This window comes from Antennarius striatus, chromosome 13 (assembly GCF_040054535.1).
Source record: "Antennarius striatus isolate MH-2024 chromosome 13, ASM4005453v1, whole genome shotgun sequence".
NCBI lineage: Eukaryota > Metazoa > Chordata > Actinopteri > Lophiiformes > Antennariidae > Antennarius > Antennarius striatus.
This window is the reverse complement of record NC_090788.1, coordinates 10,075,509-10,197,404: the sequence shown is the minus strand read 5'-3', so window position 1 is coordinate 10,197,404 and position 121,896 is coordinate 10,075,509. Positions and strand designations below refer to the sequence as shown.

Here is a 121,896-nt window from a genome sequence, read left to right as displayed (position 1 = left end):
CTGTACAAGAAAGCACAGAATAGGATGTACTTTCTAAGGAGGCTGAGGGCATTCAATATCTGCAGAAGGCTCCTGTGGATGTTCTTTGAGTCTGTGGTCGTCAGCGTCCTGTCGTACGCTGTGGTGTGTTGGGGAGAGAGCGTGACTAAGGTGGATCTCTCCAGGCTGGAAAAGCTGATCAGGCGGGCCAGCGCGGTGGTCGGGATGAAGCTGGACCCTCTGGCAAAGGTGGCAGAGAGGAGAACCTTGGACAATCTGTTGGACATCATGGGCAATGTCAGCCACCCTCTTCACACCGTTACCAACAACCAGAGAAGCCTGAGACACCTGAGCAGCCAGAGGCTGCACCTCCCAACATGCAGGACAAACAGACTTAAGAACTCCTTCATCCCCCGAGCCATTAAACTGCTCAACTCCTCTCTGGGGAAGATGAAGAGAGTTCGAGAGCTGAGGGATGACACACATAATACACCAAAAACAATGCAAACACTATAGACACTTCAATATACCCATGCCTAACTAGGCCTGTTTATTTATGCCTTTTTATTCCTATGCCTATTTATGCCTATGTGTATAATCTTGATGGGTTATTTATTACTCTTTCTATTTGGTGTTAGTACCACTTTCTATGTGCTGGTGCTTTCTATGTGCTTTTTCTGTGTTTTTGTGCACTCATTGGGCTGTGTGTAGTGCGACTGAGAAGTTAATTTCCCTGACGGAACCTCCTTAAGGGATCAATAAAGTTCTACCCTACTCTCTACTCTACTCTCTACAGGTTTAGATGTACGTACATCATCACACTGAGGTCCAGTGAAGTGTGTCCAGTGAAGCGCCTGCTTAAAAATCACTTTGAAATGAACGTGTAGATGTCAGACGCCTGTTGGGTTTTTCACAACAACACATTTACATTTTAAACTTTAGAACAAGCCATAAACGCTCTCCTAAAAAAGGTGAACAAAACGCATTAAGGTAAGGAAGATGCACTCCATAACCTGTAAGAACACATGAAGAATCTGTCTTCACCTGTAAACGTCCGTTTCTTCTGCTAAGGCATTAATTGCTCCTTCATGAATATGCAGCAGGACGCTGACATTAGCGATCGAACCCACACAGCCAAGCGTCTTCACTCCAGCTGCAGTCGGATCTCTGCTCTTAGCGTGCAGCCATTGTCGCATCCAACAATGGTGAAGCAGTAGAATGACACGCATTGTAAGTTACTGTCATAGAATAATATCAAGCTGCGTGCATTAGGTTTAATAGTCTATTTTTTGTTTAGTGGCTGCAGCAGAAGACAATATCGGACTGTTAGCTTAGCTTGCTAACGTTACCGCATTCCCTAGTTTATGTACAGTTAGCAGATGCTCGCGAATAGAAATTATATTTCACATTTATAAAGGTATTTATGGAGATATCTGTCGATATATAAATATGAAATGCATTCGGAGTGTACAGCTCATACTGGGTTAGTTTGCCATTTCACTTAGTCCCAAGCTAGCTTAGATAAACAGTGTTTGCTAACGTTAGCGGAGCGATAGCTTCTTCCGATTCCAGCTGTAATGATCCTCTGTCACAAACCCACCAAACATCAAGATCGCTAGCTACAGCCAGGAGATTTATTGTTATGATAAGACAGATCCGATATGTGATCCAATATTTGATTGGATTCAGTTAACGTGATAAATAAGAGACCTTCAACCCAAATTTACCCCTTCATTTGACTTAAGTGCATTTTGGAGGAGAGGTGCGAATTACTAAATTAAAAAAATAAATTCTGTGCGTTTCAGTTCTGCTCATTTCTTACTTGCCAACACGTATTTCCTGACCGCTCATCAGGAAGCATAAATCAATGCTTGCTGTTCTTCCACTGTGCTGCTGTAGGCCTTTCTCTGCACTCAGAGCCCAGGAAGGTGCATAAGTTTGTTTTTATTCTCTGACTGATAGTAATTTAAAGTTTGTGCACAGAATATTGGATGTGAAACCTTTTTTCCAGACCAACTTGCACTCTGGGGAGTTAGACACTGCACTCTGTTTATCTGCTTTGCATGAGTGAGTGATGACAATAACAACCTGCATTTTTGTTCCTTATGAGCAGAGATAGAGAATAAATACAAGTGTTCTTTCCCTTAATTTTGTTGAATATCATGTATTAAAGTTAATACATTTAAATTGAGATGTATGGGTTGATGCCAATTTCTGATGGAAAAGGAAATCAGCATGTCCATAAGGCTTGTAAGGAGACAGAAGCATGAAGAGCCCTAAAATCTCCTTAGATGGCTGTGTTGTCTTTGGATTTGATAAAATAGAGTGGACGAACATCAGTTAGATGAGGGGATGCCTCATATCATCCTGACTGTGGACTCACCCTGGACTTCGAACAGATTGAATTCTGTGTGTCTCCAGTCTTTCTCAAGACAACAGAACCTTGATTTCCAAATGAATTAGAAAATCTCCTTCCATATGAAAAGAGGACATTGGCCTACCGATCATAGTCCAGTGTTCATTCTTTGACCAGATTTAGACTCTTCTGATGCTGTCTGGTTCTGGAGTGGCTTGAAATGAGGAATGTGACATTTGTTAGACTATCCTGGACACATCTGTGCTGGTTCTTGATGCTTTGACTCAAACCTCAGTCCACTCCTTGTGAAGCTCCTACGAGGTTTTGAACTGACTTTGCTTGATGTTCTCAGTGCGGCAGTTGTCCCTGCTGCTGGTTCACTTTTCCTACCATACTTTGGCCTTTCTGTCAACTTTCTGTTAACATGCTTTGATACAGCTCAGTATGAACAGCCGACACATAAATGATCTTCTGTGGCTTCCCGTAATTGTGGAGGGAGTCAGTAAGTTTCCTCTGGACAGCTGTTAAATCAGCAATCTCCCCCATGATTGTGATTGCATGTACTGCAACTGTCAGTATTTATCCGGCATAAATAGTAATCACGTCAAATTTTAGGTTAAATGTTTTTCATGTTTTTTTTTCTTAGCTGTAATTTCTAAAGTAAAAATGAGGTTTCATATTTTAGTTCACATGTAACAACTGACAAAAATGTTTTTACAAAATCTTAATTTTAATGCATGTTATTGAAATTTTCTTCAGCTGTAACCCCCAAAACAGCACTATATAGTTCTCAGTGTAAAAGTGAACAACACAACATTTTACATGGACAGCAAGATTCAAACTGTGATGTTCTTGCAGTTGTCATATGTTGTCTGGTGTTCTTGCCTTTTTTATGGAGATCAGTTATTATTACCAAGGAAATGTTCATTTGGCATTAGAAGAACAAAGGCATCATGGCTCTTCTCCTTTCAGCTTTTCCATTCAGGGGTCGCCACCGCAAATCAGTTGCCTCCATCTAACCATGTCTTCTGCATCCTCTTCTCACACCAACTACCTTCATGTCCTCTGTCACTACATGCATAAACCTCCTTTTTGGTCTTCCTCTAGGCCTCCTGCCTGGCAGTTCAAAACTCAGCATCCTTCTACCAATGTATTCACTATCCTCTGGACATGTCCAGACCATCTCAGTCTGGCCTCTCTAACTATCTCCAAAACCTTTCAAGTATTGCTCATTTGAGGCACTCCCAAAGAGGCTCCCTGCCACTCTACCTCCCTTGCATGCCTACAGGCCCCCCTATGTGTGGTTGTGTGTATTACAGGGGCCGGTACACACTAATATGCATGCGTGTGATTTGCTTGACTAACAAAAACTAGAGTGTGAGTTCTTAATTTCCCTTCGGGGATTATTACAGTGTATTAAATTAAAATTAAATGTGCTGTTCCTCTGATGTACTCATTCATTTTCTTATCCATCCTGGTCACTCCCAAAGAGAACCTCAGCATCTTCATCTCTGCTACCTCCAGCTCTGTCTCCTGTCTTTTCCTCAGTGACACCATCTCTAGACCAAACAACATCATATATCTCACCACAGTTCCTTTCATTTTAGCCGAAACTCTTCTATCACACATCATACCTTACACTTTCCTCCGCCAGTTCCATCCTGCCTGTACACGCTTCTTTACCTCTTTTCCACACTCCCCTTTGCTCGGGACTGTTTACCCTAAGTACCTAAAATCCTCCACTTTCTAGATCTCTTCTCCTGCAACCTGACTCTTCCACTTGGGTCCCTCTCAATTCACACATATGCTCTCTGTCTTACTGCGGCTAACCTTCATTCCTCTCCTTTCCAGGACAAACCTCCACCTCTCAAACTCTCTTCCACCCTCTTCCTGTTCTCACTACAGATCACAATGTCATCTGCAAACATAATAGTCCATGGAGATTCCTGTCTGACCTGGTCTATGTCAGCCTGTCCATCACCATAGCGAACAAGAAGGGACTCAGTGTTGATCCCTGATGCAGTCCCATCTCGACCTTGAACTCCTCTGTCACTCCTACAGCACACCTCACCACTGTCTTACAGTTTTCATACATGGCCTGCACCACTCTAACACACTTCTCTGCCAGTCCAGACTTCCTCATACAATACAACAGTTTCTCTCTGGGCACCCTGTCATAAGCTTTCTCCAGATCTACAAAAACACAATGAAGCTCCCTCTGGCCTTCTCTGTACTTCTATATCAACATCCTCAAAGCAAATACTGCATCTGTAGTACTCTTTTTTTGGCATGAAACCATACTGCTGCTCACAAATGCTCGCTTCTGCCCTTAGTCTAGCTTCAGCTACTCTTTCACATAACTTCATTGTATGGCTCATCAGTTTTATTCCTCTGTAGTTGCCACAACTTTGCACATCTCCCTTGTTCTTAAAAATGGACACCAGCACACTTCTCCATTCCTCAGGCATCTTCTCACTAAGATCCTGTTGAACAACCCAGTCAGAAACTCTTCTGCCACTTCTAGACACTCCCATACCTCCACAGGTATATCATCAGGACCGACTGCCTTTCCACTCTTCATCCTCTTCAATGCCCTCCTCACTTCATCCTGACTAATCTTTGCTACTTCCTGGTCCACAACAGCCTCCTCTTCTAGTCTTTGTTCTCTCTCTCATTTCCTCGTTCATCAACTCTTGAAAGTACTCTTTCCATCTTCCCATCACCATACTGGTAACCTGCTGCACGTCCTTCCCATCTGCGTCTGTCTTGCCAACCTGAATAGATCAGTCTCTCCCTCCTTACTTTCCAACCTAGAATACAAGCCATCATAAGGCCCTTGTTTGGCCTTTGCTACCTCTTTCAACTTACGCTGCATCTCCCTGTACTCCTGTCTACTCTCTTCGGTCATCTCAGTGTCCCATGTCTTCTTAGCTAACTTCTTTCTCTGTATACACTCCTGTACCTCCTCATTCCACCACCAAGTCTCCTTATCTACTTTCTTTCTAGATGACATACCAAGTACTCTGCTACCTGTCTCCCTGATCACATTAGCTGTCGTTGTCCAGTCATCTGGAGCCTGTCTTAACACCTTCCTTAAAGTCCTGCAACACTCTTCCTTTTTCAGCTTCCACCATTTCGTCCTCTGCTCTGCCTTTGCCCTCTTCATCTTCCTCACCACCAGAGTCATACTACACACCACCATCCTATGCTGTTTGGCTCCACTTTTTGCTTACAACTACTTTGCAGTCACTGATCTCCTTCAGATTACACCGTCAACACAAGATGCAGTCTACCTGTGTGCTCCTACCTCCACTCTTATAGGTCACCCTATGTTCCTGCCTCTTCTGGAAGAAAGTATCACTTTATCCATTTCCATCCTTTTTGCAAAGTCAACCACCATCTCTCTTTCTGTATTCTTCTCTTCTCCTCATCACCTCTGTTTTCTGCACCAACATGTCCATTGAAGTCTGCACCAATGTCTACTCTCTCACTGCTAGGTATGCTGTGCATCACTTCATCAAAGTACAACCAGAATTTCTCCTTCTCCTCCTCCTCACGTCCTACCTGTGGAGCATTCCCACTAACAACTTTGAACATCACACCTTCGATTTCTAGCTTCAGACTCATTACTCTATTTGACATTCTTTTTACCTCCAGGACATTCCTAAAAACTCCTCCTTCAAGATAACTCCTACTCCAATTCTCTTCCCATCTACACCATGATAGAACAACTTGAACCCTGCTCCTAAACTTCTAGCCTTGCTACCTTTCCACCTGGTCTCCTGGACACACAGTATGTCTACCTTCTTCCTCTGCATCATGTCAACCAACTCTCTTTGTACAAACACACTTTTCTCCTCTCCTTCTTCGACCAACAGCAGTCCAATTTCCACTGGCACCCTGTAGGTAAATGGCACCGATGACGGTCGTTGTTAACCCAGGCCTCGACCGATCCCATATGGAAGTCATATATTTGATTTGCATGTTTGATTTGGCAAAAGTTTTACATTGGATGCCCTTCCTCACACAACTCTCTGTATTTAACTGTGCTTGGGACTGGCAGAATAAGACACTGGCTTGTGCCCTCTTGCGGCTACATAAAGGCACCATGGCTATTTCTACAAAATTAGCTATTTTTGATTACAAAAATCAGTCATGTGTGAACAAACCTGGCCTGTTAAGAATTATAATATAGACATAGAGATACACAATTGAGTTTCATCCAGAGTAGTATAAGTGAAACATTAAAAGGTTAATGTTCTAACTTGTATCTATAAATATAAAGGTTGTCATGTCAAATAGGTAATGGTGAAGTAAGTCACAAGTTTGTGTCCCTGTCATTCTTTGTTTTTAACAATTGGTAGATTGTGTTAAGTCAATATTTTAGTATTAACCTCTCTTTTTATTCAGCCACTGAAGTTTGAGTATGGCAGACAGAAAGGGACATCCTGTCACTCCAGCCAAAACACTCACAAAGAAAGACCAAAAAGAGCTCAAGAAAAAGGTAAGCAGATATGACATTGATCACGATATCATGCTTTTTTCATGAATACGTTTTTTCATTAGAAGTTAGATATTTAGAATGTATAAATAAAAAACAATAGTCTTAAAATCTAAGGCTTGATCAATAGTTGCCCAAAGTAAGGAACAACACACATACTGGACATATTTTTTCTGTGATGTTTTAGGAGGAGGAAAAAACAGCAGAGGTCTTTGAAGAGTTCTTGGCATCCTTTGAGTCCAGTGAGAAAAAGAGACTGAAAAGTTTTGTTCGTGGGGGGATCGCGAACGCAACCAAAGGTCAGTAAAAATTAATTTTAGTCTGTTGGTGCAATTTACGGGGATGCAGCTTCACTGCAATTCTGTACTTCTTTTTCTGTATAGTGTGTTTGGATGGATCATGAGTTATCCAAAAAATTTTAACTGAATCACCTGAAGGAAAATGTCAGGCGGACTCAACAGTGCCATAGCATGCGATCTTAATTATCGGATTATTTATATTTTATATATGATTTACAGTCAGTTTTGTACATTGCATAATATTTTATTCACTAAAAGTGCTCCCTAAAAGGCATTTTATTACCTTTTGTCCACTTGAAAGGCTTTCCAGAAAGTACTGTAACATATCCTCTCAACTTGGAGGGCACCCTGAATGGCACTTTACCCATTGAAGGGCACCTGGGGGGTGGCACTCATTCTCTCTGTTATGAATATTGGGACACCCAACAGTTGGTTTTGCAAGATTAATCCTCCAAGAGGGCACATTTGCAAAATTTTATATACCACCAGTACATTATTGATTAGTCGGTGTTTGAGAATGCTGTTTTATTAATTGTTTGAGTTGTTTGTCTGTTTGCAGAGGAGGAAGCAGCAGATATCACGAAAGGCAAACTCTATCGGCCGAGTACAAAGTATGTCCCCGCATCCCAACAAGTCTCTCCAGTATCACCATCTGAAAGCAAAAAGACTGTAAGTTTGTCCTCTTATTTTTGATTAATGCATAAAAACTAAATATGAACTTGTGAATAAATTGCTGATGACCTCTGACTTTGGTGCTGTACACTCAAATGGATGCTTGTGTGATTAACAGACATTTAAAAGGAAAGCAGATGAAAAGAAGAAGAGCAACCTCGAACTCTTCAAAGAAGAACTTAAGATGTAAGTCTTTATGTAAATATGACTGATGTACTTCAATTTCTTGATGGCTTTGTAACATGTGCAAGCCTAATTTTTATGTGCAGAATACAAGAAGAGCGTGAGGAAAGACATCGAAGGAAGAAAAATGATCCCGGAGGAGGACGAGAAGGACCAGGAGGAGGGCGAGGGTTTGGAGATCTGGACTTGTCGTTGTTAGGACGATCAGGTAAGAGGCACAATTAGTTTTTTAATCGTTGTAAGCTGTTTACCTCTAAATTCTGCTAATCCCATTTCTGTTTTCCTCTGCAGCCTTATATGATGACTTAAATGTACCAACCACCACCAACATCTACATCAATTCCATCAGCCCGAAGGTAACAGATCCCACTGACTAATCGAGTTAGCAAAGTGCAGATGTCTGTTACTCACTCATCACCCGTGTCATTTTTTAAAAAGATGAACGAGGAGATCCTTTGTAAAGAGTTTGCTAAGTATGGCCCTTTGGCCAGTGTGAAGATCATGTGGCCCCGAACAGATGACGAGCGCTGCAGGACCTCAAACCGAGCCTTTGTGGCTTACATGACCCGTAAAGATGCAGAGAGAGCCATGGCTGCACTTGACGGTAGAGATGACCCTTTAATACAAGTTTGATAGATGGGCTAGTTGTAGGTTCATTTAATTGTCTCTCCCCTTTGCTCCTGTGTACCGGCACCCATCATTGACTGGTGCTGTGATTCTATTTTCTCAATTGCAGGCAAAGTGATCATGGGCTTTGAAATGAAGCTGGGTTGGGGTAAACCAGCTCGCATCCCACCTCAGCCTCTCTACACATCAGTGGCAATCAGAGCCACACCGCCACCCCCATCCGGGCTGCCTTTCAATGCTCAGCCAAGGGATCGCTTCCGTAATGATTTCACCAAGCCACTGGGCAACTCCAAAGAGGATCTGGACAAGGTAAATGCTCCCCAGAGATGTCTGCATGATGATAAAGAAGGTTCACAAGGCTACGGGCTCTCCTATGTAGTCATGTGTTTGAGATTGGTTCAGAACAAAACAGGGATGACAGTCTGTACATTAATATTCAAACGGAACCTTTTTAGTAAACTTAAAAGGGGCACTCTTCTTAATATACGTCTTTTCAAGAGAAATGTAAATCTGGTATATCCCATTAATTATTGTAAGCAATTTGAATTTAAGCTAACTTTTAAGTTAGATTTTTGGTTGTCCATTGACCTGATCCCATTGGCTTTGTGGTGCCGTATTAATGGAAGCCAATGCACCTTTCGTGGCTACATGTACATCTAAATGCAATAAAATTGTGGCTCATCAAATTCGTAGGTTAAAGGAGTTATAATTTTACAATACTTCGCTGCAGTATTAAAGCTGTGTCACACCCAGACTGACTATCAATGCTGTTGTCCTTTTCTAGGCTGTACATTTTCTGCAGTGTTTCATCTGTACAAGTACTGACTTTTTAATATTTTCACTATTTGGTTTGACTTCACAAACAGACTCTGTCCGAAGCTGTAGTCAAAGTGGTTATCCCAACCGAAAGGTACTTACTCTCTTCTTCCTACGACTGAACAGCTGTTATAAGTTTAATGAGAGAGAAACTGTGGTGTTACTGTTCTGTGTCCATACTGATCTTGTTAGTCGGGAGGATCCAGTCCTTAGAGTTCTGAGTGCTACTCTTGTGACTTTTATTCAATATGTAATTTATTTTGTATTTCTTTTGATGTACATTGACTATAATTAGGATTTTTTTGGATATGCTTGTTAATTCTCCTTTTAGTTCCTTCAGAATTTTCATGTAATTTTATGTCACTGTGAAAAGTGTACAGCGGTAAATATTGTAGCCCTTTGGTTCCCTAGGGTTGACTGAGACACTGCAGACTGATACAGCTGAAAGGCAAATGGTTAGAGTCAGAGTTTTATTATGTCAGATTAATGCAGTGCTGCTTTAGGACGTCGTGGCTGCATGCTGACTTAACATTTATTAATCTGTCCACACAAGCAAACCGTGTATGGGTTTTGTAGATTTTCTGCAACGATGGAATGTCACACGTACTTATTATGAATCAATATGATTAAATAGTGAATACTATGGAATGGAATGACAGCAGACTGCAGTTTGCATGGACCAGCAGTTCAGTGTGAAGAGGTATTAGAGGTTACATTACTGTCAAAGATGTGTGCGTTGTGTTTGACACAAACTCTGCTCTGATGAGCTTCTTTGTCCCCCACAGGAATCTATTGTTCCTCATTCACAGGATGATAGAGTTTGTGGTGCGTGAAGGCCATGTGTTCGAAGCCATAATAATGAACAAGGAGAAAAACAATCCAGATTATAAGTGGGTATTTCTTTACTTGGTGGTGTGTTGGTCTTGTAAGTGACCTTGTGTTTTACAAGTTTAATTTGCTCGTTCTTTACTGTCAGGTTCCTTTTTGACAACAAAAGCCAGGATCATGTATACTATCGCTGGAAACTCTTCTCCATCCTCCAGGTATGTTTTTTTAAAATCGATATCCGTGTTGTAAAAAACAGCAGCCTTCAAGTGTTTAAAAGAACTCAAAACTGTTCTTGTGATTCACTTGTTCATCTGATTTTAGGGGTGATAGATTCAAAGTAATTTTGATTCCACTGATGCTTTTACTCCCTGAAATTGTGCGTATCCTTCTATCTCTGGCTTTATCTTTACCAAAGGGAGAGACCCCTCAAAAATGGAGAACCACAGATTTTCGTATGTTCCGCGGCGGCTCCATCTGGAGACCCCCTGTCTTAAACAATTACTCTCAGAGAGTCGAGGATAGCACGGTGGAGGATGAAGCCCCTGCCGAGGAAGAGGTTAAGAAAGGGCAGCTCAGAACTGAGTAAGTGTGTCTGGCGGACAGAGTGTAATATGTCGGTATCTGAAGAATTAAGTGTAAAGCACTTATTCTCCTGTAAACACAATTCAGGCACAGACAGAGGCTGGAGACTTTGCTCAGAGAGCTCACTCCAAGCAGAGAGTATATAGCCAATGCCATGCTGTACTGTCTGGATCGAGCGGATGCAGCAGAGGAAGTGGTGGGACACATCACCGAGAGCTTTTCCTCGCTTCAGACTCCTCTCCAGAAGAAGGTTTTTCCACTTTAAGTGGGATTATTAACGTAAAGGTGATTTCACTTATCATATGTGATTTAAAGTCATCACTCTCATCCCCACAGATTGCCACGTTGTACCTCGTGTCAGATGTTTTGCACAACTCCTGTGCAAAAGTAGCCGGAGCATCATATTATCGTAAATTGTAAGAGGCTGTCTCTGAATCTTAACCTTTTGACACTTTTATTCTGTTTTATTTCTTTGCATCTCAGTTTTTCTGTGTTTTCTCAGTTTTGAGTCAAAGTTAATGCAGATATTTGGAGATCTTAACGTGGCTCACAAAAACATACAAGCCAGGCTGCAAGCTGAACAGTTTAAGGTAATCAAGTCTTTCAGTTGCCTTGCACACATTTATTGGAATTTAAAAAAAACAGGTAAATAAATAAAATTTCCTCTCACATCTCCACAGCAACGGGTCATGAGTTGTTTTAGAGCTTGGGAGGACTGGGCCATATACCCAGGGCCTTATCTGATCCACCTTCAGAATATCTTTCTGGGCTATGTTAAAGCGGTGGATGAGCAGACAGTCACAACAGAGGTGAGCCCTGCTTTACCTGCTTGTTAAGGACATTATTAGCGGCAGTACTTTCTGATGGACAATGTATGGAAAGTAGTAAACTCGTATATTGGGGTTTGTAGAGACTGTCCTCTGATGTCGATGGTGCGCCGATGGACGGCACACCCCTAGATGGGTTACCTTTGGACAGAGTTCATGTGGATGACATCGACGGCTGCCCAATGGGCTGGGACCCTCTGGATTCCGTTGCTATTGACGACATAGACGGAGTTCCCTTGGGAGCCACCACAGACGATATCGATGGGATGCCCTGTGAGTTTAAACCCACAACATTCATCAAGAAGTCCTCAGTTTCCTGTTTGGGGAAACTCTAGTGTCTACAATCAATACACTGCTTCTCCATCACACGGGTTGTTGTTAGTGAGGTGTTTACTGTGATATTAATGGGGACGGAGTGTTTTCTTGAAGGTATTAATAAAACCACCCACACCAATTAAGAACCAATACATGGGTTATAAGAGGATTCAACGGAGAACCTGCAACCACTAAAATATTCCAGATGCTGGACCTTTAAATAGCAAAGTGATCCATAATCCTTGTGTAACATTAACTCTGTGATGTTTTTCCCCTGACTCCGCTGTTTCTGTTTGTTCTTTAGTGGATCAGAGTAATGTTTCTCGCTCTGCAGTGCCTTTGTCTAAATGGGAGAGGACAGGGGCTATTGGAGAATTTTCTCAAGGTAAGGAAAGGTGGAGACTTGCTCTGAAACATCCCCATTCTCCTTTTGCCACCGTACTCATCTGTCTCCTTTCTCTGCAAGCCAAAATGAAGTCAAAGTGGGACATGGTGGTCGAGCAAGATGGCGAAAACAAAGTGAATGCATGGTAAGGCCTCTGGTTGGCGTCAGTCCACATGTGAACATCATACATGTACCGTCAAATGGAGGAATAGTTGCTTGTTTCTCCCTCCCTCCTGTTGGCAGTATGAACTCAAAAGAAGGAAAGGAGGACTCAGACAGCGACAGTAGTGACGACTCATCCAATTCACCCAAGTATAACAACGCAGACATCCAGAGCTCCCTGAGAGGTGTCCAAATGTCTGAGAGCAAAAGGAAAAGGTTGCGAGAGCTAGAGGCAAGTGCATTTCTTATTTTAAAGTTCCTGGGATTGTAGGATGGAGAGGCATCTACCAGTGTGATTGCAAATTATAAACAACTGGAAAAAAATGACAAATTAGGGTTTGTTTGACTCTGCTGGACTGCTGTAGAAACATGTGAGATATTTGTGGTCTAATCCAAGTCAGAGGACCCATTGCAAGGTAATGGAAAGACAATAATGTGTAGTTGAATATTGTTTTCCGTTCTGGCCCCCAACGTCCCCCTAGTTCTGCACATTGGTCCATGAAATGGTTGGATTTCCAAAAATCTATGTGATATTTGCTGGGGTTTACTTTCAAAAGGCACATTTGTTAAAGAAATCAGCTTTACTTAATTTAGTTGTTTTTTCTTTGTGATGTTTATTTAACTTGGTGGACCCATTGCTGTTGTAGCCTATTCTAATGCTAAGCATTGATGCCTCCTCATGGCAGTACAACCTTCTAAAAATGTCAAACTCTGCCTCATAATAATGTCAAACTGATCAGAATGATGTGATGCAGGTAAAGGTTATGAAGATCCAAGATGAGTTGGAATCTGGAAAGCGGCCGATGAAGCCTGGGATGAGCATTCAGAAACAAGTGGAGCAATACAGGAACAAACTGCTCCAGAAAGTGAGCTACTACACAGCATTAATTTTTTATTTTTTTTTAAATTAAATGAAAGGGTGTCCTGATTATCGCAGCAGTTGATCAGCGTTAGTATTACGCAGTGGGAGATCTGAAAAGCAGCAGTACAATTTTCACTGATAGGGAATGGGAACAATTTTGATCAAATGTTACAGTGTAAAATTGGTAAAGATGCTTATTGATATAGTGAAATCAGACTGAAATTGATCAATTTGTGCACAGTAAAATTTTCCTGAAGCATGTACAAGTAGACACAGCTAATGTTCCACCACAGTCACAGGGTTAGCAGGTTCAGATCTGCAGTTTCTGTCCAGAGTTCCATATTCACAATTTCTTCAGCCGCACTTTATGTTGTCATGTTACTGTGTCTGAGGTCAGGCTGTAGGTTGAAATTTTTAGCCAGGAGTGAAATTGCAGACATGTAGAGCATGACGCAATGTTATGTTTTGTATGCAAACACAAATAAAGCATTTTTAAATACACACACACACACACACACACACACAGTGATGTTTCCATCTGTAGGACTAAAAATATGACTGAGATCAACAGCTCCCCTTGGTGGAGAAATAACAATGTAATTCAGTAATGATAGTGAATGATAACTGTTGTAAATCCAGAGCCTCTGTGGCATTTGAATCCAGGCAGGCACAAAGACACATAGGCAATGTAAAATTATAAGTAGACAGTGATCCCCACATTTATTAGGGATTTGATTTTTATTGTCTTTTACAGGAGTTTGAAAAAGATGAAGACAAGAATGAGACATCGACGTCAAAGTCCCAAGACAAGTCAAAGGATGACAGAAGGGACAAAGAAAGGAGCAAAAGAAGTGAAGACAGGGACAGCAGACAACGATGGAGTAAAGATCCAGATGACCAGCCCAGAAAATCAAGGAGCATCTCTCCCTTAAAGCAAGTGCCGCATGATTTCTTTTGATTTTTACCAGTGAAGTTCTTATTCTGAAGTAAATCCCTTACTGTACATTCTGTCCATTCAACAGAACAAAGTCTCCAAAAGGGTCCAAACGTTCCAAATCCAGGTCACGGTCGCCACATCGCTCCCATAAAAAGAAAAAGAAGAGCAAGCAATGACTCAGCTGTGGACCCCTTCATCCATTAGCCTGCTGGTATCCATGGGTTACACACCCCACATATGCAGTACTCTTGGTCCCGGCATAAACTACCCATACGAGACTCGCACTCTTTTGTATGAAGTATGAACACTGTAATTATATATTTTGTTTTAACATTTGTTTTTAAAATAATCAGTTTTGCTGCAAAGTTCTGACACAAAATAAATTGATGAATGCATGTGTGTGCAAGGCCTGATTGGTCATGTCAGGTGTCATATGTCTGTTCTCCAGTTGTTCTCCAGTCATTTATCTCTTAATCTACAGTTCAATTTATCAATCTAGATTTGTTTCAGTTGTCAAACATTGGGTTCATTACCATCATCTTAAATATATTTGAACTGGTTGCTCAATCGTCAGACATTGCTTAAAGGAGTTCCGTATCTTTTTTTCCTCACCTACATGCTGCAGAGAACTTGCAAAAACCGCAAAAGAGGCTGTAAGTGAATTTGATAGGAAGAGATGTAAACATTAACTGTCCTTGACAGCTTGAGTGCTAACATTAGGTAGCGTCTCATCACTGCACACATGCTATAATAAAAAAACAAAACAGCATTCTAATCAAAACTGCTCACATGGACTAAATCTTCTTGGATAGTAGTCTTGTTAACTACTTTTGGTAGTTAAAATGTGGAAATGCCATCTAGGTTCTATTATCAGTGCGAAGACAGACATTTCAGGAATGCTGCAACTGGCACCATACACCAGGAAAGTGCCCATAAATGGAAGCAGGGAAAAGAGACATGTTAGGATCAAGAACTCAACTTTGTGGGGAACTTTATTGAGAATATTAAGAGCATCATTTGGTTCCATTTACAAAAGCAGTAAGTCAGCAATGTTACACACTAAATTTGCAGGACAATAATGAAATGTGCTTTAATTGGACAAAACAAATTTAAAGGACGCAAGAACCAGAAGTGAACCAGAAAAAAACCTAAATAATCCAGCCCTAATCATTGGTAACTAAATGAAATGTTCTGGCCTGTTCTGAAATGTTTGATATAGTTAAGCCTAAAAAGCTGACGTGAGAAATGAATTTGACTGTGAAAATGATTTTGTAGGCACGAGTAATTTGTACATGACATTTAAAAAAAACCATGCTTTGATCCAGAAAAATAAATCCCTAGACACTTTAAAATTTGTGACTGGCATGACAACAGTGTTTCTCACTTCTTAGGAGTTAGCTTAAATTTTCTTAGATTTGGGAGCAGAAGGAAATAGTAAGGTGCACAAACTGTTACAAATAACCCTGATATGATCATTTATTGATCATACAGCTGTAGATTTACACATACAAATGCGAACAGATTTAGTTTCTGCCACACACACACACACACACACACACAATATCAAACCCTTCACAGTTGCTTGGTATTAAAAATAAAAAATAGAAACATGACACAGAATCACACCTTGTCTGTTTTGCACAGTTCTTCCACCCACTCCCTCATCTTCAGTTTTAAGGTCCCTGTACTCCACAAAATGCAACAGATGGCTCTTCGTCACAGAGCCGTAGGCTTCAGTTGTCGGGTGGTGTTAGATGTAGATGGCTCCTGACGAACAGGCCTGAACAGTCACAAGTGTTCAATACTTTTTGACATTGATGAAAACTTTGATGGCTCCAGTGAAGTCAGCAGAGAGAAGAACCTCTGTATGATCGGTCTTCAGGGCTCCTACGAGAAAAATAACTTAGCTGTGAAATGAGCCTTGATGTCATGAAATCTGTCCATGACTGCGTTGAAGCGTAAATACCTGAGGGTATGGTTTCAGACTCTGTTGAATCCAAACTCTTGCACTCTTCTGCTAGCTTCTCTGCTCCAGTCTCTTGAGGAACAATAAGGCCAGGTTGGGGTGCAAAAATGGCTGAGGTGACAACAGCATTGTGTGCTGCACGAAAAGCGAAGCTTTATTTGAGGTTCAACAAGGCGAAGCAAATGAATTTGACAGGTAATTAAAACTCACTTTTATCATTCTACAAATGGAAAACCCACCTTTAATCCCTTCCCAGAAGTCATTGCGGTCCCGTCGCACTGATGTGAATTTGCTCAGGTCGTGATAGGTGCTCCAGATATAAACGTACTTGTCTTCTGAGCCACTAACTATGAAGGAGTAGTCATGACTGGGGAGAGAGAATCTGTCAGTTAAGTCAAGTTTTGCATTTAAGATGCTCTACTTTGGTAGTACAAGACCAACTTTCAGCCTGATTTTTTTTTATCATGAGTTTTTGGCTGAATTTTTTAAACACTGAAAAATGGAAAAAAAAATTTCTTAAAACAAAAACAAACAAACAGGTAATGGCAGTATTTAATGAACTCTTTATGGTGAGTTACTGATTTTATTTCAAAATGCTGAAGTACAAGACCCCTGTCACCTGAAGCTGGCCTTGATCTGGCTGCTGCTGTTCACATAGCCTTTGTATTTCATGGACAAGGACAGGTCCCTCAGGTCGTAAAGACGAATGCGGGAATCGTTTGAAGTTACCAGAATCTTTAAATGAGGAAAGAGTGTATCTTTAATTACTACTACTGCGTACTGATTAGAACATCAAACATTCTGTTGATGTGACTAGAATGGAGTGGATACCTTGTTCTCCCCAGGTAGAGGCTCAATGCCTGTAATTTTTCGTCCTACTTTGTTCCTGCCTCTGGTCGACCTCACATGAATTTGAGTGTGGTATTTCAGACGCTAATGGATGTAAACAGAAACACATCCGATTACTACTGGAACAAATGAGTCAATACAAAAACTGATTAAAGGACCTTCACAATAAATTAGCAGAAAAATGATGCGGTGTTTGGGACCTCCGTATCATAAAAGATGCAGCGGCCATCGTAGGTGCCGATGACGGCGTATTTCCCATTTTGACAGAAGTTGGCTGCAGTGATGAGGCGTGTTTGTCCATCCACTTCATTCCACAGGGCTACCTTCTTGTCTGGAATATTCCAGAGCCGCAGTTTTCCATCCAGAGAGCCACTTAAAAAGTACCTGTCATCCTGGGAAATGAGAAGTAAGCCACTGAAACTGCGAGCCAAAACAAATGTGATCACTCAAGCAGGTCAGGTGACTCAACATACTCTGGGATGAAAAGCGATGGCTGTGACAAAATCAATGTGTTGAAAGCAGCACAGGCATTCCCTCCTGGATATGTGCCATAACCTGACTGTTTTATCCATGGAGGAGGAGAGCAGGAAGAAGTTCTGGATTGACACAATATTAGAAGAAGATTGAAAAGCGATGAACCAAGCAAACAACGTACCTAATCTATGCACAATATTATGCATGTCAGAACACAGATGAACATAGGGAAATCACCTTTGACCAGGACAGGTCTAAAAGGTCAGCTGTATGACCTTTATACTTGCAGAATGGAACCTGACGGAAGGGGGCATTCCTGTCTTCTGTCTCTGGGTCCTCTGGAACACAACTTGCCTGGGATGAGAGAACAACCTGTTAAGAACGCATGGAACGACATTGGCTAAAATGGATACTTGAAATAATTTTTGGAGGCACTGCATGACATTCAGAGGGAGTTATTAATATTACTCACCCCAGGATCATCAGATTTAGAGGAGCATAAACTTTCCTGAGAAGGAGAAGGTGAAACCCGACCTGAAGAAGTGAAAACAAAAAGATCACCGAGTTTAATTAAATTACTCCATCACAACCAGTAAAGAACATGTGCAGCTGAAGACGCTACCTTCAGTGTTGTACTTTATTCTCATGTTATTGAAGTAGTCGAATGCAGTCTTTAAGACCCAGATCCGGACCATGTTGTCCTGGCCTGCAGTTGCTAGCAGCCTCCCACAGTAAGAGAATTTCATTGTCCAAACAGCTCCCTGAAGAAAAGGCAAAGATGTTGTAATACAAGTTTTCAAATGTTCTTTAAACACTGTCAGACTTCAAATGCTCCTACCATGTGTTCTCCACTCAGGTCCTGCACAACTTTAATCTGATCGAAGTCAAAGGGACCCTTGAAGCTGTGTGCTGCCTTGAACTTGGCGGGTCTGGTATAAGGCATGCCCTCATCGTCACTCGATGATGGATCATCCTGATCTGTATGGAACACTGAGCATAACGAACAAACAGAGCAGAGACCATCAAAACATTTGAAGCAGCAGTAACAAAACGATTTGTTTGTTCACTAGTGCAATGAATTGACTGCTGCCATTTATGAAAATGATTTATAACAGTATTTACCCTGTCACAGCCTCAGCTCCAAATATATGAAAATAATTATCTGTTTTTAAAGCTAAAGCTTTTTTTTTTTTTAATTTTCTACTACACTTGAGGTGTTTTTCTGGCGTTTTCTGGAAATTGAATTGTGTATGAAATATTTATTTACCTTCATCACGCACACTTTTGACTTTGTTAACTGCCTTCTCTCCATACTCCTCAGCGAAATGCTTTGCTTTCTTCACAGATTTGCCAAGGAACTTCTTAAACTGGGTTCTGTTCAGAACAAAATAATAAAATAATGATAAATTTTATCAGTATTTAAGCAAGTGGTGAAAATGTAAAGAAAATCAAATCCATTTTCAAGAAGAATCTTTACGTTTTCTGTTTCAGTTTCCCTCCATCTGTATCTGCCAGAGGAGCCTGAGACTTGTCATCGTCATCAGACTGCGCTGCATCGTTCCTGAAGAAAAAACAACAACAACAACATGAACTTCTATAAAATGTACCTTTGCTTGATATAGTAGGCTTCTACATTTTTCATACTGAAAATGTTATACAAGTAGAAAATTTTCAAAAGGGAGGAACACTGTCAGCAGTTGCCCACAGCGACAAATCCATTTGCTTGTCAGGAAAAAGGATTCTTCCTGGAAAAATTATTGGACCATCAAGTGTCTGGTTTCATTGGAGTTCTTTTACCTCTGACTTTGTTTTATTTTTACTTCCTGCTTCAAAGCGGTGATGTATTGTAATTGTGAGTGTTCGTGTGTTCGTCCGTTAGTATGTCCATCAATTATCTCTGCAACCGTTGCAGATAGAAAGATGAAACAAAAAGCACATTACTCGGACAGCAAAGGGGATGAAAATGAGATGATGACGTTGAGAAAACTAGGTGAAGGTCAAATTTCAACTTTTATACACTCAGGAACCGGCTAAGGTGGAAAGAGGAGGGATAAGGCCAGTGTGAGTGAGACCATAGATCAAAGCAGTAGCTTTGATCTATAAAAGTAGGTCATAGCACTAGCTTTGATCTTTGACCTACTTGAATACACTGACTATGCAAGTAGGTCAGGGTTAAAGTTTGAATTCATGGGTGTCGCGGGATGTTGCAGTTTGACTTTCTTGGTTACTCTGGACAGAGAACCATTTTCTCCATTTTACCTGTTGCATGCAAATGTATTAGCTCCTCCAGCTTGAAACATTTTTTACGAGTCATAAGGTTTGACCGCAGCACATGTTTGGGGACAACCATTACTGATAGCATCTTTTCAACCATTCACAACAAGACTAGGGGTCTCCCTGGGCTGAGAAGAAAGCGATCCAGGAGCAGAGCCCAGCGAAGGTTTGAAGCTGTCCATGGATCATTTTCCCATTGCAAGAAAAAGACTGGACAAACAACACAAAATCAGTGGCTGCTGTGCCCACGGTCTAATTGAGACCACTTAAGGGTTGTGTGTCTTAAACCTCCCGCCAAGGCAGCTCGGTTTCCCCATCATGTCATACCAAATAAATGTAATCACATAATCCTATTATAGTTTTAATAGTTTGATCCTCCCAATATGACTCCTTGACCATGAAACCAATGTATAACTCCATCTATTAATTTAACACTTGTTGAAGAAAAATTTGTATTTCACCTACACTAGATCCAAAATGAATCAGCCCAGTTTCAGCTACGTGTGCTTAGCGATAAGACTAGCATTATTTGTTTTATCACAGTAATGAATCAATTTTCCATTAATATCAGAAGTTTTAACACTTTGGATCTCCAGATCTTGGATTTAATTATTTGGAAATACTTTACAAGTAGTTTGGCATGTTCCTGTTGCTGATATAAGCATATTTATCCATCCACACATTTTCTGTAACCGCCTATCCTGTGAAGGGGGGCTGGAGCCTATCCCAGCTGACACTGGCTGAGAGCTGGGTTCACCCTGTACAAGTTTCAATTTCCTCAGAGGGAAACATAGGAAAACAAACATGATTCTCGCTCACATTCATAACTAGAGGCAATTTAGAGTCTATTTCACTTTTTGGGTCATGGGCAGAAGACAGAGGACCTTTAAGAAAAACAAATGCTCTACCCTTAGATTCAAACCTAGGTCCTTCTCACTGTGAGGAAACAGTGAATTCACATTATTTCGAATCACAGCTGTTCATTTGTGTAGAGTATTTTTCCTTGTGCCCTATGTATGGCAGCTTCCACAAAAAAAGAAATGTCCTGCTTACGTAATGTACTCCTTGGTCCTTCTCATGATGTGAAGAGTGAGAGGGTTTATCCCTGCAGGAAGTTTCTCCTCTGCCTGAATTAGAGGTATCTCTTCCCCAGTGTCCAGATTCTTGATCATGACACTGGCCAGGATTTCCTGTTTTAAGATAACACACAGGAACACATTTGGTCCAAAAATGTTGTGATGGTAGGAATGTTCAAGGGTTAGGGTTTGAAGATGAATGAAGTTTAAAAAAAAACAGTCTTACTTCATCAGTCAGTTCTCTCCCAGAGTTGGAACGTGGACGCTGAGGGCCTGGAGTTTGTGCTCCGCTCTGAGCCTGGGCCTGCTCATCCTCATTTTCCTAAAAACAAAGCAGCAAGCAATGGTGCAGTAGATAAGCAAACTTCTGCGTGATGTATAGACTCGTTTTGGAGCAACTCCGGATGAACACCAAAGGAGAGGTCACGTCTGGAGCCTTACTGACCTGTGCAGTCACCACCTTGTCTCCACTGGTGGCACTGGCGAGATCCAGGGAATGCTGCAGTTCTTTGGTTAGACTTCTCACTGTGCTGCTTGGGGACAGCAGGCCAGAAGGCTCCAGAGAATTGCTGCCGACTGCACTGACCGCAGACACTAAATAATCACAACAGAAAACTACATGTAAAAAACTCTTCAATTCATAGCTATAATTTGTGGTTTCCATGTGTGGGAAAAGCTTTGCTGTTATAGCCCATTAAGAATAATAGTCAAGGAAAATATTTCATCAGAGCTAAAACCTAATATATAGAGGAAGGGATGCTATAAACTGTTTGTGATAGCTTTGAACTCAACAGTCTTTACTTAGATCACTGTCAGAACAGTCATAAAAAGGTGTCTATTAAGAGCCATGCAACCTAGTGCTGTGACTTTAAAACAGTAACCACTCCAGTGATGTCATAAAGGTTGGCTTTAACGCTCTAAAACAAACACATTTTATTGCCATTAACTGTGCTTGGTTGTCTCTACCTTCCAGACCACTCAGGCTCAGACACTCTTGAGACTTCTTGGACGGTAGAGTCTGCCAAGAGGGTGGAGGTGGTCTTGGAGGAGGACCTCCGCTGGGAAGGGGTGGGCGTGAGGGTGGAGCCTTTTTTGTGCTAGCTACAATGTCTGGCTCAACTGCAAACTGCCGTGGAGGTTTTATGGGCCCGGAGGAGTCGGATTCAGCCTGTCTGTCTGCTAATGTGACCTGCTCTAAAATATCTGCAGGTCTCTGCTCCTGCTCCTGTTGTCCAACCACAACAGCCCCATTTGGCTGATTCTGTCCAATGGTGCTTGTGATGTCCGGGGGCTGAACGCTCTCTTGTGGTTCAGCTGATGGTCCTGGTGCTTCTGTGGGTTCAGGAGCAGGGTCAGAAGTTGCTCCGTTTGTTTCTACGCTTTCTGGTTGATTCTCTTGGCCCTCTGCAACCTGAGCTTTGAGTGGTGGTGCTTCAAACACCACTGGGACATCCTGAGCATTATTAGCTTCCTGTGGTTCAACCTGAAGTTCACCTAACAATGGTGCTACATCACCATCATTTCCCCTTTGACTCTCTTCAATGATGCTGTCAATGATCTATAAGACAAGAGATAACAGGCAGTTAAAAAATAGGACAGCTATGGTGTAAAACTGTCAACCTCAAAATACTGTGCATGTATTTCTTCCTTTTTTCCACAATAAGCACTAAACACTCACTGATATCCACATAAAACCTAGAAGGTACAGCAAAGCGCAGACTGAAAGATCAGCAAGGAATTGCCTGATTAACACTGTCCGACACGTTTTGTACACAATATGAAATTCTAAAAAAAATGACTTGCATCAATATTTTCTCTAAGATCTTTTCTTGGTGCACTCTATCCAAGTCATGTTGTATTTGACAGTATGTATGAAACTCAGAAAACTATACCTTTATGGAATCTTCCTGTTGAGATGGAGCCGCTTCACAGCTTGCTTCTGTTGCAGCATTTAATGATTTCTGTGAAAGGTCAGCAAAAAAACAATGAAAGGCTTTTTAAAAAATATATCTACAATAGACACACATAGTATTACACAAGTCACATACAAACTTCAATTGACATCAAGACTAATCAAGTACATCCAGATTTTAGGAAGCTACTTTTTGAGACATTGGTTCTTTTCGAAAGAAAAGCATTATTGGGCAAATAAATTTACAGAAGTAGTGTTTGTCGACGTTTAACTTAAATCTCTTGTTAGAAAGCCCGTTGAAATTTCAGACTAAAACATGCTGCGTAGGAAATACAAAAAAAAGCAATGAGGCCAGAAGATTTATTTTCATATCATTTGCATTCTCTTAACAGTCAGGAAGGAATCATCACATTAAAATATATATATAATGGCAACATGATGGAAAAGGGTTGAAATTTGCTGGCCATAACTCATTAGTGAACAGTCTATGTGGTGTTGTCAAATCTTAGTTTGAATTTACTCAATAAAGGTGAAATTTCAAGGGGAACTACTATGAACACCTTAGTTAGAACAGTAAAATGACTTTGTTCCTGGTACCTTTACCGACATCTTAGTCTAGCAAACAAAATTCATTAGATTGCAAGGATCAAAGTCCTCCACAAACAGGTAGTCACTTTGCAAAATAAAACCCCAATCACTTACAGACTGTCACAATTAAGTGCATTATATCAGCTCAACAAAGAACTTTAGGATGCCAATCCACCACATATTAGCTAGCCTATATAGTATATTTTAAGCCTTACTGATCAAATTGAATCCATCATTTCAATATGGACTCAGCAGATAGTCTTGTTTCAACTGTGGCTTGGTTTAGACAAACATACCTGAGGAGAAGGAATGACAAACTTTGTAGACAACCTAAATAAACACAAAAAGGGATATTATTCAAAAATGTAAAGAAAGATTATAATAACCAAATTGATTTTGAAATTAAATGCGGTGCTATTTTATCTACCCTGATCAGAAGTGTCCATTGAGTCTGAATTATTGAGTCTTTAAATCCATAATCATACAGTAGTGTATATACCTCTTACATAACTAAGCTAAATAATGCCATTAATTAAAAAAACGTAAGTCTGAAGGCAAGGTAATAGTGGTATGCAATTCAGTGTGCAGACTATTGTTTACCGTATTACAATTTTTAGCACTCAAAAAGCAACTGGTTACAGTCGAAATATCTGGATTTTAAAACTAATTAATGAAAACAAATGCAACTAGAACCAAGGCAGTCAGACTGCAACATCCCGCAACGTCCCTGAATTCAAAATTTTACCCTTACCTTCTGGCATAGGTCAAAGATCATAGCTAGTGCTCTGACCTACATTCATTGATCAAAGCACTAGCTTTGATCTATGGTCTTACTCACACTGGCCTTCTCCCTCGTCTTTCTATCCTATCCGGTTCCTGAGTGTACAAAAATTGAAATTTGACCTTCACCTAGTTTTCTCAAGGTCTTCATCTCATTTGTATCCCCTGTGCCGCCCAGGTACTGTGATGTGCTTTTTGTCTCATCTTTCTATCTGCAACGGTTGCGAAGACAATTGGTGGTCAAACGGACGGACGGACGCACACCAACACGGACTATTACAATACATCACCGCTCTGAAGGGAGGGAATAAACCACATCGTTTAATTCAGCCAGCTGCTTTCTAAACCGTGAACTCTAAATACGGGCCTGACTGTGGAAATGTGGCGGTGTCATGGCTGTAGTTGTGGTTAATCACAACTACAGCCATGGACCCCACATATAAAAGTTCAAACTCCCACAGCGACGAGTAACACATTTTTCTGAGGACGTCTCTCTACTGAAACTGATCTCTCCCTGAATCCAACAGCTACTGAAACAACAAACAACTGGTCAGCTTCTTTTCCTTTGTTATATTACAACACGTTTATACAAGTTTGTTGGGAAACAAAATTTAAATGTACGGAGGTGGTTTGTAAAAATCTAACGCTAGCTACCTTCTCGACGTTATACTTAAATTACAAGTAATGCCACATGAGACAAAGCAAGCAGGAAATTGTGTCCGTTGGTCACTCTTTTTTAGGGTAACAATATCAAAAGGGTTTGGCTTACACTTTTGGTGATGGAGAGAAATTAACGTCCTCTGGAGCATCATAGAATTCGTCGGTGTCACTTGTATCTGACGCCATGCTAACATGAATTTAGCTCTCTTAACTCGTCAAACTTTGTCGCACGGGAGATGTCTAAAAGCCTAAAATGAATATGAAACTGTTGCATACATGTGATTATCTATTTACTGCTTTCTAGAAATTTATCACATAATTAAAAGATCTGACCCGTCCGTCGGCAAACTCCTGTTCGACGTCACGTCATAACGTTACTACGCGCTAGCCGAATGCTAAAGCTAACAAATCCAATCCTGCTCCGAGATTGACCAACGCCTACTGGCATTTAGCTTTCTGCTCTATTTTCAATCTACCTCGTTCATACTATCTTTCAGTGGACCAGAAATTAAATAGCGCCTTTCAACAAGTGTCAACTGTCATGCTGACGAAACCAGTCAACTGCGATATAAACAACAAGAAATATATCTTCGCTTCTAGGTTAGTCAAAGGCGGAGCGCAGCCTTTCTTCTTCTGCTTCCGTGTTATGAAACTCTGGACTATGACAGGACATTACTGCCCCCTGTTGAAAAGACGGTGGCACACATTGGATGGGCTGTTGTGTGTGAGGTAACGTGAACTGAAGAAGAGAAAATAATGACAGATACCAAAGCAGTGTGAAGACTCATGGCATGGTTATTAAGACAAAAGCAAACATCTATTATTACGTCTGTAATTAATGGACAGACAGACAGACAGACAGACAGACAGACAGACAGACAGACAGACAGACAGACAGACAGACAGACAGACAGACAGACAGACAGACAGTCAGATAGATACTTTAGATAGATAGATGGATGGATGGATGGATGGATGGATGGATGGATGGATAGATGGATAGATAGATAGATAGATAGATAGATAGATAGATAGATAGATAGATAGATAGATAGATAGATAGATAGATAGATAGATAGATAGATAGATAGATAGATAGATACTTTAATGATCCCAAGGGAAATTCAAGATATATACTTTATTGATCTTTAATGATCTTTATACTTTATTGATCCCGACTGAAATGTTTTTACAATTCTGGTTCGCTGCAAACTGTATTTCGTTGCTTTGTATCTGTGACATGCTCAATGGCAAAATTGCCGAATCTAATGTAATCCAAACTAATCCCGAGAATATGAGGAATCCGTTGACAGAGAGTGAATGGAAAATGCATTGTGGTTACTGCTGTTTTGATAAGATATAGGATGCTGTCGAGGAAGATTTCAAGTTGAACAATAAACTGATTTTACTAATTATGTCAGCTAAGTAGCCGATCGATTTTATTTAATACTACACATTTGCCCTGGAAGTTCAATTGAATTTCACAGTAAAAATCAAAACATCAAAATATTTTTAAGTGATAAAAACATAATAAATCCTGAAACGTAATTAAACATGGCTGTTCACTGTTTTAATGCCTGTGTACTGCTACTGTTTTGTCGTGAAATTCATGAAAATTGTATAAACCTAGAGAGATTAGCGGCTGCAATTACAATTGATTCAGCCACAGTGAAGGCCAATATTTCAGCCTAATCAACGCTAAATTAGATCTGTTCAGAACCACATTTTATTCAAGCTAAACATCAACTAATTGCATCATTCTTTTCATTCAGCTGATGACTCTAGAGGACAAAGTGGTGTGGATGGTTGAGGTGATATTATTGAATACGCTCCACTGCATTTTAAGTGAAGGATTTTATTATGTTGTATTCAGATGTCTGATGGTGCGTTGTCTCTTAACTGCAAAATAGTCAGTCATCCTTGAAGTTGTCAATGTCAAATAATTCTTTAAACATCTTAAAATGTTACCAAACTCCAGACTTATAGATAATTTAACGTTATTGGTGTGTGGTTTGGTATAAATTCTTTATAATAGCACCCCTTTAGTCTTATGTAAAATGTAAATCCATTTTTATAATATACTGTTTGATGTATTCACAGGAATTTTTTTTTTCAGAACCTGACAAATTAAAAAGATTTATATATATATAACAGAGCAACAAATATATTTTTTCCGTGCAACTGTAATGTTTGTAACTTGTGTAATAGATTGAATTATTTAACATAAAGGAGTAGTTACATTTATTTTACTTTACAATGAATTACATCTAGTTACATTTACAGGTTACATCTGACCCTTTTAGGACAACCATTATGATGATGTGGCCCTCGGTGAAAATGTGTTTGACACCCCTTCTCTAGACCACAATGTTTTTGTCAATTTTGAGATCATGTCCCATATAATGAGTGTAGAAATCTGAACAATAACAATGAATTGGCGGTGTAAGCATTTATTATACGGACATTCACAAGTCAGTATAATTCAGGAGCAAGTAAGACAGAGATTTCACCAAATAATTACAGAAAGTCGTTTGATAATAACAACACTGTCCTTTATTTTGGTTGTGACGCAAATTTGATTTTGACTGTAAGAGAGAAAGTAAAGGTATAACTGTTTACACCTGAGATAAGAGCAAGAGTAGGAGAAAATTAAATCTTCGCGCAAACAACAAATACATATGACTATCTGCCACATGCGTCTACCGTTTCGTCAACCTCGTGAAGTGAATTTAAAATGAATGACAGCCTGTAAGTTCATCAACAGTAGGAGGTTTATCATTTTATTAGTAACTACATTAGATTAATTAATCGTTTCAATGCAAAGTAACGCAGAAGAGACATCTGTGCGAGACCAATAATGCGTTACAGAAAGCCGACTCCTCTTTAAAAACCACTTTATTTAGTAACGGAAGTCTAAGCTAATGATGAATGATTGACGTCCTCTTTCACCAATGGAAAGTTATAATACTACAGTTCGCCTAGTAGGATAGATCTGATTGGATAAAATAAGGAAGGAGGCTCCAGTGGTATAAGTGGATTTGAGGGCTTGGAAAGAAAACAAGGACGCAAGTTAACGATATCTCGTTGTTGAAGGTATTCAATTTGCTTTTAAAAGTTTACATATTGTATTTAAGATTCATACGGAGCTCATAATATCATACATAATGTGTGAAGCTCAACAAATACCGGGTTGACATTCACTATTATTTGTTTGTGGTGGCAAACAAACCAACCCAGCCACACTAACTAATAACTAACACAACTAACGAGAACTTACGTTATGACCACGGGCGTTTATACTGCCTTTACTCCAGATAACTACTCTAGCGAACGTCAGATATCAATAACTAACTTGACAGCCATATGGTCGATTTTTTTGATCTAATATAGCGTTAATTCGCTGTAGCCTGCGTTAAGGGGTTAGCTTGTCAAGTTAGCCATAGCCTGTTCGGACAGGAGATGAAAAGGACTGTGCTGAGGCAACATGACCAGGAAAAATTTAAATATATCGACAGTGTCCCTTATGATAAGCTTTGTTTAACTTAGTCTGGATGGAGTAACATGTTCAGTGATGATATATTAACCATTGCTAGCATGCAGGTTAGCTATCTCCCTGTGGACTTGTTTCTCCCAACATGTATGTATAAGATTTATCCTCGACCGCGGTGTTGGTCTGAGAGCCCAGCGAACCGCACTAATGAGGTGCAAACTGTCATCTCCACCACTTTCTGTCACTTAAACGTCATCAAATTGACGCCCTCAGTTTGTTAGCTATGGTTAAAAATAACATATTGTTATGTCAACTAAATCCAGGCAGATATTTAAGGCTTTAATTAGCCTAGTTCTGTGCGACAGCACGAAGTTATAAATATAATACAACTGTCACATTTCAGAAGGGGATGGGGCCCCTGAAGCGCCCATACATCGTGCCATCGCAACTAAACATGAATCCAAATATATTTAATGATGATTGATAATTACCCCACTCGCTAGTAAATAACAATTATAAAATGATATGAAACCTGCCAGACACATTATGTTTTCTTTCAATATAAATGTGAAACCCGTGTTTGGATATTTTGAAATCTGCTATCATTAGATGTATTGAGACAAGTTTATTTCCAAGTTAATGTTATATATTTATAATTTACAGCAGCTGTGGATTAATATGCGTTCTGATGTGCAATTACATCCATACAACCACATATAATTCAAAATAATGTGTACTAGAGGAGAACATAAATATAAACAATTCCAAACAGATTCATGTATCTTTTACTCATTGTATGAAAATTGTTTCTCAAGTGTAATACTGAGATTTTGCCCATATTAAACATTGAATTGCATACTAGAACTGAATTGATACCATAACAACATAAAAGTATGAGTTAACTTTAAACTGCACTTGTATAACTGAATCAAACCAGTTTTTTCTGAGCAATATTTTCTTGTATTTGGGGTTTCAAGAAAATGTTTAGACTCAGAAAAAATTATTTGGACAGATGTTGAGAGTTTACATTTATTTTTCAGGTGTGGTTTGGCAAGGGTATGGAGCACCCTATGCACAGAGGAGAGACAATGCCCATCGGACTACATGACAGGTAATGTGCAATATGTCATTGTCTAGTATTGCGTCAGCCACTCAGACTTTCAGTATTGGTTCATTTTAGCTGAATGCAATTCAGATTTTGGCTGTCAAAAATTCTGGAGCTGTCTTAGAGGTCTTAGGAACTTCAAAGTTTGATGTTTTGTTTTGTTTTTTACAGTTCTTTCAGGAATATTGATTGCATTGGGGCAAAATAAATTTTTATTACTTTCTCAATGTTTGGCTCAGGATTGTAGCTGGATTATTTCAATTGTATAATGTATAGTCAATGAGGTGTTTTTTCTGGGAAATAGTACCTGGGAAATGGCTCCCTGTTAACCTATGATTAGTTTTGGGTATTACAGAATTTTTGCTACATTAATCCATGGAAGCCTGTCATATTTAGAGGGTTTCTGCATATTATAGCATTTTTTTTGCCATTTTGTAATACAAAGCCTGAAAATGGGGGTTTCATATTGGTGTAGTGGTGATGATAGTGGCTATCACAAGTGTAAGATTGTAACACCAACACTTTAACGCTTTGCAAGTCAAAATTTGTGGTTGACCATACATTTTGTTCTCAACTTTCGACTGAATCACGCCAAGTTCAGAATTATTTTTGACCCATTTCATTTTATGCAATTGAATTGGCCATGAAATCAAATTGAAGGTAATAAGTAATCAATGACTTCAGCATAAAGGGAAATTGCAGATGGCATGTTTTACAGGTTTTATTGACTTGGGTACAGATTGCTGTCAGTTGCTTGCCCTTGATGACAAAACAGAATAAGACAAATGAGGAAGATACAGAAACTGCCATCGGTGCTGTTCACCTACAGGGTGCCGGTAGGTACAGGTAGGATGTGAGCTGGAGGAGAAGGAGAAATTCTGGTTGGACTTTGATGAAGTAATGCAGAGCATACCTAGAAGTGAGAGAGTTGTCATTGGTGCAGATGGACATGTTGGTGCAGGAAACAGAGGGGATGAGGAGGTGATGGGCAGGTTTGGTATCCAGGAGAGGAATGCAGAAGGACAGATGGTGATCGACTTTGTGAAAAGGATGGAAACGGCTAAAGTGAATACTTTCTTTCGGAAAAAGCAGGAACATAGGGTGACATATTAAGTGGAGGTAGGAGCACACAGGTAAACTACATCTTGTGTAGACGGTGCAATCTGAAGGAAATCAGTGACTGCAAAGTAATGGTAGGCGCAAGTGTAGCCAAACAGCATAGGATGGTGGTGTGTAGGATGACTCTGGTGGTGAGGAAGATTAGGGCAAAGGCAGAGCAGAAGACGAAATGGTGGAAGCTGAAAAAGGAAGAGTGTTGCATGACTTTAAGGAAGGTGTTAAGACAGGCTCTGGGTGGTCAGGAGGTGCTTCCAGATTACTAGACAACTACAGCTAATGTGATCAGGGAGACAGGTACTAGGAGAGGACTTGGTGTGTCATCTGGAAGGAAAATAGATAAGGAGACTTGGTGGTGGTATTAGGAGGTACAGGAGTGTAAACAGAGAAAGAGGTTAGCTAAGAGGAAGTGGGACACTGAGAGGACTGAGGAGAGTAGACAGGAGTACAGGGAGATGCAGCGTAAGGTAAAAGCAGAGGTAGCAAACGCCAAACAAGGGCCTTATGACTTCTATGCTAGGTTGGAAAGTAAGGAGGGAGAGACTGATCTATTCAGGTTGGCAAGACAGAGAGATAGAGATGGGATGGACGTGCAGCAGGTTAGGGTGATTAAGGATAGGGATGGAAGTCTATTAACAGGTGCCAGTAGTGTGATGGGAAGATGGAGAGAGTACTTTGAAGAGTTGATGAGTGAGGAAAATGAGTGACAACAAAGACTAGAAAAGGTGGTTGTTGTGGACCAGGAAGTAGCAAAGATTAGTCAGGATGAAGATGAAGGGCATTGAAGAGAATTGAGAGTGGAAAGGCACTTAGTCATGATGATATACCTGTGGAAGTATGGAAGTGTCTAGGAGAGGTGGCAGTAGAGTTTCTGACTGGGTTGTTCAACAGGATCTTAGATAGTGAGAAGATGCCTAAGGAATGGAGGAGACATATGCTGGTGTCCATTTTTAACAACAAGGGAGATGTGCAGAGTTGTGGCAACTACAGAAGAATAAAGCTGATGAGCCATACAATTAAGTTATGGGAAAGAGTAGTTGAAGCCAGACTAAGGGCAGAAGTGAGCATTTGTGAGCAGCAGGATGGCTTCATGCCAAAAAATTGCTTTGAGGATGTTGCTAGAGAAGCACAGAGTAGGGCAGAGAGAGATGCATTGTGTTTTTGTAGATCTAGAGAAAGCTTATGACAGGGTGCCGAGAGAGGAACTGTGGTATTGTATGAGGAAGTCTGGAGTGGCGGAGAAGTATGTGAGAGCGGTGCCGGACATGTATGAGGACCAAGACAGTGGTGAGGTGTGCTGTAGATGTGACTGAGGAGTTCAAGGTGGAGGTGGGACTGTATCAGGGATCAGCTCTGAGCCCCTTCTTGTTCATTATGGTGATGGACAGGCTGACAGACGAGGTTAGACAGGAATCTCCATGGACTATGATGTTTGCAGATGACATTGTGATCTGTAGTGAGAGCAGGGAACAGGTGGAAGAGAAGCTAAAGAGGTGGAGGTTTTTAGTGGAAAGGAGAGGGAGGAAGGTTAGCTGCAGGAAGACAGAGAGCATGTGTGTAAATGAGAGGGACCGAAGTGGAAGACTGAGGTTACAGGGAGAAGAGATCAAGAAGGTGGAGGATTTTAAGTACTTAGGGTCAACAGTCCAGAGCAATGGAGAGTGTGGAAAAGAGGTGAAGAAGCATGTACAGGTAGGATGGAACGGGTGGAGAAAAGTGTCAGGTGTGATAGAAGAGTTTCAGCTAAAATGAAAGGAAAGGTGTACAAAATTGAAACCAGCAATGTTATTTTGCCTAGAAACAGTGTCACTGAGGAAAAGACAGGAGACAAAGCTGGAGGTAGCAGAGATGAAGATGCTGAGGTTCTCTCTGGGAGTGACCAGGATGGATAGGATCAGGAATGAGTACATCAGTGGAACAGCACATGTTAGAGGTTTTGGAGATAATGTCAGAGAGGCCAGACTGAGATGGTTTGGACATGTCCAGAGGAGAGATAATGAATATATTGGTAGTAGGATGTTGAGTTTTAAACTGACAGGCAGGAGGCCTAGAGGAAGACCAAAGAGGAGGTTTATAGATGTAGTGAAAGAGGACATGAAGGTAGTTGGTGTGAGAGAAGAGGATGCAGAAGACAGGGTTAGATGGAGGCAAGTGATTCGCTGTGGTGACCCCTGAAAGGAAAAGCAGAAAGGAGAAGCAGAAGATTTAGATTCCTTTTTTGCCCCAACAGGTTAGATACATTTACGTTATTGTGATTAAGATTAAGAGAGAATATTTTGCCAAATAACTTTCTATTGAACATAATTGCAACTGTGTGAAGGATGATGAGACATCATCACAATTATTGAACTCTGTTTTTAGTGTGTTCTGTAGTGAGCGCAGGCTCAGGCTGAGTTTTAATTGTCTGCAACATAATCTACCAATAATACATACTTGAATAATATGTTGGTTCTTTCAAATGAGTAGAGGAATGTTAAAGTGGTGTGGTTTCAGTTCTAGCTTCTTTTATTGATGTTGTGTATTTCTTTTTTAATGTCTATGAAACATAATATATCTAATTATGTTATGCATATATAACTTTAGATGGTCACTGGAGCAGAGTTCAATAAATTAATGAAAGGTTGGTACATTTTCTGTGTGCCTCTACAGACTTTATTTAAAATAGATGTCTCTACGGGGTAGTGTTTTTTTCTGGGAGTACAGTCATAATAAAACTGAACGTGACAGGTGTAGCACTGAGCTCCTCGGCTCGGACAGAAGAGACGGCTTGACTGCTGCCATTGCAGTTAAGGCAAGGTCATTGTGCCATTTACAGCATTAGTTGCGGGGAAGAATGGTTGAAACTGAAAGTGTAGTGACAAGGTTGTTATCATGAAGTAGCTGGTGATGAATGGAACAGGATCATCACAATAATTGGATATCTTATCGATTTTAATGATCACGATTCTGGTTTAGTTTTGGACGATTCTGATTTTAACATTGTACTATTTTATTGTTAAACTATGTGTCTTGTTTTCTCACCAACATAAACAATCAGTTTTCTTATGTTCTATTAAAAAATTAATTAAATTACAGTAAATAATTGTTTTTGTTCAATATATTATTTTAAAATAATTCTAATAGTGCATTATTTAAAAATATTATTCACCTCAGAACATAGATAAATCGTTTGATGCAATGTTAATAATCCAAAAATTGATTTGGTGAGCAGTTATTCATTTATCATGCTGAGTATTTGTACTTTTAGTACTGTAATTATAATTGGTAAAGGTGGTCAGCTTACAGAGATGAACACTATTGTTTTGGTCAGTTAGCCTGCCAAAGCAAGGTAAATAGAAGTCACTTTTACAAAGCTCTGCCATTAGTTAATCGATTTATCCTCTGAAGCAGTCCAAGAAAGAAAACTTTTCAAGGACTGTCAAGGACTTGTGATCCTCTTTTCATCACAAGCAGACACTGATGTAATTAACCTGTGAGATGCCTTTAGTGCGATGTTGGCGCTTTGTGTCATTGTTCTGTTGCAGTCTGGGAAGAGGTTTTAATGCCCAGCCCTATCACCAAGATGTAAGGAATCTAGCTTACTCAGTTGATTGTATATAAGCATAAGGTAGTAATTTAGCCTAATGACAGTCCCAGCTGGTTTATGCTGCTCTTTTATGTTTGTCATAATGCTAGAGGACTGAAAGCTGTCTTAAAGTTTATGTTTCAGTGATCAAAAGCTTCATAGTATAGCGAGAGGACAGATGTTAGCCACATGCAGGAGTATCCCTCTAGCCTACAGAGTCAGCACTGTTCTCTGAAATTTGACACGAGGTCAGAAAATCTCAATGAATATTTTACTTCTTTTTTTTTTTACAGTGGATAAAGACCATCCATGTAAACTCATGGATGGAATGCTGCTGTCACTGTACAGACAGGATTTTGTGCACTATATGTTTATGTAATGTCAAGCTTTGCTTTTACTTGTAGTGCCACTCAGCTTTAAAGATTTATGAATTACATTAAAAGATTCTGTTGTAGTTTCACCAAATAACTATTGAAATATATCTGAAAATTTTTCGGTAGGATTATATCATGACAACGGTTTTCAGTTAGATTTTTCCCTCTTGTTACCACACGAGAGTCAGCACTGTGGCCTTTTATCTACTATAAAGGTTTTTATTGTTTTCCAACAAAGGGGATTTAATTGGAGAGCTGATGGAAGCCGCCGTGGCCTTGGAGGTAATGGCATCAGTCGACAAAAGTGCTAATTCAAAGGGCAAACTGCTTCAGACATCTTCCTTTCTCGCACTTTTCATATGTCAGAAGTTCAGGAGCTATGTCTTTAATAAAGTTTTTCTGTTTTTCAAGACCATCAATCTGGAATTCATTCACTCATACAGCAATATATCACCAATCAGTAGTACAAATATGTTGCAGCTTCTCTCCTTTCACCTTGTTTCTGTCCTTTTATTCTTTTATCTCCATCTGGAGTCTCCATTGAGCTTGCCACTTCCAAATGGACTGCTGTACTCCTCAGGCAGATAAATATAACTCCATATCGTTTGCATACTGTTCGACCTCTCCTGAGTTCCACAGGTCCAAAGAAATCCACTCCAACATTGGTAAATGGAGGTAAATCTGGAATTATTCTCTCCTTCGGAGGATCTGCCATTTTCTGCTCCACTGCTCATCCATCATAACGTCTGCAAAAACTGCATTGTGATATGATTTTCCTCACGGCTGAGTTTGCATTGGTGATCCAGTACTTCCTCCTTATTGCAGACAGAGTATGGCTTCGACCACTGTGACCCAGTAGTTGATGTGTATACTTAAGGAGAAGCATAGGAATGTGCTGATCCTTGGACAGTATGAGAGGATGCTTGACCCCTGGAGGCATTGCTCCTTTGCACAATCTCCCTCCAACTCTTAGGAGTCCATTCTCAAGAACTGGATCCAGCTTGTAAATGGAACTTTGCTTGTTTTCTGTTCCTCTCTCAGATAGAGAGGAAATTTCATTCTGAAATCGTTACTGCTGACAATAGTGGATGACAGCCAGCTTTGCTTCCAAAACCTCCTTTGCTGTCATGATGTTATTCCTTTGGGTAATTGTGGCCTTAAGGTTCTTGATTTGACCAGCTTGTGCATTGACAGAGACCTTCAACCCTTTTCTCAGACCACTGAGTTCCTTCCAGAAGGACTTAAATCTGAGAAGCCAAGCCACTGACACCTTCAGCCTTTTCCAGTCTGAAAAGTAAGTAATAAGATAGTCAGCGAAACTGAGTGGATTGTTGGCTACAGAATTCACTGATGTAACCTTTCTGACCTCTGGATCCTCAAAGTCTACTGTGACATCAATGTAATTGTCTGGCCATTCTTTCTCAAATCTCCACAGAAAACTGGGACCCTCATACCAAGTGGTGTACTTAAGAAAGTTAGGCACCTTCATTCCTCTGGATGCAGCATCGGTCGGGTTGTCCTTTGAACCAATGTGCCTCCATTGGGAAGGGTTGGAAACATCTCCAATGGCAGAGATCCTGTTGGCAACAAATGTGTGAAAGTGTCTGTCTTCGTTATTAATGTACTTCAGGACTGACGTACTGTCAGTCCAAAACACAGATTCTTCAAGTTGAAGTTGTAGTTCTGCTTTCAATATTGTATCCACCCTAACAGCCAGTCAGCTCAAGACGTGGCACAGTTACAGATTTTAAGGGTCTAACTCTGGCCTGAAAGCAACGTGAACAATGTTTTCACTATTCATCAAACTAATGTAACTTACTGTCCCGCAGCCTTCTTTGCTGGCATCAGCAAAATGATGTAGTTGACTGTGTATGGGCTCCCCAAAGTCCTTTGGTTTCATGCATTTGTTCACTTTGACAACCTGACAACCACTTAGTCCACTGGTTTGAAATATCTTCTGGCACAACCTCATCCCATCCAAAGCGTCTCCTGCAAAGTTCTTGTTGCAGTAACTTGGCAGACAAAGTGACTGGTGCCAGAATGCCCAAAGGATCGTGTACGGAGCTGATTGTGGACAGCATACCTCGTCTGGTAAGAGGTATGCTGTTTCAGTTCATATCTTTAACTTGAAATGATCTGACTCAATGCACCAAAGCAAACCTGAAGCTCTCTCTGTTGGAAGATCATCTCTGTCTAGATCCTGTAAATCCTTAGCTCATTGCTCTTCTGCAAGTGTATGCAACACTGCCCGACTGTTGCTAATCCACTTTTCCAAAATGAAACCACAAATAGTGGTTAAATCCTTAACATCTGTATAGCTTCCATCTCTGAGCCCAAGCTCATCAGTCAGTCATCCACGTAACAGTTTTGCTTAACAGCTTGCACAATTTCAGCAGACAAGTCAATGCTGTTGTCATCCGCAGTTTTCCTCAGTGCATAACTAGCGCAACTGGGTGATTAAACTGCTCCAAACAAATGTACAGTCATTCGGAATTCTTTGAGTTTCCTATTGAAATGGCCTTCTGGCCACCAAAGAAAGTGAAGGAAGTCCCTGTCCTGTTCTGCAACTTTAACCTCATGGAACATAGCCTGCATGTCCCCCATGATTGCCACCGGCTCTTGCCTGAATCGAATGAGAACTCCAAGCAAAGAGCTGGTAAGATTAGGACCTTGGAGTAGTTCGCCATTCAGTGACACTCCTTTTAGCGTAGCTCCACAATTGAAGACCACTCATAAAGAGCCTTTTCTGGGATGATACACACTGTGGTGTGGAATGTACCATACCCTTCCACTTCTGAAAAGCAACTGCTCCTCAGATACCTGCTCTGCATAACCTTTATGAATGATCTCATTAATGTAGTTAGTGTATTCCTGATGAAAGATTGAATTATTAACAAACCTCCTTTTCAATCAAAGTATCCTTTGCTTGGCCACTGCAAAGTTGTTGGGTAAAATGACATCAGGTTTCTTTAATGGCAATTTCAAGGACTGCCTTTTATCCTGTAGTTTTGCAGAAGATTCCATAATTTCCATGAATCTAATATCTTCTCTTGACATCTCCTAGTTCTCAGATGTTACTTCATTAAAATCATGCTTATACTGGTTATTCAGAATAAGCTCCAATTTGGACACAGATATTCTATTCACTACAACAGAAGAATGTTCCACGTCAGGCGTCCTGTCATTTCTATTTAAAGGACCATTAACAGTCCATCCCAACACTGTTCTAATAGCGTATGGGCCATCACCACAGCTGTTGATAATTTCCCATGGTTACGATAACTTGGGAGCGTTGCTTCCTATCATCAAATAAACATTAGCCTTGATGCTGGGGATCTGAAGCTTTGACAAATAAGTCCACTTTGTCAAATCTGCTGTAGAAACAACATTGTCTGTAGTGACTGGCATCTGCTTCTGTGTGAGGACTTCTGGTAAAGCTTGAAAATTATTTGCTTCAAGACCAGCTACCTCCATCCCTGATAAGGAATACGATGAAACAATCCTTTCTTGTCCCATCGTTTTCAACAGAAGATGTGTTCTTTTTCCTGTGATGGTTAATCTCTGCATTAGGTTCTGAGAACAGAATGTAGCTGTGGAACCAGGATCTAAGAAAGCAAAAGTCTGAATAATCTCCTACCCCTTGGTGGACTTGACCTGCACAGGAGTAATGGAGAGTATGCAGGGAGCACTTCTGGCCCCTGTACGACCATGATCGGTGCCTTTTGTGACTCTGTTTTTACATTTATGTGTAGCACAGTGAGATGTTGTTGGTTACAAATCTCACCAATCAAACGTTTATTACAATCCCAGCTTATGTGTCCAGTACATAAACACCCAAAACAAATCCCTTTTTCTTTTAAAAGTTTAATCTTGTCTCTGTGTTTCTTGCTACTAAATTGATGACACGTCTTCAATAGATGAGCATGTGAACAGCACTGACAACATAAGCCTTTCTGCTTTTCATTTTTTGCCCTTGATCTCTCCTCACTGGAATCCATTGGTGTTACGGCAGTGGCAAAACTACTTCCTTGTACTCTGTCCTTTGACTGTAGCTGAAACCTGCTGGTGGGATTTGAGCTGGCTGTCTTTTGTGGTACGTCTTGAATGACTCCAAAGATTGGATCTAACAGAGCTCTTACATGCTTCTCCAGATATTCAACTATATCATTGAAATGAGCCCTGTTATTAGAATGTCCTGAGCCCTATTTCGCCATTGCTCTCTTAATTTATAAGGCAGCTTTGAAATAACCATTCTCACATTGCTTGGCATGTCCAGATCCTGCATGTAATGAAGCTCTTCAGTGACATTGCAACATCCACATAAAAATAAAGCATACAATTGCAAAGCTTTGACATCCTCAGATTTTATGTTTGGCCAAGCTAAAGCCTTTTCAATATACGCAGCGGAGATCTTATATTCTTTTCCAAAGTGCTCTTGAAGCAGACCCTTTGCTACGATGTAACCACGCTCAGGAGCCATGTGCTAGCAACTGCGTACCAATTCCTTTGGATGTCCTCTTGTAAATTGTTCCAGGTATTGTAAGCAGTCAGCTTTGCTAGCCTTTTCCTTTTCAAATGCTAAATGAAAACTCTGTATTGAAATGGATCTTCATCAAATATGGGAATGTCTCGTGGTGGCAGAGACATTAGACGCTGCTGGTGAACAAGTGCAGCTGTAATTTCATTTTGCTTGTGCATGATATTGACAATATCTCCTGTTAGATTTTGGTCCTGGTGGTAATTTACATATTGCTGATTACACTGATTTTCTAAAGCAGTTGTTGTTCCAGGTTGTAATACTTGATAATGTAGATCAGCAAATGGTTTCAATAATGTTGATCTGTGCCTTTCAGTTTGGTTTGGTTTGACATCCACAGCCTGTTGGTTGTTTTGTGGCGATGACCAATTCTCTTGATGAGTTGTTTTGCAAGCTGTGGGCTCAAATTCATTTGCAGTGGGATTAAGATGTTAAACTTCGTTCAACTTCCTCTTGGCTCTTTCAAATTATGAGTTCATGCCATCTGAATGGACCTGAGAGAAACCCTGTCCATCTGAAGCTTACAAAACCTCCAATTTAGCATTAGAGGCAGCTAATTTGCTTTCCAATTGGAGCTGTTCCTTTTTCCTCCTAATCAGTTGTTCCTGTTCCTCTAATGCATGAAGCGCCTTCAAAGCTGCCATGTGGGCAACAAGTGCAGCTCTTTCGGCTGCTGCCTTTTGCACAGACGACGTGGTACTTGTTGTTTTAGTGATACAACTCTGATGTGAATGCTCACCCACATTGGAAACAATGTCATCAGGGTTTATATTGTCAACAATATTATCATCACCCATACCTTCATTCATACACATTTTGTATTCATAGGTTAACACCCAGTCTTTTGCATTCCTGATGAATTAAACATCATTTTGACCTTAAACCATGTATAATGCCTCTCTTTTTCATCAAGTTGCAATAACCCCATAAGAGAATCATGCATACATCTTAAATCATGACAAAGCTCAATGAAACCACCAAGTGCATTTTGTACCTTTGATTTTTTACCATTTTTTTTAACCATTTTACCTTGTATCATTTGTCTTAAATTGCGAGCTTTATTCAGCTTGGCTTTTCTACCAGTTTGCAGTCTGTTAAATTTGTCAGCGAGTGCTTTAGCAGAAAGTTTGACCGCTCTTTTACCAGTAAGAGTTACACTATGGCTGGACCCAATGTCCGATTTGCCAGCGGGATGCGCACTCGCATCCGACGCCATGTCCTCGTCATCCTCGTCCGCAACTCGCTCCTCCATATTTAAATCCAAAACGAAAAGCTTTTTTCAACAAACCAGTTCACAGTCAAATGTTCATCCTCTTCTGCGGCCAATGCATTTGACTTAAGCCATAATGTACATACAAATGGCCATATGAACGTCAGTAGCGCTACTCATACCTTGCATCCAACATTTTACCCGTTGCGGAGTTCCCGGTGTGCGCATTCCTCTCCGGCGTCTCCAACGACAGGTGTGGATCCTCTGCAGCTTCTTTGGAGCAGGCGTTGTCCTATCCGGCGTCTCCTAAGCAGGCGTTGTTTCTATCCGGCTTTCCAACGACAGCTGTAGCCCCAATTCAGTGTCCACAGCGCAGGTGTGTGTACAAGATCCAGGTGTGAAAACGCTCAAAGCGCATGGCACCGAGCGTCCTTCTTTCTCGTTTTCCCAATCACGAAAGTGAAGAAAGTTCAGTCATTTCCAATAGTTAACTGAAGCGGTAGTTTTTTTACTTTAATGTAGAGGCTAAGCCACACTTGAAGCCACTGAGGTTTCCACCGCTCTTGAGTGGTTGACACATTGACATGCTTTCTCAATCACCATTTGACAGGCCAACCTTTTGCATGAATGTTCTGTTTTATTTCCATTTAAATTGTCCTATAGTTTACAACAAAACATCTCAAGGTTTGACGTTTCACAGTCACAGTCAATTCGCTGTTAACGGTCTAAAAACTATTTATGCTTCGGGGTGGAAAGGCCTCCCCGGCCAACAATTGGCCTCTATTTAAACCACGTGACCAATTATCCACAGGAGACCCAAAGCATCATTTGGCTCCTACAGTATCATTGTTACTTTGTTTTTCCTTGCTTATCTGTATGAAACTTTTGGATTGCTGAGTAGAAAGGGCTCAACTTGTAAGACTTGTAAGTTAAAAAAAAAGTAGTAATGTAGTAAAGTAGTAAAAAATCATCTGAAAATATCTGCAACATTGGAAGAAAATATCTGCAATATTGGAAGACAGTGTAAGGTCAGGGAGCTCAGGTCATGGTTCGACTTCTGTAGTATTCACGCAGTCTCCACCTGGGACACTCTACCTCTCATTTTGTTTTCACCTTTACATTATTAAAGAAATTTGCACTTTAAACTGCAACAGAAACTTGGTGCTGAAAGACAGCACCATCCTTGTAAGTATGTGAGGTCCCAGACTGTCTGCCCTTTGCTCCACCATAAGGTGGATGTGATTGCTACTTAAACATCAGGAGTACAGGCAGAGAGTACCTTACATTCTTGACTGCAAAGCCTGATGATCAAAACATTTACAAAATTCCAGAAAACTTTTCTTCAGTGAAAGAACAAAATAAAAATAAACCTGTGTTCAGTTAGAATTAATAATTCTTTATTATGTAATAAATTAATATTATATATGTTTATGTGTATATCAATTATTTTTTAATTATTATTAATTCACTATTGATGCTTCTTAAATCTTCAAAAATTGGAATACCACACAGATAATGTATACAGTGGAATGATTTGTACTATTTCTCCTTATTCCACAATAGACAGTGTACAGTATGTGTGTAGTGTATGCATATGTGTGTGTATTTATTTTATTTACTTGATTACTTATTTATTTATAAATGATTAATTTGTAACTCATTTTAATGCGTCAGGAACAAGAAGGTATCAGGTAGTGACAAATGATTAGTCCTGTCATGGAGTTTGTGGCATTACCAATTATTAAATCACATTTATACCATAGAGCATGGTGGTGTATTTGCATTCATTTAATAACTCTTTTTTTGTTTTCTTTGCATAGCATAACCCAGAACTGTAATCATGACTCCTTTAACAAGGTGGCACTGTTGCTTAGCTACTGGACTATTCACAAACCCTTGAAGGGTGATGGGAAGGCAGGGCTTCTCTCCCCCTCCTACCAAGAGACAGCCGTGAATGCAGCAGGACAAGCAGTCGCGGTGGATGCAAGCTATTGGCTTCTAAGTGCTGCCGCAAAAGTCACAACCCTGAGTGTAGCCTGTGCTGCCTTCAGCAGTGTATTTCTGTAACTGCTGCTCCAGCCACTGCTCTCCCTCCCCCTTAAATGGTGTGGGCAGAGTGGGATGGACGACTGCATTGGAAACATTCTCATGGAAATGGTCTTTGCTGTTGGTACTGCTGTAGCACCATTCTGGTGACAACAACATGCCGTTAAAATGGAAAAGCGGTTCTCCCGTCAGCTGGAAATTCCCAGTGCCAGTTCTTAAGACGTCCAGGTCCTCACCCCTTTCGCCTGCCTACATGTGAGTAAGGAGCTGAATAGAATTACCATCAATTTGTTTTGTTGGTGTATGTGCAGGTGGATGCTTTTCCTCCTCAGTTATTCTTTTAGTAAATATCTCACATTTTTTTATGAACCTCTAATTAGTCAGAATGCAATTGAGCTTTGCGTGTTCAGAAAGCTGCCTTGTGCAGCTTGGATTTTATGGTTCGCTGGCAGAATGCTTAACTCTCGGACAGAGGCACTCATTTTGCCACTAGTCTGGGCATGACCAGCCTCACATCCCCAACTCGTACCTTCTCCCTGTGGCTAGGTTTATTTGGGAACGGGGACTGAGCAGCTTGGGAGGAGCCTGCCTTTGTCAGGATGTCTGGCTTGCCCTCGTTTAGAAGCTGCTGTTGAGGAGGGAGGGGGGGGAGGGTAGAATGGAAGTGTTTCTCACAGCCTCTCACCATCCTTTCTCTTAACCCCCTTCCCCAAGCTGTGCTCAAATGGACAAGTGTCTAATAATACTTTTGTAATGTGTCTATGACCTGGAACAGGTGAGATACAATTTTTTAAAGCCCTCAAGGCAAACTAGATTAGCTGATTGCCTAAAGGTGATTTCATTGGCTAGCTGGACTCACTTAGAGGTTTTTTTCATAGGATTCATGTGGTCTTCAGCTATCAGGAAGCTTTGCTCATAAGCTGAAGTGCTTAGTTTTACTACCTCATCCAAGAGGGAGATATCTATGTTTAAAAGCCACACTTTTATTTGAACATCCTAATCGAAACATGGAATTTCCAAAAAGGGTATTTCTACATTTATAAATTACTAGCTGGAACCCGCAGAAATTCCTCGATAAAGCAATATTATCAGACTTCATGGTATTATAAACCAAGCGTACCCAACGTAATCCAAAATCAACGTGGTGACGTAACGACTTTGTGCTGGCAAATCATGGGTTGCGCTGGGCGGGCATTGCGAAGCTGTAGATGAATCTTAGATGAACTGTGTGTAGTTTCTTAAAGACCGTTTTTGTCAGATGCCCTAGGAGCGTTTTGGATACTACATTGTCCCATTCCAAATGGAAACCATAGCTGGACAGACTGTTGGTGCTAACCAGCCAGTTTCACTCAGAAATCGTTGCCATTTTCTGTGTCGTTCCTGCTGTTTGGAATCTCTGCTCAAAAACATGAAAATTGTTGGAAAAGTTATGACACTAAAATTATGTTAACTTGGAAGTCCATATATAGTTATTCTCCTAACATAGCAGATGCCTTACACCATACCGTTCACTTGATTCTTTGTGGCAGATGTGCTGTGATTGGTTGGGTGCTTGATTGACAGGTAGTGAGTGGAGTTGGTGACAGTGTGACAGCGTGAGACTTTTCAAGTGAGCTTTTTGAAATATATAGGTGGGTATGTCCATACAGGTGGCATTATAGTTTTTACCTTTTGAGCAGAGCACACAGAAGTCTTTGCTAAAGGGTGTCACTTTGTAAACATTATGAATGCATGCACACACACACACACACACACACACACACACACACACACACACACACACACACACACACCAAGCGCGCACACACATTCAAAACCTGAAAGCCGTCTTATCTGTTGTTGGCATCCTCAGGGGCAGGAAGGGGTTAATGGCCTTGCTCAAGGGCACCTTAGCTTTTGTCAGGATTAAGGGACAAGTGCTGCTTTTCACTTCCCCTCTCGGATACATCCAGTCTCAAGATGACAGAGGCAAACGTGGAGTTGTTTAACTCCATTGCTTTATATTGTGACATGAGATCTGTTTGAGATTAGTAAGACTTATGTTTCAGTAAACAACTTAGGAATAAGGTGCTAATACCTGACAGACATTTGTATGTAAATCTCTGTCCTCAAACCTTTGAAAACCCAGTCTGCAGACACAGTATGTCGACTGCTTGCCTCATTACTTGGGATTTGTTTGGAGTACTGACATGAAATAAAGCTTTTAAAAAATAGCAGCACAAATAACACCAAGAAGAAAGAAATTTAATATTTTCAGTTAAATACGTTTGATTTCTTTTGACCTTATTTTGCTCTTCTACAAATAAATTACTTATTTGTAATTACTTTACAATTTTGATATAAGTCATCAGTGACCAGCCATGTGGCTTATTTTTCTGTGCGGTATACTCAAGTATGTTTTGTCAGATCATGCTTGAAATATTATCCTTTTTAAATCTCGGAAGACCCAGTCAGATATTATTTACAGACATTATTTACTGTATGTATTTTGAAAACTTGAAGTCTAAAAGGAACAAGATGATCTTCACTAGCTTTTATATATGTTCTTTTTGAGTGCTGGTCCAACTCTCGAAATGAAACAATGACGAAGCAGCATCCAGTGTACTTAAGTGGCTGTGGACAGTGCCTGCGTGTCTTCATCAGATATTGTGTGCACACCCAGGCGATTAAAGTGTTTTCAAGCATCAAGGCTTCATCTCACGCTGCTCAGTGTGGCCTAGCCCCCCCCACCCCCCCACCCCCCACCCCCGACCACATACTATTTTGAAATGTGTATTGTGAGCTGTGTTTTTAGACAGGCAGATATTGGCCCCCAATTATAGGTTCCTCTGTGGTCAGGGAGAATTCACTCTTCATAGGCCCTTTAAGAAGTGTCTCAGTTTGGCTTGAGAGACATTTTAACTTGTTGTTTAGCTGTAAATTTTTTGCATGCATGGGAAACAGAAGAATGATTGAGAACACAGGATTTTTGAAATATCTCACGTATGTGTAACATAAAGAATCTAGATTTACTTGAGAAATGTAGTTGCTTGTTTGAAACCACCCTAATCTGTAAATAGATTGGTGAGCTGCTTGTGTTGCAGATTTCATGCTAGCAAGTAATAGTTCTTTGCCAGAATGACCCAGGTAAAAAGTAAAGTAAAATATCATTGGCAATGTTCCCTCTAATTTTTCATGTGTCTGGGCAAACACACAAGCTTCGTGAGTGCACTGGGGACCACTGTGAGCAACATCAGATGTGCACAGTGTGGCCACACACCAGTATCACACTTGTTCAAAACCTTGGATCATAGCAAGATACATTGCTTATTAAAAGAATCAAATTACAGCAGCAATTTTCATTTGTTTATTTTTAATATAAGTGAATTTGCCCAGTTGAAATGAAAAATACAAAAATCTTGTTCTTCATGAAATAGGTAGTATGTTATATGTGAGAGTCCTGCTTTGGCCAAGGTGTGGTGCAATTGTGGCCTGGTTTAGGATCCTGTTATGGAAGAGATGACACAAAAACACCTTTCAGGCATAACATGTTGTTCGCATTAAAACATTCACATTTTTCACAATGATGTGTGCTGTTGCTTGTGATACAGTGTAAGTGCCTGTAACTCTTTGTCTGTAAAATATCTCATTCATTTTTTTTATTAGCATTTCTGCTACCCATAAATTATCTAGCAGTAACAGCATTTAATAATATCCATAAATAAAAAATTGTCTACATGTCACTAGAATATGCACAAATCTGACTTAAATTTTAACTTGTACACTTTGTCCAGGTTAATGGCTTTGTCTGCTTCTTTGAACTTTCTCAAACAGAAAAAAATCTCATCCAGTTTCACAGCTCGTTCTTCTACTTGCATCTACATACGTTGTGTCACAGCCATTCCATCTTAAAATAACTGCATTTCTTTTTTACTTTGCCTTGGTGAGTCGCTGACAGTAGGGCGCACATGCAGTACCGTCAATGCCTTGATTCGCTGCATAGTGTCAATGAACCTTATCGTACATTGGCTGGATAGATTACATTAGATTATATTATATATTACTGTATTAAACACGGTAACACTCCGGGTGTCGTGTAATGTGGGCAAGGATGACAACTACGAACTTCTTTTGATGAGCTTAATTTCTGCGTTCATCCTTAACAAGCAACAATCCAGAACTCTCAACTCCCGCTCAGCACTCACTTTTTACACTCACATGCCCCCACCCTCCTTCCAAGTCTTGTGAACTCATGCACAACTGACACACCCACAGAACAACTCAAGACAGCAACACACAACAGTAACAACACGCGGGACATCACAATACGTTAATTTCAAATTTTATGCGCAGCATAGAATTTCTTGTGCGCTTAGACTGTGCGAGCATTGTGCTATTGCGCAGGTGCGCACTTTAGAGAGAGCACTGGTCATTGGGTTTATTTTTGATTCAACAACCAAAAACAACCAATTAAAATGAATGCAATTCCTCATTTTACACTGGTTGGTGAGTGTGCTGCTTTGCTGCATAACCTGTGAGCCAGTATCCTCAGCTATGGCAAAGCTTGTTGGATTCCAGGCAGAGACCTTTAAAAGGTGTCAGACCTCTTTTATTTCCGACAATGCTTCCTGTTTATGTTTTGTTAAGAAACTATTTCCTTCTATAATCTAAAAAAAGAAGCTACCTTTTGACCTTAGAATTTTGCTTTTGATCATTAGAATCTAAAATAGATTTATGTGCTGTTCCTTGACTTGACTAAATTCTCCCCTTGACCGTCACTTAAAAAAGCTTCAAAATGTCTAGAATAGCAAGTGTTCATTCTAGTTAAAGTGTGACCAGATTATACTGCATTCAGGTTGTGCAGCCTATTAGAAATGAAGCCATATGAACGTAAATGCTTCACATGTCTCATGCGACTGTCAGTTCCTTCTGCTTCCAATGAATCACACCATACCACCGCTATGAGACGATCGCTGCAGTCTCCAGGGTAAATGTCCCACTGGTTTACAGACATTTCTTTGAAACCAACTCAAAGTCATTTGTTCATTAAATTAAACAGTTCTCTTTTAAAATAATCAGCAAGTGGCTGGATTTACAGATGTCATGAAACTCAAGAGATTTTTTTTTCTGCCTACAAAAAATCCAGACATCATTCATGCTTAAAAATGCATAAAACAGTGTAATTACACTTGAGGGTCACACCAGATATATCACAGTGTGATTTATGTGTTAATTGGACCCAGTCGGGGATGATATGCCAGGAGAGATGTTAAAACTGCAAAGCTGTTCTTTGCTAAAAGGCTCTAAGTGTATTAAGTCAGATTGCAAATTTGCACATGAATGTATAGATAACAGCACATTCTTTAAAGATGTAGGAGACATTGTCTGATTATGGAGGATATGTGTCTTTTGAGGGTGCAGTCAGAAACTGTTGATTCATTCTTCCTTGCGTGTTCATTTTGTGTTCGTGTCTCCATTTCGATGCAGGGCAGAGAATCAGAGAGCTTGCCACATCAGCTTTAAAGTATCCAAACTGAAGCTACACATTTACAGATACAACACAACGGCTCTAGATTGTGAATTTTATTTAGCTTTATAACCTGTGGACTCTGTGGTTGTCATTATACCTGAGAGAAACCCAAAATTGATTAATCAGAGGTCTTAAGAAATTGTAAGAAAAGCTATTCAAACGGCACCCAAAGATTCATGTGAGATAAAACCAGATAGAAACCAATGTTAGATTACATTAATAGTTTTTATCCCAATGAGCAGGAGGCTCATGACTTGTAAGTTCTGCCACCAATTTATGGATGATGGTGTAAATCACATTGAATGGTCAGTCAGTCTAGAAAGGTGCTCATAAGCACAGTCTGTTTACTGTTGATATACAATGAAAAATAGTGCTGCTTGTTTCTTTAAAACGTATATGAAACTATTAGAAACCATTTGGCTAAAAGTGGTTTCTAATGCTTTTAAGACTTGATTGGAAAAACAAATCACACCTAATCTACAGCAGAGACTCCCAAAGCTCTTACTCAACGAGATAAGTCCATGTCCTGAACCTGTTAGTAGGTCAGGTCAATGTCACCACCATTGTTTGTTCTCCCTTGTTTCATGGAGATGAAAGGATTCACCCTGGCCAGAGACATGAACAGAATCTTCAGTGTCACTCAACATGTTTGTAGAATAAAGAATGATGTACTGAATCGTGTTCTTTATTACAAAGTCAACCAGATTGACAAATATTGAGGGCTGAAGTAACAAACATTGAATGGTAAAAATGAAGGTAATTGAAATACATGTGATTTAAAAATAGAGAGGTAAAATTAAATTAAATGATAAATCATCAATCAGTTTGATTAATTTGAAGCTGCTTTGATACATTTATATTCAACAACACAATGTTGCCATTTATGCTTAATAAGGGATGTAGGTATAAGGGTGAGAGTATGCTGTTACTCTCTAATTCAAACTTCATTTCTTTATGAACCTCTGATCAGAAATAATGGTCATAGAAGCTGTGAAACATTTATTTCATTATGTTCATTACTATTCACACTACAGATCTCACTGATCACTAAGATGAATTACAGTATTTTCCGGACTATAAGGCACACCTTAAAGCCTACTTTTTTTTTCATAAACCCGTAGTGCGCCTTATAATCCGGTGCGCCTTGTATATGGATTAATATTCACATTAATATTGGTTAAAAACATGATCGCTGTAAAAAAGGCGGCAGTCTGGCCGCCAGTCATACCACACTCCGCCACCAGAGGAGCACCCTCACAAGGCTCTCGGGCCCACGCCCCCTAACAACGGTAGTCAAGGGGCGTCACCGAAGTCCCGGCTCTGACTGAGCTGCTCTCAGGCCCCGTCCACACAATAACGGATTTTTTGAAAACGCAACTTTTCTGTTGTCGTGTGGACGGAAGGCATAAACACAACTCAGATATCCGAAACGAAAACGCAACTTTTTAAAAACGCTGGCCGACGCGGATTTTTAAAAAAACGCTGGGTCTGCGTTGTCGTGTGGACGGCCTTGCTGCGACCTTTTAAAAATGCTGACGTCTTGCCTGCGACGAAAACCGCTGTGACGTCATATTTATGGGCCCGCGTGTTGTGACAACAAAACACGGAGGATTCCTATTGGATAAAATAAAAATATATAAAATATAAATAAAATTTGACTCAAAACTGCCACTACATGGTTTGGCATGCTTATAGCCGTCTTCAAAAACATGGACGGAGATTGTTTTAAAAACGCTGTCGTGTGGACGCAAATCGTTTTCGATGCGTTTTTAAAGTTCAGTTTTTTAAAAAATCGGTCATCGTGTGCCTCAGACCAGCCTGTGGGAGCACCAGTGATTACGTAGCAAAACATAAGGAACTTTTAACAACTCTATTAATGAAGTTTGACTGACTGACTGATCTCAGTATTTCCTAACTACTGTGGCGCCAGAAATAATTAATAATTAATTTGTCTTAAAAAAGCCATTGTGCTGTAATCTGGATTCTAGTGACGGTCCATTCTATTAGTTAGCGGAAACACACGGAGAAACTGGCATAAACGTGAATGAAAGACCCTCAAAGCTGAACTTCCAGGCTTTCTGAAATTTCAAGAGCATTGTCACTGCGTTTCTGTTGTGCTGCATAGATTTGCAAATGTAGTTGATAGCTCTGGGGGGGCGGCGGAGGGGCGCATTCAGGCTTTTGTATTCTGTCTGCAGGACGTGCTATGAAATTCACGGCTGTGAGATACCGACATTAAAGTCAGTTCTATGAGTAAAACAGTGTCACATTTTCCAGTAAATTAGCAGCCTGTCATTAAAAACTATTTAAAAAATTGTTTAGGACACACAGCACCAAAGAGCTGCACCTCACCTCCGACTGGACTACCGATCGATTGAAACAATATTTAATTAATAAACGAAGACGAACGTCGGAGCTTAAATATCTGCTTCGAACTTCAGATCAGGAAATAATCCGCTATGTTCGCAGTGACTGCACTCATAATGAATTTAACCAGTTTTTAATGTCAGGTTTTTTAATATGCGCGTTGACTTCTTTCTAAGGCCCCGTCCACACGAAGACGGATTTTTTTTAAAAATGCAACTTTTGAAAAACACATCAAACGATTCCCGTCCACACAACAGTGTTTTTAAAAAAATCTCCGTCCACATGTAAACGCACCAGTGCGTTTTCGAAGACTGCTATAAGCATGCTCAACCATGTGGTGGCAGTATTGAGTCAAATTTTATCCAATAGGAATCCTCCGTGTTTTGTTATCACAACACATGGGCCCATAAATATGACGTCACAACGGTTTTTGTCACAGGCAAGATGTCAGCGTTTTTAAGAAGTCCCGGGGATACGCCGTCCACACGACAACGCAGACCCAGCATATTTAAAAAAATCCACGTCGGCAAGCGTTTTCGGAAAGTTGCGTTTTTGTTCCGGATATCTGCGTTGTCGTGTGGACGGAAGGCGTAAGCGCAACAAAAAAGGTTGCTTTTTAAAAAAATCCGTTACCGTGTGGACGGGGCCTAAGACGGCAAAGTGATCAAGTGATCAGGTTTCCTTGATGAGGCTCAGAATGGCTTATTGACATAATAATGGGGGCCATTCAAAGGTAGTCAGGAAGTCATGAATGCAATCATGACTGCCTGAGCAGTGCGGCTCTATCTAGTGGACGAATTGCGCAACTACAGTCGCTACAGTTTATCAAATACATTTTATTTTTTATTGTGTGTGCCTTATAATCCAGTGCGCCTTGTATATGGAATAAATTATAAAACAAACAAATCATTAAGGGTGCGCCTTATAGTCCAGTGTGCCTTATAGTGCGGAAAATACTGTATTTGTCTGTTCTGGATTTGTCACAATAGATTTATTTGTCATACAATAGATTTCAGTGTTGATTTTTATAGCTGTGCTGGTTAATGTGTTTATCTTGAACCTGAGAGTCATTTGGTGATCCACTTCAGCCCTCCTGCCTCACCTCATAGATGTCAGTCTTTTCGGTGAGTCCTAAACACAACTAACAAATTAGCTAATTTAACTGGCTATTATCCAGCAGGTAAAACAACGAGCTGATTAAGCTTCTGTCTGCAGGTTGATCCCCTTTCCACTGATCATGATTAAACAGCAAGTTACATCTCATATGTCTATTCTAGCTCCAACTCCTTAAGACCACTGTTGAAATGGAAACGTAAGATGAAATATTTTAAATCAAGACAATATTTCCTTGTTAGTTTTTTTTTTTTTTTCATAAAAGGCAGTTTCTAATCACCGTTACTGTCAGTTATTGAGAGGTCTAGTCCTTCCCCAATCTTCTGTCAACGGAATTCTAGAGTTAGGCCCCGTCCACACGATGACGGATTTTTTTTAAAATGCAACTTTTTAAAAACGAATCGAAAACGATTCGCGTCCACACGACAGCGTTTTTTAAAAAATCTCCCTCTCTGTTATTTTGATTCTTTGTGGCGGAATAGTATATTTGTTTCCATCTAATAACTGTTACAGTTTGTTAAATAGGCCGATTTGTTACATAGCAGGGCTCGAAATTGCGCCCATTTTGGTCGCATATGCGTCCATATTTTTATCATTGTGACTATTAAATATATTTGGGAGCACCGGTGCGACTAGGGAAAAAAATCTGGTGCGCCTTTGTTTGTGAGACGGCGCTCCTGCGGTCCTGCCAGGAACCAATGAGAGCGCAGCTGCGGCTGCTCTCCTGGGGGAGAGAGGAGGAACGGAGATGGACGGAGCGTCTCTATCGCTCCGTCACTGCCTTGCTTTTGGGTAGGTGGTCCTGAAGTCTTTGCTGGTGCTACCAACTTCTACATTTGGGAGCACCAGTCCTACCAAGAAAAAAAGTTAATTTCGAGCCCTGCCTAGTAATAACTGCTGTTCATCACTCATCTGTAGTCGGCTCGCTCGGCGACCATTTTGACTTAAAATATTATTATTGTCATTTTTATATTGTTACTATTATTCTCCCCACTGTTTCTAAAGTGAGAGATCATTAGGCCCATTATTGCACAATCTATTCTGTGTTAACAGGAGCCTATATTATTAAACTTGATACCTACGTATATGGCCATAAAGACTACGCTTTTTCTTTCTTTTCATGTTTTGGGCATTTGGGTGCGTCAGCTAAGTCGGGAGGTAGAAGTGGGTGCGCGGGCTGAAAAGTTTGGGAACCGCTGCTCTACCATATTCCATCTCCAATTATACATTTTTTTTAATTGTAGGTTTTCTGAAGTGCAGACACAGTCTCTAAATTTTGCCATGTTCCAGAAATCATTTTCCAAACAGAATATCTGTAGGGGAATTTTGCATATGCATCCACTTAGGTGCTTGTGCCAGAGTGTTAGCTAAACACCAATTTTCATCACAATAGGCAGTGCAGAGATTTTTATCAGACACTTGAGACCTAGGTGTTAGAAATAATCTGCTAAAAGATCTCTTCCTTTTTAGTGGAACCTTGTGAATGGTGGAAAAGGAAAATCAACAAGGAATAGATGATTGTGTTTGTATTTAGCCGAGTTCAAAAAGGCTATGTTCATTACAAGGAAATATAGATTGACATTTCCATTTATCAGTCAGTCAGACTGTTGTCACATTTTTATACCTTTTAGAAGATGTTGAGACTAAATCGTTTCCCGTTCTGCTTACTGAAAGTGATAGACACACACACACATATACACTTACAGACACACACACATATACGCTGGGCTTGCGCTAGCCATTCGCCACTTTGCCATAGGCGGGGTAAATTCCAGATTGGCTACAAGGTTTTTAGACTATGTAGCCACAGTGGCGTTCTTATTTTTACGAAAAAAAGGCTAAAACTTACAACTTTTTCGCTCGCTATTTTCGCTAGCGAGCGGCGCTCGCTATTTCCGCTAGGCTATTTCCGCTAGCGAGCGGCGCTAGCACCGCTATTTCCGCTAGCAAGTGGCGCTAGCGGAATACTCATAGCGGATACTCTTCTGCGCATGCGCGAGCAGGCTGCAGTTTCCTCTGCTCAGAGCGAGTTTGTTTGCATAATTTTGCGTTTTTTTTTTCTATGTTTCTGCGTGTATTTTTCTAACGTAAAATTATATAATGTATAGTAATATGCTAGTGTACTCCAGGGAGGAGTTGATGTCCATGAGGGTCAAAGGAGACCCAGCAACACGCGATCTCATCCCCGCTGAGCTCCGACGGAGGTATCGCGGATGCCGAGCGGGTCGCGTTGAAAGGACTAGACTAACAGCTAGAGCCGCTAACCGGAGGAGAGTCAAGCCCTCCGTCCCCTCCGTCATCATGGGGAACGTGAACTCTCTACCCAACAAGTTGGACGAACTGACGGCGCTGTGCAGGACTGATCATCGCTACCGGGAGACCAGCTTGTTGGTGTTCTCAGAGACGTGGCTAACTGGCGACGTGCCGGACGCTAACGTCCGACTAACCGGCTTCTCCTCCGTACGAGCGGACCGGGACACGAACACCGCCGGTAAGAAGAAAGGAGGTGGATTAATCATCTACACCAACGATAGATGGTGCCATCCAGGACATGTGACGGTGAAATCAACACTGTGTGACCGCGATCTGGAGCTAACAGCTGTTAGCATCAGACCCTACTACCTGGCGCGTGAATTCTCACACGTCATCGTCCTCGCCGTCTACATCCCTCCACGTGCGGACCCTGAGGCGGCACGAGAGACCATCTGTGGGACCGCCTCTGCTCTTCGGACCCGGCACCCGGAGGCGCTCGTCATCATCACCGGTGACTTTAACCACGTCACCCTGGACTCATCTCTCCCCACTATGGTCCAGTGTGTAGACTGTCCCACACGGAAGAACAGAACCATCGATCTGTTCTACACTAATGCTAAGGAGGCATACACCGCCACCCCCCTCCCTCCACTAGGTAAATCAGACCACAACCTAGTGTACCTACAGCCTACCTACATCCCACTGGTGAAACGGCTGCCAGCAACAACACGACAGGTCAGGAGGTGGTCCCCGGAAACAGAGGAGATGCTGAGGAACTGCTTCCAGATCACCGATTGGGATGTTATTGTGGGCTCACATGGGGAAGACATTGAGGGGGCAGCTCAGTGTTTTACAGACTACATAAACTTCTGTGTGGACACCGTGGCCCCTGTCAGGACAATCAGGTGTTACCCCAACAACAAACCATGGGTAACCAAGGAAGTCAAGGCTGTCCTGAACAGGAAGAAGCGGGCGTTCAGGAGCAAGAACGAGGAGGAAATGAGGAAGGCCCAGAAGGAAGTGAGACTCTGCCTGAGGGAGGCCAAGGAGGCGTACAGGAGGAAGCTGGAGAAGCAGCTGGGGCGCAACCAAGTGCGGGAGGTCTGGAATGGGATGAGAACCATCACCGGACACGGGAAAGGGCGCAGCACTGTGGAGGGGAATATTGAACGAGCGAATGAACTTAACAGCTTTTTCAATCGGTTCAGCTCCCCCACCACTCCCGGCTCCTCGTCCCAGGCCTCTCCTGGCCTACAGGCCTCTCCTGGCCCTACAGACCGCTCCACTGATGCTCCCTCCTCCTGTGCTTCCTCTCCTTCCACCCCTGCCACTTCTCCCGAGCCCACTCCAAGAACTGCGAAGCTCAACGGCCCCACCTCAACCACTGGACTTCCAACCTCGCCACAACCTCCTGCTCCCACCACGACCGAGACCATCATCACTGCAGACCTGGTGACGACAACGCTGAGGAGGCTCCGTCCCTACAAGGCGGCTGGACCAGATAAGGTCTCCCCAAGACTCCTCCGAGCCTGTGCTTCGGAACTAGGGGACCCCCTGCAACAATTGTTCAACCTCAGTCTGCGGCTGGGGAGGGTCCCGTCACTGTGGAAGACCTCCTGCATTGTCCCTGTACCCAAGAAAGGACGCCCTACTGAGCTCAACGACCACCGACCGGTCGCTCTTACCTCCCACGTAATGAAGACCCTAGAGCGACTGGTCCTGGAGCTCATGCGTCCACAGGTGCAGGGTGCTATGGACCCTCTCCAGTTTGCCTATCAGGCCAAGGTTGGGGTTGACGATGCTGTCATGTACCTCCTCCACCGCACACTCTCCTACCTGGACGCCGGGGGCTGTGCCGTCAGAGTGCTCTTCTTCGACTTTTCGAGTGCCTTCAACACCATCCAGCCCCAGCTCCTGCAGGATAAACTGACCTCCATGGCTGTGGACCCCTACCTCGTGAGCTGGATTACGGACTACCTAACGGACAGGCCCCAGTACGTCCGTATGGGGGACTGTTTGTCCTCTATGGTGACCAGCAGCACGGGGGCGCCACAGGGGACCGTTCTATCCCCCATTCTCTTCACCCTCTACACATCAGACTTCAAGCACAACTCTGATACATGCCACATACAGAAGTACTCCGATGACACCGCGATAGTGGCATGTATCCGGGAGGGTGATGAGGGGGGGTACAGGGCATTGGTGGCTGACTTCGTGGAGTGGTGCCAACAGAACCAGCTCCAGCTCAACGTCTCCAAGACAAAGGAGATGGTGCTGGATTTCCAGCGGGCACCTCCCTCTCCACAGCCGGTGATCATCAATGGCAGTGAGGTGGAGGTGGTAGAAAACTATAAGTACCTGGGACTGCAGCTAGACAGCAGACTGGACTGGTCACTCAACTCCAACTGTGTGTACAAGAAGGGGCAGAGCAGGATGTACTTCTTAAGGAGGCTGGCCTCCTACAACATCTGTCCTAAGCTCCTTTTCATGTTCTATCAGTCCGTAGTCTCCAGTGTGCTGTCATACGCCATTGTGTGTTGGGGTGGGGGGGCCAGGAAAAGAGATATGGACCGTCTGAACAGACTCATCCGCAGAGCGGGCTCAGTGGTCGGGCTGAGCCTGGACTCTGTGGATATGCTTCTGGAGAGCAGGACCATGTCTAAAATTAAGGCCATCATGAACAACACCAGGCACCCCCTACACACCACCTTCTCCCAGCAGAGAAGCACCTTCAGCGGCAGACTGCTGTCACACAGCGCCTCCACAGAGAGGCTGAGGTCCTCCTTCGTGCCCCGTGCCATCAGGGGGTACAATGACTCTCTCAGGAGGAGCGGAGGGGAGGTGGCGAGGTCAGCACGGGGTTGAAAATGGATTTAATTTAATTTAAATTTAATTTTATACTGTTGTATATATATATATATATAAAATTTATTTATTTATTTCTTATACTGTTTTTATATTTTAATTCAATTTTATACTGTTTATATTTTATTTTATACTGTTTATATTTTAATACTGTAATATTTTTAAATTTTATACTGTTTATATTTTTAGTTATAGTTTAGTATATAAGTCCTGTTAGTGCTGCATGTGCCTGTCTGTTAGTGTAATGTATGTCTTGTGGTATGTCCTGTGATGTCAGTGTTTCCTTTTCTCCTGGTGTTTATCCAGTATTATTTGTTAAGTAATGCCTGAGCAGTGGATATATGCAATTTCCTCCGGGATTAATAAAGTATCTATCTATCTATCTATCTATCTATCTATCTATCTAGCGCCGCTACTTCCGCCAGCGAGCAGCGCTATTGCCGCTACTTCCGCTAGCGAGCGGCACTAGCTAAATTAGCGCCGCTATTTCTGGATGCTGACGGAATTTAGCTGAAGCATGCCAACGGAAATAGCTGAAGTGACCCGAACGCTCCCGATCATTAAATATGCACTCAGGTCATGACCTCCACTCATCCAATGAAAAACAAAAATAGTGTGTTTTTACAAACTGAACCCGCGAATTGGTTCACACCTGCATAAACTTGGACACAGAGTGTGGCTTTTTCTGGCTTGCTCAATTTTTTTACACGGAGCCACAGTGGCTTAGTCATACTAGCTCCTAGTGCAAGCCCAGATATACGGTATATGTTTGTTGTTAGTGGTTTACCACTGTACATTAACAAATGGAGCATCAATGTTGCATTGTTAATAACTTTGTGTTGTCGCAGAAACAGTGATTGAAGCTCTGGGAAAGTTTTTATAACTTGCATAATATTGAAGGGCAATCCTAAAGTCTGCCTGTTTTTTTATTGCTATAAAAGTGTGGGATAAAATAATGTAAAACATTATTGTATTGTGGGAATTGCCTTATGTTTTACTGGAGTTCCTTTCAGCTGCTTTCATACAAACCGTATTTGAGCTCTCTTGCCTCATAAGTCAAACAAATCTTTTTTTCCCAAGAAACAGATGCTGTTCAGCCTCATGTAGCTTTATTGCATTGCCGTGTTCGGTAATTGAGAAGACTTCATTGTAGTTGTCTGTCATTGGTCTGCTTCAGGTAGGGATTTCCCTCCTGATTCCCCTCCAATCTCTTCAGAGGTTTGTGGAGAGGTGGCCTTATTTTCCTCCCACGTACCTCATCACCTACTCTTCCGCCTTTCTATTTTCAGTAAGGGGTTTGGATTCAGGTGCTGGAGTGCATGTTGTAAGAAAGCAAGCTAGGCTGTAGGAGTTTTGTGATTTTATTTGTTTTTTGTCAATGGGGCAAAGTTTTTGTATCTTTCTCTTCCTGCTGTTCTGCCAAATCCCTTGCTGCCTCGTCTTTTTTGCTCTCAGGCTGTTCCTGCATTCCTTAAACAGTATGCCACATTAGGCCACAGTAGCTCTAAGCATTTAGCAAAATTTAATGAAACGTAAATGCTTGTGTAATGCATTTTGAGCAAACATTAGTCCAAGAAAAATAGGCTGCAATCAATTTTTCATTAGCAGTGCACACCCTTCTGGGCTTGCGCTAGCCATTTGCCACTTCGCCATAGGCGAAGTAAATTCCAGATTGGCTACAAGGTTTTTAGACTGTGTAGCCACAGTGGCGTTCTTATTTTTACGGAAAAAAGGCTAAAACTTACAACTTTTTCGCTTGCTAGCGGCGCTCACTATTTCCGCTAGCTGCTAGGCTATTTCCGCTAGCGAACGGCGCTAGTGCCGCTATTTCCTTTAGCGAGCGGAGCTAGCGCCGCTACTTCCGCTAGCGAGCGCCGCTAGCAAAAATAGCGCCGTTATTTCCGCATGCCGACGGAATTTAGCCGAAGCATGCCAACGGAAATAGCTGAAGTGACCCGAACACTCCCGATCATTAAAAATGCACTCGGGTCATGACCTCCTCTCATCCAATGAAACAAAAATATTATTGTTTTACAAGCTGAACCCGCGAATTGGTGTACAACAAGGCGAGGACGATCGATCAAAAGAATACAGTGTTTTATAGTGAATTCTGAGAGAGGGGAGGAGTGGTGACAGACCGATCAAAAGGTAAATGAAAGATACCATAAATACTTATTCGTAGTCTTATACTTTTGATACCTATGACCGGCAGGAATAACCAGCGATGCATGTAAATGTGTATTCACCTCGCTTGATATTTTTCATGCCTTTTTAAATTGAAATGAAAAATCATATTATTGAATTAAAAAAAGTAAAATAAAACCAACTATGGCATACCAACGGTGTTGGTGGTGGTCAAAGTTGAAATGTCTTCTAGTCTAAGTAAAACTTACAAGTAAACATTGAGTAATATTTTGTATGACTGTATCGTCACATAGTGAATGGAAGTTTTCAATTGTTGAATCTCACATTCATACCTGCATAAAGTAGGACAGAAATAAAGATAGTTCAGCTTGAACTGTTGACTTTATTGTATTTTTGTAGGTAAACTGAACAGAATATTCTGTCCTCAGAATGCAGGAAAACAACCCCATTTTCTAAAAAATTTCCTGGGGTAGGCCCCCCGGACCCCCCCCCCCCCGCGCGCGATGAGCATTGGTTGTCCGCCCGTGCGCCACTGTCTTGGACACAGAATGTGGCTTTTTGTGGCTTGCTCAATTCTTTTACACTGAGCCACAGTGGCTTAGTCATACTAGCTCCTAGTGCAAGCCCAGCACTTTATTTGGACTTGTGGTATTGTGCTCAAGTGCTCCAGAAACCAAGACTATGCTCTTTCATATGTCCAGAACCTGAAATAGTTTTCAATCAGTATAGGCCTTAGCACAACAAGACAGTAGAATGACACTCATTAAACCTGTAGACCTTTTGACTGTCATCTGAGGGAAATGGTGACTCTAGCCTCCTTCCTTTAGCTTCCTTTCACTGGTGGAGGAATGTTTTTGAGCTTTCTGCTGACATAAAGGAATGACATAGGCTCACAACCTTGTTTCCTTGTGTCTTCCTCCTCTGTTTCTAAAAGTTTCCTCCAACCCTCTCCTTCTCCTAGCCCTGCTGAAAACCTAAAAAGATGAAAGTAAATGTAGCTTTTGCTTCCACTTACCCAAAAACAGGAGTTATTTCATAGCTTGACAAAAGAAATAAAATGGATGTGGCTCTGAGCGCAAAGTGTTCAGTAGCAAAAAAGATGACAAGTTGCTGCTGTCTGAATTAATTGCAATTCTTGCTTTTCTATTTGTAGTAGTTGTGAGGTGATGCCAGATTTAAGTTACCCTACGGAGAAATCTAAAGATCTTATATTCATTGATATTGAAGAATTAGTCATTTTTATCAATCCTATGGATAAAAGGACATTTATCATCTTTTATATTTTATCAGTTTAGACTTAACCTTTGGTTAGCGTTTTGCATTTGATCAGTTTGATGAAAAAAGGATGAAACGAGGGCAGTTTTTCATCATTTTAATTCTCTCTAACTTAAAGTGTCTGACCCAAGACAGTACTCTCAAGGAGATGAGCAATATTTTTCATTTTATGTCAGCTTTCATACTCAGTTCATTTGTGTATTCCTAGAATTTATCTCCAGCGCTCTGGTGTGTAGCATCATGCATATCAAATTAAACCATGGCATTTGTGAATCATTGAACTCAGCAAGATTTATTATTTATGTCTGTCAATGTTACTGAAGCGTTCTCTTAATTTTTTAGCATCTTATTCATCCTAACTCTCTTAGGCAGGATGCATGTCCATCTGCCATCTTAATCATTTTTGTTTCCGGAACGTAGCTCAAAAACCCTTCAATATTTTTTTTCCTAAATCCTTGCTGCCAATACCATGTCGCTGATTCACAGAAGGTTTGCCTTTTGACATCTAGCAAACTTAAGTTGTTTTTTTTTCAAAATTAATTAAAAACAATGTGGACATGTTACAAATAAGTCAGAGCATAACTCATACTCATGTTTACAATATGTGAATATGTAAATTTCATATGTTGCAAATGTTAACATGTATGTATATTATTTAAGTATTCATGTTTGACCCCCCCCGCTGCCACGATCGCACAAATTTCCCAACTGCGGGACAGTAGAGATTTTATTATTATTATTATTCATTCATTCATTTTCCAACCCGCTTAATCCGCTAACGCAGGTCGCGGGGTAGCCAGTGCCTATCCTGGCAGTCTCAGGGCATGAGGCGGGGGACACTCCGGGCACGACGCCAGTGTACCGCGGAGCATTATTATTATTATAATTATTATAATTATAATTATTATTATAAGTTATTTAAAATGCACTGTAATGAAAAGCATGCGCTTCAGGTTGATTGGCCGGTCCCAAATTCCCTGTAGGAGTTGGTGTGTGTGTGTGTGCATGGTTGTTTATCTTTCTGTGTGGCTCTCTGGTGCACGGGTGTCATACCCGGAGTGTCCCCTGCCTCACGCCCTGTGCCAGCTGAGATAGGCTCATGAAGCGGCAGAAAATGAATGAATGTAATGAAAGTTTTAAAACACCTTTCTTTTGTATTAAAGAGGTGCTTGTTCATATTTTGGGATTTTATAATTTTTTTCTTAAACGATTTTGGCATGAGTTTAATTTCCAGTGTCTCAAAACCTATTCAGTGATTTTATGTAAACGTACTGTATAATACCTATACACTTAAGATATGCTTTTCAAAATATTTAGCATAAAGAAAATCTAAATTGTTTGGATTTATTCTCAGATTTAAAAGCAGATGTTGGGAAGCATTCAACGTTGTATACAATATCTGCTCTATTCCTTGAACAACTGTACACTTTGGCGGTGCCCTTTGGGGTATGCAAATTTTGGTTGTATTCAGGACATTTTTTTTGTTTAAATTTTGAATATAATTGTAACATAGTCTGAATTTGGGAAAAAAATGGTGATTCATGTATTTGGAACCACAAGTTTTTTCATGATGTAAGACTAATGTTCTATCGTTTTCTATCAAGAGTTGTGTTATTTTTACATCCCGCTTCAAAGCAGTAATGTATTGTAATAGTCAGTGTTTGTGTGTTAGTCCATCTGTCCGCCCATTAGTCCACCAAATATCCTCGCAATCGTTGCAGATAGAAAGATGAAAGAAAAAGCACATTACTTGGGCGGCAAAGGGGATGAAAATTAGATTATGACCTTTACCTTGAGAAAACTACAGTAGGTCAACTTTTGTACACTCAGGAACCGAATAAGAAAGACGAGGGAGAAGGCCAGTGTGACTAAGACCATAGATCAAAGCTAGTGCTTTGATCTTTGAAAGTAGGTCAGAGCACAAGCTTTGATCTTTGACCTATGCAAGTAGGTCAGGGTAAAATTTTGAATTCAGGGGTGTCGTAGGATGTTGCAGTCTGTGACTGTCTTGGTTGTAGTTAAACATTGATGCTGATATTGTGTCCCACACAGACGTCTTCGACAAATTAATTCATATATTATAATGCAAAGAGTAATCATGGGGGAGGTGAACATTTGCTATTTATGAATTTGCTGGGGCATTGGTAATAGGCATAAATACTGATGTTTAATGAATTATTTTTCCATTGGTCAGTGCTGAGCTACAGTAACATAAACCCATAGCTGTCCTCAAACGTTCCATGGTTGCAGCCAGAGATTCATTCTAACTGTTTTTCAGCAGCATTGGTGAGAGCAGAACTTTTATGTGGGATGCCGTAGCTGTTGTCTTCTTTGTTTCATTCCGGCAGCCACCAACACTCCTTTGTGGTTTAGACAACCCACTCTCTCCTCGCTGCCTGTCCAACTTACCACCTGACGGGGTAAATGTACCAGTACATTGCCTGTGCTGTGTATCAGTGTGATCGTGTCCACTGTTGAAGCCCTGCCAGTTTCTCAGTGTTTAGTGGTGGTGTTTGCAAATTCCTGCTTGACTTGACTCGATTCACAATCACCTCCTCGTTCCAGTCCCATCCTCTCACTGTAATTTTAAAAAATGATTCTGTTATTGTGTGTAGCCTATTTAATAGCATTCCACCTACTTCTCCTTACCTATTGTGGTAGTGGAAATCTCTGTTTTTGTGCTTTCTCATTCCTTGTACTGCATGTGCAAGGAATGACTATTAAATTCTCCCCGACGTTCTCATAATTTCGTTCATCATACACTTCAAATGTGTGTGGCCTATTCATGAAAGAGTTGAGTTAATCAGCTGAAGCCTTGAAGCCTTTGTGATGTGATCATTTCCAAAGATGTGAGACAATTGGTCTGCTTTTGAGGTCATCTTGAAGCATCGCAACCAGTTGGTAATTGGGAATAAATGAAAATGGAAGTTTTTATCTTACATTCATTAGATAGCCATGAAACTGTTTTTCCCTTTTCATTCAAACTAAACATGTGAAATGTGGTACTTCTCTCCATTTTTCAAGCTCAGTGATCTTTTTTCACCAGATTATGGAGCCAAAGTAGTTCTGGCATGTGTATGAGTTTGCAAAGTTTTTTTGCCTCCAGTGACCTCAGACAATTGTGACTCACAGCTTTACACATAGAGATAATTATTCATTTCTGACATGTTCTTTTTTGTTAAAAATTTTTATACTGCAAGATGAACAAGAGAGAACATCTGTCAGAACTTTAAAATTTATAAATTAACTTAGTAGTAGTTCTGTTAAAGATAATTAAATCTGTAGTTTCAGGTCAGTGAGCTCTTTGTGAACATTAAAAAGAGAGGCAAAATGAACATTTCACCTTCCAATCCTTATGTTATAGATTTGAACCGCAACACTAGCATCTATAGACCCTGTGTTGAAATACGAATTAATAACACATTGTTCTTCTAAACAATGGATGAGTGTACCACATTTGTGTTTCTTCATAAATGTTGTTTCCAATCTCATGGCTAATATAACATAGATCAGCTGTCAGGTAAATATAACCTTAAAAAAGTTCTTAAAATCGTTAAACTTGCACACAGTATCAATTCTGCCAGTAATGTGATCTTACTCTGCACTCCGATGTTTCTGTCTGTATGTGTCTATTTTTCTCCATTTGCCCATATTAATCCAATGATGCTGAGACAAAACAGATGAACAAAGCATTAAACCTCTGCTCGTATCATTCACCCACTTTGAAAGGCTTAATGTATATTTTGATGCGTATTAGCTGCTTGTTAGAATTCATAAAACTGAGAAATTCATTTGAATGACTTTACATTATGTAAATATAATCAATCTTATGAAAGAGTGAATTGAGAAACTGTGTTTCTTATTGCCCTTTATGTCCCTCATGAACCTGAAATTAAAATAAAATGTCATCACATTTGGTTTTTATTTTAGTATCATTGTCGGAGGGCTGTTTTAGCTAAATGTACAAATGTGTGTTTAGGGTTGGGTAAATGTGTTTCAGTCTGTGTGTATGGAATCAGATTTCTAAATGTGTAAAAGAATGTTTAGATGCATATTAATATGTGCAAATGTGTAAAGGAGCATGTTCAAGACTGGTGTGACAAATTAAAACTTTAAAAACTCAATAAAAAACATTTGCAGATCAGAATGTGCAGGTATGGATTGAAATGCACTTCCACAACTCTTTGCACACATTTGAAAATAGTTTGGCTGCAGCCACGATCATTTACACTGCCATTAGGAGTTAAAAAATTAAACAAGCGGAAACATATCACTAATTAGTCTAAAATGATCATTTCTATTATATAAAAGTTATTTTTATTTGAATTGTTCTTCCGTCAGTGTACAGTGGACACTGACTTGCAAATATCAACAAAATGTTTAACCACTTTTGCTCAGAGGAAGTTGTCCACCTAAAACTGGCAGTCGTTACAAGAGAGCTTCCTGATGATGGGACTTCCTTCAGTATTATTATTATTATAATCTTTTATTTAATACATTACCCTCTCAATACCAAGGCTGTCTTTCTTTTAAATGTGCAATGCTTATTGGCATCAAAGTCAAATCAGTGCAGTCAACGTTGTTTTCTCATGTTCTAAGTTTCAGACAGTTCCGCTATTTCAGGGCGGATGAAAAATATTTGCCTCTTGATTGTTGTCATTTTTTTACCCTAATGAGCTACGATCTCTAATGTCAGATTCTTCAGCACACAGCGTACCTATGTCCAAGATATTTCCCTCAGGGCTCTGCGTAACACTTGTAGTGTTTTAATGTTTATTGTCCATGGGATAGTTTTGTTATAGCCCCCGTGCAGGGAATACCGTTATGATTGGAAAAGAAACACAGATCTCATACATAATGGTAAGAAACACCAGTAAAATGTGATCCCCACTACAGTGTAGAATCTCCAGATTTCAAAAGCGCATTGTCTCTAGACTTCTTTCTCCCAAATTTTATAAAACTGAGAAATGGATATGCATGCTTGTCAGTTTCTCTGACAACTAAAGATCCTTCTGACGCTGTGCTGCATTTTTTAAAAATCTTTTTTTCTTTATGTTTCCCTTCTGTTGAGAGCTTTGTGCATCATCATTTCACTGTGAGCTTAATTCCTCACCCATCAGTCCATTTTAAGTCAAAACACTTAACTGCATGTTGAAAACAAGCTTCATATGAGTAATGTCTGATGTACTTCTTATTAATCCAAGTACGTGTTGATGAACTGGTCAATGTTTTGTTTCCTAAGACACTTGAGACCTGAAATTTTCATTAGAATCATTCATTCATCGTCTACTGCTTCATCCACTGTCGTGGGGAGCTGGAGCCTATCCCAGCTGACTGATGGCGTGAGGCGGGGGAAACTCCGGAGGCGATGCCAGTGCACCTCGGAGCTACCTCGATGGTAGTCGTGGGGTGTACATGTGTGTCCTCCAACTCATGCAAAGCAGGGAAGGATGAGGTGGTGATGGAGAAGCCACTTTGAAGAATAATTTCTGTCTCTTTACAATATAAAAGTCATGGTTCAAGGAGAAGGATTAAGTGTTCATTTTATTTTATTGATTTTTTTTTAATTTTATCTTTTTATGGAGTAAAAGTTTTTTCAACAGCTGCATTTCTTTCTTTGCATTCTGACACACACACACACTCACACACACACACACACACACACACACACACACACACACACACACACACACACACACACACACACACACACACACACCAACATCACTAGTGGCATCACATTGTCCTTGTTTGGCTGGACTGCTTTGACAGATGTGGTGTTCCCTTAGTGGCAGAGTCGCTTATTGAAAAACTTCCTGGGTTTGTGTAGCTGTCTGATTTTTGATGATTCCCTGTCGGCTGCGTGACTTTCACAATAAATGGCCACCAAATGTTTTACATTACATAATCAGTGGGCAACATGAGCCGTCAGATTTGCAGTCAGCAACAGCTGACCAGTGCCAGTGGGCATCATATTATCAGGATGTCCATATGCATGTTCCATTCTTATGAACACAATATCTCAAGAATACCTTTAGGGCACAAACATCCACTGAGACTCATGTTTCCCTTTTGAAATGATTCACTGAAGTCAGGATAGTTATTACTTGAATTTCTTTCTGCAGGGCTCGAAATTGTGACCATTTTGGTCGCATATGCGCCCAAATTTTTATCAGTGCGACATTAAATATATTTGGGAGCCCCGGTGCGACTAAGGAAAAAATCTGGTGCGCCTTTTTTTTCCTCTTCTCTCTCGCTCTTTCTCTCTCTCCATAGAGCAGAGGTCACCAAATGGCGGACCGCGGTCCGGCTCCGGACCGCGTGATGGTTCTGTCCGGACCCGTGACCACTTGATAAGAGAGTAGATTTTCTTGGCGCATTTTTACTTGCAGTTCGCGGCTACAGACGTCGGGCGCTGCTCCTCCAGTTAATACGGTAATAGCGCCACTCAGTTCAGCCAATCAGCTCGTCTGTCTACCCTATGCTGTCAGTGCACCAGCAAGTGAGACAGCTCGCTGCCACTACCACTGTGAGTTTACAGCGGAGCACAGAAGAAGGGAGACAGCATAGCTCCAAACAAAGGGAGGTTAACGAGGAAAACCGCTGGTTAACATTGAGTGGATGAAATTTATGTTTATTCCTCCGTCAGGCAGTTGATTGGCCGTTCCAAATTGCCCATAGGAGTGAGTGCGTGTGTGCATGGTTGTATGTCTTTGTGTGTGGCTCCACGGTGCACTGGCGTCGTGCCCGGAGTGTCCCCCGCCTCACGCCCTATGCCGCCGAGATAGGCTCTGGCTCCCCGTGACCTGCTGCGGCGGATACAGCGGTGGTAATCTGAAGATGACTGACTAACTGACAGTGTATTTGTTCTGAGTATAAAAAAAATATTCTAAAATATTTTACAACACTGTTTTCTGGACTGTCTGTAGTAAGTGCAACACTGAACAAAAAAGGCCCAAGTCCTTATGATGAAAGGAGAAGACGTGTTTTCCATTCATCACAGTGTTTTGCACTGAGCACATCAGTGTTCAAATGGTTCTTATAAATGTCTACTCATTTGATGGTTTGTGTTTGTCATTTGACAACAAAACACCATTTTGAGACGAGATAACGTTGTTTTGAAAGTAAAGCTTCATTTCGCAAGAGAAGTGAGAGGGTTTTGACCATTGTGTGTGTTTTTGGATTTGTGTGTAGAGTTCTGAGAGTATGAAGCATGCTTTCAGAAAATGTGTGTAAGCAATCGAGAAAAACTGGAACTTGATGAGAAGAGACAATGAAATGTAGAAATGTACCTCAAAGGGCATATTTTATTATCTGTATTGCATGTGCATTTTACTTGAGATTGGTACATGCTTTGGGCTTGTTTTTAAAAAAAAATAAGTTCAAGTTTTTATATATGAAGGATGTGGTTTTAAAGACTCACATCGAGGCTTTCTGGAGAGGGGTGGAGAACTCCATGCGCCATGAGGAGACGGCACAGATTAAAACGTCTCACATAACAATAACCCTGACAAAACATTCAATACAGAGACCGACAGAAAAATTAGACACCCGCTGATGGAAACCCATGACAAAGAAAAATTGGTTAGAAAAGACCAACACTTAATTTATTATAAAATATATTTATTTCAAACTCATAAATTGTTTTCTTGAAATTTAATTTATATAACTAATATTCCCACCTATATATTTGAGACTTAAAAGTCTCACGCTGTCACCAACTCCACCCACTACCTGTCAACAAGCACCCAACCAATCATGGCGCATCTGTCAGAAGGAATCACGTGAACAATATGGCTTAAGGCATCTGCTATGTTGGTAGAAGCTATGGTTTCTATTTGGAACGGGACAATCGATGTAGTATCCAAAATACTTCTCGGGCATCTGACAAAAACTGTCTTAAAGTAACTACATACAGGTCTGTTCATGTAGTCAGCTAACAGATCTATCACTTCTCTAATATTTCTTTTCCACTTGCTCTTTTGACAGGTGCCTTTTCCTTTAACGTTAGCTCCTGCCCCAATCTCACGATTAGTTAGCTTTCTTTCTCCAGTTAGCCTGCTAAGATTCATCGACGGCTTCGCAATGCCCACCCAGTACAATCCATGATTTACCAACACAGTCGTTATGTCACCACATTGATTTTGGATTACGTTGGGTGCATGTGGTTTATAATACTAATATATTAGTTTTCATATGTTTGATATGAAGTCTGATGATATTCTTTAATCGTGGAATTTCCACAGGTTCCCGCTAGTATGATATATAACTGTCCATTGTGTCCTCACTCACATGTGCTGCTGGTTTGATTTGAGGAAACGGCTTTAACTGTTGTTGCCGTAAATCATCATCAATAAGAGTCATTAATTTCATATTTTATGCAGAAAAAATCTTCCGGGGATAATTTTATGCATTTATAATTATTATGACTTCCTCATTTCAAGATATTACTCAGTACACGCATTGCTTAGATGGTTTTTTTTTTGTTTGTTTTTTAAATTAAAGCTATTTTTCCAGACTTGATGGCGCTTCACAGTGGGCATAAAATCAAATTTGGATGCAGCTAATTGTGTTTAGAACCACTGAGTGACCTTAATGGAACAGCAGAGTTCAGTTTCATGCCAAAAGACACAGAGGGAAGGTTGGAGGATATCTATACTTCCTCCCTTTTAACTTAAGATGATTGTCAAACAATTAAGATACTGATGCCAGCATATCCCAGTCAAGTCACTTTGACAACCTCTCTCTACCTTCCATGGGGTAAAAAGAGAGGGAAACACGTGTTTCTGCTTCCCCTTTGAAGTGAAACCTTCTTTCTATCTTATTTTCTCACAGATCCCTCGTGGAGGACGACGACGCTCACATGAAAGTTGCTCTGGGCTATGGTGATATGGGCATCTCTGCTCACCTTCAGGCATCAAAGACAGGGAACACTCGGTTTTTCACAAGCAACACTCACAGCTCAGTGGTTCTTCAGGTGAGGGTTCAGACACAATGTCTTATGAACAAGGGAACTTTAAGGCTAATATTATGGAAATCTTTGAATAATATAAGTATTTTAACACCACATTGTCGAAATTTATTGAAAGCAGCTGATCACAAAGCGATATGGCGCTGGAAACGTATTAACACATTTCTTTTCCAATGCACCACAATTTTAATTTTTCTAGTTTTTTATTAAAGTCTAATGAAACTATGCATCTTAAAGTGTCGTATAATATGACAGCAAAAATAATTTACTGTCACCATTCCTCTGCTTGGGGGCGTGGGGGGTTATGAGAGGCTCCAGGGCCTTTCACTGTCATCTTGGAGTAAGCTGCTTTCTGCTGATGGCTGCTTACTCTGATTGTTGATCACGCTTCATAGTTGCAGCCCTCCCTTGCGATCCTGCACACTCCTTTAATGCAAGAGTATATTTAGAACTGTTATTACTTGTACTCAGTTACATTTTGGATACCTTTTTATGCAATGATCCAGATGTATGAAAGTCCAATCGACCCAGCATGAACAGGATGTGTAAGGTGGTATGATAACTAAGCTTGCATTGTCATCAGCTCAGTTCAGGTTTCTGAAGCTTGTCTCCATTCCATGCCTCTCTCACCTTTTGTCTTGTTCTGTTAGGGATTTGACCAGCTGAGAATAGAGGGTTTACTATGTGATGTCACACTGGTGGCCGGGGACGGCGATGAAACTTTCCCTGTACATCGTGCCATGATGGCTTCCTCCTCTGACTACTTTAAAGCGATGTTCACAGGTGAGTCTAGTTCATCTGACCAGAACAAAGCAGATAAAGAATTAAAGCAAAGCAAGACTGGTTGCACAAATATTTTTGGTCTGCTTGGATCCTGTAATGAGGTAGGCATTGACTCCTTTTGCACCTTATTATTTGAATTATATTGTATATTGTAATCAATGAAAGGAAAATTAAACACAACACTTGGTTGCATGGCATTCATTTTTGAATGTCTGGAGCTTTAAATGAAAGCATTTTAAGCATATTAAGACGAAGTATCTGAAATGATAGCAGATGAAGACCTTGTTAAAGCAGGTATGACGAGAACTGGATCTAGAGTGAGGGATGGTTCATTAGTGGTAAGGGATCTGCGTAAGTGTAGGTGCTGAGCAATGGGATTCTGCTTAAGACCTCCAATCCTTTCTCTGAACACAAACCTGTTGAAACCACAAACAGTTCACTGACCTTTACAAAATAAGTCATTTACTTCTAAAGGAAATTGTGCGTGCTTTCAGCTTAATGAAATCTGTTCCCTTAATGTGAACATTATTCTTTGTGTTCTACTGATGAATCAAATAGATGCTGCGCACGGACCTCTCAGTCAAATCAGATTATGTATCAGGTAATTGAAACGCATTTAAGTACCTGCCTTTTCTTTATCCCCAATGCTGTCCTGATGTAGGAGGAATGAAAGAACAGGATTTAATGTGCATCAAGCTTCACGGAGTCAACAGAATAGGCCTGAAGAAAATCATAGACTTTATCTACACAGCCAAGTTGTCTCTCAACATGGAGAATCTGCAAGATACTCTGGAAGCAGCCAGTTTCTTACAAATCCTTCCTGTGCTCGACTTCTGCAAGGTTTTTCTTATATCTGGGGTAAGTCAACATACGAGCTGCATATTCACGTACACGACATAGTTTTCTTCGCCAGTTATAGATTTGCTGTTGACCATGTTTAATGTCATTGTCAGATGTAACTGGACAGTATAATTTTAGATATGGTTTCAGTTGAAAACTGTTTTTATTTTATTTTTTGCTTTTGGCAAACATTTTACAAACTACTGTTTACATTTTTTTTAACATCATAAGTCTGGAAACTGGTAACATGAACAGAAAGTAGGAACAATCTGAGTGTAAACACATTTATCAATATTAATTTGTGTGGATGCATATTAGGCCTGCAGTTCGTAGTTACACTCATTATTCATTCATTATGATTTTCCTTGGAGTACTTGTTAATATCCACATTGAAGGAGGTATTAATTAAAGTGTTAGAAAGTGAGAAAAGCCTCTTGTACACTGCTCATAAGGGGCCATTAACACAAAAAGTACCTCACCCCAGTACGGAACTCCTCTGTTCTTCGGCCGTCTCTTTTTATGGGAATGGAAATTTTCAAGCACTGAAACAGCCAACATTTGAAAATGGGCTCCAAAATTGATAGTTTGATAGTTTTCAAAGCCCTGCTACACCGATGTCACAAAAACAGGAAAAAAGCTACTCTGCCTTAAAATGATGACAACACAGCTACACTTTAGGAATGTTTATTATAGTTCCTGCCACCCTTATTCATGTGTTCACCGTGTTCTGAACGACAAACAAAAGTTGGACTGTTTGGTTTTGTTTTTGCTGCAGACTCTTAAGTTTATTTACACCCCTCCAATGTATATTTGCTGAATCATGATGGTGATTTTATTCTGTATTTTGAACTACTGCCATGAAAAACATGCTACCTTGTCTGGGCTTGCAGCAGGAGCTAGTATGACTAAGCCACTGTGGCTCAGTGTGAACGAACTGAGTAAGCCACAAAAAGCCACATTCGGTGTCTAAGACAGCGGCTTGCTATAATAGCAAGTAAAACTTACAAGTAAACATTGAGTAATATTTTGTATGACTGTATTTTAACATAGTGAATGCAAGTTTTCAATTGTTGGGGGATGTAAAACCACACTTGTTGTGGGGTGTGTGTGGGGAGATACACCCCCACAGGGGGGTCTGGGAGGGACCAGAGAAAACTACTTCATCAGCCAGGGTCTTTGCAAATCTGCACACCGACTCAACATTAGCTTTTAGGACCTCCGACTTTCTCAGGCGAGCATCATTACCCCACAGTGGGTTGCAATTTGTTTAAACCTCCGTTTAGTTTTACTCATTAACTTTAACTCTCCTTCGATGTCGCCTTTGCTGGCCCCATGGATGCAGCTAACTGTGGCCGCTGGCTGTCCGAAATTAACGTGTCTCACTATGGAAGAGCCAATGACCAGAGTGTGCTTCTCAGTCGGTGTGCTACTGAGGGGGGCAACTTGTTTGAGACACAGAGGGAGGGGGCCGGAATAGTTTGAGGATGGTGGTGTCCAGTAGACTTCTCCTGCCTACGTCTCCCCCCTCAAAATTTTTTAGAAAAGGGGGTTGTTTTCCTGCGTTCTGGTGCATTCTGAGGGCAAAATCTTCTGTTCAGTTTGCCTACAAAAATACACTAAAGTCAATAGTTCAAGCTTAACTATCTTTATTTCTATCCCACTTTATGCAGGTCTAAATGTGAGATTCAACAATTGAAAACTTGCATTCACTATGTGAAGATACAGTCATGCAAAATATGACTCAATATTTACTTGTAAGTTTTACTTGCCATTATAGCAAGCGAGGTGAATACTGTACACATTTACATGAATCGCTGGTTATTCCTGCCCGTCATAGGGATCAAAAGTCTAAGACTACAAAAAAGTATTGATAATTTCTTTCATTTACCTTCTGATCGGTCTGTCACCACTCCTACCCCCTCTCATCATTCACCATTTGTTGTTCAATTAGTTTTAATTCAAAATCTACTATAAAACATTCTATTCTCATTTTCTTTCGATCGATCGTCCTCGCCTTGTCGTACACCAAATCACGGGTTTAGCTTGTAAAATAGAATCCTTGTTTTTTCATTGGACGAGAGGAGGTCATGACTCGAGTGCATATTTAATGATCCAGAGCGTTCGGGTCACTTCGGCTATTTCCGTCTGCATGCACGCCGACGGAGAAGAAGATGACGGAGAAGATGATGACGGAGAAGATGATGACGGAGAAGATGATGACGGAGAAGAAGATGATGGAGATTTTTTTGATTTTTGCAAAAACACTTTAATCACATTCAAACATTACTACAATTTTACATTAGATGAAAGCACTAAAGTGCGTCAGAAGAAGAAGATTTTTTGCAAAAAAACTTCAATCACATTCAGAACATTTAACAATTTTCTATTAGATGAAACTTCAAAAACACTAATAAACAAAAGGAAATACAATTTAAAAATTAGTGCAATATATCAGGGAGTTTGCAAAAGTGAGGTGGTCATCAACTAAAGTGCATAGGACATTTTTGTAACACCAGATGTTCCTAAAGTTATTCAGGTCTTTTGTCATTTTATAGAAACCAAATTCTAGTTTTAAGCAACATCTGATGTTACAGCAAAAAACAGTTGCTGCTTCTTGAACAGTGTTGTTTTCAATTCTCCTCTTCCAGGTCACATAAATTGCGAGTTTTGCCTCTCCAGAGATAAAATTTAAAATCGGCCACTTTCTCTGATTCGATCTATTGTACCCAGCACCGTAGATGAATTTCCTGATACTAAAATTTTCACTGAACAAATTAAAAACATTCGTTAGAAGAGTGAAGAGCACTGCAAGTCTCCCACACTCACTGAAAGCATGAAAGACCGCTTCACGAAGGGGACAGAAGGGACATTGGTTGGGCACCGCAGGGTTAAAAACAGAGATAAAAGCATTGGAACCGATGGCACCATGTAAAATCCTCCACTGGAGGTCGTCTATGTTTTTTTCTTGGGGGGAGATTTGTATAAAAGTCTCCACTGTGGGTCAGGTCCATTTCCCGTCATCCTGTTGGCCAAGGTAGTGGGTGCTCTGTTACACAGGCTTTTCTTGTTGATTACTTTTACACATTGTTTGTACAGTATTTTTTTGTTGGCCGTGTGCAGGCTGATCTGTCGTTCATCTCCGAGGAGAGGACCCTCCAGTTCTCCAAACAGGGGACTGATGTGGACCTCAGGGAAAGGATCTTTGCTGTCCGGCACAGTCCCTGTACTATAGCCTAGGAGGAGGCTTATCTCCTTCCCAGAGAGTCTTTGCCTCCACAGTTGTAGCACCCTCTGAGCCACCCTGGTGAACTGGATGTTCAGCAGGGAGCTCACAGCCTGGGCATCCGCCAACGCTGGCCCGGCGTTGTCCACCAGCTGCTGGAGGGTCATGGTCCTGGTTCTACAAAGCGCTGCAGACAGCCCAGGTGTGGCTCCACTGCAGACATCCAGCCTGGCTCCATGCACTGGTGGTTCCTTCAGTAACCAGAAACTAGAGTCAGAGCTTTTTCCTGGGCTGCTTTTAAATAGGGCCCATGACTTAAAAACACCATGATAAAACGGAGGCAAACCATTTAACTTTAGAAACTTACAGTCCATTAAAAACAGTGCAGCATCATGATGGAGAAAAAGAAGATGAAGAAGAAGATGAAGAAGATCCACGCCGCCTAGTGAGAGAAAAAGTTTGTTTTCTTATGTTATTGCTCGGAGATTTTCGCGAGTCCAAAAAAGTTGTAACTTTTAGCCTTTTTTTCCCTAAAAATGAGAACGCCACTGTGGCTCCACAGGCTAAAAACCTTGTAGCCACTCTGGAATTTATTTTGCCTATGGCGAAGTGGTGAATGGCTAGCGCAAGCCCAGCTTGTTTTCAGTGATGTTTGCTGCATGCAGGAATGGTTGCAGAAACAATACAATGTAAAATTTTAAAAGGAAAACTTTTTCCTTTTTCAACAGAAACAATATGTAAATGGGTGCTAAATGTAGCATATAGGTTAACTGACCTGACATATTGCTCCCCTCAATGGTAGATCAAGTCATTTAAATCCTCAGATGCATTGTTGATCTTACTTGCAGCTTTACAAGATTTTGATTTCCTCTTCTCTGCAGGTTTCTCTCGATAATTGTGTGGAGGTGGGGCGTATTGCCAACACATACAACCTCACAGAGGTGGACAAATATGTCAACAATTTTATTTTGAAGAATTTCCCTTCACTGCTGGGTACAGGAGAGTTTGTCAAGCTACCTTTTGAGCGGTTGGCTTTTGTACTTTCCAGTAACAGCTTGAAACACTGCACTGAGTTGGACCTATTCAAGGCTGCATGCCGCTGGTTACGCTACGAAGACGGTCGTATGGACTATGCCCCAAAGCTCATGAAGAACATCCGCTTTCCACTCATGAACCCACAGGAGCTCATCAATCATGTACAGACAGTGGATTTTATGCGCACGGACAACACCTGTGTCAACCTTCTCCTAGAGGCTAGCAACTACCAAATGATGCCCTACATGCAGCCAGTTATGCAGTCAGAACGGACAGCCATCCGCTCGGATAGTGCCCACCTTGTCACCCTGGGTGGTGTTCTGCGCCAGCAGCTAGTCGTTAGCAAGGAGCTACGTCTGTTTGATGAGAAGGCTCATGAGTGGAAAGCGCTGGCACCAATGGATGCACCTCGCTACCAACATGGCATTGCAGTCATCGGCAACTTTCTCTATGTGGTCGGTGGCCAAAGTAACTACGACACCAAAGGCAAGACGGCAGTGGACACAGTGTTCCGGTACGACCCCCGTTACAACAAGTGGATGCAGGTGGCATGCCTTAATGAGAAGCGTACCTTCTTCCACCTCAGTGCACTCAAGGGACACCTCTATGCTGTTGGAGGAAGGAATGCTGCCGGCGAGCTTGGTGAGCTTATTTCATGGTTTCCTTTAGTAGAGCAACAAAAAAAACTTTTTAATTAATGCTGTAGGAGTTTCTGCACTTAAATATAATGGAGGCTGACTGACACTGGTAATCAAGCAATGTGCCAACTCACTATTCACTGTTCCATCATGTTGCTGGTATAATAAATGTATGATTTTATACTTAGAAGTTCATTATCATGACACTTTTTTTTATTTTTTAGAAGTGTTTTTACAGTATAATGTAAATAACATTTTAACTCTTTACATTTTAATGTAGTTAAGTATTTTATTAAAATTCTTTACAGAATTTGATTTTCCTTTTTTCTCTGACGTTGTACAGTCCATCACATCCTCCACCTTGAAGTATTTCTTTCGTCTCTACAGCCTGAAGACATGCACTAATGTTTTAATGACTCTTGCCCATTCAAATGAAGGCCTTTTAAATATTTGTACCAACATAAGGGACTGGACTTAGATTTTTTTTCCTGCATTCTATTAATCCCAATTTTGGTCATGACTTCCATTATTTGGTTCCATGAGCACCAGTGGTTTTAGGGACACCAGTAGTGCCTCTGTTTTATCTTTCTTTTTTTTTTTTAAACACACTTCCTGTGTTAATTTACTGACAGCGCACAAACTGTACTGCAGTAGGATTTCTGTATGTTAAAGACTGCCCATATTTTGTAAGTGAATTCTGTTGTTTCTATGTAGTCATGTTGTCAGTCACTTATTTCTTCTCATCTGGTCTCAGAACACTTTAGTGAACTGATTCTTTTTATCTCTTTATTCCAGTTTTTTTGTAAATAACCAATCAGGAATCTCTGCGGCCCTAACTGTGGACCACAGAGAGGTGCCACCCAATACTTAGAATGAGGTTTGTAAATACTGTAGACAGAGGGAGGCCACTGTGTGAGCTGTCTTCTCTTCTAGGTTATAATTAGACCAGAGAACACGGCCCAGTTCACCGCCAGCCTACAGAACTGCCTGTTCTGCTTTACGTTCCACTTCGTGTGGTTTCCCCTTGATATGCCCAGCCTCTGCATTATGTTTGTTGACTCCGGGTAGCATATGGGGTTTTCACTGTTAAATCTGAGAGAGACTTAACATCACAAAGATGCTGTCAGTCTGAAATGGTGCACTTTGCTTTGTTGTTGTCAGAATGTTTTTTTTCTTACTCAGTTTAAATATGTACTTTGAAGAAAAGTGTTTTTAGTGGGGTGGTAGTGGGGTGCCTGATATTTATTTGAATACAGGCATGTCAGTCTCGCTGAAGAAGCAAAGTATATAGGCCAGCAAAAATCTTTTGGTTGGTGGTTGTGAATTTTCTAAATTGATTCACCTAAAAACTATAACATCAGTTTAATGTAAATGGACAGATTTTGACATTTTTTCCATATACAGTTGTACAAACTTAAATATTAATTGCGTTATTGCTTTGATACAAGTAAATGTGTGTGTTTCTTTAAAAAAAAAAACGGTGTTTGTTTGTGATCAACTGACTTCACCATGATGTCTACTCCACGTGATAAAACTAGCTGTGCCTATTTTTTTAAAGACGGATGACAGTAAACATTCCACGTGTGGACGAGGATGAGATGAACGTGAAGGTCGAACAGGACTTTAATCCAGGAGATTAAGGATCATGTCAGGAGTGAAATCAAGCATCAATCATTTATCATGTTTATACCTACCTTTTCCAGCTTTTGGAATGTATAAAACTGCTGAGTTGAGTTGTGTATGAAAATATTAATAGTAAAGCTGTATGGACCATTTTTGTGTCAAACGCATACTTAAATACAGTATTGAATGCCCAGGAACAATGTCCATCTGTTGTTCAGGAAACGTTAGTTTCAGAACTACTTTTCAATCATACAGTGGCAGTCAAACAGCAGACATTCAGTGTCTTAAAATTTGCTGTTAATGATAAACACAGTAGTTATGTTCACAACTCAAAACCCAACAGCCCTCAGAAAAACAAATTTTAAACTTAACATGAATTCCAAAATTTCCAGCTCATAGTTGTAGGATCTGATCTGATGTTACAGTTTAACTTGGTCTACCTGTAGACGAAATTACTGACGGTAATGACCTCTGGTCTTTCTCCGTAAACCTGTCTCTTTATCACATGAGTACAGAGAGTAGAGTAGGACTTTATTCAATTATCACATGCTGTGTTATAATAGAGGTTTTGGGTCTATCCACATCAACACAAATTAAGTTTTGCTTTCTTTGTTTTTAGTTTTTCCCAGCAGCAGGGACATCTGTGTCCTTGAACACAAATTTTCTCTTTCCATTTTCTTCACTGTCTGAAAACAAGATATTTTGTGAAATATCTCCACCCCTGTTTGTGGCAGGGAAAGAGCAGAACATTTTTATCCTATTAAATGCAGATGTGACTTCTCTCAGCTGGGAAGATAAACAATAAGATCTCTTATCAAGGCCCCATAATACTCTGCTGAAACACACTGTTGTTTGATGAGGGCGTTTGTTTCAAATCTTACAAAGTGAATATTACACACTCTTATTGCAGCTTACAAACACATTTCTCTCACTAAATTTTTTCCTTAAGTGCCATTTTTTTGTCATTTCTATGATATGACTTATGATGTACACTCAAAGGATGAGCTGATATCTTCAGCAGAATGACCAGAAACAACAACATTATGTCAAATATGACTCTGTATTGTGTTTCAGACATACATTTGCATAGTAAACTGTCACTTTGTAAATCAAGAGTTTGGAATGAGCCAGTTTAGTTAGTCCCTCTTAGTTTCACCTGAAAGATGTAGACAAAAAGCACATTTCACATGTTTCAGTCAAATAACTAAACAAACTAACAAAATATCATGTATTTAAGTATTCTTATATAAAATAAAAAAAACACCCAATTAAATAATAATACAGTTATGCACATAATGACTTTAGATTTCCTCTGTCGTCTCTATAGACGCCTGCCTTCGGAATCCCGTGTCACCTAACTGATCTCAGGTCACAGTCCATCCGCATTTGTGTTGCTATAGTCAAGGATAACCGCTGTATCATAGCTGTAGCTAAAGATCAGATGCAGCAGACGGTGTAGTGGTCCTCAGCTTGCTACACGTGGTTCCATCCAGTGATGGATCTTATTTCCTGACGGTTATGCTGTTGGCATGCTGCCCCCTTTATTTTTAGTTACTTTAGACTTCTGAAAATGTTTTACAGCTTGAATATTAATAATTTCTGTGCAGTAAGTCCATCTATGGCTGGTGAAGCTGTGAGGATGTGTATTTAAATCTGTTTCAGCTCCCACATTGAGACCCTCCAAGGCCTCATTTGCTGCTGTTTGTCCTCCTTAGTTGTGTCTTGACCTACTTTTTTTACTAATTCATGCTTTTTTTTCTCCTTCTTTCGGCTTTTTTCTTCAAGCTACTGTGGAGTGCTATAACCCAAGGACAAATGAATGGACATATGTTGCCAAAATGAATGAGCCACATTATGGCCACGCTGGGACTGTGTATGGTGGATATATGTATATTTCAGGTAAGTAGTTCCAGTACGTTTTATTTTCTTTATCAGGCCAAATAATGGACATGTATTGTTGTGTGCATATGCAGTGAGTTTAAAATAGTTTGTCTCAGCGTCATAATTTAATTAATTTCAGTGCTCTGCATTTCCTAATTACATTTTTTATATGCTATGCTTTTAATGGGTGATTTCATCTTTTAACATCCAACTCCGCAAACTCTATCCTGTGTTTAGATCATTTGATATTTTTCCTCCAAGCTCAGCTTTATTTGTACCTACAAGTCATTATAGACTTGTTTGGTTTTTTTCATGCACCAAGAAATATGTTTCTACCTCAAAAATTTGTTACGTCATTTAAAAGTGTTTCCTTTATAAATCAGTCCTGACAGCTTTGATTCATCGATGCTCAGCACACAGGTGAAGTTAAAGTCTGTTGGGTCTCGGGTCTTACTGCTGGACCTCTGAGCAGTTACTACTTGCTTTTGAGGTGTAGTTGCAATACTTATTCACTTCGGAGGATTGACAACAAATCCTGCGTTATGGAGATGAGCCCCAGTTTCTCACTGTGACTAATCTAGAACAGCACTACAAAAGGACAGAGACGGGAGGGGTGGAAGGGAAAGATGGAGCAAAAGTAGAGGACTGAAGCCTGTGTAGGAGGTGTAACGATGAGGAGCCGCCGTTAATCCTTCCTGGCCGTGGGCGCTGTCATCATTCTACAACACATGATCAGTGTTCAGGAACTTTTTTTCTGGGGTTTATCATCCATACCCTGGTCCAAAGAGTCTAGAAATGTTTTAACTGTGTATAAGACATAAGCAATACGACACCAGATAGACCGTTTTTCACAAATCCCAATCAGATGTCAACAATTATCAAACCAAACCAGACTGTTATGATGCACCTGTTCTCCTGTTGCAGTCATTGAAGTTAAAGACACGCAGCAACTTTGTACTCAGGAACTATTCAAAGTGATTCTAAGCTATGTTATTACTTTGTCTATACAGCCTTGGGGAATTCATGTAGTGGCATTAACAACATTAACATATTTGTACTAGTCTCATTCTGTACTTGCAAGCAAAGAGGTTTTGGCTCTATAAAATATTGAAAACATCTTTGCTAGTAATAACATTATCATGTTTGGTGTTGATCCCACGCTTGCTATTTTATAAGATGAACTCCATCATTTTTATTATTGAGCACACAACCTTTGAATTTGATTTCATTTTCCACAAATTCCACTGTTTCTGAGATCTGTTTCAATGTTATGTGGCTATATTTACATGTGCATTGAAGAATATAGATTTTACTACTATGTTTTGTTTTTTGTTTTTGATTTTTTGTCTTAACATGCTATGCTATGTTCTTTATTTGTAGCAGGAACTGGCAAAAGTGTATAAAGTAATGGTAGGGATACACATGAAATTTGATTTCATATTCATGAACTTTGGCCCAACTTACTTCCTATCATTCTTTATAACCAAAAAGACATGAACCTTCTCTGATTAGTTAATGTTTCTAATGGAGAGAAAACTAACTGGGTCTTGAAGGAAATTTTAATTTAATTGTTCAGGTCTTTACATGGGAAAAGCATTTAAATCCTTTGGTCATCTTCTCACCCTTAGTTTTGTTCTTCAGGGTTGTTGTTCTTGTTTATTGCTCAGGGTTATTGCATATGAAATACTGATAACATTCCAAGATCTTCTAACCTTTAGGGCTAAAAGAACATTTGGTGAAATCTATCCACAGGATTTACTCCCCCACACACACACTTGGTTCTTTTGTTTAACTGTAAAGGTCTGCTCACAGGATACAATCAACACTTGCTAAATAACCTCAGTTTCCCAGCCTTTGAAGATGTAGTTTATGGACCCTCAGGCCCCGTCCACACGATAACGGATATTTTAAAAACGCAACTTTTTTGTTGCGTTTACGCCTTCCGTCCACACGACAACACAGATATCGCAAAAGCAACTTTTTAAAAACGCTGGCCGAGGTGGATTTTTAAAAAAACGCTGGGTCTGCGTTGTCATGTGGACAGCGTATCCGCGACTTTTTAAAAACGCTGACGTCTTGCCTGCGACGAAAAACGCTGTGACGTCATATTTATGGGCCCTTGTTTTGTGACAACAAAACACGGAGGATTCCTATTGGATAAAATTTGACTCAATACTGCCACCACATGGTTTGGCATGCTTATAGCCGTCTTCGAAAACGCACTGCTGCGTTTACGTGTGGACGTAGTTTTTTAAAAAAACGCTGTCGTGTGGACGCGAATTGTTTTCGATGCGTTTTTAAAGAGTTCCGTTTTTTTAAAAATTCGTTATCGTGTGGACGGGGCCTGAGGTTATCATGCATTCACCATTTGTCTGTTTCACTGTCCCTTCAACATTTGTTTCTCAGGCCCCGTCCACACGACTATCCCTTTGAATTTAATTGCATTCCTGCAAAAGAGTCATGTGACATTATGCCTGTCTTCAACAGTATAACACTGTCTTGAGATAAGAATTTGTCTTTCTCGTACTGCATTCACTATTGTTCTGTAGTATTGGAGAACGACCCGGAGCTCTGTAAGTAAAGTACCATGAACATCCAACCATCATCTCAAGAGTCACCTGTATGAACCGATCATCTTAACGAACGCGCTACGGAGCTAGTAGGTCGGACTTCGTTTCAGTCTCCATGTGGAACTAAACAGTCAATGTGTGCCAGCCTAATTTAAATGGAATGGAAAGAGTCTTTCGAAACAATAATAAAAGTAATTGAACTAAAATGACAAATAAGACAAGAGTGAGGGACCGAACTAATCTGCTAGTTGTAGGCTATTTGAGTCTTTTTGCCACAAGGGTGTCATACATAGTAATTATCGCTCACCTTTTTTACATCCACAAAGTGGATGTATTGTAATTGTCAGTGTGTGTGTGCTTCAGTCCATCCGTTCATCTATCTGTTCATCCACCAAATATCTTCACAACCGTTGCAGATAGAAAGATGAAACAAAAAGCACATTACTCGGGCGGCAAAGGGGATGAAAATGAGATGATGACCTTGACCTTGAGAAAATTAGGTCAAGATCAAATTTTAACTTTTTTACACTCAGGAAACGGATTACAGAGACGAAGGAGAAGGCTGGTGTGAGTAAGACCATAGATCAAAGCACTAGCTTTGATCTATGTAAGTAGGTCAGCGTAAAATTGGTCTATGGTCTGATATATTTTCTGTCCTAAGGTATTTTTGCACATATCTCAGAAACCGGTTTAGATAGAAATACGAAACAAAAGGTGTTAAATTCAGGAAGGCAAGGGGATGAAAATTACATCACAACCTTGACCTTGAAAAACTAGGTCAAAGTCATATTTTCACTTTTATACCTTTTTAGACCCATGATCCAGTTACTTGTTGGATCATGGGTCTTTTAAATGACCGTGACCTATGCAAGTAGGTCATAAGAATATTTTGCATTCAGGGGTGTCGCGGGATTTTGCAGTCTCTGACTGTATTTTCTAGTTAATAATATAATAGATTCCTCTTAGGTTGCTTCCATGTGTTGTTTCGTGTTTCAGTGGAGTTTAAGAGTAGGCTGTTTTATATTCCATTAACATAATGACACAACGTCATGCGTTGTGCCAGTTTGTGAATTTCTTGGATGGGACACAACAGCTCATGAGAAAACTCAATGAGATTGCAACACTTTCATATGCGAGAAGTACCTGTAAATAAGCATAACACATTAGAGGGATTTTATACTGAGGCCTCATTGTGGTGCCCAAAGTCCAGAGGGTTACGGACTCGCTTTGCAAGGTGACCCATGGTGAAGTCTAGTTCTGTGTTCGTCTGTCACAGCCAATCAGGTCACAGACTGCCGCTGTGCTGCTGTGCTGTCCAAGGTATTCTGTCAGCTGGATGAATCTGACAAATGCATTCAGTCCGCAGAGCATCACAGCTCAAGTGGCGTGGCAGAGTTCAGAACGCGAGTGCTGAGCCAGTGCATCGCCACAGTGCCTCTGGTTTGAGATGATAATGTTTGTGTAACAGTTTGTCGTTCTGAACCCGGTCATCTATAACAGGAACGCTGTGCCTTTTTAATAATTTATGGCTTCAGATGTCCTGACAGTAGACTACAACTACAACTGTAGGAATTATTTAAAACTGTTTTGCAGTAGTTCGTAGACATTAAAACGATTGATGTTGGGGGGGTTGAGGCTGATGCTGATATTGATATTTGAAGAATCCAATAGATTTTCTTTTATCCTGGCATTTTCCAGTTGAAACATCAACCTGTCAATGCTCTCTAGTGGACAAACTATGAAATGGTGACACTGATTGCAATTTGCCTAAGTCTTACTATTTTTTTATACATATATCAGCCAAAATATCCACAGATACGGATGTATATTTGTAGTATATGGGCTTCACAGCTTTATCACTGGCTCTGACATTGACATTTTTGACAAATGCATGTCATCTGAGAAAGATGATGTGGTGTCATGTATTGAAAACATGTCATTATGATTATCACACATGGCTGATGAGGTTTGGGTGGATCTTTGGTTTATAAAACTCAAGTACAATGCTTAAGTGTGATAGTTCTGTGAGCTTTCCAGCAGTCTTTTACACATTGCTCTTCAAAGAGCAGATCAATGTTCTTAAGTGAAGGGGGGTTTTTTGCCCTGCATGTTGCTCCAGGCCATGCACAGTTTGAGTTTCATAACTGGAGTTTTAAAGTCATAAATGATTTGCAGAGAATGTTTTTAATGTTGAGGTTGATGATCAGGTTAATATTACTTAATATAAATAAACCTTAAGTCATCAGGCATGAAGGCGTGTTTGAAAGAACACAGGTTTCTTAGAGAAAGGGAATTTTTAAGTGTTTCTAAAAAGGTGAGGGAGTTGATATGGTCTGCAAACATTCACCCCTGCAAACATGCAGTTAAGTGTTCGTCTTTACTCGTTTTCAGTTTTTTCATATTTAGTTGACACTATCCTGTTTTATACTTTTTATTTTTGTCTGTGAATGTTGGATTTATTGTGTGTTAACTATGATCAATAGTGCCTTTTAGTGTTTTCATTGCACATCTAAAGCTGTGACTGCTTGAAGCTCACTGAATGAAGACGACACGTTTTAAACATGCTTTTGTTGTACGATTTTTAAGGTGATGTCGACTAAAAGTGTGGCAAGAACAACCGTATTTTGACCGATTTCTGTTAATAACGTGTTTCCATTTTATTTTTTTCAGAGTGGTCAGATTATTATTACCTCCATGAAGGAGGTCATATTACTGATTTGATTTGTGTGTCACCAGGATTACACAAAACTAATGCATGAATTTGCAAGAAATTGGACCCCAGCATATCCCTGGGGTTACATTTTGTTAGTACCTATAATCAAGATCTTTTTTTTCTTTTTTTTGTTTATATTGTTTTTGAAGGAATTGATGTCATTGACAGACACTTTTCATGATTGTGACTCAAAGCACGCATTAAAAACAAGGATACACCCACTCCTCCAGCCCTCCCAAACTGTTATGGCCTTTCTGGAGGGTTGTGTTCGTTCTAACATTTCAGTCTGTCTTGTCGAGCAAAATACAGTGTTTATCAACATGCTCTAAATTCATTTATGTCACATAAGATTTATTCTATACTGGAACTGGTTCTCAAATCCCTGTCCTATTCAGAATCACTGGTGTGTGTTTGCCGTCGTCTTTTCCATCCTGTAGTGAGATGGATGACTTCATATTGTAGCTCAATCACTTCAGGTATTTTAACTGATTTTTCCACTCATATTTTTCCGGTATTTTTTTGACACACAAGACCTAGTGGATCACTGATTGTTTGTAGTTGATATTTCTACTGGAGCTCAGGATTGGACACTCTCATTATGGCAGGGCTCAAAATTGCACCCATTTTGGTCGCATATGCGCCTAAATTTTTATCAGTGCGACCATTAAATATATTTGGGAGCACCGGTGCGAATAGGGGAAAAAATCTGGTGCGCTTTTTTTGTGAGACCGCGGTCCTGCGGTCCTGCCAGGAAACAATGAGAGCGCAGCTGCGGCTGCTCTCCTGGGCGAAGGAGAGAGACGCGCGGAATGGAGATGGACAGAGCAGTCTCTATCGCTCTGTCACTGCCTTGCTTTTGGGTAGGTGCTCCTAAAGTCTTTGCTGGTGCTACTAACTTCTAAATTTTGGAGCACCAGTGCTACCAAGAAAAAAAGTTAATTTCGAGCCCTGCATTATGGGATATTTTTGGAACATGCTCAGCCCCCTTTTCCCAATTCACCTCTGTCTGCTATTATTCTCTTTGGATCTCAGTTGTTGTGACGCTGATCCAACCAATGGAGCAGGTCACGAGTTTTAACTGGGGGGTTCAATTATTCGCACAGCAGAACAGGCAAATGTTTTTTTCTGCTATAGGTGGTTAACAACAAATCTTTCAGGAGGAAGGACTAAATATTTCAGCTGGTCTGTCTGTAAATGTCTTAGTGACCCACTGGTGAAGACAGCAGGCTACTGATCAGCCAGTGAAAGGCCAAAGCTGTTGAAGTGAATCAGAAGTGAATCAGAATAGCAGAGGGGAATTGTTAGGACCTCCATATTGACTCCATTACTCATTCATTGTTAGGATTTCAATATCTTTTGCCCCATGGACTTCTGGGATATAGAAAATGGATTGTCAGACTGACTCTGTCTGTGATCAGTAAAGAAGGTGCAGCATCACGGATCTGAGTCATAGCAGCTGAATAGACGGCTTAGGTTCCAACAATAAACCCAGCGCACAATCGCTGGGCAGCAGGAAAAGAGTGATCCTGCCTTTATTCGGCATGCTCTGCAAATCTTCAATTCATTTGCTCATAGTCACTGTGCCTAGGGGGAGGGGTGGGCTGGCTTCCACCCAAATGCATGCTGGGATTGTGTTCCTCTTTATTTTAAGCCTTCCCTGTAGACATGTCCTGTTTTTGTTTTTTTCTGTCTTTCTTCCTATTTTGCCTCAGTTTTTTTCTTGTCCCGCCCTCTGTCTGTGCATATGTGCATGAATGTTTTGAAATTCTGTCACACTTTGTTATAGCTGTTTATCATGACGTTGAAAAGACGCTGGAGAAATATCAGCAACATTGCGTGTTGCTCTGCGTGAGTTGGAGGTCCGAGAAATTCTAACACTACAGATTTCCAGCATGGCAACATGTCGTGCCCTAAATAAAACACGAGTGGAGTTTGGTGAATTAATCACAAATTGTTCTGATTGATGAACTGTCAATGCTGCTACCCGTCGCTAAATGATAATTGACCGTGCAAATTTGTGCTCTTGTGTGTTTTTCGCTGCAGGGGGAATCACTCATGACACTTTTCAAAAGGAACTGATGTGCTTTGACCCAGATGCAGATAAATGGACTCAAAAAGCACCCATGACGACGGTGCGAGGCCTCCACTGCATGTGCACAGTTGGCGACCGTCTCTATGTGATCGGGGGCAATCACTTCCGGGGCACAAGTGACTACGACGACGTGCTGAGCTGCGAATACTACTCCCCTGCCCTTGATTTGTGGACACCTATTGCTCCCATGTTGAGAGGTCAGAGTGACGTGGGTGTGGCTGTGTTTGAGAATAAGATCTACGTGGTGGGCGGCTACTCATGGAACAATCGTTGCATGGTGGAAATAGTACAGAAATACGACCCTGAGAAGGACGAATGGCACAAAGTGTTTGACTTACCCGAGTCGCTGGGCGGGATCCGAGCCTGCACACTCACAGTTTTCCCCCCTGAGGATATCTCGGGCTCGCCCTCCAGAGAGTCACCCCTCTCGGCACCTTGATGAGTAAAGGCGGGGGGCCCCGTTTTTGCTCAAACCCCCGTAAACCCCTCGCCCACCCATCGCCCTCAGAAAAAACACCTTATAGACATTGTTTGCACTTCCTTTTTGGACAACATCTGTACCGCATCTCTAAGTAAAACCCAAGTCTGCCTACCCTAAAGCTGTGCAGAAAGCCGTCCCTAAGTGATAAAACCTATACCGACATGGTTTGGCAACCTAATTACATGTTAATGTTGCATACTCGGTATATTTTGGCAGGAAATACTTTTGACTTGAAAAGTTTGTTTTCAAATCAACTTTTCTACCTGATGTCTACGTTTTCGTACGTCTCATTTCTTTCGCCGTTCTACCTGAGATTGTGGCAAACTGCACTGACTCTCTTCTAGGCTATGCCAGGTTAGGTGCAGGTGACCCCTGAGAGCAGACAGGTAGGGATGGATGAGCTCCAACACACAGCTGGTTTTTTAACTCAGGGGTTGGCCCAGGCCCCGTCTACATCTCCTCTCTCTTTCTGTCTCTATCCCTCTCTGTCTCTCTTTTTCTCTCTGTCTTTGTCTTTCTCTCTCCCTGTCTCTCTCTCTCCCTGTCTGTCTCTCTCCCTGTCTGTCTCTCTCAGTTTCAGTTCTTTCCTGCTAATTACTATGAAACTGTTAACTAAATGGTGTTTTCTAAATTTAATAAACATGATTTTGAGAGTAAATTTAAATGTTGTCCTCGTTACTGACGACTGACTACTACTCCTTGATCCTCCAGACTCTCTAAGGGGGAAGCTTGAATGCAGCATCTGAACTGAACATCCTGAACACTCAACAACATGTGTTTGATGTGTCGACTCTGAGAGGAAGAGAGGAAAACCGTTGTTTAATTTGGTGATTTTTCTTGATGGATAACAAGGTAACTGATTGATAAATGCTACTGTAGAGAATACATATTGATCACTGGCCTCAGCCTTTAACTGGTGTGACCACACGAGTCTTCCGTCACCACCAGTAGCATTCAGTGTGTTAAGATCTGATTGTTTTTTTAATTTTATATACAGTATTTTCGGCACTATAAGGCTCACCTAAAAACCTATAATTTTCTCATAATCCCATAGTGCGTCTTATATATATATTAATATTAATAAGGGCTGTCACTTTAACATGTTAATTAGATTTATTAATTACGCTGCAAATTAACGCGCTATAAAAATTAACGCAATTAATTGTGAGTGGCAAGTCAATGCGCAAGCATTTTAAATTTGGCCCATTGAGTGACCCGTAGGCTGCAGTGGAACATCATTTCGTACCTGCGCCACTAGTCAAAAGCAGAGTGACTGACAACAGAGATGGACGCGACACAGGAGAGCGAGGCAAGCCCACTCGGACCTTTGGGCGGAAAGTTTATTTATAAAAAGAACAAAGACGGGACTGTCAACAAAAACGCAGTGATTCTGCGCTGTAGACGCCTCCGTCAGTATGCCTCAGGGCAGCTGTGGCTACACACGTAGCTTACCATCACCAAGTGTGAATGAGGAGAGAATGAATAATGGATCTGATGTAAAGCGTATTTGAGAAAGCGCTATATAAATCTAATACATTATTATTATTACTATTATTTTTACCTTTTGTAAAAGAGAATTTTCATATCACCGACGCAGCTCCAGCCAAACGCATCATTTAAATGCAAAACATGTCAAGGACACAGTTAAACGTTACAGCTTACCCTTTTAAAGGAAATGCCTGCTGGCATCGTGCTATTGATGTTGCCTTATTTAGAGGCATGTTATACTATTCATCTTGAATTTCTGTATTGAGTCAGCTCTATAGTATTCATTTTGATTGAGTCTGCTTATGTGCCTATTTGAGACTCAGCCTTATTTTCTGAAATTTATTTAACTGTATTTGTATTGCATTTTTGAGAAATGCACCTGACCTAATTGGTTTGCTGATGTGCTTGGTCTTTTTTCTTTTGAATTTCATTTATAAAGCACACTTAACCAATAAAACTGTGGATTTCAAATCTTCTCTTCTTGGTGCATTCTATTGATTAGTCATGCACTACGATTTTGCATTGTCCCAGAATTCAAATTCTTTATTTGGGGGATTTCAGCAGGTATGACATTAAAGACGAACGTTGAAGCTTAAATATCTGCTTCGAACTTCAGATCAGGAAATAATCAACTTTTATTTATATAGCGCTTAATCATATCTGAAGATATTTCAAAGCGCTTTACAGATAGAAAACCAACAATGCCCTCCAGAACAAGCATAAGCAACGGTGGCGGGGAAAAACTCCCTCATTGAGGAAGAAACTCCAGGCAGGACCCAGGCTCTGGAGGGTGGTCATCTGCCTTGACCAGTTGGTTGGGAAATAGAAATACATTGGGAAAAGAGATAGGTCAAGTAAATGAGACGGAGAGAGAGAGAGAGTGACAGGTAGGCCAGTTTGAGTTTCAAGCCCATAGTGCGCTGTTGCTGAATTGGGGGCAGGATTTCCAGGCCTTTGGGTATCCTGTCTTCCATCTGCGTTCTCCACCTGTGGAACAGAGGCACAAAGACAGTGGAAGTATCGTGCAGAGTGTGATTTGACAGTAGTAGTAATAAATTATAGGAGTATTAATAAATTCTAAGAGCATAGAAAGATAAAGAAAGCAAATCAGAAGTGACAGAAGCTTCAGAGTATCTCCCTTTAATGGGAGAGATGGAGAAAAAAATACCCTCAGCAGCCTAAGCCTATAGCAGCATAGTGGGGTGAGTGTTATTTCTAATTGTAGGCTCTATCAAAAAGGAGGGTTTTTATTCTACTCCTAAATAAGCTGAGAGTGTCTGCCCCTCGGACCGAGGTTGGGAGATCGTTCCAGAGTTAAGGGGCCAGATAGCTAAAGCTTCTGCCTCCTGTTCTACTCTTAAAAGCCCGACGGGTCACCGGAAATCCTGCAGCCTCTGATCGAAGGGCCCTGGGGGGGTGATTCACTTCAATAAGATCTTCAATGTAAGATGGAGCCTTACAGTGGAAAGCTTTATATGTAATCATAAGGAGTTTGAATTGTATTTTTTAATTAATTGAGAGCCAATTAAGTGATGCTAGGACAGGAGAGATGTGTTCTCCCAGTTCGAGTCAGTAAGCAGGCAGTTGCATTCTGAACTAACTGTAGAGTCCTAATAGAGGAGCTAGAACAGCCCGATAATAAGGAATTGCAGTAATCCAATCTAGAAGTAACAATGGCATGAATGATTTTTTCTGCGTCTTTAAAGGATAAGAAATTTCTAACTTTAGTAATATTTCGCAAGTGAAAGAAGGCTGTCCGGGATACAGACTTCATATGAGAATCAAAGGACAGATCTTGATCAAAAATCACTCCCAAGTTCCTGACTTCATTGGTGGAGGATAGAGCAATGTCATCTAGGTGAATTGCCATGTTGGAGAGATCATCTCTAAGATGCTTCGGCCCAATAATGACTTCAGTTTTGTTACTGTTCAACATTAAGAAATTATGAAGCATCCAGGATTTAATATCCCTAAAGCAGGATTCCATTTTAATTAGCTAATCAGATTCATTTGTTTTAATTGATAAATATAATTGAGTATCATCAGCATAACAATGAAAATTAATGTTATGTGTCCTTATTATATTTCCCAATGGTAAAATATACAGATTAAACAGAATTGGTCCCAGAATGGGTCCTTGAGGTACTCCACAGGTGAGAGTCTCTCGATCTGAAGATTTATTATTGACATAGACAAACTGAAATCGGTCTGATAGATATGACCTAAACCAATCTAGTGCTGAGTTTTGTAATCCCAATTTCCTCTTCCAATCTTCTTAAAAGAATATTATGGTCAACAGTATTGAATGCTGTACTCAGGTCTAATAAGACTAGAACAGATAGAACAGATTATCTGACGCAGTTGAAAGGGCATTTGTGACTTTTAGCAGTGCAATCTCCGTACTGTAGTTTGTTCTAAAGCCTGACTGGAAATCCTCTAACAGATTGTTCTCTAACAGGTAGTCATTTAGCTCTTTGGCCACTACGTTCTCTAGGATCTTAGATAAGACTGCCACGTTAGAGATCGGCCTGTAATTTGAGAGGATGCCAGCATCTAGGTTTGGTTTCTTAAGGAGGGGCTTGATCATAGCCACTTTGAAAGACTGCGGTACATAACCTATTTTTAAGGATTGATTAGTAATGGATAGTATAGATATATTTATTAATGGTAGAACCTCTTTGAGGAGTGTACTTGGAATTTTGTCTAGAAGACAGGTGGTGGGTTTAGCAGAGGAAATTAGGGAGTTTAAATCGGAGAGTTCCATTTGCTGAAAACACTCCAGGGTATTGCTAGAATTAGTTGATTCTTCTGCTATCTTATTTGTGTTAGGCAGTACATGTTGGATTTCATCTATACGATTTGTAATTTTGCTTTGGGAAAATCTAAGAAAGTCATCACATTCCAGATTTAAAGGAATGGTAGGCTCAATACTCTTGTGTTTCTTAGTCAGCCAGGCTAAAGTGCTGAAAAGAAACCAAGGGTTGTTTTTATTTTCCTCTATTAAAGTAGAGTAGTAAGTATTTCTACTTCTACCGAGAGCCTTCTTCTATGACGTAAAGCTGTCTTTCCAGGTTAAATAGGCTAGGTCATTTTTTGTCGATCGCCAGGTTCTCTCCAGTCTGCAGGAGCGCTGTTTAAGGTTGCGGACTTATGAGTTAAACCACGGGGCTGACCTTTCCTGTTTTTTAATGTTTCTTTTTAACGGGGCTATGCCATCAAAAGTTGTTTTTAGGATCTTAGCCAAAATATCAAATTTCTCACAGTGTGGCTATTACTGGAATACGGGTCAGGAGAGCATACTGACTCTAAGGCTGAGGGGATTCTTTCTTTAAATTTAGTTATTACTGAATCAGTGATCGATCTAGTCAAGGTGGTTTTATTCTGTGGGTTATTGTTAATTAGGGAAAAGTCAAAAGTAACTAGAGAGTGATCTGACAAGAAGTCGTTTTGTGGGAAAATAGTGAAATGCCCTATACACCATGGTCAAGGATAAGATCAAGGGTGTGATGGTGTTTATGGGTAGGACCATCCACCAACTGTGAGAAGCCTAGGGAATCTAGCATAGACTTGAACCCAACACAGAAACTATCATTCACACTGTCAAAATGAACATTGAAATCTCCTATTACTATAACTTTATCTTTGCTAGCCGCCAAATTATAGATATAGATAGAAATTCAGAAAATTCTATCAGAAAAGACGAATATGGTCCAGGAGGATGATATACAATTACGAATTCAATAGAATCAGTTAGTTTATTTGAGGATTGTAGTACATGCATGCTAAGGCTCTCAAAAGTACTGTAGCTAGACTGAAGTTTTGGGTTAATTGCTAAGTTAGAGTTGTAAATGGCTGCCACGCCCACCTCCTGGTTCACTTTCACGCGCTGTATGACAGTTGATGTGGCTGGGAGGAGAGGCTTCATTAAGACTAACATATTCATCCTTATATAGCCAGGTTTCAGTTAGTCCCAAAATATCAATGCTGTGATCAGTTATCAGATCATTAACTAAAAGAGCCTTAGATGATAATGATCTAATATTTAAAAGACTACATTTAGTTATCCTGTCTGAATTTTGTCTGTTTACACATTTAACGTGAATTAAATTACAATGGTTAATTGAACCAGTGTTGCTAGATTTTAACAGTCTAACACTTCTAGGTCCGAGGGACAGACACAGTCTTAATGGGGTGTGTATTAGTTAAAGTTGGGGTTAGTTATGGCCACCCTGTTCAAACTGAGTGGTCCACTCATAATGAATTTAGGTTTTTTAATATGGCGTATTTTGCCAGACAAAGTGGCAAATACGCCACTTTGTAATTTGACTGTTTTTGGATAATTTTGTACTACAGTGGTACCCCTACTTACGAATGTCTCTACTTACGAAAATTTCTACTTACGAAATTTCTCAGCAGGAAAATATTGCCTCTAGTTACGAAAAAAATTTAGACTTAGGAAGAGTAAAAATACAGTATCGGCTGATACTTGCAGCTCCCACAGGTTCCTGAACGCATCATTTTCATAGACGCTCTGCCATTGGCTATTGCCTAGTATCTTCCTGGCATCCCATTGGCTAAGAGGGACCTCTGTGTGGAGCTAGATCGGTGTTTATGCAGGGTCCTCGTCATTTGGCTCTCGACCCGTGAGGTGTTCTGATAGCTTTGCGTAAATATACTGTATTAACTTTTTGAGTATTCGCTATGGACCCCAAGAAAATGACGGAGAAAAGAGGAAAAGAAAAGACTAAGTGTTCAACCTGACACGAAGAAAAGAGTTTTTTTGTCCGTACAAACAAAGCAAGAGATAATAGAAAAGCATGAAAAAGGGATGTGTTTGGTTGATCTCGCCAAAGAATATGGCCTTAATGCATGTACAATCTCCACGTTATTAAAACAAAAGTAAGTTTAAGGAGTTTAACCAAACGCATCCCTTTTTCATGCTTTTCTATTATCTCTTGCTTTGTTTGTAAGGACAAAAAAAATTATTTTCTTCATCTTTTTTTTTTCCTCTTTTCTCCGTCACTTACTTGGGGTACATAGTAAATACTCTAAAAGTTAATATATTTACGTAAAACTATCAGAACACCTCACGAGTCGAGGGCAGAATGACTGGCATGATCTAGCTCCACACGGAGGTCCCTCTTAGCCAATGGGATGCCAGGAAGATACTAGGTAATAGCCAATGGCATAGCAGCTATGAGAACGGTGGGTTCAGGAACCTGTGGGAGCTGCGAGTATCAGCCCATACTGTATTTTTACATTTTAAATTTCTTTTGTAACTAGAGGTAATATTTTCCTGCTGAGAAGTTTCGTACGTAGAAATTTCCGTAAGTGGAGACATTCGTAAGTAGAGGTACCACTGTACTCACAGCCATGAATGCTTCATCTGGTGGACAGCCACTAGTTTTTTTTAATCTATTTTTTTTAAATATCATATGCACCTTATAATCCAGTGCACCTTTTATGTGGAACAAATTATAAAATAAACAATTCATTAAAGGTGCGCCTTATAATCCAGTGCACCTTATAGTACAGAAAATACTGTACTGATTTGATCCCCGAAGGGAAATTAAGAGCACACTCTAGTAAAATAAACTGGAAAATAAACTGACTAAATAAATAGTGAATACTTAAAATACATACATGTATGTACAGGGCCCTGTAGCACACACACACACACACACACACACAGGGGGCCTTGTAGGCAGGCAGGGGGAGGTAGAGTGGCGGACTGCCCCTTTGTGGAGCACCCAAATGAGCAACTTTTAAAGGGGGACAGCGCCTTGCTCAAGGGCGTCTCAGCAGTGCTCCGGAGGTGAGCTGGCACCTCCTACTGTCAGCTCATACTTGGCGGGAGCGGGAATCGAACCGCCAATCTTAAGAACATTGGACAACCTGCTATACCACTGAGCCACTGCCACCCCTTCAAGCCACTGCCTCCCCTTGTGTGGTGAAGTATTTGCCTCCTCAGGAGTCGGAGCACTGGTCAATGAGCTCCTGTTGAAATAGGAGGATGCCACTTCCACTGCTGCTTGGTCTCCTCCTGGCACCAGACAGATGGTAATGTCTCCCATAATCTCCTGCCTGCACCTGGATGATTAAAGCTTTATTCGCAGCATATGGTGTCCGAGACGTGTGCTTCATTCTGGAACAAAGGTTTGTAGAACCATTAGGTGAGTTTGGTCTGGAGCTTTAAATCCTCATTATATTCTCATTATATCTTACTAATGAGATGCTGCAGTGGTACCTCAGAGCTGTAGGGTTGTCATCATAATGACTTGTTTGAATTTATGCCACGCTGTTTTGGTATGTTCATTTAAATTTAGCGTTTTCTATTGCTGTCCGGTTTTCTTTCTTCCTGGTCTATATTTAACTTTTTTTTTTTTAATTTAATGTTACTATTTTTGACATTTGTAAAGCTATATTTGGTGCGGCTTCCTGTTGTGAAATCTTTTTGAAGGGGCTGTATGAAATATAAAAATAGACCATTTGTAGTCTTCTAATGAAAAGGTTCTGAATATAGAGAAAAATAAAAACATAGCTGACTTGGCTGCTGAGAGAGGTGTGCCTGACACAAGATGGTTAAAGCAGGGGTATTTAATGTCATCCCTTCCTGGATGATTCACTCAAAATAAATTCAGACGTTAATTATCAATCTTTATCTCATGGATGTGAACAACAAAGGCATAGATCCGCTTTTGATTAGAGTAAAGGTTCCAAATTTTTTACCCAAGTGTTTTTCATGTTTGCCAAGATGTGTTCATGTATTTAAAAATCAAGCAAGGGTGTTTTTTTAAGATGCTATTGATTATTGAATCTATAAACTTCAGCTACATCTAAATCGGTTTCTTTTTTCAGTATTGTACTTCAGTGCTAATTAGCCATACCTGTTAGTGGTAACATGTAAACCTTGCCTTTATTGATCAATTAATAGATAACGGTACATTATTATCAGAATGTTAGTATTTAGCTCAGAATTAGTGCAAAATTACTTGCATGGCTGTAGAGTGAAAATTAATCACTAAAAATTATTAATCATTAAAAATTAAGTGGCATGTATCCGGGAAAGTGATGAGGGGGAGTACAGGGCATTGGTGGCTGACTTCATGGAGTGGTACCAACAGATTCAGCTCAACGTCTCCAGGGTGAAGGAGATGGTGCTGGATTTCCGGCGGGCACGCCCCTCTCCACAGCCAGTGATCATTGATGGCAGTGAGGTGGAGGTGGTAGGTAACTACAGTGAAACCTCTACTTAAGAATGTGTCTACTTACGAAATTTACTACTTACGAAATTTCTCAGCAGGAAAATATTACCTCTACTTACGAAAGAAACTTTGACTTACGTAATGTAAAAACACAGTAATGGCTGATGCTTGAATAAAAACACAGTATCGGTTGATACTGAAATCTCCCACAGGTCACTGAACGCAACATTCTCATAGCTGCTCTGCCATTGGCTATTACCTATTACGTGTCTTCCTGGCATCCCATTGGCTAAGAGGGATGCCACTCCACCTCTGTGTGGAGCTAGAACGGTGCTTATGGAGCGTCTCGACATTCGGCACACGACCTGTGAGGTGTTCTGATAGTTTTGCTTAAAGTATTCGCTATGGACCCCAAGAAAGTGACGGAGAAAAGAGGAAAAGAAAAGACGAAGAAAAGAGTTTTTTTGTCCATGCAAAAAAAGCAAGAGATAATACAAGACCATGAGAAAGGGATGCGTTTGGTTGATCTCGCCAAAGAATATGGCCAAAAATCTACAACCGACACGTTATTAAAACAAAAGGAAGTTTAAGGAGTTTAGGGCATCACGTGGGTGGTTGGAGAAGTTCAAAAGGAGGACTGGAATTCACTGTGTTGTTCGGTATGGTGAGATAGGAGCGCATGAACCAAAGAGGGCAAAAAACAATGAGGACAGCTGTTAAAAGGTAAATGACCGTCATTATTATTCTTTACTCTATTCTTTGTTTTTTACGCTATGCACAACTCTCATTTATTGTGTAATAATATCTTCGTAACATGTATTTGTTACATGTTTTGATGCATTTTTATGCTTTATAAAACATGTCGGATTTTTTGTGGGTTTGGAACGAATTAGGTCATTTGCATGGAAAACGCGTCTCTACTTATGTAATTCTCTACTTACGTAATTTCGTCTGAGCCTGGACTCTGTGGAGACACTTCTGGAGAGCAGGACCATGTCTAAAATCCAGGCTATCATGAACAACACCAGCCAGCCCCTACACACCACCTTCTCCTAGCAGAGAAGCACCTTCAGCGGCAGACTGCTGTCACACAGCGCCTCCACAGAGAGGCTGAGGTCCTCCTTCGTGCCCTGTGCCATGAGGGGGTACAATGATTCTCTCAGGAGGAGCGGGGGGGAGGTGGCGAGGTCAGCACGCAGTTGAATGGAGGGGAGGAGATGGGATGTCAGCCTGTGCTGCAGTGTAGTGAGGCCAAGGTGTTGTGATGTTATGATATTAGATAGTGACATGCCTTACATTGTAAGAAGGGAGTACCTTACCCACTATGTGGGCCTCCTGCTAATTTTCACTTATTTACTTTTATTTATTTATTTATTTGTAATTTATTTGATTTATTTGATTTTATACTGTTTATATTTCAGTTATAGTTTAGTATAAATCCTGTTAATGCTGCATGTTTCTGTTAGTGTAGTGTATGTCTTGTGGTATGTCCTGTGATGTCAGTGTTTCTTTTTCTCCTGGTGTTTATCCAGTATTTATTCATTATGTAATGCCTGAGCAGTGGATATGTGCAATTTCCTCCGGGATTAATAAAGTGTGTGTGGGTGCGTGCGTGCGTGTCTGTCTGTCTGTCTGATCAACATGATTAGCTTTGTAAGGTTTTAATGCAGTTTCTCTACTAATTTCCAAAAAGGAATCAATCATTCTACAACATGCACACATCTCCCCACCTATATATTTGAATAAGCTGACTTGAAAACCTCACACTGTCACGCTTTAACTCTACCCACTACCTGTCAATCAAGTGACTGCACTGATGAGGTTTATTTTGAATATGGCCACTTATAGTGCATTCAGCGTAGGAGAAATACTGATCATTTCCAATAGGAGGGTGAACAAATCAATCAAATAGAGTCCCGCTCTGTGCGGAGTTTGCATGTTCTCCCCGTGTCTGCATGGGTTCTCTCCAGGTTCTCCGACTTCCTCCCATCTCCAAAAGCATGCGCATCAGGTTGATTGGCCGCTCCCAAAATTTGAGTGAATGTGTGTATGCATGGTTGTTTGTCTTTGTGTAAGGCTCCGCGGTGCACTGGTGTCATGCCTGGAGTGTCCCCCGCCTCACACCCTGTGCCAGATAAGATAGGCTCCAGCTCCCCGTGACCCACTGCGGCAGATTAAGCGACAGAAAATGAATGAATGAATGACAATTAGAGGTTGGGAACCGCTGATCTAGGGGTAATGGGAGACAATGACATCTAAAGTGTGTTCTGGACGTCGGGTCTTCTCCAAAGTTTGGTTTTCTTGACGGTCACTGCAGAAAATCCCGCTTCACAAAGACATGAGGTTGGAAATGGAAGCAGGGTTTTCGATACTTTTTGGGCGATCTCAGGATAATCTGCCTTGACTTTAATCCAGAACACTGGCACAGTTGTGGGCGCTTAATTTAGGGGTAGCGGCTGATAACCTGTCACGTGACCGAGACCTGTAAAGCGGGACAGACGCATGCATTTTTCTCTGCGTCATTCCGCACAGATGCCACTTTTCAAAATAAAATATCTTTAGACTGGTAATCAATAAAAAAACAAGGTACTGTATACGTATACACACACACACACACACACACACACACACACACAAATACACGTGCACGCATACACACACACACACACACACACACACACACACACACACACACACACACACACACACACACACACAGTGAACTGCCATCACTAAAATATACATGTATTATGTAGCAAGTTTCCAGGCTACATTAATTAAAGATATTAGCTTTCGGACTAGTCAATCAGAAGACCAATTCGACTCATGGAGGTAGCGGTGCAATGAACCACACAAACACAGAACTTTATGTGCAATTAATTATATTAATTTGTGAAGAAAAAAATATATATATACAGTGAACCCCAATATTCACTCTCTGCAGAAGGAATAAAATTAACTAAAGTAAAGTACATTTCAGATAAACCCACACACAATATTTATCATCACACTCATTGTCCAAAATAATCCAGGGTCAAGTCCAAGCCGTAATTGGTCCGTTGGCAATGGCGTGTGTGTGCGTGTGTGTATGTGGGTGTGTCCGGACGTGACGTGGGGGACCGGCTTCCAGAGCCTCCTACCAGACCAGGCGAAGTTCTCCGCATCGGTTGTCCCCGCTCTGAATCAGAGTCCTAGCTCGCCATCGTTTAGTCGAGTCCTCACCGGCACTCCGACCAAATCCATAAAAAATGTTCAACGTTCATATAGTTCGTATAACTCGTCCACACAGGTCTGTTCCGGTAGCCTGCGGCTGATCAGGGAACTCCAATGCCGGCTGCTTTCGACGCTTCCGGATCTCTCTCTCTTTCGCGGACACACCCCCCCCAACGCCGTTTTCTCACTGGCTTTTATTGCAGGTGACATCATTAGCCACCCGCAGCCCCACAGGTGAATGCGTGATGTCATACACCACGTGACAAGTTCACACTAGTGTGGAACCTAACGTCCTTTGCTATGGTAAGAATAAAAATATTAATAATAAGAAAAATATTAATAATAACCAAAATAACCATCGAATATTACTGTGGTAACATTCATCCTGGTTACACTCTCCCGTCCTTAAACCATGCTCGTCCCGTTGCATGCTAACTAAACAATTTCAACAGACGGCACAACCAGATCTGATGGGGGTGAAACACCTAGGAGGTTGGACAAGCTGCGTATTACCAGTTGAACTACAGATTCTGAGGGTTTACCAAGAGCTGTATACTGGAGTCGATCAGGAGCTAAACGTTGACGGGTTGAACGTCTAAGAGTTGGGTCATGGTCAGCTACTTCAGTGGCAACTAATGGCTCTGAGTCAGTGGCAACTGGTGGCTCTGCATTAGTGGCAACTGGTGGATCTGCGTCAGTGGCAACTAGCTGGAATGACTCTTCAGGTAAGTTTTCAATTTGTGACTTATTAACAAGATTTCCTTCCACCCTTGATTCCTCTTCAAATACTTCCGAGACCACAGGGCTAACAGACGGAGGAGTTAGAGGACTGCTTTGGACAGCTACAATCGATGACGAAGGAACAGGAGCTGGAATGTCTTTGTCCATGGTGAATTGGACTGCGGGTAAGTTTGGATTCAGTGAAACTACGGTCTCAAAATCATCATCACTAGCAAGGTACTCCATGGAGCCGTCAGCATCTTGACTGCAATGGTCAACAACTTGACGAGAACGAGTACATGGTCTTACAGCAGGAATTGTGTCAAATGATGCCCTACGGTCTTCCTTAGATGGAAGGAAACCACAGGGGAGAAGGAGGTCTCTATGGAGAGTGCGAATGGGTCCATCTCCGATTTCCGGCTTCACTTTGTAGACTGGGAGATCACCAGCTCTGCTAACCACCACATAGACGTCTTCTTCCCACTTGTCAGACAGTTTATGTTTTCCCCTGAGACGCACATTCCTCACAAGCACTCTATCACCTGCTTCCAATGCTGCTGGTATGACTCTCTGATCAAACCGTGTTTTGTTTCGTTCTGCTGATTTATGAGCATTCTCTGAGGCTATTTTGAAACTCTCTTCCAGTCGTAACTTCAGTCCTTGAACATATTGTGAATGACTTTTGTACTTGGTCCCTAGCAGTGGTAGTCCAAAAACCATATCGACAGGAAGACGGGGTGTTCGGCCAAACATTAACTCATAAGGTGTGTAACCGGTCACATCGTTCTTAGTACAGTTGTATGCATGAACTAATGGTTTCACATAGTCCTTCCATTTTGACTTTTGCTTCTCTTCCAGTGTTCCAAGCATGCTCAAAAGTGTCCGATTAAATCTCTCCACGGGATTGCCTCTGGGATGGTACGGTGTAGTTCGACTCTTCTGGATTCCTGCAACTTCACACAATTCTTTGATCAATTTTGATTCAAAATCTGTTCCTTGATCTGTGTGGATACGCTCGGGGATGCCATAATAGACAATAAAATTGTCCCATAAACATTTTGCCACAGTTTTTGCCTTTTGGTTTGGTGTTGGAAGGGCCACAGCAAACTTTGTAAAGTGATCTGTTAAAACAAGAATGTCCTTGGCATTACTAGAGTCAGGCTCGAGGCTCAGGAAATCCATACAGAGTAACTCGAGGGGACGTGAGGTGATTATATTGACAAGTGGTGCACTCTTCTCAGGAAGGGTTTTCCTTCGCACACAGCGGCCACAGGTCCTAATCTTTTGTTCGACGTCCCTAGCCATTTTAGGCCAATAGAACCGTGCACGAACAAGATCAAGGGTGCGATCGATTCCAAGGTGACCCATATCATCATGAAGGCTCTTCAGTACAAAAGGGCGGAGTTCATCAGGGAGAACAAGTTGGTATGACAAAGCTGCATTGTTGTGACGTTTGCGGTACAAGATACCATCTATGAGTTCTAACCTTGTCCATTCTCGCAACAAAAGAGGGAGTTCGGGCAATTCCACCCTAGCTGTTGGTGGGACCTTCTCTCCTGTCTCCATCTGGTGAATGAGTTCTCTCATGCTTGGGTCTGCCCTCTGTTTTTCTTTCAAGCTGGAGTGAGACAGCGCTGGAACAACAGGTAAGTGATCTTCAGAGATGTAACTTTCTAGTACAGCATCGGCTCTATGTGAAAGCGACTCGATCAGGGTCATGCAACACTGACCAGAATCAACGGCCTGAGAGGCTTTAACCAGCTGACTCTGGCAGATTGCGTCGACAATGTCAGGAGAAATGACATCAGTGTCTGCAAGATGGTGGGATATAAACTGGTGAATAAGTTCAACATCTTTCGGTGACTCTTCGGCAGGGGCTGTGTTGGGTCGCCGGGAGAGTGCGTCTGCATCATAATTGTGCTTTCCAGCTCGATAGAGCAACTTAAAAGAGAATGTGGAAAGAGCAGCCAACCAACGATGACCAGTAGCATCCAGTTTAGCTGATGTCAGAACATAGGTCAGGGGGTTGCTGTCTGTCACTACTGTGAATTCTGCTCCATACAGATAGTCCTGAAACTTTTCGGTGACACTCCATTTAAGTGCTAAAAATTCTAGTTTGTGGGCTGGATATCTACTCTCACTCTGAGAAAGACCACGGCTGGCAAAAGCTATTGCCCGAAGCTTTCCGTCCTGTTCTTGATACAAGGCAGCACCTAAACCTGTAATGCTTGCATCCGTGTGTAAAATGTAAGGAAGAGCTGGGTCAGCGAACCCGAGAACTGGTGCAGATGAAAGTTTGTCAATGAGGGTCTCAAAGGCTTGTTGGCAACCTTGATTCCATCGCTCTCCAAAAGGCTGGTTTGAGCTGCAGTGCAACTTGGCGGATGTCTGAGGTTTGGTCTTTCGGACTGGGGCGTAACCCCGAGTTAGATCATTGAGAGGCTTGGCGATGACAGCATAGTCTTTAATAAAGCGGCGGTAGTACCCTGCGAAACCCAGGAAAGATCTCAGCTGCTTTAGGTTTGTGGGAATGGACCAGGACTTGATGGCAGCAATCTTTTCAGGATCTGTTTCAACCCCGCTCTCGGACACAATATGCCCCAGGTAACGGACTGAAGTCTGGAAAAATTTACATTTTTCTGGAGAAAGCTTTAATCCATACTCCTTCAGCCGGCTCAGTACTCGCAGTAGTCTTTTCTCATGCTCTTCTAGAGTGTTTGAGAATATGATTAGATCATCAAGAAACACCAGCACTTCCTTGAGATGAAGGTCTCCCATGCATCGCTCCATCAACCGCTGGAATGTGCTTGGTGCGTTAGTGACTCCTTGAGGCATTCTATTGAATTCCCAGAAACCTAACGGAGTTACAAAAGCAGTCTTGGGTTTGTCTGCCTCTTCCATTTCGATCTGATAATATCCTGATTTCAAGTCGAGTACTGAAAACCATCTTGAACCGGTAAGGGCAATAAAAGACTCTTCCAAGTTTGGCAGGGCATAGGCATCTTTTATAGTCTGGAGATTGAGTTTACGATAGTCAATGCACAGCCGTACATCACCATTCTTCTTTTTGACAACCACAATAGGAGATGAAAAAGGAGATGTTGACTCCCTAATCACACCAGCATCCAGAAGCTCACGAAGATGTCTGCGTACAGCTTCAATGTCTTTTGGATGGATAGGGCGGGCACGTTGCTTGAACGGGGTCTCATCATGAAGAGTGATATGGTGTTTAACTTGGTTGGTGCATCCAAAGTCAAGATCGTGGTGGGAGAATACTTCAGATATTGCGTTGAGCTTCTCAGTGACTCGCTCCTTCCACTCTGATGTTATGGGAGAGTTGCCAAAATTCAGATTCAAGTTGACAGATTGCTGTGTGATTCTGGATGGGGGGTCAGTCACATGATGCTGAGACAGGATGCAGTGGTAGGTCTCAAGCTCTGCAATTACACTGAAGGATGGAATATAAACATCTTGCTCTGACTCGTTGGTTACAATCACTGGAACTTTATAGGGAAAATGAGCTGGAAATGATATTAAACAGCTGCTGACGCACAACCCACCAGGCAGAGCTGACACAGGATGGTGAAGTAAGACTGACTGGTTGGCTGTTGGAGAGGGGGTCCTAGCTGTGCCCTCGATCACCAAAGTGCGGCCGGCCGGAACTCGCACTGGGGCTTTGCTTAAGAGTCGAACCACTCCAACATTACCAGTGTCATGTTGCTGATGCGTCAGCTGCAGTGTCTTTAATACAGCTCTGTAACCTTGAGTACTTGGCTGAAATGCTGAAGATTTATTACACATATATTGTTCGTACAAAGGCTCAAGCGTATTCATGCCAATAAGCACAGATGAAGAAGAGCCAGGACTAAAATCAGGAACCACAAGCGCCAGTGTAAAAATCTCAATGTCTCGACCCAAAAAGGTTTTGGGGAAAGTCACTGACAGATTAATATAACCAAGATAGGGGATTGAGTGGCCTGCCGCTCCCTCGATTTCCAACAGATCATGCAGTGAGTGGATTGGGTGATCATGAAGATAGTGATTGAAAAATGAGGCGGGTACAGTAGTCACCTGTGACCCAGTATCCAACAGGCACCGACAGTTGTGACCTGTTATTTTAACTTCTGCTGTACAGCGAGAACCCACTAGGCCTCTGGGCAATTTGGCTGTTGCCCTAGGTCGAGAAGGCTGCAACTCTGCACACTGAACAGTCATTTTTGACATGGCGGGACAGGATGGGTCCAGCTCAGTTCCTGTTTGTCCCACAACAGGAACGGAGTTTAGTTTAACTGATCAGATCTGGAAGATTGTCTTTGTTTCTTGTCATTGAATTGTTTTCTTTTTGCACTAACCAGGGCAGAGTTAGGTGGATTGTTGCATTGAGGCTTGATATGGCCATCCTCACCGCAACGGAAGCAGAACCCAGGCTTTGGGTTTACAACAGCAATATCAGCAGTCTTTGATTTACTATGAGGCTTCGTAGCATGACCGAGTCTGGAAGCACAGGAACCATGTTGTACTTGAGACTGCATTGCAGTCAAGACAGATAGCTGTTGTTGAATGGCTGCCATTTGCTTAGTAAGTTGCTTGGTCAGTGTGGTCAATGTTGCACACATCCCCTTTTCCTCTTCCTCATACGCGAACTGAGCCTGGGAAGTGACTTTTTGTTTTGCAGTTCCTAAGTGTTGTCTCATTCTGTGAATCTTCGCAGCTTCTCGGTCTTCTTCAGTTCTGAGTAACAACAGTAATTCAGCAAATGATGGTGGACTCAACTTTCTTTGTTTGAGCTGAAGTTCTGAAATTAGGGTATTATCCCAGCAGCCTCTACAAAATTGATTCAGCAGATGCCTATTCACTTCAGTTTCAGGGACTCCTCCTCTCCTCACAGCAAGATTTAACGCCACCTGTAACCGCTGCAGATAGGTAGATGGTTTTTCTCCTGCATCCTGAAGAGTGTCCATAAATTTAGAGTACAACTCTTCCCCATCTTGCACTGTACCGTAGGCTGAGTCCAGCTGCTCGAGGTAGATGTCAGCTGGTAGATCAGGGCTTAGATGTTTCACAATGTCTGCAGCCGGGGGTAGTAAGCTGTCAAGGATGAGACGTGTCCGCTGAATTTCAGAGATAGCTGGATCTTTCATAATCAAATCAGCACCAGAGCGCCAAGTGTCATAGTCGACCTCATGCTGTGGGCGTGGCACTCGTCCAGAGAAAACACGGAGCCTGTGAGATGAACGTGTGTGCATGACAACATCCTCACTTTTTACAATGTGTTCCACCACATATCTCTGGACCTCAGGTGGATTTAGATCAGTAGCAGCAATGTTAATAGAAGAAGTGCGCTCCCTTGGTCTTACAGTGGGCGTGGTCTTAGCATGGATTAGTGGCACTGAGGTGGCGGCCATTTTAGGTGGGTCTGGGTTTATCTGCTCTTCAGCCGTCTCCTCCATTTTAGCAGGATCGACAGGGTAACACTCTGCAATGGAGTCGCTGATCTGGGCCATCATTTCCTGCAGCACCTCAGCATAATCCTTACCAGAAAGTTTAGCCACTTGCTTAAGGTCAGCTAAATATGTCTTAGTCTTTGATCTTCCGACCTTTGAAGAATAAACTTTTGATAGATTCTTAATATAACACTGGTTCCCGGAACTCATCGTAAAAGTATACGGTAGCAGTGGATCTAATAAAGGCATAGCAGACCCTGACACATACTCGACTACCCACACCCCATGGAATTCAGACTCTGGAGAGTCAACAAAAACTGCCCTGTTGATTGGTCCATACCGCTCTAAAAACTGCCCCACTTCCTCTTTATCATCTCTATTAACCCCATCTATTACCACAGCATTTGGTATTTTAATACAAAGCATGTCAAAAACCTCCATTTTGAAATAAATTTTTTTTTTTTTTTTTTTTTTTAGTTTTTCAAAGAGAAATATATGAAGAACACTGTACCACTACCTCCTGGCTGGCTCGCCAATTATGTAGCAAGTTTCCAGGCTACATTAATTAAAGATATTAGCTTTCGGACTAGTCAATCAGAAGACCAATTCGACTCATGGAGGTAGCGGTGCAATGAACCACACAAACACAGAACTTTATGTGCAATTAATTATATTAATTTGTGAAGAAAAAAATATATATATACAGTGAACCCCAATATTCACTCTCTGCAGAAGGAATAAAATTAACTAAAGTAAAGTACATTTCAGATAAACCCACACACAATATTTATCATCACACTCATTGTCCAAAATAATCCAGGGTCAAGTCCAAGCCGTAATTGGTCCGTTGGCAATGGCGTGTGTGTGCGTGTGTGTATGTGGGTGTGTCCGGACGTGACGTGGGGGACCGGCTTCCAGAGCCTCCTACCAGACCAGGCGAAGTTCTCCGCATCGGTTGTCCCCGCTCTGAATCAGAGTCCTAGCTCGCCATCGTTTAGTCGAGTCCTCACCGGCACTCCGACCAAATCCATAAAAAATGTTCAACGTTCATATAGTTCGTATAACTCGTCCACACAGGTCTGTTCCGGTAGCCTGCGGCTGATCAGGGAACTCCAATGCCGGCTGCTTTCGACGCTTCCGGATCTCTCTCTCTTTCGCGGACACACCCCCCCCAACGCCGTTTTCTCACTGGCTTTTATTGCAGGTGACATCATTAGCCACCCGCAGCCCCACAGGTGAATGCGTGATGTCATACACCACGTGACAAGTTCACACTAGTGTGGAACCTAACGTCCTTTGCTATGGTAAGAATAAAAATATTAATAATAAGAAAAATATTAATAATAACCAAAATAACCATCGAATATTACTGTGGTAACATTCATCCTGGTTACATTAACCTACTTCCTTATTTTGCTGACAGTTTTATTCACAGGCTTTCTTCAAAATGCCACACACTTCAAACTCACTTCCAACTGATATTTTAGCATCCAGTAAATGTCGTACTAGAGCAAATGAAGCGTCATGAAGCTTCGAACCGCAGTGAACCAATTGGGATGAAAAGATTCAATGCTTCATGGGGCTTCATCTGTCCATCACTAACTTGTATGGACTTCCCAGTTAACAGTGTGTCCAGCTATGGTTTCCTTTTGGAACGGGGCATCGATGTAGTATCCAAAATGGTCCTCGGGCATCTGACAAAAACGGTCTTTAAGTAACTACATACAGTTCTGTTCATGTAGTCAACTAACAGAACTATCACTTCTCTAAAATTTATTTTCCACTTGCTCTTTTGACAGGTGCCTTTTCCTTTAGCTCCTTTCCTAATCTCACGATTAGTTAGCTTTCTTTTTCCAGTTAGCCTGCCAACATTCATTTACAGCTTCGCAATGCCCGCCCAGCGCAATCCATGATTTGCCAACACAAAGTCGTTACGTCACCACGTTGATTTTTGACTATGTTGGGTGCGCTTGATTTATAATATCAACATATTTATTTTCATATGTTTGGTATGAAGTCTGATATTATTTTTTTACCATGGAATTTCCATGGGTTCTTGTACCATATAGAATTGTATGTGAGGATTTTTATCCATGGTTTTGCATTATTGTTCCAGACTGGGTTAACACCCTGCAGGTCAGCCTTATTTTAAAACCATTGATCTTTAAATTTGAGAGGAGATATTCAATGAGATGCACTGGCATTCTGAATTTCTTTCAAAAATTTGTTTACTATGCAGAAAACTTTACTTTTGGGACATTTTAAAAAAATCATCAACATTAAAAATCATCAACCTCAGCATATCCAAACTCTACAGTACAAGATGTTCCAGATCAAGACTCCAGTCACGTGGCTGCATGGTTTCTGTTGCTGCCAGCCATTGTCGATATTACATTGACACACTTTGTATCTGGAGAACCCATCGGTAAAAGCAAGTTGTGCACAGGCATTCATTGTCCTCCTCTTCTCCCCCTCCCTCTGCTTGACTAGCTGTGATCAGAAGATTCATCACCATTAAGGTCACTTTCCCTTGAATCACAGAGCAGAGGTGTGTGTGTGGATTATGGCTAGACTGTTGAAACATGAATGCAGCACACATCTGTGCCTCAGTGTGCCTGCAGACACCTCCTCTTCATCCCAGCCAGAATATGACCCAGATTCTGTGGCTGCTGGGTGTACTTACATACACAGCACACCGATGACATTGTCAGTCAGAGAGCGTCAGTCACAGATGCGAGGAGTCCACCTCCCATCAAGATGAAATGCTCTGCAGAGACACACATCCCTGCAGTCCTCTGACTGCATGGATGATGGTGTTAATTGCTATTGATCCCTTTGCCTGGCAAACAGCCATCACATCCTGATGTTTGCTCCGGCTATATTAATTTATTTTTGTACTAAATCACAGACTACCTTACCTTGTCGGGTTCCACAAATGTTTTAGGTCTCAGGAAAGGTCGACTCTCCTATCATCGTTTTGTCATAAAAATTTAGCAAAGGTCAAGTCATTACACTCCTGTGGAACTCTCTATCCCTCATGATGGTGTCCTGAATAATACGCCTGTGATTCATCTCCTGTGACGGTGCTTGTTCCTGACACAATTTTTTTTTTTTGCTTAACATCTGGCCATGAATTGGTCCTAGATTTCAGTTTCTGTGGATCCTGGCTCTCTAGATTAATTTGGACATAACCAATTCTATAAACCTCCCTGCATCCTATGTTTAATAATTCCTAATTCAAGTTTAATTTAGTATTTTGACTTTCCATGTTTTTAAATTCCTTTTGTAGTTCTGAGTAAATTGGAGACTTGCAACCTGTCCAAGTTGTCTCCAAACCTTCAACCCAGTGCATGCTGGGAATGCTCCAATTCCCTCTTGACAAAAAAAACAAACAAGTAAAGAATATAAATGGACAAGAGGGTGTAGATAACAGCTGGGTGGAGTGAGGAACTGGAACTGTGCAGCTGCTCTGAGAGAACTACTTAACCTCACAGGCTTAAATACAGCTCGGCTCCAAGTCCCTCCAGGTTACCTACGCTCTGAAAGATTGAGGTGGTGGGAGCAGGAAGTGAAGCCCTGCACAAATGACCAAAACAGATCAGGTGTCCCATACAAACAAACTACGTGCAAACATGCTGATCCTAAGAAAGTGTGAACATTTGTTAATTCATTTGTGGGCAGTTATTTCATTAAGATGCATTATAACAAATGCAAAAGGAAAAAAATGCTTCAGTTTGTTTTGTTTTTTAAATAATGACAGCATTACCAGGTTGGACCCAGATTCTTGCTCATTGTCATCCAGAATTAGTTCCATCCCCCACAACCATAATAATTCTAAAGAAGAAGCATTTACAGATGGTGGATGGATGATATTTTTCTGTATACACATGTTTTGGGCTCATCATTAAAAAATAATAAATTAATAAAACAGTTGTACCTATTTCTCAAAATTAGGTCCAACTGATTTGCATCCTTATTAAACTGTGCTTAAGTTGACATTTACTTGTTAGCTAATTGGTTTGTTGCAATTTATTAGTTTCATAATTCATTGTAAGATCTTAATTCTCCACAGAGATCCATATCCAGAGATACAGGCATGTTTTTTATTGCAAATCACTAATAGTTAGAATAATAAAACAGCAGAAACTGTTAAATCAATTTCACAGACTTGAAGATTTTTAACTCCTGTAGTGTGACTGAACAAAGAGAAATTATTAACCAGTTGTGAGTTTAAAAGCTTTTTTTATCCACAACACTTTGTTCACCTTTTTAATATGAACGTTCCAACCTGAAGGAACATGAGAACATGTCTGTTTTTGTGAAGGTGCTGATGCTGTGATTGATAACTCTCTCCAAGCTCAGTTTCCACCTCTTCAGCTATGTCTTGTATAATGCCAGGTTGCCATGGTTACCATTGCTCTTCATGCCAGGAAACAGAAAAAAATGTAAAGATTTCCTCCTCCTATATGATATGTTCTCATTCAGCTATCCTGGGGAGTTGAGAGGAGAGCACCGGCCTGCCTGTTGAGCTGCAAATGAAAATTTGGGATGAAAAAGGAAGCAGTGACGGAAAGCTAACATTTAGCTGCTGCTTCAAACGCCGACACCCTGAGTGTGCCCTGCCATGTAGGAATGTGGCTGAGCAGATTACCGCTGCAAACTCATTTTCATCCATATTAGAGCAGCTAATTTCCATTTCCACAACATTGTCAGAGTACATGCCAGAGGTTGCTTTCTGTTCTACACAGCTCCTTGCAATAATGACCTCTAGTGGCTCCTCTGAAAACAAATTAAAGTGGATCTGACTCACATTGAACCTGTTCTGAAAGATATCTGGAGTACGAAGGATACCACACTCATGCTTTTCATCTGCGATGATGCCAAAATAAGAAATGTGATCTAACGTGTGCCTTGTTGCATTTACATAAGCCCTGATCATCTTTGCTGTGACACCAGAGTTACACTTGGAGACAGGCATTAATCTTTTCATTTCCAGACTCGTGTTTTTGTGCCAAGACAGGCAGACAAGGAGTAAACAGGACAAGATGCCTGCAGGGGGGGATAAGTCTCCACAACCACCCACTTAGAGTTTCCTCTGATGAAGGCCTGAACTTGACCCAGATTCCCCTTGTGAAAAGATGTTAAGGTGAAATTACACCAAGCTTCTTCAGTGAGGACGCCTCTGGTTGACACTTTTTTATAATTCAATATACTGTCCACAAAAAACTAACATCGCAGAAGAAACGCTTTTTGCATTTCTAGAACACTCTTACATTCAGGACAGTCTACATCCCATAATGTGCACTGATGGATACCTGACCCACTTGGAACAATTTATGCAAGCTGATAACAGCAGACAGGGCTAACAGCCCCGCTGTGTTCCTGCTGGGGGATTACTAATAATTTAAAAATATTGCGGTTCCCCAGCACTCAATGTAAGTTCATTCTTTGTGAATTATTAATTGGATGAAATGAATGATGGATTTGAACAGACTCTGGAATAATGCATTAAGAGAGAGATTAACATAGAAGTACAACCAACAATCACTTTAGAGCAAAGCCTCTTAAAGACTCAGTTAGAAGGTGCTGCCCTGAAAAGACACCCAGTGGGCGGAGCTTGTACTCATCGGGAAATGGAGCAATCGATATGATGTCATAAAGGAGGTGCAGAAAATAATGTAAACGCTTTATCAAAATGGAGCGTATTAGTATGGGAAACATCAATCATTGCATTATATAGTTGGCACTTTGGTAATGTGAAAACTATTGAATGGAGCAGTGGTAAGTAAATAATGTTGGATGGGCCAACTCCTGCTATACAGACTCTATTTCTGTCAGTATCATCATCTTTGCTTGTGTCCTTGTGCCTTTCAGGCCTGTTCCCTCAGGGGTGAATGTGACCAGCAGGGGGCAGTCAGGTGACTGTTCAGCTCAAAGCCCATGAAGGTTATTAGACCCAGAGAAGCTGACTTTTTTCTTTTTAATTCATGATACTGTATTACATTTACTGTATAAACGCTACATATACTTTACACTACGCCCTTGCTACATGGAGGTCTGTTAAATAATCTCATTTGTGATTTTGATACTGAAAGACGCTGATAGAAGTCCTGGGTTATTTAAGGGCCTCAATTTCTCAACTGACATTTTGAGGGCAAAACAAATATAAGTTGTTAGATAATATAACAGCTGAGGGTTAAATTTTATATGTATTAGTAAATAAAAACCATTACGATTGTCTCGTCTTCAAGACAATGAATAGACTACGCAGTCCTTGTTAATCACAGACACTGATGGAGGCAACAGGTTGAGGTTGAGGCAGCATTTCTTTATCCCCGAGTCTGAATTCAGTCGATTCACTCTTTTGTATGTAATTGCTTCATCATACAAGCAGTGAGTCACCTGCTTGCTCAATGCGGGAGCAGTGATTCAATATGACTCGCTCTAAGAGCAAAGTGTCCAATGCATAACCCTGCCATCTGAACTTGCTGCAAACTTCACCCACAGTTACAAAAAAACCACCCACCAAGTAGGGCATGTCTGAAACTCATCAGAGCCATCATCTGCTTTGTCCTTCGCTGATGATGCTGAAATAAAAGAATAGTTCACAGAGAAATTACTGAGAAAATTCTCCTACGCACATTCTGCACTTCACATCTCCGCTTCTTCAAGATGATGTTATTACATCAACGGTTGCTTTCAGAGGCAGATTGTAACCTCAGGAGGGTCATTTATGAAAAGAATGAAATATGTTGATAAGAATCAGGAATAGGGAATGATTTTCCATTACGTGAATATAGCTCTACAGGAACTGATTTGTCTATTATCTCTATTAATCAATTCAAATCAACTCAATTGAATACCAAAATGTAATTTTCACTGTTGATGAGTTTGTTCATATCTGATTTGTATAATGCAAACAATAAGAGACAATATTGAAAGAGGAGATTTTATAAAAGAAGTTCGAGAGAAAAGCTTGACGCAAATGAACCGGCCCACCAGTGTGTCATGTAATCCCAGAGGAAGTTCATATGATGGACTGAAACCTACACAGTCGTTTATTATTTATTAGTCTAATGAATAAACTCTAAAATAGTTTAACATGTGTAGAAAAAAGCTTAAAGGTTTTGAGATGAAAACATTTCAGTGCTGAAGATTTAGTGGATTTAAATCTGTTTTTTCTAGTACAAATTCGACGGTGGGTTCAAAGGATATAAAACATAATAAAATTATTGTGACCATCTTTTCCATCTAAAATTTCTTTGTTTTTTTAATTTAACTTTTATGTTATCTCATACTGTATTTTTACAGATTTCTAGTTTTTACATTTGTATGATCCAACAGATCAAATGATCAAACATCAGTAACATCCAAATCTTGGAGCTGCGGAGGTAAACTAAATCCAGCACCTTAATTTTCCTTATAGGCTGGTGACTAGATCCCAGCGTGCTCACTGGAAGCAAATTTAATGTTTATTTCATTGTGAACATTCAAAAACACACCAAATAAAAATGAAGGCTTTATTTTAAAAAAGCAAATCACACTTATTGAAATAAGACACATGTAGATCTAGATAGACAGTGCATGGTTGAGTACACATAGTTGTGTTCCGGCACCATCAATGCAACACCGCTGCTCTGGCTCCTGCTCTTCTTAAACCTATTTAAGTGCATTATATAATGGTGTGTCTCAGCACATTATATCATGGCCAATTTTCTTGCACTCTGCCCCACACTGGTCCATTCATGTCAAGATTTCCCTCCCAGTTTGAGAGTGACACTCTTTTAATGTGTCATCAACTACATCTTCAGGCCAATTTCTGCCACCCAAATGAACAATCTGTCGTGCATCCAAATGGCAAATGAAAGATGACTGCCATGTAGTGCTGTATGCTGGAAGTAGTTGCTGTGCAGTTGGAGTGAGGAGGGTGCCAGCAGTGGTGGAACAACTCCACCGCAGCAGCCGCAGCAAAAGGTAAATCATAACATGGCTGCGAGACATGCAGATGGAGGTTTGAACATGAGATAAGCTGGCAGGATTTAAATATTAAACTTTCTTTTACATCACAAAAAAGAAGAAGCCTCTCGCCAGCACAGGCGTTACGTGACAGGAAATCTCAGCTGGGATGACACTAAATCCATATCCGTTGGAAAGTATATTCATTGTATGACAGCTGGAGAAACACATGTGTTCATCCACAGAACTTCTGACAATGAGACTAGAAACTTACACCCATTCCAGCTCTTGAATATGTACACAGTTTGATTCAATGGTGTAATAACAACCGGGAAATACTTTACTCCAGTTGGTCTTGGCTCTGACGACAGACAGAGTAGCACATGTACAAAAAAAAGAAGATTTCATCAAACAATCCATTCCCACCTAAATAATTGAATAAGCTCACTTGAAAACCTCATATTGTCATGCTTCCGGTGTCTACCCGGAAGTTCCAACTGCTAGACAAGTTAGCTCCAGTCTTCACATTTGTCCATGTCTCTCACTTACGGAGCAGTTTTGCCTTTGTCAAACATAGCGGTTTATATTCTTTGATTGTGACGGACCTCACTTTGTTGTGTGGGGAGCCCCGATGCTTTTTTCACAAGGACCGAACTCACGAAGCCGGCGTCTACCCGAATGGCCAGACTGTAATGCCGAGGCGGCCTTCGTCTTCGCGTTCGTCTGTCTCACACACACAGAGCCATTATGGCTTCGTCGGATACAGTGGTTTATTTTCTTGTGACGTTGAAGAAAAAAAAAAAGTCTGATATTAATGTTTTATTGTGGAATTTCCACTATTCCTACTAGTTCACACTTTAATTAAATACAGTGGTACCTCTACTTACGAAATTAATTGGTTCTGGAAGAAATGACATAAGTAGAAAATTACATAAGTAGAGACGTGTTTTCCATGCAAATGCCCTAATCCCTTCCAAGCCCACAAAAATTCTGACATAAATGTTTTATAAGGCATAAAAATGCATCAAAACATGTAACAAATACATGTTACGATTGGATTATTACACAATAAATGAGAGTTGTGCATAGCGTAAAAAAAAAAGAATAGAGTAAAGAATAATAATGACGGTCATTTACCTTTTAACTGCTGTCCCCATTGTTTTTTGCCCTCTTTGGTTCATGCGCTCCTATTTCACCATGCCGAACAACACAGTGAATTCCAGTCCTCCTTTTGAACTTCTCCAACCACCCACGTGATGCCTTAAACTCCTTAAACTTCCTTTTGTTTTAATAACGTGTCGATTGTAGATTTTTGGCCATATTCTTTGGCGAGATCAACCAAACAAATCCCTTTCTCGTGCTCTTCTATTATCTCTTGCTTTGTTTGCATGGACGAAAAAACTCTTTTCTTCGTCTTTTCTTTTCCTCTTTTCTCCGTCACTTTCTTGGGGTCCATAGTAAGTACGTACTAAAAAAGTTATTCTATTTTCCCAAAACTATCAGAACACCTAACGGGTCGAGAGCCAAATGCTGAAGACACTGCATAAGCACCAATCTAGCTCCACACACAGGTGGAGTGGCATCCCTCTTAGCCAATGGGATGCCAGGAAGACACGTAATAGGTAAAAGCCAATGGCAGAGAAGCTATGACAATGTTGCGTTCAGGAACCCATGGGAGATTCAAGTATCAGCCGATACTGTGTTTTTACATTACATAAGTCGAAATTTCTTTCGTAAGTAGAGGCAATATTTTCCTGCTGAGAAATTTCATAAGTAGAAAATTTCATAAGTACAGACATTTGTAAGTAGAGGTATCATTGTACATAAATTAAGGAATTTTCAGAGTTTCCAACACTAACATACCAAATTCTGATAAAAGGGTTACAGTAACCTTCAGCATATCAGCTGCTGCCTCCCCCTGACTGAACTGTTCTGACATGCCCTTAAATAAATCCAGATCATGAGGACCCTTTATACCACCATCTGCTGCTCTGACTGAAACCTGTTGTTTCTTTACATTGTGTTTCATATTAAAAACATACAAGTCTCCTCGCTTTACATATTGGATTTGAAAAACATGAAAGTCTCACATGTCAGCAGTTACATCTGATTTTTTCTTTTTCCATCATGTAACCTATCATTTTATCTCCATATTGGATAATTTTAAATCAACCTTTGACTGTTTAGTTGAATAAACTCTGTAAAAAGCCACTAGATTTTTTTGCAGGATTACTGTTTGCCATCCAAATGTGTGCAATACTTCCTTAAAACAGGCTCATAATGGTTTTTCCAAGATAAAACAAGAATTAAGCAATGAGCATTACCAGTGAGGCATGTCAGTGGGGTGATGAACCTTGTTTCCTCCTCGATTTCCTGAAGGTCTCTCAGATATTCCAGCTAATTAACTAGAAATTCTCGTGGGACAGTCTTATCTCAGAGAATGTCCAACCACAACCTGTTTCCTGCTCACAGCGTCTCTGCTGTGTTATGCATAGAGATGCTTTCTTGATGCTTCTTCTGTTTCTTGTGCCTCCAGAGCAGGACGACCACCAAGAGAAGCAGCAGAAAGCTCAACGCTCCCCCGATGAGTCCTGCTTTCAGAGGCAGGCTGCTGTCCCTGGGTTGGTACGTCATACAGGAACCATCACTCTCTCCAACGTCGTTCACTGCAACCACACAAACCTCTGAGATGTGGTCGATGTCGCCCACTCCACCGCTCCTCTGCGCCCTCCCAAATGTTTGCCTTTCTTTCCCTCCCGCCGTGGCGATGTACGATGTGACATAAGAATAAGGTGCACACCATGAAATCACAACCTCTGACCCGTTCCAGGACACTGATATCAGTTTGGGAGCCTCTGGAGCTTCATTATGCAAAGTGAACCCTGGACATAAGCAATTGGTGGAGGCTGCTAGCTCAGCACAAGGGGTCTGACCCTCAAGGCAGGGATTATAATTACATCTCTGAAGGGTCCAGTTATTTGGAGACAGAGTCATGGGGAAAGGAGTGGTGTCTTCATATAGAGAATAATCCTCGGAGCTAACGAAAGGGTTGCTGGTGGGAAACCCCAGAGGCCTCAGAGTCCTGACGGTCCCTGGGACTCCTGAAACCGTCGGCGAAGATGAGTAACCTCTCATGAGAACCAGGCACAGGATCGCCAGTGGAAAAGAAGTATGTCGGGTGGCAGGCATCGTCTGGAGATCACATTCACACACAAATATGAATCGGTGAACTGGAGAATCTGTTTTGCACAGGACTGAAAATTATTATCACGTTGTGTTTACGACCATCTTTATTGAAAAGAGTCTGAATGAGGACATAAAGTTATTTCCTTCGCTGATGCTTTGCCTTTCACAGACAACATGGGGACACAGGGTGGGACTGTGTCGAATGAAACCAGGGGCTCACATTTGGGCCTAGTTTCAGCCAAAAACAATAAATCTGTGTGTGTTTATAAAGCGTAAAGCATAAAATGTTTCCTCACAACCAGAGCACTTGAGTAAATGCTAACAATGTGGTTAATTTAATTAGGTGAAATGCATCATTCTGTGGCAGGTCTGTCAGTGATTGATAGTCTTGTATATAGACTTGCTGGAAATTATCCTCATCTGTTAGGCTTTTGTGCTACTTCACACTAATTCAACATTCCAGACGGTATTGCACAACAGGTCCAAGTGTTAACACGCCCAAGAAACTGCAGCACTGTCAGCTGGATCCAGTTCCCACAAAACTGCCTGCGTGAGTTCCAGAAGGATCCACACGGACGTACCTGAAGTGTGGTTTGTGTTGGACATCCATGCAGCAACAACCTTTAAATAATCTCAAATATGTCTGTTTGACTGCTATGAAAGCAGCTCTCTACTTTTTCCACAACTAAACTATCCATTTGTGTTAACAGTAAAATAATCAAATACTCAAAAACATGAACTTACCTGTTGTTTGCTAAACTTGGAAACCGTTACCAAGGTGTGTGACTCCCCTTCTCCTGATCTTCTCTCCACTTGCTTCCTCTCTTGCACTCTCTCTATTTATGTCTTCCCTCTCCCCAACAATCATCCCTTTCATTCTGCCCTCCCACAGCTACCCCCCTATCATTCTCCCTCCTTCTAGTCAGTGCTGCACCAACTCCACCTCCTTCCTAAATGGTTTAGCAATGTGCATGAGTGAGTAACGGTACATGCAGTTAGTGGTGTTACCGCTATAGTCTGTTGATTGCGTCACCATTACCTAGCTCCTACTGAAGTGACCCTCATAGATTCTTGTTGGATTCTGTCACAGCAGGGCTTTCACAGCGTGTCGGGCGTGTAGATGAGCTCTTGTTTTCCTTTTAAGGTTGAGGGAAATTGAATCGGAATGAGGATTGTCCCTGTCATGGTTTTGATTTATTTGGGATTTTGTCATCTTTGACATATGCCAATGGCTCCAGACAGTCTATCCAGTGTTCCCCTTCCAACTTGAAATGTTTAAAAAAATGGCTCCAGTTTCTGCAGCAGGACATAAAATGATCAAGACTTAGAGACAAAGATGTTCAGAGATGATCCTGACTTTACATGTTCTGGGAATGATTTGGAATATAATGGAGAGGTTATTTTATTTTGAAATTACTGACAATAATAGTTAGAGGAATTTGAAGACCAAGGAGTAATTAATTGTCAACATGCACACACTGGCAGGAGAGGTGGACAAGATGTTTTGTTGGTGGAGGGACCTTATATATCTCAGCTGAGGCCTGACATCCAGCAGCACATTTCAGCCTTGAAATGCTAGATTGAGTTGTTCTGTCGCCACAAATCTGATTACGCCTCAATTCAGGCTGTCCTGATTTAGGAAGATATGATATAAGCCATATTATTTGCTGTTGTTTCTGTCCTGTGTTTACTGATTTGTTTCTTACTTTTGTTTTATCATCACGGATCCTCAACCATCGTTTCTTTTTGTCTGGTTTGTTTGTCTGTGTTTGTGAACATAAAGGAAGGAACGTGGGTGAGTAAGTGTGAAGGAGATGTATGCACTGTCTCTATGTAGGATTGTGTGTGGGTATGCTTGTATGTTGTCTTATACAGGTTGTGTTCATCTACTGTATGAGTGTATCATATCATGAGTGATGTGTGCGTGCGTGCGTGCGTGTGTGTGCGTGTGTGTGTGTGTGTATGTGTTTTGGTTTATTCACACTCATGTTTAAGCACCTGTTCAATTCTATAGAGTCTGTGGCTTATTTGTGGTGAGTTTATCTGATAAAGGACGTGAAAAGAAAGATTAAAATTAAGTTTTAATTAGGTAGCAGACAAAGCAATGGTGTGACAAGCAATGTGAGCGAGTTAGAAATAGAACTGCAGTAAAAAAATATTTCTGCTATGACACAGATTCAAACAGATGGCTAAAGTTAGATAGTTTATTACATGACGCCAATATTTACTGTTCCTCTTTGCGGTGTGCCACATCACTTTTTCCCCACAACTGCTGCTGTTTGATTGGAATGGCTCTGCTTACCTAAACTGGAACAAGACCATAAGGAATAAGTTGTTTTCATAAATGAAATGGAGTCAGTCCAAATAAATACTAAGTTCCTGCTGTCCTGAAAGATCTGCTGAATAAGTAGCATGTGTGTTTGATAACAAGCACCATAAGTCACATCCATGACATCATACATCTGTCTGTCTGTCTTACTGTCCATCTGTCTGTCTGTTCACAGCTGTATCATAGTGTCAATACACTATATAAATAAACTGACGAGTAATTTTTCAAACAACAATCCCTTTACGATAAGTCAAATTAATCATTGGGAGATTTTGGGTTCTTCAGTACTACAAAAGTTTCCTATTCACTGTTAAATAGGTAACAGGCTGCATCACACATTTTCCATAATGATGAAGACTAATTAATTCTGTTGGGGAACGTTCAGTGGACAAATTAATTTCTTCCTCTTAATAACAAACCATTTTAAAGAAAGCAATTAATTTCAATTAAATGTGTCTTTTCATTCGTGGTTGAAGGTGACTGATCATTAATGTATCATGTTTATGACGAGTTATGACGATGATCTGAGTCATTCCGACATAAAGAGGTCTGCAGCGCCCCCTAGAGCCCAAGAGTGACTATAACTAAACTGCAGAGAGCGTTGGACTAAGTCTATCTCCTCAGTTATTCAAGGAGAATGTCTGAAAGTAATTTACCTTCATGATGGATTTATAGCGATCGGATTGCTTCAGAAAACTCAAGATTTGTGTGTTTTTCGAAACAATAGAGTCTCTTTTTAGCCTTCACCGGATGGTATGGGACAGAACTTATTATCTTTTCCTCAATGCTGGAGTTGATAGAAGTCAATGAGAAGTAATAACCTGCGAACTCTTGACGCAGGACACAAGTTTAATTTTAGATTAGACAAGGAAAGTTGCCATTTTCTTCACAAATGGCTGCTACGCTCCTTGAAAGTGGAGTAACTGTGCCCCAATTATTGACTTACAGGCTAATAAATAAACTGTATATAGTGATATGACGTCTCGGCTACCTGCTTTATAATACATTATTTAGATGTAGAGCCTGAATAATAGAAACAAATACAACTGCCGGGAGGGGCGGGCCGATAAAAAAAATATTATCTTATTATTTATCAGAGGTGATGAGGAGGTGATGGGCAGGTTTGGTATGCAGGAGAGGAATGCAGAAGGACAGATGGTGGCTGACTTTGCAAAAAGGATGGAAATGGCTATAGTGAATACTTTCTTCCACAAGAGGCAGGAACATAGGGTTCCCTATGATAGTGGAGGTAGGAGCACACAGGTAGGCTACATCTTGTGTAGATGGTGTAATTTCCTCCGGGATTAATAAAGTATCTATCTATCTATCTATCTAATCTGAAGGTGACCAGTCACTGCAAAGTAGTGGTAAGAGAGAGTGTAGCCAAAGAGCATAGGATGGTGGTGTGTAGGATGACTCTGGTGATGAGGAAGATGAAGAGGGCAAAGGCAGGGCAGAGGACAAAATGGTGAAAGCTGAAAAAGGAACAGTGCTACATGACTTTTAGGAAGGAGTTAAGACAGATTCTGGGTGGTCAAGAGGCGCTTCCAGATGACTGGACAACTAATGTAACAGGCAGAGAGTACTTGGTGTGTCATCTGAAAGGAAAGCAGATGGAGACTTGGTGGTGGAATGAGGAAGTACAGGAGTGTATACAAAGAACGAGGTTAGCCAAGAAGAAGTGGGACACTGAGAGGACTGAGGAGAGTAGACAGGAGTACAGGGAGTTGTAGCATGAGGTAAAAGTAGAGGTAGCAAAGGCCAAACAAGGGGCTTATGATGACTTGTATGCTAGGTTGGACAGTAAGGAGGGAGAGACTGATCTGTACAGGTTGGCAATACAGAGAGACAGAGATGGGAAGAACATGCAGCAGGTTAGGGTGATTAAGGACAGGGATGGAAGTGTATTGACAGGAGCCAGTAGTGTGATGGGAAGATGGAAAGAATACTTTGAAGAGTTGATAAACAAGGAAAATGAGAGAGAACAAAAACTATAAGGTGACTGTTGTGGACCAGGCAATAGCAAAGATTAGTCAGGATGAAGTGAGGAAGGCAACGAAGAGGATGAAAAGTGGGAAGGCACTCAGTCCTGATGATATACCTGTGGGCATATGGAAGTGTCTAGGAGAGGTGGCAATAGAGTTTCTGGCTGGGTTGTTCCAACAGGATCTTGGATAGTGAGAAGATGCCTGAGGAATGGAGAAGTGTGCTGGTGCCCATTTTTAAGAACAAGGGAGATGTGCAGAGTTGTGGCATTTTGACTTCTGTGATGATTTAGAATTTACAACACAGATTTTTCTAGAGTACAATGGACAACAACAATAACACAAGTCAATAGAATTTTTCATTCTCATCTGCTTTGTTTATCTATGTTTGAGTGGGTCTCAGTCTAATTAGGTGAGGAGCATTTTTTAAACAGAATACCAGCAAAAACAATTTAGTTCACTCAACCTTATAGTGCCAAGTGGCCACAAAATCACCATGAAAAACGTGTTTCAAGCTAGAACTCGGACATAATTTATTTTTGTGATATGATGTAGATAGGTAGTTTTTTCATGTTATCTTCTTCTTCTTCTTTTCCTTTCGGCTTTTCCATTCTGGGGTCGCCATCGCGAATCAATTTCCTCCATCTAGCCCTGTCCTTTGAATCCTCTTCTCTCACACCAACTACCTTCATGTCTTCCCTCATTACATCCATAAACCTCCTCTTTGGTCTTCCTCTAGGCCTCCTGCCTGGCAGTTCAAAACTCAGCATCCTTCTACCAATATATTTACTATCTCTCCTCTGGACATGTCCAAACCATCTCAGTCTGGCCTCTCTGACTTTATCTCCAAAACCTCTAACATGTGCTGTCCATCTGATGTACTCATTCCTGATTCCTGGTCACTCCCAGAGAGAACCTTAGCATCTTCATCTCTGCTACCTCTAGCTCTGTCTCCTGTCTTTTCTTCAGTGACACTGTCTCTAGGCCAAACAACATCGCTGGTCTCACCACAGTTTTGTACACCTTTCCCTTCATTTTAGCTGAAACTCTTCTATCACACATCAAACCTGACACTTTCCTCCACCCGTTCCATCCTGCCTGTACACGCTTCTTCACCTCTTTTCCACACTCTCCATTGCTCTGGACTGTTGAGCCTAAGTACTTAAAATCCTCCACCTTCTTGATCTCTTCTCCCTCTAACCTCACTATTCCACTTGGGTCCCTCTCATTCACACACATGTACTCTGTCTTACTGCGGCTAACCTTCATTCCTCTCCTTTCCAGGACAAACCTCCACCTCTCTAGCTTCTCCTCCACCTGTTCCCTGCTCTCACTACAGATCACAATGTCATCTGCAAACATCATAGTCCATGGAGATTCCTGTCTAACCTCGTCTGTCAGCCTGTCCATCACCATAGCGAACAAGAAGGGGCTCAGAGCTGATCCCTGATGCAGTCCCACCTCCACCTTGAACTCTTCTGTCACACCTACAGCACACCTCACCACTGTCTTACAGTCTTCATACATGTCCTGCACTGCTCTAACATACTTCTCTGCCACTCCAGACTTCCTCATACAATACCACAGTTCCTCTCTGGGCACCCTGTCATAAGCTTTCTCCAGGTCTACAAAAACACAAT

General features: G+C 41.0%; 3 protein-coding genes and 2 long non-coding RNA genes across 13 annotated transcripts; 3 read left to right on the top strand and 2 right to left on the bottom strand.

Annotated features, from left to right (window-relative positions):
* The first annotated feature begins 950 nt into the window (after positions 1 to 950).
* On the top strand, positions 951 to 14,712 carry zgc:163098 (uncharacterized protein LOC100037380 homolog). Of its 5 annotated transcripts, none has more exons than XM_068330369.1 (26): positions 1,102 to 1,209; positions 5,993 to 6,128; positions 6,214 to 6,241; positions 6,746 to 6,839; positions 7,024 to 7,135; positions 7,695 to 7,804; positions 7,926 to 7,993; positions 8,077 to 8,198; positions 8,282 to 8,346; positions 8,429 to 8,594; positions 8,727 to 8,926; positions 9,484 to 9,527; positions 10,219 to 10,323; positions 10,410 to 10,476; positions 10,677 to 10,843; positions 10,931 to 11,093; positions 11,180 to 11,259; positions 11,346 to 11,433; positions 11,524 to 11,652; positions 11,754 to 11,943; positions 12,290 to 12,370; positions 12,452 to 12,515; positions 12,614 to 12,764; positions 13,288 to 13,398; positions 14,149 to 14,327; positions 14,417 to 14,712. In XM_068330369.1, the coding sequence occupies exons 4-26, from the start codon at positions 6,762 to 6,764 to the stop codon at positions 14,505 to 14,507; spliced, it is 2,631 nt and encodes an 876-aa protein (XP_068186470.1). In that variant the 5' UTR covers positions 1,102 to 1,209; positions 5,993 to 6,128; positions 6,214 to 6,241; positions 6,746 to 6,761; the 3' UTR covers positions 14,508 to 14,712. The 5 variants fall into 5 exon arrangements, with proteins under 5 accessions (XP_068186472.1, XP_068186468.1, XP_068186470.1 ...); XM_068330368.1 differs by lacking the exon at positions 1,102 to 1,209 and adding an exon at positions 3,748 to 5,832; XM_068330370.1 differs by lacking the exons at positions 1,102 to 1,209; positions 6,214 to 6,241 and adding an exon at positions 3,748 to 5,832.
* A 575-nt stretch (positions 14,713 to 15,287) lies between these two features.
* Positions 15,288 to 25,535, bottom strand: wdr44 (WD repeat domain 44). Of its 2 annotated transcripts, none has more exons than XM_068330363.1 (20): positions 25,020 to 25,535; positions 23,767 to 23,800; positions 22,863 to 22,931; positions 21,937 to 22,528; positions 21,416 to 21,564; positions 21,197 to 21,292; positions 20,948 to 21,084; positions 19,098 to 19,181; positions 18,888 to 18,994; positions 18,459 to 18,610; positions 18,243 to 18,381; positions 18,093 to 18,154; positions 17,858 to 17,992; positions 17,620 to 17,742; positions 17,347 to 17,538; positions 17,129 to 17,230; positions 16,917 to 17,032; positions 16,537 to 16,664; positions 16,298 to 16,432; positions 15,288 to 16,218 (listed from the first exon to the last, which is right to left on the bottom strand). In XM_068330363.1, exons 1-20 carry the CDS (start codon positions 25,094 to 25,096, stop codon positions 16,130 to 16,132), a joined length of 2,718 nt encoding a protein of 905 aa, XP_068186464.1. In that variant the 5' UTR covers positions 25,097 to 25,535; the 3' UTR covers positions 15,288 to 16,129. The 2 variants fall into 2 exon arrangements, with proteins under 2 accessions (XP_068186464.1, XP_068186465.1); XM_068330364.1 differs by having other exon boundaries at positions 15,289 to 16,218; positions 17,858 to 17,974.
* A 2,393-nt stretch (positions 25,536 to 27,928) lies between these two features.
* Positions 27,929 to 87,670, top strand: klhl13 (kelch-like family member 13). 2 transcript variants are annotated; one of them, XM_068331797.1, is made up of 8 exons: positions 27,929 to 28,003; positions 29,441 to 29,511; positions 68,716 to 68,857; positions 69,502 to 69,634; positions 70,296 to 70,492; positions 74,579 to 75,374; positions 78,779 to 78,892; positions 86,201 to 87,668. In XM_068331797.1, the coding sequence occupies exons 2-8, from the start codon at positions 29,459 to 29,461 to the stop codon at positions 86,686 to 86,688; spliced, it is 1,923 nt and encodes a 640-aa protein (XP_068187898.1). In that variant the 5' UTR covers positions 27,929 to 28,003; positions 29,441 to 29,458; the 3' UTR covers positions 86,689 to 87,668. The 2 variants fall into 2 exon arrangements, with proteins under 2 accessions (XP_068187898.1, XP_068187897.1); XM_068331796.1 differs by lacking the exons at positions 27,929 to 28,003; positions 29,441 to 29,511 and adding an exon at positions 42,460 to 42,608 and having other exon boundaries at positions 86,201 to 87,670.
* Positions 87,671 to 98,353: 10,683 nt separating this feature from the next.
* On the top strand, positions 98,354 to 100,996 carry LOC137606577 (uncharacterized). Of its 3 annotated transcripts, XR_011037869.1 has the most exons (5): positions 98,356 to 99,361; positions 99,440 to 99,541; positions 99,707 to 99,916; positions 100,002 to 100,120; positions 100,215 to 100,996. It is a non-coding gene; the product is annotated as an uncharacterized lncRNA (long non-coding RNA). The 3 variants fall into 3 exon arrangements; XR_011037867.1 differs by having other exon boundaries at positions 98,354 to 99,541; XR_011037868.1 differs by having other exon boundaries at positions 98,358 to 99,541; positions 100,056 to 100,120.
* An 11,310-nt stretch (positions 100,997 to 112,306) lies between these two features.
* LOC137606172 (uncharacterized) lies at positions 112,307 to 116,824 on the bottom strand. The gene is made up of 2 exons (XR_011037830.1): positions 116,687 to 116,824; positions 112,307 to 115,948 (listed from the first exon to the last, which is right to left on the bottom strand). It is a non-coding gene; the product is annotated as an uncharacterized lncRNA (long non-coding RNA).
* Between the last annotated feature and the right edge of the window lie 5,072 nt (positions 116,825 to 121,896).

Coding starts and splice junctions, on each gene's coding strand:
- zgc:163098 (XM_068330371.1), top strand. CDS start 6,762: ATGGCAGACAGAAAGGGACATCCTGTCACTCCAGCCAAAACACTCACA. Junction 8,927..9,483: donor CCAAAGAGGATCTGGACAAG/GTAAATGCTCCC, acceptor CTTCACAAACAG/ACTCTGTCCGAAGCTGTAGT. Junction 10,324..10,409: donor AAAAACAATCCAGATTATAA/GTGGGTATTTCT, acceptor CTTTACTGTCAG/GTTCCTTTTTGACAACAAAA.
- wdr44 (XM_068330363.1), bottom strand. CDS start 25,096: ATGGCGTCAGATACAAGTGACACCGACGAATTCTATGATGCTCCAGAG. Junction 21,565..21,936: donor GAGCCTGAGTGGTCTGGAAG/GTAGAGACAACC, acceptor GTGATTATTTAG/TGTCTGCGGTCAGTGCAGTC. Junction 17,743..17,857: donor TAGACCTGTCCTGGTCAAAG/GTGATTTCCCTA, acceptor GTGTCAATCCAG/AACTTCTTCCTGCTCTCCTC.
- klhl13 (XM_068331796.1), top strand. CDS start 42,511: ATGCCGTTAAAATGGAAAAGCGGTTCTCCCGTCAGCTGGAAATTCCCA. Junction 69,635..70,295: donor CTTTAAAGCGATGTTCACAG/GTGAGTCTAGTT, acceptor GTCCTGATGTAG/GAGGAATGAAAGAACAGGAT. Junction 75,375..78,778: donor GAATGCTGCCGGCGAGCTTG/GTGAGCTTATTT, acceptor TTTTTCTTCAAG/CTACTGTGGAGTGCTATAAC.